A 142,784-nucleotide genomic window follows, 5' to 3' on the forward strand; every position below is an offset into this window, starting at 1 on the left:
GTATAAGATGGACACATATGTTCTATAACATGGAACGCATATCATATTTACTATGTTTATATAGAATATACAACATTCATATTTACATATATATTTCATATGCGGTTCTATTTTTCATATGATGGTGTGACATGGCGTAGGAAAATCGTTCCGGGAGGGCTCCTGCCTTTCCAGAAAAACAAGCAACGTCACTTCCATCGTATGAGAGTATTGGGGTACCATCTGTGACACCTTGTACCTTACCAACTGGGCACCTCTTGCCTTGCTGGAAAGTGAAGAAGCATCAGAAGAAACGGAAGCCGCGGATGGTGAAGAGGTAATGCTACATGTTACTCAGAAAAGTGGAGAAGCATCCGAAGAAAGGGAAGTCGTGGTTAGTAAATAGGTAATTCCATATATCTACATACGATACTAACATAGAATCGACATGGTAACTTATGCAGTATTAATAGACATAGATTTAACATGCAGGATAAAATATATACATGTTTTTCAAAAAAAAAAAGAACTGTAGAATGGACACATAGTTAAGATATAGAATGTGTATAATGAAACTTATACATGAATATATCATATGCGTTTCATTTTCTCCTTTCTGACTTATGCTTTCTTCAATGTGTTTGTGCCGTGAATGGTGATCAGGTGCCTGTACATGTAAACATACAATATTAACATAGAGTAGACCACCCTGATATGAAGTTTGAAATAGAATAGATTATTATATGGATAAATATTTACCATATAATAAATGTATAAGATGGACACATATGTTCTATAACATGGAACATATATCATATTTATTATATTTAAATAGAATATACAACATTCATTGTATCTTGTGTTTTTGTTGAGTTTTAAGACCTGTTTTTGCATAGTTTTGTTGCATAATCTTGTCATTCTAGGTTGTTTGGAGCATATGCATCTGGTGTGTTATCTCTCAGGTTCTTGGAGTAATCTCATAACATTTGGAGCATTTGGAACTGTTTTGGTGCAAAGAAGCAAAGAGGAGTGAAGTTGGAGAAGTGACAAGACCAGGAACCACACACGGCCTAGGCAATCGGTCAAACCATGGCCGATTGGCACACGCGGCCAACACACACGGCCAAACCCTGCCCGATGCCATTCCTCGACGTCAAGAACAGGAGCCACACACGACCAACACACGCGGCCAAACCTTGCCCGCGTGAAGCCATCGACCACCCTCAATCGGACCAAGGTTGGCCGCTTGAACCCACCTAGGCGACGAACAAGAGCAATCAGCGGCCACCACCATCGGACAAAGTGTGCCCGACTGTCCCAATCGGCCATCCACCATCGACCAGAAGCTGCCCGGTTGCCACCTAAGTCCACACTTGTTTTAGCCTTAATCCGGGTTTGACCCAGTTTGAACTGGGTTGACCCGGCTCCCTTTTATTTTCCTATAAATACATTAACCCTATAAATACATTAACCCTATTAAGGGGAGGAGGATCATTTATCTTATCTTTATCTTATCTTTTGTTTTAGCAGCTTTTTAGGGTTCTTAAACTTGTTTACTCTTGGTTTGTTGAAGGATTGAGTACTTCTAAGTTTTTAAGAGCTTTGCATTCCTAGCGTAGTGGTATTTAGACTTGTTTATAATGCATGCTTACCTTGTGATTGCCTTTGGAAATTGTTGATTATCACTTGATTAGCATAGGATCTTTATCATGGAAATGGATTGATTTGCATAAGTGTTCTTAGCCATAGGATTATTCTTGATTGTTTCTTAGACATCTAGGATTGGTTAGCTATCTCCCCAATCAATTACCTTGCCCAAGGTTCACTTGTTTAATCTTGATTAAAAGTCTGTTTCTAGTTGTGTCCTGTTTCTTTGTGTTTGCATTGTTTGAGTTTGTTTTGTTTCCTTTCTATAAACCAGTTTGTTAGTTAAGATTGTTACAATAAACCAATTCCTGTTTAAGTTTAGATTAAGCATCTTTGTGTCTTATTAGTGAGTTGATTAATGCAGATTGTGGATTGATAATTTAATTGAGGTAAAATTACTGCATCAATTTGGCGCCGTTGCTGGGGATCGAACCCGGGTCACCCGCGTGGCAGGCGGGAATACTTACCACTATACTTACCATTGATATCATGCATCAATTTGGCACCGTTGCCCGTTTGCATTCAATTTGACCATTAGGATTTCAACTTTTCTTGAGCCTATTCATTTACTTTACATTGTTACTTGCTTGGTTTTCTTTGGTGTTTTGAATTCTTTTTTTCAGGGTGTATGAACTTGAGAAGTCAAGGCCAAGCAGACTTGATTGAGCATGGTGACGACATCTACCATTTTGAGCGAGAGAATCGCCAGTTAGCCAAACAAGCTATGGAACACAACCCTCCTCCTCCTGCTGGTCATAATGGAAATGACCAGCCCAATGATGATAGAGCTCTACACCATGTACCAAGACAAGCCCCACTCATTGGAGCTTGTGATGCACCTAATGTCAATGGACACCGCACTAGTATTAGAGCTCCACCAGTTGAGAACAATCACTTTGAGATCAAAGCCAGTCTTATCAACATGGTTCAGGGATTAAAATTTCATGGTTTGGCAATGGAAGACCCACTTGATCACTTGGATCAATTTGATAGTTTTGTGGGACTGTTAAGATCAATGGTATCTCTGAAGATGCCTTCAAGCTACACCTCTTCCCATTCTCTCTTGGTGACAAGGCTCACATTAGGGAAAAGAATCTGCCTCACAACACCATTACCTCCTGGGATCAATGTAAGAAGACTTTCCTATCCAAATTCTTCTCTACTACAAGGACAGCAAGACTAAGGAATGAGATATCAAGCTTTGCTCAGAAGGGAAATGAGAGTTTTTGTGAAGCATGGGAAAGATTCAAGGGGTACATCTCTCAATGTCCACATCATGGTTTCTCCAAAGAGTCACAGTTGAGTACACTCTATAGAGGATTCTTGCCTAAGTATATAATGCTTCTTGATACAACAAGCAATGGAAACTTTTTGGGCCAAAATGCAGAACAAGGAATGTTGTTGGTTGAGAATCTTGCTCAAAGTGATGGGAACTATGGAGAGGATTATGATAGAAATCCAAGAGACTATACTGATATGAATGAGCAGCATCGCAAGGAGATTAAAGCTTTGAATGACAAGATGGATAAGATGATTATGGCAAATCAAAAGCCAGTTCACTTTGTCAATGAGTGTGAACTCTATAAAGGTTATCAAGAAGGTATGGAAGCTTGTGTTGAGAGAGAAGAAGAGGTCAATTATGTTGGTGGCCAGGGGTATAACAAGTTCAATCCTAATTACCACAACCACCCAAACCTCTCTTACCGCAGCACCAATGTGGAGAACCCACAAGATCAGACTTATCCACCACAAAGCTAAAAAGAAAGTGCTCTCAAGTTTCAAAGCTAATATGAGTAGAGTTGGAGCACCTTTGCCTTATGTGGATAGCTTGTCTCAAGTTCCTCTCCATATAGAGTTCATCAAAGCTATTCTAGCAAACAAAGAGAAGGTGGAAGAAAACATGGGAATCTTTGATTCACCAAGTGAACAACAACCTGGACCAAAATCACTTTCCAAGCTTGAAGATCCAGGCAGATTCACTATACCTTGTTCACTTGGTGCCTTACAACTTGATGATGCCTTATGTGATTCAGGAGCAAGTGTTAATGTGATGTCACTTGAGATGGTAAAGAGTCTTGGGATCAAAGACATGAAGCAACCCTCTTCTTCCATCATGTTTGGAGATGCTTCCTCCAAATCTCCACTTGGTTTGATTGAGAACTATCCACTCAAGGTTGGTGATTGCACAGTTCCAACAGACTTCATGGTAGTTGAGATGCAAGAAACCAACAAGCTCCCTCTCATACTAGGAACTCCCTTTCTCAACACTGTGGGGCCAAGCATTGATTTCCAAAACAAGAGAGTAACTCTTCTTCAAGTGAATCCCAACACATCCTATCCTATCAAACCTTCCTCTACAATGTTTTGTGCAAAAATCACTAGTGAAGAAGTGGCAACTAAGGAAGAGGATATAGACTTGAATGATCAACATGAAAAGCTCCAAGTTGCTAATGTGAGGATTAAACAGACTAAAAAGCTTGATGAGGACATTTTGGATGGTGAGTGTTTAGACTCTTTATTTGATGACCTCAAAGGAGAATCTAGAGAAGATGATTTGGGTCAAGAAAATAAAGTTGTTGACAAGAAGAAGAGGAAGAAGAAACAACCCCACCCTCCCACCATTGTTTCATCTCCTATGACTTTATGTTTGCATCCCTTGGGGCTTGTTGATGGAGCAATAGAGTACAAAGTGAGGCACAACAGTCCTTCTTCACCCTTTGCAAGTGTCAAAGCCAAGCTAGATCCCAAGTTCCCATATGACAAAGATGAGCTTCATGACCTTCTCTCAAGAGTCATCACTATCAACCTCCACTCTCTTTCCACCAATTCAACAGAATCTCAAGGGAGCACTAAAGCTCCTCCTCTCACTCCATTCCCCAAGGTTCACAACTAGGGCCAAGGTATGGTCCTAACTTTCCATTGTATATATCATTTGAGTTTTGTTTTCTTTATTTTTGTAAGTCTTTCTCTTGGATTTTTCTTACACCCAGACGGTGTAAATTAAGTTTGGGGGAGAGACTAGCCATCTAACATTGTGTTTTGTTTTGATTTTCAATTTGTGTGTTGCATTGTTAATAGCTATGTTTTTGAGAAAAATCAAAAAAAAATTTGAAAATTTTCAAAAACCAAAAACAAATGCATGTAATTTTGCATATTCATTATTGCCTTTAGGATTGAGTCTAGAAACATTTAGTATGCATTTGCATTTGGGATGATAATGAAGCTACCTTGTAAAAGTAGAGTCTTAGGATTGAACCCACATCCCTCATTTATAGTTCATTGGTGGTTGTTTAATCTTTGGGAAAAAAATGAAGATTCTAAGCTTAAGCATTGTGTCACTTGAAAGCACTTTCTTCTAGTGTAAAGCTTGCATGATCATTGCTGCATCTCTATATTATTTGGACTTTAATTTGATCTTTCAATTATCTTGCATATGGATTATGAATGCTAGCTCATGGTACTTTCATTTGGGTTAACTATCTCTATTGGCCACTATATTTTGTTTAACCCAATCTCTTGCCATACCTTTGAACCTCAACCTTTTCTTTCAACCCATGTGTTGATTTGTTGAGTGAGGCCTCTTTGTTGATAATGCTATAGGTTGTGAAATATTGAGAGTATTGAGAATGACAAAGAACTGGCTCTTGTTTTAGCTAGGTTTGGAATCTTTAGAACTAGCTAATAGGACTGGTTTTGAAAGAAATAGGTGGTTAGAATTTTGATTTGGGGTAAAGGGTTGGAAACAAGAGAGATTAAGGGGGGAGAAAAGAAAGAATTACTTGGTCAAAAGAAAAGAAAAGATTTATCTCTAAGGTTAAGTTTGGTTAAAAGCTCTAAGTCTCTTAAGAAGAAAAAGAGAAAGAAAAGTCTAGCTGATGTCTCCTAGAAAAGTTTCATAAAAAAAAAAAGGAGAATGCTAAAGCATAGTTTAATAAGAATGGGAGTTCATCAAAAGAAGTTTCAAAGAAGTTAAAAAGATAGGAGCTTATGTTGAAAGTGAAGCCTTAGAGATATTCAAAAGTTTAAGACCATAAGTAAAGAAGAGAAGGGGTTTAAGTTGAATCAAGTTGAGTTTATGGGTAAGAAAGAAAGAAAAGAAGGATGAGAGAAAGGGTAGAAATGCTTCTAGATTGGTAGAACATCAAGAGCTAAGCTTTGTATGCCCAAATTATTCTCAGTCTTAGATTGGTTTCATAACTGTCTAGCATTCCTCTTTGTTTGAGAGTAAACCACCCAAAAACACCATTGCCAACCACCTTTTTATAAAAACGCCTTTCCCTTAAACCAATTGAGCTTGATTTATTTTCCATTTGCAAGATCACACCAAACACTTTAATGAATGTGAAAGAGATGTTCAATAGGATTGCAAGTCTTTACCAATAGATAGAAGGTGAACAAGAGTGGTGCATTGTGATAAGCATAGGAAAAATATTTGTAAGGACTTTGATTGATCCTAGCACCATTGAATTACATTTAAGGACTGTGGTTTGAATCCTTTGTTGTTACTTTTTGGTTCTGAATCCCTTTTTCAAACCTCTCTCTCTCACTATTTGTTTGGTTCTTGCTTGAGGACTAGGAAGAGGTAAGTTTGGGGGAGTTGATATCTTGTGTTTTTGTTGAGTTTTAAGACCTGTTTTTGCATAGTTTTGTTGCATAATCTTGTCATTCTAGGTTGTTTTAGGAGCATATGCATCAGGTGTGTTATCTCTCAGGTTGTTGGAGTAATCTCATAACATTTGGAGCATTTGGACCTGTTTTGGTGCAAAGAAGCAAAGAGGAGTGAAGTTGAAGAAGTGACAAGACCAGGAACCACACGCGGCCTAGGCAATCGGTCAAACCATGGCCGATTGGCTCACGCGGCCAGCACACACGGCCAAACCCTAGCTGATACCACTCCTCGACGTCAAGAACAAGAGCCACACACGGCCAGCACATGCGGCCAAACCTTGCCCGCGTGAAGCCATCGGCCACCCTCAATCGGTCCAACCCTCAATCGGTCCAAGGCTGGCCGCTTGAACCCACCTAGGCGACGAACAGGAGCCATCAACGGCCACCACCATCGGCCAAAGTGTGCCCGGCTGTCCCAATCAGCCATCCACCATCAGCCAGAAGCTGCCCGGTTTCTGCCTAAGTCCACACTTGTTTTTGCCTCAATCCGGGTTTGACCCGGTTTGAACTGGGTTGACCCGGCTCCCTTTTATTTTCCTATAAATACATTAACCCTATAAATACATTAACCCTATTAAGGGGAGGAGGATCCTTTATCTTATCTTTTGTTTTAGCAGCTTTTTAGGGTTCTTAAACTTGTTTACTCTTGGTTTGTTGAAGGATTGAGTACTTCTAAGTTTTTAATAGCAATTTCTTCTTCAAATCTCTTAATCTACAATCTCTTATTATGATTTCACAAAGATCAAATTCCTTCCTTTGTGTGATCATGATGATGAGTGAGTAGATCCTTTAGAACTTTGGGCTTGGTAGATTAGGGAGATAGATGATTGATCTTTGATGTCTAGGGATTTATTTATGTGTTTCCTATCTTGTTTAGTGTTAATAATGCTAGATAGCCTTGATCAAGCTTGAATCTAGACATTAGGATTTCCATGCCCAGAAAGTGTTTGATGAAATTTCTGAACCAAACTATTCAAGAGATTTGCATACCTAGCCAATGGAAATTGGTGATTAGGGTGTTAAGTGGTATTTAAGACTTGTTTATAATGCATGCTTACCCTGTGATTGCCTTTGGAAATTGTTGATTATCACTTGATTAGCATAGGATCTTTTTCATGGAAATGGATTGATTTGCATAAGTGTTCTTAGCCATAGGATTGTCCTTGATTGTTGATTAGACATCTAGGATTGTTTAGCTATCTCCCAAGTCAATTACCTTGCCCAAGGTTCACTTGTTTAATCTTGATTTTAAGTCTGTTTCTAGTTGTGCCATGTTTCTTTGTGTTTGCATTGTTTGAGTTTGTTTTGTTTCCTTTCTTTAATCCAGTTTGTTAGTTAAGATTGTTACAATAAACCAATTCATGTTTAGGTTTAGATTAAGCATCTTTGTGTATTCTTAGTGAGTTGATTAATGCAGATTGTGGATTGATAATTTAATTGAGGTAAAAGTACTGCATCATTCATATATCTACATACAGTACTAACATAGAATCGACATGGTAACTTATGCAGTATTAATAGACATATGGGACCATGTAACACTGTAGGACAAGAAGAGAACAAGGACGAAGTAGATGAAACCAAGAAAAAGAGTGAGCACCGCAACAGGAAGAGGGAACATGACAAATATGCTTTTGTGGCAACATGTACAACCACTCTTAGTCTGACCTTCATTTTCATAACCTCTAGTCTGATTGAAGCTTTTGACAGATTGTTACACCTCTCTTGTAAACTTATGTTTGTATCATGATCATTTGGAGATGGTGAGTCCAAAGCCAACCAAAATAAAAAGGCGAAGGCCAGCTCTTCTGACCCACTAACAGTTTCTCCTCTAGATAAAAAAATATGTGTGACCATGGGTTGGTATTATATTAACCTTACCAAGAACGTTCGGTGGGAGTGGTAAGATAGTTGGCCCCAACCTTTCAAGCTTACGTGAAGACCTAGCTAAGAAAGGTTATAATCCTGATTCTGTCAAACCCGTTTGGAATTATAAAGGATTTACTGGTTATGCTTTGGCACACTTCAAAAAATGCGTGAAAGAATTCGAAGACCCCTGGAATTTTGAGGAGCATTATGAGAATGGTAATTGAAAAAAGTAGCTGATCAGAGTTTTTTAAGAATTAAAATTTGTTGGTTTGTTTTAACACTAAAGTTATCTTTCTTTCTTGAAAAGGTGTTATTTGGACTACTCATAAAATATTTGGATGGATTGCTACCGAAACTGATTGGAAAAAAACAAATGAGGTTTGGAACTCTCATCTTAGGGATGGGAAAAATTTGAGAAGTCCATCATATCTTGAACAAGGAAAGGCGATTTTAGATGCGTGCCTTTCTGAGTGCTTAGATCAGACGCTTGAGAAGATAGAAAAAGAAACTCAAGAGATCCAACAAAAAACAGATATGATTGAACGGGTTTGCAATAGGTTGAAATCTTTTAAACTGGAGTTATCCATGAGTTACAAAAATGGTAAAAGAAAGCTTTAATAAAACAGGATCTTCAATGTGCTCTTCCTGACATATCTATATATCTATATATATATATATATATATATATATATATAATTTGTGTTTGTTTTTGCATGTGTCTTCTTGATGAGAAGATTTTGAGCAGAAGTACACGTCCATGCAGAAGTTGTATGAAGATAGAGAGAAAGATCATGCAAATTATTCGTTAGAACTGGAGAAAAAGAGGACGAAGCTCGAGTAGCAAGCTATGAAACTCGCAGATAGGCACAAGGCAAGAAATCATTTAGTTTGACTGTATATTCATGAACATATCCATAATTAAAGCTTCCTTTGTTCAACTCTTTGAGTTTCTGAAAACATGACAACTTTTTCAGAAAGAAAAGGAGAATCTTTCTAAAAGGAATATGGAAATGTTAGTGATTCTAAATGAAAATCAAGATCTGGAGATGATGATGCAAAAAATGAAGGAGAGTGATGGAGATGAAGAGTTTCAGAAGATGATAGCCAAACATCAGAGAGAAAACAAGGGCAGAGAAACAGATCTATGAGATATAATGAACACTCTGGTGCAATAAGAATGTATGTCCAACGAGGAGTATCAAGACGCTCACCACGAGATGATTCAAGTACGAAGCTAAAACAATCTAAATATGTTTTTTCCAAGATCTTGTTCTTCGAGTTTAGGTAAATGAAAGGTATGTCCTTTTAAATTTATGTTATTGCTTTGATGGGCAGCTCTAGAATGAGAATATAGATTTGATAAGGAAAACTCTTGAGAATGTTGCAGTAAAGAGAATGGGGTCACTATGCCACAGGGCGATTGTCGCAGAAATGCAGAATCTTGGAAGTCCCGAAGAAAGAGTAGTGACGGAGGCTGTTAAGTTTTGTTCGGAGTTGGAACATGATATTATAGATGTGAACTGGAATCCATTCAAAGTCGATGACTCTGACGAAAATCCAAAGGTTTGGAGTTTCCTGTTATATAGTATCTCAAAAGATCGGATCTTTCCTGTTATATAGTATCTCAAGATTTCAAATGTGATATTGCAGATAGTGGTGGTTGAGACTAATAACAAAGTGCTTAGGCTCAAGAAGGACTGGGGTGAAGTATTATGCTGTGAAGTGTTAAGAGCGAAACAAGAGATACTAGACCACAATGTAAGTGATGGCTATATGATTCAGAACTTTTGGAACCATAAGGAAAACCGAGAAGCCACTATAGCGGAAGCAATAAAAGCCATGTTGAAGGCTTGGTTTTGGTCTAAGAACCCTTTAAACATTTCTTAGTCTATGTTTAAACGTATAATAAGAGGCATAATCAAAAGTAATGTGCATTCTAGTATCACCATAGTGTGTGTAATAAGCAGAATTACGAAAAATGAAAGAGTACGGAGTGGTTCGGTAAATGTCTCCAAAATAGGCATATACATATTGCTGATGAAAATTGTATCCAGACCGTCCAAGTACTTGGTAAGCTCCATGGCCATATTTCCATCCGTGTTGCCCTGTACCGACCGCACTTGTCAGCACACCTACCACCTCTTACGTTAGTCAGTTCCGACGCAATGTTGGTACTGATTCTTACATCACATCACAGTGTAACTCACAAGTTTGTATTCAAAGATCGAGAGTATGATGGACAACTACTCATCTACCTTCATTTACATGGTCTATGGAGGTTACTTCAACATATACAACAAATAAATACCATCACCTCGTAATTAATGTTGATCCAGTACTGGTACTCTCGACAGTCATTGGCCTCTTCGTCATCGCTATCATCATCGCTCAGTTCGATAAGATCTACTTGATTACATTAAGTTTGAGGTTCATCATCATGATCAATCACTAGAACACTTGGCTGATATTGTCAGTGACTTTGGTATTCATTTCTGTTGAAGAGCTGATCTTCAATAGAGAAAGGCAAAGAAGGCCAATGGGTCGAAAATACGGCCAGAATTTACAGTATTCCCAAAAGAACGAAAATGCATGTCCATGGTACTGAACACATTCAACCAATTGAGACTCCAAGTCACAGGTGAAGATATGCGGGTCCTTTCTGATGAAAACAGAGTTCGAGTTCTGATTCATGAACGCTAGCAATTGCGTTCCACATCGCCTTGAATCTTAGCTTATAACCCATTGAAGCATTACTTTCTCGAGCTTCCCAATCTCCATTACCGATTTATCACTCCATCCATATTGTAAAGACCATCAGCGGATTTGCCGAAAACTTGTTCATCATAATCAAATGTTTTCGGGAGTTTTATATGATTGATATGTTTCTATTCATCATATGTGTCATAGATAACCACTTGACCTGCTGTGGCAATCCAATATACCACGGAACCGATCACTCTTCCGGGAGTCCACGACATGAGCGATATTTCTTGGGGACAGGTCAGTTCCGCATAGCTCCACATACTAGTTTTCGAGGAATAAGTCTGGACTTTCACCTTTTTAGAGTTAAGTACGTAGGAATTACACTCTGAGGGAATCACCTTGTAGCTTAAACATTTATCCAGAGAATCTTTGGTCATCAAAGACATAACAAACTCACTGAAATGAGCTTGAGGACACGAAATCTCATCATGGTTCCTCGTATTTACATCCCATAAGTAGTAAGTTTTTGGATGACGACCACAGAGAAGCAAACCGTTTGATGAATCGATGTAGTAACCGAGCTTTTTCAGAACGCCAGAATATTCCATTTCGTTGCCTATGATACTCGTTGACAGTAAAGGCATACGAGGCTGTTGAGGTACATTGTGTTGCTGACGAAGAAACCAATGAGATGGAATCTTGGTTTCCATTTGGTTAGGTAAGTGTTGCGGAAGACAGGGTTGGAGACAATCTGAAGCCGTCTCTTTGATACAAGAATCACCTTGTAGATTGTTTCACGCGGTAACAGAAGAAGAATCTCAAACATTGCATCATCGCTGTTTAGAACCTTGTGAGCACTTAAATCAGAAATCATCTCCGAATTGTTTTTTGCCCTAATTGAAGAATACATTGCGAAACACACTGTGTTCGTCTATAAACAGAAAAGCCAAAACACAAATCAGAAACATCAAAGATCCTTAACATACAGAGGAATCTTAAAAAAAATTTCACGAAGCCTGGACAAATTAATCCCAAGAACTCAGTAAATCTAAAATTTCCAAAGCGAGTCTAACAATCGGCGCTAAATACAACAACATAATCTAAGGTTTGTAACAAGAAACATAGAATAAGTGATTGACTAAATAAAAAGTGTGATGAAAAAGTACCTTGATGGGCAGATTCAATGCTTTCAGTTTCGGGCGTTGTTCTGAAATGGATCATGTTCCAACCAACGATGCTGACGAGTGGTTCTAAATGTTACAGCCTTTGTTCTGAAACCGATTGATAATAGGTCGATTTTTTGTATAAATTTGGATAAAAACTGATACTCTTTGATGCCGACTGTTCTATCTCCTACGGTGAGAATCAATCAACATCAATTTCCTCCAAGATTAAAGTGGATAGCGAGTTTGAAATTTGATAATAGGTCGATTTTCTGTATAAATTTGGATCAAAGTCAACATTTGTTGACAACCTCTATCAAAAAGAGTAATTAACACTTTAATTTAGCAGCTTGCAAAAAAGTTTTTGAAGTCTGGTAGCTGATACATAAAGAAAGACCACAATTTCTGCCATCAGTGTTCGGATGGGGATAAGGGAAGGCTTATCTTTTGCAATGAATGTAAAAAGCCAATGTATTGTCAGCAATGTACGAGGAAATGGTAAGTTTCTGTCTAAACTTTAAAATGCATTTTGCTAAAATATGTTTTGGTTTCCAACTCGATTTGTTGTTTTTTTTGCAGGTATCAACATCTATTTTGTGAGAAGGGTGTTGTTGAAAAATGTCCTTATTGCCTCAAAATTTGTAACTGCGGGGAATGCTTGAAATTGAAGGGTTTAATTGAGGTAAATGAGATTATCGTTAGCATCCATTTCAATATTTTAATGGCAGAAGATTTTGTTTTTGAGAGAACCCCAAGACGTTTTTGTTTGTTTGTTAACATTATGTTTGTTTTTCTGTTTTAACTGGTATCAAAGACGAAACCGGATTCTTAAAGATGTCGAGTACCTGTTTGAATCGATGCATCCATTTCTTAATGAGATAATTGAAGCTCAGAAGCATGAAATTGAAGTCGAGGCAGAGATTCAAGGTATGAATTTTCCGCTACTAATTATTGGTTTATGTTCCTTCTGAGGGACCTCTGGTATTATATATATGACCCGATTCTATAGGAATGCAGTCTTTTGAAGTTAAGGCAACTCTGACAGAAGCCCCGTTAATAACCGCATGTTCTGGTAAGCAACTTATGTTATCTAATACAAAGTTAGGATCTTTCATTTCAGTTTAGTTGATATTACTGCAGATGATCTTGTCTTGCAGTGATCTCTGCCAAACTTCAATTTTTGACTTGCACCGATGCTGCTCCTTTAAGGATTACAAGAATGAACTTTGTTTAAACTACTGTCAAGAGATTCACAAAGTAAAGGAATATGTGCACGGTTCACATGCTTTAGAATCGAGCTCCACCTCTGTTCCTGAGGACAAAGATAATCCTAACCAATCTATTAAGTGGCACGCTGATCATAACGGAAGAATCTTTTTTGCATTTGGTTGTAGTGAATGTGTTATCATGGAGCTCACACGAATCTTACCGCTAACATTTATGTCAGACTTGAAACAGAAAGCAGATACTATCATGGCGTCATGCAAGAAAATTCCTAGATTGTTGAATTGTAGCTGTCCTGGTTTGGAAACTGATAAGAAGAGAAAAACAGCTTCGAGGAAAGAATCAAGTGACAACTACTTGTTGTCTCCTGAATCTTGTGATGTCTTAAAAGAACAATGGCTTCTCCATTTTCAAGAGCATTGGGCAAAAGGTGAACCAGTAATCGTTGGGAACACTCTCAAGAACATACCTGGTTTAAGCTGGGAGTTGGACGTTATGCTGCGAGCTATATGCGACTACATGAAATCATCAGAAGGAAGTTCTAATTGTTCGGAATACATTGTTCGGAATACATTGAAGCATATTCCTTCTTTGATGGTTACAAGAAAGGAAGAAGATATAAAATCTCATGGCCTAAGATGTTGAAGTTAAATGACTGGCCTCCTAATGATAGTTTTGAGAATGCTTTGCCTCGTCACTACACTGAGTTCATATCCGCATTACCTTTCCAAGAATATAGCAATCTTGTAACCGGAATTCTTAACATTGTAACAAAGCTTCCTGATAAACTTCTCAAACCAGATATGGGTCCCAAAAGTTACATTGCCTATGGGTTCCTAGATGAGTTTGGTAGAGGTGATTATGTGACTAAGCTGCATTTGGATATGGCAAACGCGGTTAATATACTGACATATATAGCTGAAGTAACTGTAAGTGAAAAAAGAAAAACCAAGCTTGAAATGCTGAAACGGAAATACAAGGAAGATGATGGTATTATTGGGTATCGTAGCCAAGAAGAGGAAGAAGAACCAAACGTGGAAAGCGAACAGAATCATCAAGAAATGGGAGGTGCTCTTTGGGACATATTTAGGAGTGAAGATGTTTCTAAGTTAGAACAGTATATTAAAAAGCCTTGCTGAGAATTTAGACATGCATTTGGTCAACCAGTTATGGAGGTAATTACTCACCTACTTGCAATAACCTTTTTTACTGAGATTTTACTTTCTTGGTACTGACATTTTATTCGATTTTCATTTTCAGGTTGACAACCCGATACATGACCAATCATTCTATTTAACTGTAGAGCTTAAAAAAAACTCAAGAATGAATTTGGTAAGTAATCTAACAACTATATGTTACTCTCTTTTCGACTTGATTGGGTTATATTAACGGATTTTATGTTGTCTGTTACAGGGATTGAGCCATGGACATTTGTGCAAAATCTAGGAGAAGCGGTGTTTATTCCTGCGGGTTGTTCTCATCAAGTTCGGAATCTAAAGGTAAAACTTTTGGGTTGGATATGTATAGGATTTGTCAATAGGGTCGGGTGACCTGACCTGAAATGCACAGCTCTAAGTAAAACTGAATAGTTTCTGATCTTCCACCTTTTACTATCATCATACCATTTGTTTTGTAGTGGAAACTCTAATCAAAAACTTTGTTTCTGTAGGAACAGTCGTGCACAAAAATTGCAGTTGACTTTGTGTCATTGGAGAACATACGTAAGTGTCTGTGTCTGACCAAAGAGTTTTGCCGACTTCCTATGGGCCACTCATCCAGAGTTGACAAAGTTGGGGTCAGTCTTTGTTGATTGAGACCATGTGCATTGTTGATTGATGCCGTGTGTAGGTTAGCCATACCAATGGCACATTGGTTCAACTAGAAGAACTAGTATAACTCGTAGAATATGTATTTTGATAGGTCATAGTTTCTCTCTTTTAAATGATCGAGCAAATTTTTGAGTTTATTTGACAGCGTAGATAATCATCTTCTTTATTGTTGCTCTTTACTTTATATATTCATTCACTTGCCTCACCATTTTAAACTTTTCATGGTAAAAGATAAAGAAGATGCTCGTGTATGCGCTTTCGGAAGTATTGAAAGAACTAGAAACAATACGAGGAGAGACTGTTACGGGAGAGTAGACACAAAAGTATATTTGTTACAGCCGCCAAAAAAAAGAAAATACGAGGAGAGACTGTTACAGGAGAGCAGATACAAAACTATATTTGTTACAGCCACCAAAAAAGAAGTGAGTTTCGTGTTTCATGTTTTATCCTTTTTGGTATAACTCATGATACACTTCCTTTTTGGCTGCATGTTTTCTTTGGGGCTAAGAGTTATGATTTATCATGTTATGATTTATCGTGTTTTGGTTTTTTCATGGCTAACAGATTGTTGACTAAAACAAATATGGAATTGGGATTTCCCTCGAGATTATACTCACTTGGTTGGGAGCCGGAGTGTGACAAAAGCCTCAACTACCTTAGCAAGATTGCATTTCTAGGAGATGTGAAAAAGGCTGTTGGAAAAGTAGTGTGGAACCGCATTTGTAATTCACCTTTGGGGGTAACTGCACGTTGTTCCAAATAAATTCAACTGGTCATCAAAGATTGTCAAAACGCTGCTTGTAAAGCAACTTGTCTGCAACAAAAAATACGAGATATGGTGCTTGTTCTGTAGTACACCAGCTCGGTTTTCCCTATTAGAGTTCGAAAACATAACACGACTAAACTGTGCACCTTTACCAGATAAAAATGATAAGGAAATAGATGTGGGGAAAGGTGTGCATGAAGACTTGTGTAAAAAGATGAGAGTCAGAGTACACGAGAACCCAAGTATGTTCGATCTGATGCAAAGGGCCGCGATCTCAAGACAAAACTACGTAAACGAGCTCTTATGGTATTCGATTTGCCCAAGTTTGAGGGTTATCCATGGGGGAGATTGGCTTTCAAGACTCTAATTAAATCAGTCAAGAAGGCAGATTTGGAGGGAGACTCAATCACAATACATGGCTTCCTACAAGTACTGCAAATATGGATGTACAATCTTTTCCATAATTTTGGACAATAGTTTGGTGATCCATCAGGTACCATAAGTCCTCCTCTTCTGAAGTTCAAGGGTAAAAAATGGTATTGGACAAGAAATGTCGATCAGATCTTAATTGATGATGAGGTCTATGGAGCGATAGTTATGTGTCGTGTTTGGGTTAATTCAATTTGTTTTTACCGTGAAACATGTTGATTTCACTTTTGTTTTCCTACATCTTTGTATGTAAACATTGAGAATGCTTTCATCAACAAATCAGAGCCACCTGTTTGGGATGATGATAGTGGGGATAAGAAGATTGACGCTCTTGTGCAAGCCATATGCAAAGAAGGAAGTTTGGGAGATGTTACTTGGGTGGACCAAGGCTTTAAAAGCGTTGATAAGGAAAATAATACAGATCCCAAACCTCCCAAAGATTCTGAAGAGAGAAACCATTGAGAGGAAAAGAGGAAGAAAAGGAGAAAAACTATGATTGAAGGGGAATGTCTTCAAAGTGTTTTGAGATGGAAGAAAAAGAGAAAAAAAAATTGACTGCAGACGAATGGTATCAAACTTTTTTTGAAAATATGGTTAGAAACTGTGTCGAATGTAAGTCAAAACAGTAGAGGAAAGGAACCAGTTCCCAAAGCCTCTCCACCACATCAAAGACCCATCTCAAACAACTGCAGCTTGCTTTTCTTCTCTTTTTATAATAACTTCAATGAAATAGGTTTTAGTGAACTGACTAAAGATCGATCATTTGGAATGTTATGATTTGTTACCTTGCAAACTTTTATCCAAATCATGCAAGAGTGAATACTTCTTCTGCAAAACATGGGCCAGCGACACAAGATCTGCAACAGAGAGAGATATCAAGAAAGAGTTGCTTCAATATTATTGCCTAATATCCACAAAAGAAGAGGAAACCATGACAGAGCAAAACCAAAGAATGAACATATAGGCATTACCTTTGTGTCTTCATTTTGCAGGAGCTGAACACTGTTCTTACCGACGTCAGTTTCATGCCTTACTTTGGCTACAATGTATAGTTATTTATTTCGTCTTGATTTCTATTTCATTCCGTACCAAAAAATATAAAAGAAACAGAAACAACAACACATGTTTTTGAAATCTTGTTTAATTACTCTCACGGAATATTTCAATGAGTTTGTTCCAGATTTTGATCCTCAAAGCGGAGGCTTCATCGGGGTTAAACCACTTCTCGTCAATCTGAAGGTGGAAGTATGTTAGCAACAAATAGTTTATAAGAGATAGGGAGGGAGGCGGGGGGGGGGGGGGGGGGGGTAGAAGTGAAACACACCGTTCCAAAACTGTTCAATTGCAGCCTCTGAGGAGCGTCCTCGATGAACTGTTTTATGAAGAAGAGCACAAACAGAACACAGTCGGAAGCATTCTCCTGTTGCGGAACCTGTTGAGAAGGTCAAATAAAAAGTTAAGATGAGTTCTACACTTTGTCTTTAAATACAATAATTTGCAACTTCGAAGTAAAAAATATTAACTTCCACTTCAGCTTCGTTGATCCAATTGGGGAGGTCTCTCCATATTTTTTTCTGAAATTGGTAAATCCTGTGAAAGAGTACTCATAAAGATCCATTCCTCTCTTAGAAAACTGCAACAATAAGTTGTAAACAATAGAATCTAATGAAGATGGTCTTACTTAAGTAATCATCATTAAAATCATTGGTCAGGTCTCACCTTTTGATATGATTGAAAATTAAAGTTGTTGGGTGAAGGATTAGTGAATCTAAGTGAAGTAAAGTCACTCTTGATTCGTCTTTCTTTTTTGGAATGCAAATTATTACTATGCTCCAGTGCCGACAGAAATATGCAAGAGAAAATACCATGAAACATTCTAAACAGTTGGCGCTGAGGATAACATTTCTCCATTAGAAAGAGATGCCATAACTCTGATCTAACATAGCATTTTTTTCCAGTCCCTGCTTTAAATGACTATAATTGTCTGTTCATGCCATACAATCCAATCAGTGGGATTCGATAGACAACAGTTAGGAAATTACCTACGCTTCATGTATTGGTATGAATATATATGATTTATGGAATAGATTTAAACCATTCCACCACCGCCTCAACTTCACCAAACCACTACCCTTATTACATTGAAAGGACAAGACGAAGAGACCGATTAATACATTAGTAGCCAAAAATAAGATATGTGAATCACATCCTTCATCTACTTTTGCACATGAAATATTTAAATTCAAACATCTACACAACAATGAAACTTAAACATCCTTCATCTAATATGTTTAAGTTTTTATTTAGACTCAATCTTTTATTTTATTTATAGAAAACAAACCTTCTTTGAAATAACTTTTACGAGCTTCGTGTAGAAAAATGTATTGAAGAAATGACAATTCAAAGCTATCTGATTTTCTGAAAACACATGGTGCTGCATGAACCTAGCCAAATAGCAAGGAAAATAATCACATAAAAGCCATAACACGAGAAAGATAATGTAAATATGTAGATCTATCACTCTAAACTCACCTGATGTAGAAATTCATAACTTCCGATGAGAGAAATTTTCTAGGTAGAAGGCATTTAAAATCTTCAAGAGACACTTGAACACAGTTTGGCCTATCCCTGACCACCAGGTGAAGTGAAAATAATAAACAGGTCATATATTATTGACAAAAAAAAAAAAAAAAAAAAAAAAAACAGGTCATATATCAGAGGATTGGAGTCAGTATACCTACACCAACTACATGATAACTCTTTTAGCAAATCACTTTTGGTAACCTGAAGATTTAACCAAGATTAAGTTATTTTTCCAGCAAAAATCGGTCACCTCGTTTTCCAGCTTGTCGGTGTTTGGAATGGAGTTTTTGCGCTTTTCCTCCACAGTCCCAGAGACTTTCCCAATCGACAAACTATTTACACGCTGGTAAGAATAAGAAAGAATTTCAGCAACTAGCCTCACCCTTTTAGGTAAGCAATAAGTCTTTTTTATACAGCTAAAAACAAACAACAGTTCAAACGTTACACGATGCAAAATATTCACGAAATTGGCCGAAGTGCTTATCAACAGTTCAATCCCATCTCTTGGTTACTGGCATGGAATCACAGATATTGCTGAGAAATAATTTCTTCAGATTTTTCCAACTCAATGCCTTTGAATCCTAACCACTCTGATTCAATTTGTAACCTCTGTTAACCAACATTAGATCAACTTATTGTCTAATTTGGATGATCTAATTTGTCTTTCGGAGGTAACATTTTCTTTGCTGGATTTCTGAGATTAATTATTATGCTTCTTATTTCTGCAGCTTAACAAAATTTACCTGAAAGTTGATCTAATTAGAGAATTTAGATGATGGTGATACTGAGAAACAGTAATAATTTTTTTTGCTTCTTCTTTTTTCCTTTTGTTGTTGTAGAATGGACCCAAATCTGGTATGTTTGTGCTAGGGAATTCATTCTATGGAATGCTTTGTCAATCCTGTGTATTGATTTCGGATTTACTTTTTCACTCTGTATGGCGTGATTATTTGCTAGTATATAGGGCTATTTATATGAGTGTGGTTATTTTTGTATGCTTGTTTTCAAATGTTGTCTTTTCTATATGTTGTTTATGAGTGTGGTTATTTTTGTATGCTTGTTTTCAAATGTTGTCTTTTCTATATGTTGTTTATGAGTGTGGTCTTTTTTCTATATGTTATTTATGAGTGTGGTCTTTTCTCTATATGCTGTTTCTTTCTTCTTAGTTTTAAAGTTAACTACAAGATGAATCTCCGGGCACCTCTTACCTCATATGTAACTGAAAGTTATCTATTTTATTTGCAGGATGGCTGAGTTTGAATAAGACGGATGTTTAAAAAAGGCATTGGAGTTAGACAACGACCAGAAGAAGCAACTGATAGAGTCCCAATTTAGTTACATAATGCAGATGGGGGAACACACGTTCTCACACATTCTCCGCCCAGTTTTTGCATTACTTGTTGACACTGCAGTTGAAGACAACCAGGAAATCTTAGTTGTGGCGAACCTTTGCTGGGAAGCCAATAAGATACGCCATTGAAGACTTTTCTCTAGTTACCAATTTGAACTGCAAACCACCAAGCAAGACCTTGGGTACCAGAAAACAGAAAGGGGAAATTTGGAAATCTTTGTTTGGAAAGTCGAAGAATGAACCGACACCATAAAATATTGTAGACATCCGAAACAACAAAGAATGCAAAACTCCTTTGGGACGATTTAGGCTAGCACTTTTACTAATCGTTGTAAGGATATTGTGTCCGACAAGTGGTTGTACTTTGATCAGACCTGAGGTAGTAGCGATGCTTGGTGATATTGAAGAGTTCCTGAACTACCCATGGGGGCGGGAATCATTCCTACTAACTCTTCAAAGTGTAACGGCAAATCATCCTTTCCACTACGATGCACAAAAATCATTTGTGGTGCAAGGGTTTGCTCAGGCCATGGTACTTGTAACCGTCTGCAGCCGTCATGCTATAATAGGTCCTCTTAATGTACTAGAAGGAGATATGGAAGAACACGAGGTAGCGGTAGAAGATATATTAAAGAGTGATCTGGCTAAGAGGTTGATCATCAATGTAAAATCTGCAAAGAATCTTGATAAGAGAGGACAAGTATCTTTTGTGTGTGTTATACTATATTTGTTGTACTGCAACTATGTTGCTTGATGTCTCTTACTAATATAATCTGTGTATGGACAGGCAACGGTGAAGGCGTTGTTAGTAAAACACCGATGGGAGGAGTCACTAAGGTTCAAGGAGAGTCCGGATCTTGCAGTTGATAATATGCTTGCTTTAATAGCAGAGGACTACCCGTTTGAACAGAACACATGGACTGGTGGGGTCACCGAAGATGAGGCTGTGTTACAGAACCCGAGGGATGTCGAGTCGTCAGAGCATGTTGACAGAGTTGATGAGACGATGATTAAAGAAAGAGCAGACGTTGCCAATGAACCTGGTAGGAAACAACGTAGAGCTAACAAGATAGTTGAACCGTTGGACATTCCAGTTCTTCTTCGTCAGATGGTCGACATATATGAGAAGAAGTCACTACCGATGTATGAAGAGTACATGAGGCGTTCAAAAGAACTTTTCGAGAAGCAAGTTGGAGAAATGAAGGGCGAGATAAGGTACATCACGGGCAAGATTACAGGATGTATAACGTAATTAGTGGATGGCCTTCAAATAGCGAAAGCAAAGCCGCGGATGGTGAAGAGGTCATGCTACATATTACTAAGAAAAGTGGAGAAGCATCCGAAGAAAGGGAAGCCACGGTTGGTAAAGAGGTAATTCCATATATCTACATATGATACTAACATAGAATCGACATGGTAACTTATGCAGTAATAATAGAAATAGATTTAACATACAGGATAAAATATGTACATTTTTTCATATAAAATAGAACTGTAGAATGGACACATAGTTAACATATAGAATCTTTATAATGGAACTTATACAAGAATATATCATATATGTTTCATTTTCTCCTTTCTGACTTATGCTTTCTTCAATGTGTCTGTGATTGCTGACAAGAAGGAGCAGGGAGCTGTGAATGATGATCAGGTGCCTGAACAGGGTAGACCACCCTGATATGAAGTTTGACATAGAATATAATATTACATGGACAAATATTAACCATATAATAAATTTATAAGATGGAGACATATGTTCATATAACATGGAACGTATATCATATTTACTATGTTTATATAGAATATAAAACATTCATATTTACATATATATTTCATATGCGGTTCTATGTTTTATATGATGGTGTGACACGGTGCAGGAAAATCGTTCTGGGATGACTCCTGCCTTTCCAGGAAAAGAAGCAACGTCACTTCCGTTGTATGAGAGTACTAGGGTACCATCTGTGACACCTTCTACCTTACCAACTGGGACACCTCCTGCCTTGCTGGAAAGTGAAGAAGCATGGGAAGAAACGGAAGTCGTGGATGGTGAAGAGGTAATGCTACATGTTACTTAGAAAAGTGGAGAAGCATCCGAAGAAAGGGAAGCCACGGTTGGTAAGGAGGTAATTCCATATATCTATATACGGTACTAACATAGAATCGACATGGTAACTTATGCAGTATTAATAGACATAGATTTAACATACAGGATAAAATATATACATGTTTTTTCATATAAAATAGAACTGTAGAATGGACACATAGTTGACATATAGAATATTTAGAATGGAACTTATACAGGAAATATCCTATGCGTTTCATTTTCTCCTTTCTGGCTTATGTTTTCTTCAATGTGTCTGTGATTGTTGACAAAAAGGAGCAGGGAGCCGTAAATGGTGATCAGGTCCCTGAACAGGTAAACATACAATATTAAGATAGAGTAGACCACCCTGATATGAAGTTTGACATAGAATAGATTATTATATGGACAAATATTTACCATATAATAAATGTATAAGATGGAAACATATGTTCATATAACACGGAACATATATCATATTTACTATGTTTATATAGAATATACAACATTTCTATTTACATATATATTTCATATGCGGTTCTATTTTTTATATGATGGTGTGACACGGTGCAGGAAAATCGTTCCGGGATGACTCCTGCCTTTCCAGGAAAAGAAGCAACGTCACTTCCGTTGTATGAGAGTACTAGGGTACCATTTGTGACACCTTCTACCTTACCAACTGGGACACCTCCTGCCTTGCTGGAAAGTGAAGAAGCATGGGAAGAAACGGAAGTCGTGGATGGTGAAGAGGTAATGCTACATGTTACTCAGAAAAGTGGAGAAGCATCCGAAGAAAGGGAAGCGGCGGTTGGTTAAGAGGTAATCCCATATATCTACATACGGTACTAACATAGAATCGACATGGTAACTTATGAAGTATTAGTAGACATATGGGACCATGTAACACTGTAGGACAAGAAGAGAGCAAGGACGAAGTAGATGAAACCAAGAAGAAGAGTGAGCACCGCGACAGGAAGAGGAAACATGACAAATATGCTTTTGTGGCAACATGTACAACCTCTCTTAGTTTGACCTTCATTTTCATCGCCTCTAGTCTAATTGAAGCTTTTGACAGATTGTTACACCTCTCTTGTAAACTTATGTTTGTATCATGATCATGTGTAGATGGTGAGTCCAAAGCAAACCAAAATAAAAAGGCGAGGGCCAACTCTTCTGACCCACTAACAGTTTCTCCTCCAGATAAAAAATATGTGTGGCCATGGGTTGGTATTATTTATAACTTACCAAGAACGTTTGATGGGAGTAGTAAGATAGTTGGCCCAAGCCTTTCAAGCTTACGTGAAGACCTCGCTAAGAAAGGTTATAATCCAGATTCTGTCAAACCCGTTAGGAATTATAAAGGATTTACTGGTTATGCTTTGGTACACTTCAAAAAATGCTTGAAGGGATTCGAAGACGCCTGAAATTTTGAGGAGCATTATGAGAATGGTAATTGAAAAAAGTAGCTGATATGAGTTTTTTAAGAATAAGTTTGTTGGTTTGTTTTAACACTGAAGTTATCTTTCTTTCTTGAAAAGGTGTTATTTGGACTACTCATAAAATATTTGGATGGATTGCTACCGAAACTCATTGGAAAAAAACAAATGAGGTTTGGAACTCTCATCCTAGGGATGAGCAAAATTTGAGAAGTCCATCAGATATTGAACAAAGAAAGGCGATTTTAGATGCGCGCCTTTCTGAGAGCCTAGATCAGACGCTTGAGAAGATAAATAAACAAACTCAAGAGATCCAACAAAAAAACAGATATGATTGATCGGGTTTGCAATAGGTTGAAATCTTTTAAACTTGAGTTATCCATGAGTTACAAAAATGGTAAAAGAAAGCTTTAATAAAATAGGATCTTCAATGTCTTCTTGCTGACATATCTATGTATATATACAATTTTTGTCTGTTTTTGCATGTGTCTTCTTGATGAGAAGATTGTGAGCAGAAGTACACGCCCATGCAGAAGTTGTATGAAGATAGAAAGCAAGATCATGCAAATTATTCGTTAGAACTGGAGAAAAAGAGGACGAAGCTCGAGGAGCAAGCTATGAAACTCGCAGATAGGCACAAGGCAAGAAATCATTTAGTTTGATTGTATATTCATGAACATATCCATAATTAAAGCTTCCTTTGTTCAACTCTTTGAATTTCTGAAAACACGACAACTTTTTCAGAAAGAAACGGAGAATCTTTCTAATAAGAATATGGAAATTTTAGTGATTCTAAATGAAAATCAAGATCTGGAGTTTGATTTGGAGATAATGATGCAAAAAATGAAGGAGAGTGATGGAGATGAAGAGTTTTAGAAGAGGATAGCCAAACTTCAGAGAGAAATCAAGGGCAGAGAAACGGATCTACGAGATATAATGAACGCTCTGGTGCAAAACAAAACGTATGGCCAACGAGGAGTATCAAGACGCTCACCACGAGATGATTCAGGTACGAATCTAAAACAATCTAAATCTGTTTTTTCCAAGATCTTGTTCTTCGAGTTTAGGTAAATGAAAGGTATGTCCTTCTAAACTTATGTTATTACTTTGATGGGCAGCTCTGGAATGAGAATATAGATTTGATAAGGAAAACTACTGAGAATGTTACAGTTAAGAGAATGGGGTCACTATGCCACAGGGCGATTGTCACAGAAATGCGGAATCGTGGAAGTCCTGAAGAAAGAGCAGAGACGGAAGCTGTTAAGTTTTGTTCGGAGTGGGAACAGGATATTATAGATGTGAACTGGCATCCATTCAAAGTCGATGACTCTGATGGAAATCCAAAGGTTTGGAGTTTCCTGCTATGTAGTATCTCAAAAGATGGGATCTTTCCTGTTATATAGTATCTCAAGATTTCAAATGTGATATTGCAGATAGTGGTGGTTGAGACTGATAATAAATTGCTTAGGCTCAAGAAGTATTATGCTGTGAAGTGTTAAGAGCGAAACAAGAGATACTGGACCACAATGCAAGTGGTGGCTATATGATTCAGAATTTCTGGAACCATAAGGAAAACCAAGAAGCCACTATAGCGGAAGCAATAAAATCCATGTTGAAGGCTTGGTTTTGGTCTAAGAACCCTTTAAACATTTCTTAGTCTATGTTTAAACGTATATAAGAGACGTAATCAAAATTAATGTGCATTCGAGTATCACCATATTGTGTGTAATAAACAGAATTACGAAAAATGAAAGAGCATGGAGTGGTTCGGTAAATGTATCCAAAATAGGCATATACATATTGCTGATGAATATCGTATCCAGACCATCCAAGTACTTGGTGAGCTCCATGGCCATGTTTCCCTCCTTGTTGCCCTGTACCGACCACACTTGTCATCACACCTACCACCTCTTACGTTAGTCAGTTCCGACGCAATGTTGGTATTGATTCTTACGTCACATTACAGCGTAACTCGCAAGTTTGTATTCAAAGATCGAGAGTATGATGGACAACTACTCATCTACCTTCATTTACATGGTCTGTGGAGGTTACTTCAACATATACAACAAATACCATCACCTCCTAGTTAATTTTGATCCAGAGCACATTAATAACAGAAATCAGAGTTCTAAGAAGATGAATAAAACATATTTTGATGTAGTGGGATAATATAAACGCTCAAAGTTCCCAACAAAACACAATCGAAAAAGAAATAAAAACAGGGAAAAACCTTGGCTATTATAGTGAATTTTTTTCTAACTTTTTTCCAAACTTAATTTCTTCATCATTGTTCCCAATGTACACAACACTTCTCCTACAAGTGCGAGGTCTCTTGTGGGATCAACTTCAAACCCTTTCCTCCTCCAGATCCGGTCCTTGGTTCATCATGGAATATTTCAATGACATGACATAATTAGTAGTGAAGAGAAAACTGGAGGCCCACCAAGTTCAGAAGGGTCATTTTCCGACTTGAGAACTTTCATCTTGTAAGTTGTACTATCTAAAACATAGTGGTAATTTCCTATCTTGGAGAGGAAAAAGACATACTCAGCTTCTCAGATGTAGACTAGGCAGAGCGATGGCAAACAGTGATTGGGTCATAGCGTATCCCTCAGATGGCGGTGAGTATCTCTGTTTTGAAGGTTTTGATCATTGTCCCCTAGTCACGTCCTTTGATCATGAAAAGAAAAAGCAGAAGAGTCTATTTAGATATACTGTAACAAGAGATTTAGAGACAATTCATAGATTAGTAAAATTGTGCTAGAGAACCTTTGGCAGCCGTGGATCACCGCCTACATTTATGCAGATTGGCTAACATCAACTGGAGCAAGAAGCAGCTTTTAAATAGCCAAAAAGAGATCCTCCATCTTAGAGAACAATTGAAAGGATCAAATGTGTGATGATTTTGCAAACCAAGCTTCCATTGACCTGTTAAATCAAAAACTCTTATCAGCATATAAACAAGAGGAGGAATTCTGTAAACAAAGCAGCAGGCAGCTTTGGCTGGCAATTGCAGATAAAAATACAGGATATTTTCACGCGGCAACAAAATGGAAAAGAGCAATAAACAATATTTCAGAGCTAGAATCTGCTACCGGATCTTGTGTTTATGAAGAACAAGAGATAGCAAAAAGTGATTTCAGAGTATAACCAAAAAAAATTTACCTCTCTGGAGGGTTAAAGGGAGACAGTGGGCACTATCTCCTTGTATTACAACAGAAATGAACACTCAACTCATTTATATGCCAACTCCTCTGGAAATTAAACAAGCATGTTTCTCTACTTGAAAAAAAAAAATGTTTCTCTATACATGCTGACAAGGCCCCGAGACCTGATGGCTTCTTAGCAACACTTGTTTCTTCTCGACAATAACACTGTATGTCCAGTAAAACCTACATAACTCTTGCATCGCAGCTCCGATTTGCTTGAACTCACCTCCGTTGGAAAGCTGACTGAATTGCCTATAACTTTCGTGAAAGCCTTCATCTGAGTCCGATTTCTGGGACACTTTTGCCTGGCTCTGCATCATCCTTTCTCTTCTTTTCATTTGAATGTGTGTCATCCTTCATCTTAACCTGGAATGGATCAAAACACACAAATACTAAATGCGAAAAGACTCACTTGGACACTAAATGCATTAAAACACAATGAAAATACCAATGAAACACAATATAATGGATCATAACAACCATGAAAATTAATCATCTAAATTCTCTAATTATATCAACTTTCAGGTAAATTTTGTTACGCTGCAGAAATAAGAAGCATGAAGAAAATGTTACCTCCGAAAGACAAGTCTGACCCTGGAATCTCTGCAATGAAGATTTAGTATTCAAACCGAAATCACCCAAAAACGAATAAAGTAGAAATAAACAAAATTGCAATTTGAGGAAGATGAAGTACATACCCAAGCACGGTCTTTGATTAGAAATCTCTGAAACCCCACTAATCTTCGCTGGAGCAGAAGCGAAGTCTTAATTTACAAGCCCAAGCTTGCGACTAAGGGATGTAAAAAGAGACCGATAGACAAATTGAGAAAAAGTGTGTTATTTTGGTCAGTACCCAAACGACGAAGCGACGAAGAATTACAATTTTGAGAAGATGAAGCGCCCAAGACGAAGAAGCTATTTTTCATCCCAAAAAGTAAATAAAAATTGTGTCGTTTTGAAAAATATCCTTTTCTTTTTTAGTTTTATTTTGAAAAGCACACTTTTTCATAGTTAGAGGAGTAAAGATATAAAAGATTGATTGATTTCTTATTTTGTCAATTGAGATTACATGTGTTTATAATAAACTTGGTAACAAAGCCAACTATTCTCTCTTTCCCTCATAGTTTGATGATTAGGATATTTCACGCATATTAAAACAATGATGTATATAATTAATTTATTATTTACTTTTTCCTTTATGATTTATCTCTTTTTATTTTTGGTCATCTCATAAACCCCATCATAGTTATCAAACATCGGCAAATCAAGATACTAATTACCTTGCAGTGTACTCAACTCTTGCTCAGCATGTTCATGTTCAGCCTGCAAACTTTTTAGGTGCCCATCTACTTCAAATCGGTATTCTTCGTATGTATTGATTTTTTCTTTTAAGCTCTGCAGGAAGAAAGGAATATTTTTCATGTGGTTGAGATAAACTAGGAATGCAAAAGCTAGATCATTCTAGATACTAAGGCATAAATGAAAGAGAGATATCAATATTTTCCCACTTAAATAGTGATGACCATACCTCCGCTTACTGTGCAATATCCATCAGGCCAGTTTGGCTACTGAGAGCTGAAGATGACCTGATGGCCAACACTCCAATCTGTGAACATGGAGTCAGCCCTGGATTTGTGATTGAAGGGACTCCTGATTCAGGTCGTGTACTCGTCCTTAGATAAGGTGTCGAATGCCCAATCTCTGAAGTAGATGTTACCTGAATCTGAAAATCAAATACCAGAAAATCAATATGGAAAAGCGATTTAACATAAACATGAACTAAAAATTCTACCCATATATAGTAGCATATTGAAATATAATCCTTGAAACGAACATTAAGTTTACACCAATTAATAGGAGGAGGAACCACACACTGTTCAACATCGCCCGCCGCAACCTCTCTCGTCTCCTCTAACCTCTTGTGCTCAGCCTTGAAGTCGACAAGTTGTTGACCCAAGATTTTATTTAGCTGGGAGAGTTGAGCGTCGATTAGTTTTACTTGATGCATGAGGGCGGTAGCCTCTTCCTTATTCTTCATATGATCATTCATTATATGAAGAATTGCTTTGAAGCAATCTGTTGTCTCCTCCTCAACCGCGACTCTCGTCTTAGTAAACTCGTGTTTGATGGCATCTAGTGCTTTGTCTTCCAACTCGAAATCTGAATTGCGTTTTGGACATTTACTAGAACTCTCTCCGGCCATGTTGATGGCCTTTATTGCTTCGTCTTCCCACTCTGACATGCGTTATGGACGTTTACTGGAACTCTCTCCGGCGATAGCTCGAGTATAAAAATAAAAACAACCGTAAAAAACTTTAGTAAAAACAATAAGCGAAGTAAAAAAATGGCATAAATTAAAGAGAGAAGCCGATTTGGTGATTGCCTACAAAACATGGAGAAAAGAGGTAGATCTTGAATATGTAGTAAGAATTGATGATATTCATTATAGATTGAGAGGAGATTTATAGGTGCAATGATTGAAGAATAAGATGAAGAGAAGCAAACGATACAATGAATTTAGAGAGAAAAAGAGACAGTTAAAAAATAAATGAGAGTAGTAATGTTAAAACGGGTAGCCCGGACCCGTTTAGAGTGAATGCTTATGAGATGGATACACATCCAACATATGAAAAAGGTGAATACACATAACACATCCAACAGATGAATGCACATACCAGCTCGAAGTTTAATCCTGATTACTCCCTGTGTATTGAGCATCTTTTTCATATTCTTCGTCTCCTATGTTACCTGATAAAACTGTGAATTAGCAAAACCTCTTGTCTTAATAAGTCTCAGATAAAGAAGTCACTAAATTAGATAAATAATTTTTACTTACCTTCATATTCAGCAGAACCTCTTAACCAATTACGAGTACAGACTAACAAAGTGCAGACATTATTACCATCTCCAAATCCATAACAAGCTTTGCATGTTGAATGATCTCGCTCCTGAATTCAAAATCAAACAAACCAAAACATTGTCTAGTGTCTTTGTTTTTTCTCTACAGTCTCATTCTTTGTTATCTCTCGTAACGAAGAGATCTTGAGGATGTACCTAGCTGTTTTAGTGAACGATCAAGGAATTATGATTATTAAGTAACCCCAACAAGCAGAAATTGTAAATTTTTCTGTTTCCTTTGTTACTCTTTTAAACCATCCATTTTCATCCTTTAAACCATCCGTTTCTTTTTCTTTAACACAACATAAACGTTGCCATATATACCGATTTTTCAAAAACCACTTTATTAGCCATTCAAGTTTTTCAACAAATAGATTTCCTAAAATCAAAATTTTATTTAGCTGGGAGAGTCGGGATCTCAAAAATCAAAAACTGAGAAGATGAATTGACAAATAACAAGCAAGTGATCAACTAATGAGGCTTTTAACTCATAAAGACGTCCTATATAAAGCTAAAAGATAAACTCACCTCTAACATAAACTATGCAGAGCATGAACTTCAATGAAATAGGTTTTAGTGAACTGACTAAAGATCGATCATTTGGAATGTTATGATTTGTTACCTTGCAAACTTTTATCCAAATCACGCAAGAGTGAATACTTCTTCTGCAAAACATGGGGCAGCGGCACAAGATCTGCAACAGAGAGAGATATCAAGAAAGAGTTGCTTCAATACTATTGCCTGATATCCACAAAAGAAGAGGAAACCATGACAGAGCAAAACCAAAGAATGAACATATAGGTATTACCTTTGTGTCTTCGTTTTGCAGGAGCTGAACACTGTTCTTAGAACATTAAGAGTGAGAGATCATGCCAATATGCACAAAGTGAATGACGTTGAGCTACAACATAATCAAACACTACTAGGATCCCAAAAAAAGCAGAGAAGCTTATGAAACAATAACAACAACACATTAATTAAATGGGACTAAACGGGCTGAATATTGTATAACTTACCCATTTAATTAAATGGGTTTCGAAACCCATACTAACATCACTAGATATGAGGTAGAAGGTTAGTGAGTAACACTGCAGATTCAATGGCAAAGGAAGAGGGCATCAAGACTATCTAATGTCTTGTATTCATGAAGTTAATATTGAAGATAAGAGAATTAATCAAGCTGCTAGAGTTCAGGATTATACAAGCAAGACTTCAAAAACTGTAGATCAGAATTATACAAGCAAGACTTCAGAAACTGTGCACCCGACTTCAGAAGGGCCAGATTTCAGAAACAGAGTGCCCAGTCCGTACGGTGAGACCAAGGAAAGAATCATACCTTTCATTGTTTCATGACACACTTGAGTCTCATGTTCTTGAACTCTCTACCCCTAAACTTGTTGTCTTTCTAGCATTTTCATAACCAATGTCATCACTATCTTCTATTGTACCTTCATATTAGCAAAACCTCTCAGCCAGTTGCAGATGAAAAACTTATTTTAATATCCGGGATCTCAAAAACAAAAAACTGAGAAGATGAATTAACAAATAACAAGCAAGTGAGCAACTAATCAGGCTTTTAACTCATACGTCCTATATAAAGCTAAAAAATAAACTCATCTCTAACATAAACTATGCAGAGCATGAACTTCAATGAAATAGGTTTTAGTGAACTGACTAAAACATCACTAGATATGAGGTAGAAGGTTAGTGAGTAACACTGTAGATTCAATACTCTCTCCTCTCATCCATACTTTGAGATTTGGAAGGTCAACAAAGTACTCATTATCACTCCATTTCTTGATATCGGTGAGTGAGAATGGTCCCTGTGTTTTCCCTTCAGGCAGTTCTGGATCACATAGCTTGCTCTGGATCATAATGCTGGTACTCTCGACAGTCATTCGCCTCTTTGTCATTGCTATCATCATCGCTCAATTGAAAAATATCAACTTGACTTAATGGAGTTTGAGATACATCATCGTGATCATCATCGCTCAGTTCGATAAGATCTACTTGATTACATTGAGTTTGAGGTTCATCATCGTGATCAATCACTGGAACCCGTGGCTGATATGGTGAGTGACTTTGGTATTCATTTCTGTTGAAGAGCTGATCTTCAATAGAGAAAGGCAAAGAAGGCCAAATGGGTCAAAAATACGGCCAGAGTTTACAATATTCCCAAACTAATGAAGATGCATGTCCATGGTACGGAACACATTCAACTAATTGAGACTCCAAGTCACAGGCGAAGATATGCGGGTCCTTTCTGATGTAAACAGAGTTCGAGTTATGATTCATGAACGCTAGCAGCTGCGTTTCTTTTGTCTTAGAAAATCTCTTAGATTCCACTAGGTTCATCTTACATCGCCTTGAATCTCAGCTTATATTGAAGAACCCATTGAAGCGTTACTTTATCGAGCTTCCAAATCTCCATTACCGCTTATCACTCCATCCATATTGTAAAGAACCATCATCAGATTCGCCGAAAACCTATTCATCGTAATCAAATGTTTTCGGAAGTTTTCTCTGATTGATATGTTTCTCTTCATTGTATGTGTCATAGATAGCCACTTGAACTGTTGTGGCAATCCAATATACCACGGAACCGATCACTCTTCCGGGAGTCCACGGCCTGAGCGATATTTCTTGGGGACAAGTCAGTTCCGCATAGCTCCACATACTAGTTTTCGAGGAATAAGTCAGAACTTTCACCTTTTTAGAGGCAAGTACGTAGGAATTCCACTCTGCGCGAATCACCTTGTAGCTTAAACCTTTATCAAGAGAATCTTCGGTCATCAAAGACATAACAAACTCACTGAAATGAGCTTGAGGACACGGAATCTCATCATGGTTCCTCGTATTTACATCCCATAAGTAGTAAGTTTTTGGATGACGACCACAGAGAAGCAAACCATTTGATGAATCGATGTAGTAACCACGCTTTTTCAGAACGCCGGAATATTCCATTTTGTTGCCTATGATGCTCGTTGACAGTAAAGGCATTGGCTGTTGAGGTACATTGTTTTACTGATGAAGAAACTAATGAGATGGAATCTTGGTTTCCAATAGGTTAGGTAAGTGTTGCGGAAGACATGGTTGGAGACAATCTGAAGCCATCTCTTTGATACAAGAATCACCTTGTAGATTGTTTCAGGCGGTAACAGAAGAAGAATCTCAAACATTGCATCATCGCTGTTTAGAACCTCGTGAGCACTTAAATCAGAAATCATCTCCGAATTTTTTTTAGCCCTAATTGAAGAATACATTGCGAAACACACTGTGTTCTTCGATTGTCTATAAACAGAAAAGCCAAAACACAAATCAGAAAAATCAAAAATCCTTAACAAACAGAGGAATCTCAAAATAAATTTCACAAAGTCCGGACAAATCAAGCCTAAGAACTCAGTAAATCTAAAATTTCCAAAGCGAGTCTAACAATCAGCGCTAAATACAACAACAAAATTTGAGGTTTGTAACAAGAAACATAGAATAAGTGACTGACTAAATAAAAAGTGTGTAGAAAAAGTACCTTCTATCAAAAAGAGTAATTAACACTTTAATTTAGCAGCTTGCAAAAAAGTATTTGAAGTGTGGTGGCTGAAACATGAAGAAAGACCACGATTTCTGCCATCAGTGTTCGGATGGGGATAATGGAAGGCTTATCATTTGCAATGAATGTAAAAAGCCAATGTATCGTCAGCAATGTACAAGGAAATGGTAAGTTTCTGTCTAAACTTTAAAATGCATTTTGCTAAAATACGTTTTGGTTTCCAACTCGATTTGTTGTTTTTTTTGCAGGTATCAACATCTATTTTGTGAGAAGGGTGTTGTTGAAAAATGTCCTTTTTGCCTCAAAATTTGTAACTGCGGGGAATGCTTGAAATTGAAGGGTTTAATTGAGGTAAATGAGATTATCGTTAGCATCCATTTCAATATTTTAATGGCAGATGATTTTGTTTTTGAGAGAACCCCAAGACGTTTTTTTTTGTTTGTTAAAATTATGTTTGTTTTTCTGTCTTAAAATGTATCAAAGAGGAAACCGGATTCTGAAAGATGCCATCATCTCGAGTACATGATTGCATCGATGCATCTGTTTCTTAATGAGATAATTGAAGCTCAGAAGCATGAGAATTAAGTCGAGGCAAAGATTCAAGGTATGAATTTTCCGCTACTAATTCTTGGTTTATGTTCCTTCTGAGGGACCTCTGCTATTATATATATGACCTGATTCTATAGGAATACAATCTTTTGAAGTTAAGGCAACTGTGACAGAAGCCCCCGTTAATCAACGCATGTTCTGGTAAGCAACTTATGTTATCTAATACAAAGTTAGGATCTTTCATTTCAGTTTACTTGATCTTACTGCAGATCATCTTGTCTTGCACTGATCTCTATCAAACTTCAATTTTTGACTTGCACCGATGCTGCTCTTTTAAAGATTACAAGTATGAACTTTGTTTACACTGCTGTCAAGAGATTCGCAAAGTAAAGGAATATGTGCATGGTTCACATGCTTCAGAATCGAGCTCCACCTCCGATCCTGAGGACAAAGATAATCCTAACCAATCTATTAAGTGGCGCGTATATCATAACGAAAGAATCTTTTTTGCATCTGGTTTTGGTGAATGTGTTATCATGGAGCACGAATCTTACCGCTGACATTTATGTCAGACTTGAAACAGAAAGCAGATACTATCATGGCGTCATACAAGAAAATTCCTAGATTGTTGAACTGTAGCTGTCCTGGTTTGGAAACTGATAAGAAGAGAAAAACAGCTTCGACGAAGGAATCAAGTGACAACTACTTGTTCTCTCCTAAATCTTGTGATGTCTTAAAAGAAGAAGGGCTTCTGCATTTTCAAGAGCATTGGGCAAAAGGTGAACCAGTAATCGTTAGGAACACTCTCAAGAACATACCTGGTTTAAGCTGGGAGTTAGACGTTATGCTGCGAGCTATATGCGACTACATGAAATCATCAAAAGAAAGTTCTAATTGTTCAGAATACATTGAAGCAGATTCCTTCTTTGATGGTTACAAGAAAGGAAGAAGATATAAAAGCTCATGGCCTAAGATGTTGAAGTTAAAAGACTGGCCTCCTAATGATAGTTTTGAAAATGCTTTGCCTCGTCACTACACTGAGTTCATATCCGTGTTACCTTTCCAAGAATATAGCAATCCAGTAACCGGAATTCTTAACATTGCAACAAAGCTTCCTGATAAATTTCTCAAACCAGATATGGGTCCCAAAAGTTACATTGCCTATGGGTTCCCAGATGAGCTTGGTAGAGGCGATTATGTGACTAAGCTGCATTTGGATATGACAGACGCGGTTAATATACTGACACATATAGCTGAAGTAACTGTAAGTGAAAAAAGAAAAACCAAGGTTGAAATGCTAAAATGGAAATACAAGGAAGATGATGGTATTATTGGGTATTGTAGCCAAGAAGAAGAAGAAGAACCAAACGTGGAAAGCGAACAAAATCATCAAGAAATGGGAGGTGCTCTTTGGGACATATTTAGGAGTGAAGATGTTTCTAAGTTAGAACAGTATATTAAAAAGCATTGCTGAGAATTTAGACATGCATTTGGTCAACCAGTTATGGAGATAATTACTCACCTACTAGCAACAACCTTTTTGACTGAGATTTTACTTTCTTGGTACTGACCAATCATTCTATTTAACAGTAGAGCATAAAAAAAACTCAAGAATGAATTTGGTAAGTACTCAAACAACTATATGTTACTCTCTTTTCGACTGGATTGGGTTATATTAACGGATTTTATTTTGTCTGTTATTATAGGGATTGAGCCATTGACATTTGTGAAAAATCTAGGAGAAGCGGTATTTATTCATGCGGGTTGTCCTCATCAAGTTCAGAATCTAAAGAAAAAACTTTCGGGTTGGATATGTATAGGATTTATCAATAGGGTTGGGTGACCTGACCTGAAATGCAGAGCTCTAAGTAAAACTGAATAGTTTCTGATCTTCCACCTTTTACTATCATCATACCATTTGTTTTGTAGAGGAAACTCTAATCAAAAACTCTGTTTCTGTATGAACAGTCATGCACAATAATTCCAGTTGACTTTGTGTCACCAGAGAACATCCGTAAGTGTCTGTGTCTGACCGAAGAGTTTCGCTGACTTCCCGTGGGCCACTCATCCAGAGTTGACAAAGTTGAGGTCAGCCTTTGTTGATGGATGTCGTGTGCATTGTTGATTGATGTCGTGTGTAGGTTAGCCATACCAATGGCACATTGGTTTAACTAGAAGAACTAGTATAACTCGTAGAAATATGTACTTTGATAGGTCATAGTTTCTCTCTTCTAAATGATCGAGCAAATTTTTGAGTTTGTTTGACTGCGTAGATAATCATCTTCTTTATTGTTGCTCTTTACTTTATATATTCATTCACTTGCCTCACCATTTTAGACTTTTCATGGTAAAAGATAAAGAAGATGCTCATCTACGCGCTTTCGGAAGTATTGTAAGAACTATAAACAATACGAGGAGAGCCTATTACGGGAGGGAGACACAAAAGTATATTTGTTAGAAGTGAGTTTGGTGTTTCATGTTTTTTCCTTTTTGGTATAACTCATGATACACTTCCTTTTTGGCTGCACGTTTTCTTTGTGGCTAAGAGTTATGATTTATCGTGTTTTGGTTTTTTCATGGCTAACAGATTGTTGACTAAAACAAATATGGAATTGGGATTTCCCTCGAGAATATACTCACTTGGTTGGGAGCCGGAGTGTGATAAAAGCCTCAACTACCATAGCAAGATTGCATTTCTAGAAGATGTGAAAAAGGCTGTTGGAAAAGTAGTGTGGAACCGAATTTGTAATTCACCTTTGGGGGTAATTGCACGGTTTGTTACAAATAAATTCTACTGGTCGTTGAAGATTGTCAAAACGCTTCTTGTAAAGCAATTTGTCTGCAACAAAAAATACGAGATATGGTTCTTGTTCGGTAGTACACCAGCTCGGTTTTCCCTATCAGAGTTTGAAAACATAACATGACTAAACTGTGCACCTTTACCAGATAAAAATGATAAGGAAATAGATGTGCGGAAAGGTGTGCATGAAGACTTGTTGAAAAAGATGAGAGTCAGAGTATACGAGAACCCAAGTACGTTCGATCTGGAAAAAGATGAGAGTCAGAGTATACGAGAACCCAAGTACGTTCGATCTGATGCAAGTGGTTAAGGATGTTGCAACTTGGTCAGATGACGACAAAACTCGCTATGCGTATTTGTCTATTTTAGCTGTTGTCATCAAGGGCCACGATCTCAAGACAAAACTACGTAAACGAGCTCTTATGGTATTCGATTTGCCCAAGTTTGAGGGTTATCCATGGGGGAGATTGGCTTTCAAGACTCTAATTAAATCAGTCAAGAAGGCAGATTTGGAGGGAGACTCAATCACAATACATGGCTTCCTACAAGTACTGCAAATATGGATGTACAATCTTTTCCCTGATTTCGGACAACAGTTTGGTGATCCATCAGGTACCATAAGTCCTCCTCTTCTGAAGTTCAAGGGTAAAAAATGGTATCGGACAAGAAATGTCGATCAGATCTTAATTGATGATGAGGTATATGGAGCGATACTTATGTATCGTGTTTGGGTTAATTCAATTTGTTTTTACCGTGAAAGATGTTGATTTCACTTTTGTTTTCCTACATCTTTGTATGTAAACATTGAGAATGCTTTCATCAATAAGTCATAGCCAACTGTTTGGGATGATGATAGTGGGGATAAGAAGATTGACGCTCTTGTGCAAGCCATATGCAAAGAAGGAGGTTTGGGAGATGTTACTTGGGTGGACCAAGGCTTTAAAAGCGTTGATAAAGAAAATAATACAGCTCCCAAACCTCCCGAAGATTCTGAAGAGAGAAACCATGGAGAAGAAAAGAGGAAGAAAAGGACAAAAACTATGACTGAAGGGGAATGGCTTCGAAGTGTTTTGAGAGGGAAGAAAAAGAGAAAAAAATGACTACAGACGAATGGTATCCAAATTTTTTTGAAAATGTGGTTAGAAACTGTGTTGAATGTAAGTCAAAAGCGTAGAGGAAAGGAACCAGTTCCCAAAGCCTCTCCACCACATCAAAGACCTATCTCAAACAACTGCTGCTTGCTTTTCTTCTCTTTCTTCAATGAAATAGGTTTTAGTGAACTGACAAAAGATCGATCATTTGGAATGTTATGATTTGTTACCTTGCAAACTTTTATCCAAATCACACAAGAGTGAATACTTCTTATGCAGAACATGGACCAGCGACACAAGATCTGCAACAGAGAGAGATATCAAGAAAGAGTTGCTTCAGTATTATTGCCTGATATCCACAAACGAAGAGGAAACCATGACAGAGCAAAACCAAAGAATGAACATATAGGCATTACCTTTGTGTCTTCGTTTTGTAGGAGCTGAAGACTGTTCTTACCGCCGTCAGTTTCATGCCTTACTTTGGCTACAATGTATAGTTATATATTTAGTCTTGATTTCTATTTCATTCTGTACCAAAAAAATATAAAAGAAACAGAAACAACAACACATCTTTTTGAAATCATGTTTGATTACTCTCACGGAATATTTCAATGAGTTTGTTCCTGATTTTTATCTTCAAAGCGGAGGCTTCAGCGGGGTTAAACCACTTCTCGTCAATCTGGAGGTGGAAGTATGTTAGCAACAAATAATTTATAAGAGAGAGGGAGGGGGCAGGGGGGAGGGGTTAGAAGCTAAACACACCAATCCAAAACCGTTCAATTGCAGCCTCTGAGGAGCGTCCTCGATGAACTGTTTTATGAAGAAGAGCACAAACAGACCACAGTCGGATGCATTCTCCTGTTGCAGAACCTGTTGAGAAGGTCAAATAAAAAGTTAAGATGAGTTCTACACTTTGTCTTTAAATACAATAATTTGCAACTTCGAACTAAAAGATATTAACTTCCACTTCAGCTTCGTTGATCCAATTGGGGAGGTCTCTCCATATTTTTTCTGAAATAGGTAAATCCGGTGAAAGAGTACTCATAAAGATTCATTCCTCTCTTAGAAAACTGCAACAATAAGTTGTAAACAATAGAATCTAATGAAGATGGTCTTACTTAAGTAGTCAGCATTAAAATCATTGGTCAGCCACCTTTTGATATGATTGAAAATTGAACTTGTTGGGTGAAGGCTTAGTGAATCTAAGTGAAGTAAAGTCACTCCTGATTCGTCTTTCTTCTCTGGAATGCAAATTATTACTATGCTCCAGTGCCGACTGAAATATGCAAGAGAAAATACCATGAAACATTCTAAACAGTTCGCGCTGAGGATAACATTTCTCCATTCAAAAGAGATGCCATAACTCTGATCTAACGTAGCATTTTTTGCAGTCCCTGCTTAAAATGACCATAATTGTCTGTTCATGCCATACAGATGCAATCAGTGGGATTCGATAGACAACAGTTAGGAAATTACTTACGCTTCATGTATTGGTATGAATATATATGATTTACAGAATAGATTTAAACCATTTCACCACCGCCTCAACTTCACAAAACCATTACCCTTATTACATTGAAAGGACAAGACGAAGAGACCAATTAATACATTAGTAGCCAAAAATAAGATATGTGAATCACATCTTTCATCTACTTTTGCACATGAAATATTTAAATTCAACCATCTACACAACAATGAAACTTAAACATCCTTCATCTAATATGTTTAAGTTTTTATTTAGACTCAATTTTTTATTTTATTTATAGAAACCAAACCTTCTTTGAAATAATTTTTACGAGCTTCGCGTAGAAAAATGTATTGAAGAAATGACAATTCAAAGCTATCCTATTTTCTGAAAACACATGGTGCTGCATGAACCTAGCCAAATAGCACGGAGAATAATCACATAAAAGCCATAAGACGAGAAAGATAATGTAAATACATAGATCTGTCACTCTAAACTCACCTGATGTAGAAATTCATAACTTCCGATGAGAGAAAATTTCCAGGTATAAGGCATTTAAAATCTTCAAGAGACACTTGAAGACATTCTGGGTTATCCCTGACCACCAGATGAAGTAAAACTAATAAACAGGTCATATATTATTGACAAAAAAAAACAGGTCATATATCAAAGTATTGGAGTCAGTAAAGCTACGCCAACTACATGATAACTCTTTTACCCACCTTGATGGGTAGCAAATCACTTTTGGTAACCTGAAGATTTAACCAAGATTAAGTTATTTTTCCAGCAAAAATCGGTCACTTAATGAATGTAAGCAGAAGCACTCCTCTTTTACCCTTCAGGTAGTTCAAATATTGTCTCAGCTGACTCTGACTCCTCAACCACCTCGTTTTCCAGCTTGTTGGTGTTTGGAATGGAGTTTTTGCGCTTTTCCTCCACAGCCCCAGAGACTTTCCCAATCGACAAACTATTTACACACTGGTAAGAATAAGAAAGAATTTCGGCAACTATCCTCACCTTTTTAGGTAAGCAATAAGTCTTTTTTATACAGCTGAAAACAAACAACAGTTCAAACGTTACACGATGCAAAATATTCACGAAATTAGCTGAAATGCTTATCAACAATTCAATCCCATCTTCTTGGTTACTGGCATGGAATCACAGATTTTGCTACGAAATAATTTCTTTAGCTTTTTCCAACTCAATGCCTTTGAATCCTAACCACTCTGATTCAATCTGTAACCATTGTTAACTAACTTCATGAATGAATCAAGATCGTCACTGTGTTCATCAACTAAGGCAGATAAATGAGCATCATATTCTACCGATGTGGGACTTATTCTAACACGGGACAGCAGAAACTGAATTAGCTGCCCGGAAAACCCCAATCCGTCTCTATTATGTGCACCACCATCTATCTGTAAAACTTGAGGATTGGGCCCAAGAAACTCATCATCTTATATTGTTATTCTATATGGTAACTATATATCCATATAATAATCTATTCTATGTCAAACTTCATATCATGGTGGTCTATTCTATGTTAATATTGTATGTGTATATATATGGCATTACCTGTTCAGGCACCTGATCACCATTCACGGCTTTGCTTTCGCTTTTAGAAGGACATCCACCAGTTATGTTATACAACCTATGCATGCTCCTAATCTCGTCCTTCAGGAATCGTACCTCGCCCATCATTTCTCCAAATTCCTTCTCGTAAGGTTCTTTCGAACAACTCAGGTACCCTTCACACATCATTACTGATTTCTGGTCATATACGGTGGCCATCTGACGAAGAAGAACTGAAATGTCCAACAGTTCAACTGTCTTGTTGGCCCTACGTCGTTTCCTTCCAGGTTCATTGGCATCTTCTGCTCTTTCTTTAATCATCGTCTCATCATCTCTATCAGCATGCTCTGACGACTCGGCATACCTCAGGTTCTGTAACACAGCCTCATCTTTGGTGACCCCACCAGTCCATGTGTTCAGTTCAAATGGGTAGTCCTCTGCTATTAAAGCAAGCATATTATCAACTGCAAGATCCAGACTCTCCTTGAACCTTAGTGACTCCTCTCATCAGTCTTTTACTAACAACGCCTTCACCGTTGCCTATCCATACACAGATTATATTAGTAAGAGACATCAAGCAACATAGTCGCAGTACAACAAATATAGAATAACACACACAAAAGATACTTGTCCTCTATTATCAAGATTCTTTGCAGATTTTACATTGATGATCAACCTCCTAGCCAGATCGTGTTCTTCCATATCTCCTTCTAGTACATTAAGAGGACCTATTATAGCATGACAGCTGCAGACAGTTACAAGTACCATGGCCTGAGCAAACCCTTGCACCACAACTGATTTTTGTGCATCGTAGTGGAAAGGATGATTTGCCGTTACACTTTGAACAGTTAGTAGGAATGATTCCCGCCCCCATGGGTAGTTCAAGAACTCTTCAATATCACCAAGCATCGCTACTACCTCAGGTCTGATCAAAGTACAACCACTTGTCGGACACAATATCCCTTCAACGATTAGTAAAAGCGCTAGCCTAAATCGTCCCAAAGGAGTTTTGCATTCTTTGTTGTTTAGGATGTCTACAATATTTTGCGGTGTTGGTTCAGTCTTCAACTTTCCAAACAAAGATTTCCAAATTTCCCCTTTCTCTTTTCTGGTACCCAAGGTCTTGCAGTTCAAACTAGTAACTAGAGAAAAGTCTTCAATGGCGTATCTTATTGGCTTCCGAGGAAAGGTCCACCACAACTCTGATTTCCTGGTTGTCTTCAACTGCAGTGTCAAAAGTAATGCAAAAACTGAGCGGAGAACGTGTGTTCCCTCATCTGCATTATGTAACTAAATTGGGACTCTACCAATTGCTTCTTCTGGTCGTTGTCCAACTCCAATGCCTTTTTTATAGTTTCTATCCAGTGGAGGTTGAGGTAGTTATTTACTCTCCTCTGCCCACATGGTTCACACCCAGTCTTAAACATCCGTCTTGGCAATTCAAACTCAGCCATCCTGCAAAAAAAATAGATAACTGTCAGTTACATATGAGGTAAGAGGTGCCCGGAGATTCATCTTGTAGTTAACTTTAAAACTAAGAAGAAAGAAACAGCATATAGAGAAAAGACCACACTCATACACAGCATATAGAAAAAAGATCAAACTCATAAACAACATATAGAGAAAAGACCACACTCATAAACAGCATATAGAAAAGACAACATTTGAAAACAAGCATACAGAAATGACCACGCTCATATAAATAGCCCTATATACTAGCAAAGAATCACGCCATACAGAGTGAAAAAGTAAATCTGAAATCAATACACAGTATTGACAAAGCATTCCATAGAATGAATTCCCTAGCACAAACATACCATATTTGGGTCCATTCTACAACAACAAAAGGAAAAAAAAAAGAAGAAAAAAAAAATTATATTACTGTTTCTCGTATCACCATCATGATGTGATCATGGATGGGGCTAAGGAGGATGAGCTTGTAGCTGAGTTTGAAGCTGAGGAACATGTAGCTGAGCTTGAACCTGAGGAGCTTGTAGCTGAGGAACCATTGTTTGTACCGGAAGGACCAATGACTAGAGCAAAAGCTAAGAAGCTAAAGGATGCACTAAATGGGCTTATTCAAGAGCTTATGGTCAAAGAGAGCATTGAAAAATCTATTGAGGATGATACCTATCAAGTCCATCCCACTTTGAACCTAATTCAAGTCCAAGAAAGCCCAAAATAATCACTTTATTTTGTGGTCAAAGAAGAGTGACGAAAATTGAGATACATGCACCTAGAGTCACTTTGGAGGAAGGGATACATGCACAAGAATTGGGTCTTCATTCAACCATCTATCTTAATTGTTTTTTTTAAGTTTTAAGACTAGTTAATACTTGGCTTTGTTACCAAGTTTTCTTATCCTATATAAACTCATGTAAGATCATTGAAATAACAATCCAACTTTTTATCAAAACCTTTTCTTTTTGAGAGTGATTCTCTTCTGTTCTTTGTGAACAAAACCGATTGCTTGGTGTGATTCCAACAATCAAAACCGACTACTTGGTGTGATTCCGATAGTCAAAACCCCGATCTCCTTGGTGCGAGGCTGAGAGATCCGATCTTTTTGGTGCGAGGCTGAAAGATCAAACCGGTATATCAAGAGTCTTTCCGCAACTCTTGTGCGACCATTCATTCCACCATCCTTATTCTTGAGGCTTCGTCGTCTTTAGAATCAAGGTGTTTCTATCAACCAACTCGAAGGTGCCGAATCCTTGGGAGGATCATATCAAGTGGTATCAGAGCACACCCTTGAGTTTGGTATTCTATCATTTTATCATCTTCTAACCGTTCATCTTCTTCCTATCATTTTCTATCTTTCAATCTTCTATCTATCATCTTTCTATCTTTCCATCTTCTTTATTTTCATCTTCTCATCTTTTCATCTTCTATTTCTATTTATTTTATTCTTAAAAAAAAAAGCAAAAAAAAAAAGCAAAAAGAAAAAAAAGAAAAAAACAAAACAAAAAAACAAAACAAAAAAAAAAGGAAAAAAAAAAAGAGAGAAAAAAAATTCTTTTCTATTCAAAAAAAACAAAAACAAAACAGTTCTGTTCTTTTCAAAAAAAAAAAAAAAAAAAAAATCTACTTCTATCAATCGGTTCTATTTTATCTTTTGGTATCTCGCTGAGTTTGATTCTGTTTCGACTGTTTTGGAAAAACATTGGGTTTGATTGGTTTCTGTTCTATTTGAACATTTGAGAGTCACTAGAACACACTTTGAGAGTTGAGAGTAAACACTGGTGAGTGAAACACTTGAGAGTAAACACTTGTGAGGATTTTGTTTTTGTGAGTTTGTTCATCTTGCAGGTTTCTTCAAATATGGCTGACGGAGAAAATAACAACCATGAAGTAGAACAACCCGGGAGACTTCAAAATATCCAGATGGAAGCATTGTTGGGAGAAATGCGGAGGATGATGAGGGTTGAGATGAATGCAGTCTATGAGAGGTTGGACGAAGTTCAAGCAGAAGCACAACAAAGGCAACCACAAAACTTGCCTAATCAACAGAGGAGAGTAGAGGAGGAGTTAAGAATGCCAAGAGATGTAGCAGCTGAAGATTACTACAGTCGTAGTGGAAACTCATCTCAAGGAGGCCGAAGGAGACCTAGACGTGTGCGAGAAGGCAGAGAAAGAAATGATGATAACATTGGAGGGCTGAAGTTTAAAATTCCACCATTTATTGGGAAAAATGATCCAGATGTCTACTTGGAGTGGGAGAAGAAGGTAGAACAAGTTTTCAATTTTCAACACTATTCTGAGATCAATAAGGTGCGAATGGCGGCTGTTGAGTTTAGTGAGTATGCGCTTAGCTGGTGGGATCAGTTGGTGACTTCACGAAGACGTAATGGCGAATATCCGATTGAGACTTGGGCTGTGATGAAGGCTATCATGAGGAGAAGGTTTGTTCCGGGCCATTACCACCGCGATCTGCATCAAAAGCTAAGGAGACTGACTCAGGGAAGTCGAAGTGTGGAGGATTACTATCAAGAGATGGAGATTCTTTTAATAAGAGCTGATCTGGTTGAGGACCGAGAAGCTACTATGGCTAGATTCATGAGTGGGTTGAACCAAGATGTCCAAGATAGGCTTGAGATGGAACATTACGTGGAGCTTGAAGAGATGTTACATAAAGCAATCTTGGTGGAAAAGCAACTCAAGAGAAGAAGTTCTACGCGGATAACTTATGGTGTTGGTTCATCTAACCCAAAAACAAGTTACCAGAAGGAAGAAAAGCCAGTTTGTATTCCAAAGGCTGAAGCGAAGCCAATTGTTGCCAATCAAGTTACCAAGGACAAAGCTGAGGCTACCAGAACCCGAGCTCGTGATGTGACGTGTTATAAGTGTCATGGCAGAGGACACTATGCGCATGAATGTTCCAACAGAAGAACCATGATTCTCTTGGAGAATGGAGAGTTTGAATCAGAAAATGAAGAGGTGGTTTCGGATTCACTTGAAGAACTTGAAGAAATTCCAGCAAAGGGTGAGATATTGGTGGCAAGGAGATCACTTAGTGTTCAAACTATGATTGTGGAACATGAGCAAAGGGAGAATCTATTTCATACAAGGTGCCATGTCCGAGATAAGGTATGTTGTCTCATAATTGATGGCGGGAGTTGTACTAATGTGGCGAGTGAAACAATGGTCAAGAAGCTTGGGCTAACTACGGAGAAACACCCGAAGCCATATAAGCTGCAATGGCTTAATGATGATGGTGAGATGAAGGTTAGTATCCAAGTAAAGGTTCCTATTGTCATTGGGAAATATGAGGATGAGGTTTTGTGCGATGTTCTACCTATGGAGGCAAGTCATATTCTTTTGGGAAGACCATGGCAATCTGACCGGAGAACAAGCCATGATGGTTTCACCAATCGTTATTCTTTTGAGTTCAAAGGCAAGAAGATCATTTTAGTTCCGTTGACACCTCATGAAGTTTATCAAGATCAGTTGATTCTCAAGCAGAGGAAAGAAACAAACACCATGAGCGACCCCACAAACACAATTCACCAAAAAGAGAGCGAGAGTTTGAGAAAAACCAAGTCAAAGGCCTGTGAGAGAAAACCTGTGAGGCATTCAAATTTCTTTGTGAGAAAAGGAGAGGTTAAGAGAGCTTTATTTTCAAAACAATCTTTGATCATGTTTGTTTTCAAAGAAACTCTCATGAATTTTTCTGACCTTGCACCGGTGTTACCGAGTGAGATAACCTTTCTTTTGCAGGATTTTGAGGACGTATTCCCGGAGGACAATCCGAAAGGTTTACCACCTACCCGTGGTATTGAACACCAAATAGACTTTGTTCCTGGTGCATCACTTCCAAACCGACCAGCTTATAGGACTAATCCTGTGGAGACATTGGAGTTGCAAAGACAAGATAATGAGCTCATGGAGAAGGGACATGTTAGAGAGAGCATGAGCCCGTGTGCAGTCCCATTCCTAATTGTGCCCAAAAAGGATGGAAGTTGGCGCATGTGTGTTGATTGTAGAGCTATCAACAACATCACGGTAAAGTATCCACATCCTATTTTTACTCAGCCTTTGCATGATATTTCTAAGGATTTTGTGCTTGGTTTGCCTAGAACTAGGACTGGTAAAGATTCAGTTTTTGTGGTTATTGAACGATTTTCAAAAATGGCGCATTTCATACCTTGTCACAAAACTGATAATGCTTTGAATGTTGTTGAGTTGTTCTTCAAGGAAATTGTTCGTTTGCATGGAGTGCCTAAGTCAATTGTTTTTGATAGGGATACAAAGTTTTTGAGTTACTTCTGGAAAACACTTTGGTCTAAACTAGGGACTAAGTTACTATTCTCCACTACTTGTCATCCACAAACTGATGGTCAAACTGAAGTAGTTAATAGAACTTTGTCTACTCTCTTGCGAGCTTTGATCAAAAAGAACATTAAAACTTGGGAAGAATGTTTACCACATGTTGAGTTTGCATACAATCAATCAGTTCATTCTTCAACTAAGTTTTCTCCATTCCAAATTGTTTATGGCTTTAATCCTTTATCTCCATTGGATCTAACCCCTCTACCTTTGAGTGAAAGAGCTAGCTTGGATGGGAAAAAGAAAGCTGACCTTGTCAAACAGATCCATGAGAAAGCTAGAATAAACATTGAGGAGAAGACAAAGCAGTATGCAAAACAAGCAAACAAAGGAAGGCGCAAGATGGTTTTCAAACCAGGAGACCAAGTGTGGGTTCACTTGAGAAAAGAACGGTTTCCAGCTGAAAGGAAGTCAAAACTGATGCCTAGAATCGATGGGCCCTTTGAGATCACAAGAAAGATTAATGACAATGCTTACCAACTTGATCTTCAAGGTAAGTACAATGTGAATTCAAGCTTTAATGTTTCTGATTTGGTTCTTTTTGTGGCAGATGATCCAGATTTGAGGTCAAATCCTTTTCAAGAGGAGGGGGATGATATGATCATGGATGGGGCTAAGGAGGATGAGCTTGTAGCTGAGTTTGAAGCTGAGGAACATGTAGCTGAGCTTGAACCTGAGGAGCTTGTAGCTGAGTAACCATTGTTTGTACCGGAAGGACCAATGACTAGAGCAAAAGCTAAGAAGCTAAAGGATGCACTAAATGGGCTTATTCAAGAGCTTATGGTCAAAGAGAGCATTGAAAAATCTATTGAGGATGATACCTATCAAGTCCATCCCACTTTGAACCTAATTCAAGTCCAAGAAAGCCCAAAATAATCACTTTATTTTGTGGTCAAAGAAGAGTGACGAAAATTGAGATACATGCACCTAGAGTCACTTTGGAGGAAAGGATACATGCACAAGAATTGGGTCTTCATTTAACCATCTATCTTAATTGTTTTTTTTAAGTTTTAAGACTAGTTAATACTTGGCTTTGTTACCAAGTTTTCTTATCCTATATAAACTCATGTAAGATCATTGAAATAACAATCCAACTTTTTATCAAAACCTTTTCTTTTTGAGAGTGATTCTCTTCTGTTCTTTGTGAACAAAATTGATTGCTTGGTGTGATTCCAACAATCAAAACCGACTACTTGGTGTGATTCCGATAGTCAAAACCCCGATCTCCTTGGTGCGAGGCTGAGAGATCCGATCTTTTTGGTGCGAGGCTGAGAGATCCGATCTTTTTGGTGCGAGGCTGAAAGATCAAACCGGTATATCAAGAGTCTTTCCGCAACTCTTGTGCGACCATTCATTCCACCATCCTTATTCTTGAGGCTTCGTCGTTTTTAGAATCAAGGTGTCTCTATCAACCAACTCGAAGATGCCAAATCCTTGGGAGGATCATATCACATCATCTAAATTCCCTTATTATATTAACTTTCAGGTAAATTTTGTTTAGCTGCAGAAATAAGAAGCATAATAATTAATCTCAGAAATCCAGCAAAAAAAAATGTTACCTCCGAAAGACAAGTCTGACCCTGGAATCTCTGCACCGCATTACAATTCTGAAGATTTAGTATTCAAACCGAAATCACCCAAAAACGAATAAAGTAGAAATAAACAAAATTGCAATTTGAGGAAGATGAAGTACATATCCAAGCACGGTCTTTGATTAGAAATCTCCAAAACCCCACTAATCTTCGCTGGAGCAGAAGCGAAGTCTTAATTTACAAGTCCAAACTTGCGACTAAGGGATGTAAAAAGAGACCGAGAGACAGATTGAGAAAAATTGTGTTATCTTGGTCAGTACCCAAACGACGAAGCGGCGAAGAATTACAATTTTGAGAAGATGAAGCGCCCAAGACGAAGAAGCTATTTTTCATCCCAAAAAGTAAATAAAAATTGTGTCATTTTGAAACATATCCTTTTTTTTTTAGTTTTATTTTGAAACTCTTCAGGGTCATAGTTCCAATTTATTATAGTTCATTGTTCATTATTGTATCAGAATGCATTCCAATTTATTTTACGGAAGTTTTTTTTTTTTGTTAAAAATTTATTTTACGGAAGTTAAGAGGAGAAGACTATTCTATATGCGTCAAGGGAGCAGTCCATTCCATAACGTCTACAGAAAAGTCTGATATCGTTTCATTTTTTTTGTTAGAAAGTTATTCTTGTAATTTACAATTTCTTAAATCATACTATTGAGAGTTGAAAAATAGCTGTTTTACTCTTAGTACTTTTCGGAGTATTAAAAAAATTACCTTTTATTTCCTCTGTAATAATAAAAAAAGGAAATAGTATTTTTTTTTTTACGAAATGAAATAAAAACCAAGACGACACAAATATTTACACATTCTAGCCAAAGTAATAAAAGCATGAAACTGAGGCCGGTTTCATCTTTTCACGTTAAAAGATGAAAAACCAGTGGGATATTTTATTTATTTACAACTTGTGTTCCCAAGGACCACCGTAGTGTGGTATAGAATGCTCCCACTTGACCCCTGTAGAATGGACTGCTCTTAACTTCCTTAAATAGAATTGACTGCTCTCTTGACTTCCGTAACATAGAATGAACTGCTCTCTCGACGCATATAGAATAGAATCGACAATTTCTTGACATCTTTAAGACTGTAAACGGATTATTATGAGTTATGAAAAGAATTAAACCGATTTCCTAAACTCATAATAATTGAATTTCCATAACAACGCAATCGTTGAGTAATTAATGTAAAATATTATTTGTCTTTAGAAACTCTAGGAAATTCAATTGTTATGAGTTTAGGAAATCGGTTTCCTGAGCAGAACCTTTTGGATTATTTAAAAACTAATTAGAGGATTAAATATCTAGATTTTTAGATCCGTTATTGTTGATTTATTTATGCATAATTACAAAAACGATATTTTCGATAATTGTTTAAGTTTATAATTATAAATGTGTAACACATTTTCGAAACTGGCTGTGGGATCAGCTGGTTAAGTCTTATGTTAGAATTGTTAGAGGTCATGGGTTCAAGTTACAAGTGTTGTATTTTCAACTTTTTTTGAACTAAAAAGAGCCAAAACGACGTTGTTTCATGAACACGGTGCCACGTATGGATTTCAAATTCGGCTCAATTTTAGAAATATAGGTATGAATTTTCAATTTTTTTATTGTACATATTTACATTGGCACTAGCAAATTATACAGGTAGAAATTCACACTTTTAAGAAGGTACAGGTATAAAATGGTCATTTTTCCCTCATTAGACTATATAGTTCTACATAAGTTTTAACCTACTTTTTTTTTTGTGTACCTAAAGGTCATAGTTAATAAAAGAAAGAGGCTTCCTCGCTATTCTATCGGTCATTTAAAAAACTATGAAAGTAAGATTAATAAGAAATTTTCATGACTGGTGATTGGTGATTTTGAATATAAGTAAAATATGAATTATGTTTTTTTTTCTTTTTTTTTTGATAAAAAAAGATAAATCTCTGGATCTATGGAAAAGTCCGAGACTAATTTTTGGGGAGAGGATATCCTACGGGTCTTTAAAATTTGCAAATGGGTGGTACGCAATAGGCTTATACCCATGTGGATATAGGGATAAAACTGAACAATGCACTCGAGTAAAATCGATTCATAGCCAAAACCAACAAAACGACTCTTCCACCAAGCTAGAACTATTAACCCACCACTTCGTGGTTAATATAAACTATATTACTCCCTAAATCGTAATCTTTTTCAATGACTGGTGATTTGTTTAATTGTTATTATAAGTTGCATACTAACAAACAGCATAATTTTTTTTTTCCAATAACAATGAAATCAAACTCGAAAAAATTATATTTGTTATAATTTTCATTAAATTTGTTTTATTATGACGCGGATCAAAATGGGCTGATGCGTCAAAACCAACAAAAGAGCCCGCTGCGGTTAGGGTTAAAATCGAAAACAGTGAGGGATAGATTTGTTGTATTTCTGGAAAAATAACTATAGTGGTATTTTTTTTTTTAAATGGCATAATCTAGTCTGATCTAAATATATACAAAGTATTTGATTGATGTTAATAAAAAAGATTATGTAATTGGTGTTTCCTCTCTAGGGCTCCGATAAAACTAGGGGTTTTGTTTTTTTGGTTGTTAGAGAAGAGGGCTTTTGTTGAAAATGCCTGCAGAGAATCCACCGCAAGTCCGCAACCCAAATCCAAAAGGCAAGAGGAGTCATCTTCGTCATCGCTTTGCTTGATCGATGATTTTGTCAAGAGATTACAACAATTGAACCTCGCGTACGATGCTGCGACTGCGAGGTTGACAGAACTCGCATCTCTCAACGACAACAAGAAGAAGAAGCTTCACCTAGTCCTTGACTTGGACCACACGCTTATCCACTCAACGCTTGTTTCAGACTTTTCTATAAAGGAGAAGTATCTTCTCGAAGAAGATGATTCAAGGCTTGATCTATGGAGATGCAACGAATATATGATAAAGCTACGACCTTTTGTTCATGAGTTTCTATTAGAAGCCAAGAAGCTTGATATAGCATTTGAGAGCTGCATCTTGCACGTGTGAAGAGGATAAGAACACTACAAGAAAACACGTATTTTGCGACTACACTATTAGTCGCCATGTAGTCGCAAAATAAAGAGTTACGACTAATTAGCGACTATTTCATACAGTCGTGAATCGAGAGTCGCTAATTGTTGTAGTCGTAAATTAGTCGCAATTATGCGACTAATTTACGACTATATACATGTTGTCACACAGTAGTCATCATTTAGTCGTAATTTATAGTGACTATTTTGCGACTACTGTACGACTATGTACATAGATTATAGTAGTCATCATGTAGTCGTTATTTATAGTGACTAGTTTGCGACTATTGTGTGATTAAGAAACCTGAACAAATGGGTTGCTTAATGTGGTCGGGAAATAGTCGTATAAGTTTTGGTGACGTTTTGGCGACTAATATATGTAGTAGTCACTATATAGTCACTTTAGTTTTTGGCTATATTGTTAAAATTTGATGACTATTTGGCGACTAATGTTTTATGAAATTGGATATAGAATATTGTAATTTCTCTTTTTTCTTTTTAATCCTGTAAACCAAACCAAAAAATGATTCTAAATTGGAAACCTAAAGCAACACATAATATTCATGCCAAAATACATTGTACTTAAAAGTTATTATAGTTTCCAAAACACAAAGTACAACACTTAGAGTCGCCATTGAGTTCATCAAAAAAGAGTTAATTAGTAGGTAACACATAGAGTAACCTATGGAGTTGAAGCTGGATCTTCTTGTTGAACAAGCTCTATGGTTGTCTCTTTAGCTGAATGGGTTGTCAAGAACTGCTTGAACCGTGGATCACATTCCCGCAGAAACTGCCCCACCAAGTCGAACTCGTCAATATTCTCCTTCTGCCTAGCAATAATTTCGGATTGTTGAGCAATTTCTGCAACATAACCTGAAGAAAGATTTCTATATATTTTTCTGTTGTGAGCTCCCGGGGCCGTGAATAACCATCTGAGACAGCATAAGGATCTTCCTCGAGCTGAGACAACCTCTCTTGCACATTCTTCTCATATGTTTATGCTATCTTCCCTGCCTTCCGATCAACATATGTCCCATCAGGCTTTGTATGTGCCTTGATGAAAACCTCACCAATACATACTTCTCTTCCCAATTCCTCTTACTGCAATGTTGAGAAACAGACAAGTAAATTTTTAATGTAACACCTAGGTCAAAAATAAAAGTGGCGAAGGTGTAACAACAGAATTGGCTCACCATTTCGCCTTGAATCTGTCGATACGACTTTGGCCCTGAGAGGTGGACATGAGGACCGAGGCCATTACGGTCAGACATACGGGCATCAGAATATGTTTTGCTCCTTTGTCGTTCTTCTTCAGTGTCCCAGTATTCTGTCATTGTTGTCCATATAGTATTTCCAATCCATTTAGGTTGGCGTCTAGTAGTTCTCACGGTGCTAACCATGTCTTTGAGCCAATTTTGACAGATGGTCTCGAAGTTAGCTTGAACAGTCCCAGTTATCAAAGGATCCCAAGTGTGGGTTTTCTACAAAAAAACAAAAAGAAAATAGCTAATGTGAGTGAAAAGAAGCACAAGTAAATAAAGCAATATATGAAGAGTAAAGCAGTATAGGAAGATTAAAGCTATATATGAAGGCTAGAGGACAGAACACTTAACCGCAAACTCAATGAAGTATCTTTCCTGTTTTTCCCGAGGCACACATGTCCAGCTGTAGTAAGGACCTTCGAATTTGTTTAAAAGAACTTTAGTAATCTTCCGAACAAGCTTAGATCCAGTGTCACGATCAAACCTCAATACACATGAAACAATAAAACCAAAGGCAACCATCAAAGACACTCAAAATAACAAAACCAAAGGCTAAAGAAAATCAATAATCAAACTTAATGCTGTCTATGATATCAACTAAACTAAGAAGAAGAAGGATGATCTCTTAAGAAACGATACACCATAGCTTCAAAATTGACCATCAAGAGTTGTGTGCACCATTATTCAAAGAGTTTGTAATCGCATCAGAGAGCAAACACTTTATAACCAAGACCAATGAGACCTAAACAAGACCTAAACAAAACCAAAACCAGTAAGACCTAAACAAGACCTAAACACTACTATGAAATGAGACGAGACCTAACCATACCATTCGGTCTTTGGTAGGGGAATGGGAGAGAGGACGGAGGTAAACTCATGTCTTTTTGGCACCACAAGCAGCGCATTTAGAGCATGCAATGTGTCCTCCTGGAGTTCCGGCAACACCAGAGGATAATCAGCTTGGAAATTGTTGCCTTGAGACGATGGATGCGAATGATGACTGCGAGTGGGAGAGACTTCAACTGGAGAAGGCGGAGGGTCAACCTGAAGAGTTGGAGGATGCGATGGATTGTAGTGGACTTCTTCAGAAGGAGTCGGGTGTACTTGAGGTTGTGGTGGGTGAGTGTAGGAGTTCTGAAAAAGCTGTTGAGGCGGAGGATAATTTCGGATCTGGGCCGCTGATGACTGTCGTTGTACTTCAGGCGTCTGCAGCGGAGGAGGAAATTGGACCGCCAGCTTGAAGTTATATTGACTGGGTAGAGTGCGCGGCCGTTGATTTGGTGTTGACACTCCGACTCTCTGAGAAAGGTTAGGAGCAATTTTCCTCTTTCTTCCTTGATTAGGCATCGTGTGAGAGATGATGTGAAGCATGCGAGATGAGAGATGAGAAGGATGCGAAGGATGCAAGATGAGAGATGATGCGAAGGATGCAAAGGATTAGGGTTAGGGTTACAGACAAGTCGGGGAATCGAGAGGAGGCGAAGGATGCGAGATGAGAGATGAGAGCTTTGATGGATTAGGGTTTAGGAATTTGGGGGAATCGAGAGGAAGAAAAGAGTTGAGAATGGATTTGGGTTTGGGTTTAGTTAGGATTAGTGTTGGGTTTAGGTAATTTTAAGCTGGGCCTGTAATCTAAGCCCAAATTTTAAAATTTAAATTACAAAGATTAATTAACCAAGGTTTATTTATAAAATACTGAATAATTTTTATAATATTACACAATACTATTGCACAGTAAAAAGAAAAAAAAATAAAATACAAATACATAGTAATTTTGCCAAATAATAATACATAATATATTAAATATACTACGCATATTGTTCTTCGTCTTCTTGTTCTTCATCATCAGAAGATGATAAATTACACTGCAATTCATCTTACGATCAAGGTTTATTGGATTAGTGTCTTCTACCAAACTATCGACTATGAGATCTTCAACTGTAGTCATCAATACAGCATCATCATTTTCTGTTTGCAACAAAGTCGGTTCATTGTTTTCATATTCTCCTGAAATGTTTTCCCTCGGATTTAGTTTCCGAACACTTAGCCACTCCCGCTTTGGTTTCTTTGTGTATGGATACGGAATATAGCAAACTTGATCTGCTTGAGATGCTGTTTGCAAAATCGAAATTTAGTATGGATAGTTACATTAAATAAACTTATATCTAAACTATATTGAGTCTTACGTACCTAAAATGAATGGCTCATATTTGTTGAATTTTCTCGAAGAGTTCACGTCAACAACGCCACTATTGCTCTTCCGAGTCCCTCTACCAATGACAAGATCATACCACTTACACTTAAAAAGTGTGATTTTCAAATTGGTCATCCCTTCGTGCTCAAGTTCTATGATATCAGTTAAGTTCCCATAGAAATCTGTACCATTAGATGCATCAGTGTAATTTTCACCTTTAACACATACACCATAGTTACATGTCTTTCGTCCAGCACCGTGATTCTGCGTATGAAACACATAGCCTCTTGTAAAGTATATTGGCCAAGTTTTGACCTTGTGTAAATGTCCATGCACTATCTCTTGAACCCAAGTAGAAAATGGATTTGTGGTGTTCCAGTATATAACCTGGATATATATATATATATAATAAGGTCAAACATTATTATATACATATAAATATTATCAATGATATAAATAAATGCACAAACAGAGTCGGTTACATGCGTTCGAGTATACTTACATAATCTTTCACCCACACATGATATTCTTCAGCTCTTTTCGTGGAAAGTTCTTTTTCGGTTAATTCAGGATATTTGGTAGAAAGAAAATCCTCGAACATACTTAGAAAATAAAATATATTTATTATATATGAGAAAAAATGGTGGAGTCTATATATTTGGGAGTCTATATTATATACCTCTTAATTGGTTGAAAATAGTCACAATTCCATAAAACATATGCATGTGCGTACTAATAGTCTCTCTCTGAAAGCCATACTTCATGCATTTCCCCACTTGGACGACCGACATGAGTAAATATATTAGGGACTCCAGGGACATGATGTATTGGGACTTCAACCTTCATAGAATCTTGTTAACCTGATCAAATAAGATAATTAAAAGTAATTCAAATTAAGTATAAATTATAATTTCATTTACCTATATATGCATTTAATTATACCTTGATTTTCTTTGTATATCATCGGCAAAGTAGTGCTCAGAGAAGTAAGCAATATCGTCATTGATATATGACTCAACGATTGATCCAGCCGCATATCTTTTGTTCTTCGCTTTTCCTTTCAACTTTTTGAAAAAAAATTCAAAAGGATACGTCCACCTATATTGGACAGGGCCTCCCAATTCTGCTTCATATGGGAAATGTATAGGCAGGTGCTCCATCACATCAAAAAATGATGGTGGAAATATCTTTTCTAAGTTGCATAAGATCAAAACAATGTTATGTTTAAGAATTTGAATGCGATTTTTTTGCAATGTTCTTGAGCATAAGTCCCTGAAAAATGCTCCAATCCCTGAAAATGTATTCAAATTGCATGTCTTAGGAAATTTTATTTAAAAATATATAGTACTTATTTAATTAAATAAGTAATCTGTAATACCTGATAATGCAAGGTGAACGTTTCGGTCTAGGAGTTTTGTGAAGATAAATAGAAGAAGTCGCTCCATAAAAACATGGCAATCATGACTCTTCATTCCTGAAAACTTGCCATTGATCAAATCAACACAACTAGCCAAGTCTGACGAATAACCATCTGGAAATTTCACCGCATGCTTGACACATTCCAATAAACTTGTTTTGGCTTCCTTTGTCAATGTATATGCTGGGAATGGAGCTTTACCCTTCCTATCAATATGTAAGTGTGGTCGAGAACAAAATTGTTCTATGTCCAATCTTGACATGATGTTGTCTTTAGATTTACCATGTACACTCATAAGAGTATACAAGATGTTGTCCACAAAATTCTTCTCGGTATGCATCACATCAATATTATGTCGGAGATTGGGTCTTTCCAATAAGGTAGCGACCATGATAAGCTTTCTTTGTGCCAATTATGTTCCTTTCCATAGCCTGGCATCTTCTTTTCATGACCGTTACCACCGACTTCCCTGGTTTTTTACACATTTCAAACGCTCGTAATAAGCTTGCTCACCAGTTAAAGACTGCGGTGGATAGTTGTTAGAACCGTCTCTTCCCTTCAGGAAATCTTTTTTGTTCTTCCTTAATTGATGACCATGAGGCAAGAATCTTCGGTGAAAATCAAACCAACATATCTTCCTTCCTTTGGGTAGATAAAACGACTTTGTACTTTCCATGAAAATTGGACAAGATAATTTACCGTCGGTGGTCCATCCCGATAATATGCTATACGCCGGAAAGTAGCTTATCGTCCACATCAGCACTGCTTTTAGATTAAAGTTTTGATTCAAAGACACATCGTATGCATCGACTCCAGTAGACCACAACTCTTTTAACTCCTCAATAAGAGGTTGTAGGAAGATATCGAGGCTAGCTCGCGGATGATTTGGCGCAGAATTCAGAATTGTAAGAAACAAGTACTCCATATTCATTCACATACCAGGGGGTAAATTATATAAGGTCAAGATCACAGGCCACAGCGAATGATTACGAGACATGCCAAATGGATTGAACCCATCGGTACATAATCTAAGGTAGACGTGATGGGGTTCTTCTGATAACCAAGGATTAAGCTCTTGGAAATATCTCCACTCCGCCGCATCAGAAGGATGATTCATTACACCCTCTTTTTATTGGTGTTCTGCATGCCATCTCATTGCCGCTGCAGTCTTTTGGCTCTGATACATTCTCTTCAACCTATCAGCAATAGGTAGATACCACATACGACTATATGATACTCTTGTTCTCCGTCGGTCCTCCTTAGGCTTCCATCTTGGTGAACCACCAAATAGACATGTCTCTTCCTTTTCGTCTTCTTTCCAGAAAATCATACAATTGTTAATACAAACATCAATTGTATAATATGGAAGGCCTAAATTACGCATCAATTTCTCTGTCTCGTAATTTGAACCGGTAGACTGGTTGCCTTCTGGTAAATAATCTGTCAAAATTCCGCAAACCGAATCTACTAACTTTTCACTCATATTATACTCCGCCTTATTTTGCATGACTCGAGCAGCTAATGACAATTGCAAGTGACCTTCACAACAACCATCATATAAAAGAGTTTTTGCACTATCTAACAAGTCGTAAAATTTATGTGAATGGTTTTGTACCGGTTCTTCCACATTCTCATAACTATCATTTTGATGATAATTATCATCTAAACCCACATTATAACGAAATGCATCATTCACCATATCCACATATGGATCTTCTACTACATTACCCATTTCTTCATGACTCCCATCATGCGTCCTATCAATGTAACTACTTCCTATATCCAAATTGATTTCTTCTCCGTGGTTATACCAAACATAATAATCTGGCATAAATCCATTACTAAACAGATGACTCATAACTCTTCTACCCGAGAGACATCTATTGTTCTTACAAACACTACATGGACAGAGAAACTTACCCCCATTATTCCGAACTGTATCTTGGCTACTTGCAAACGATAAGAATTGATCCACCCTCACTTCAAATTCAGATGAAAAAAATTTCGTCACTTCATCGAACCTCTTGTACATCTACTCCCGATAATTACCACCATTACCACCATAATTGTAATATCCCGCCATTATAAAAATATATATAATATATATATATATATATTTTTTTTTGGGAGAAAATATAAGATTATATAAAGCCAAACTTTTTTTTTTGATTTAGAATTTTTTTTTTAGGAAAGGAAAATGACTTGTCTTGGAATGAAGAGAACAAATGAGTGCAACTCGTTTTTATAGACTTTCCTAGGTGACTAATAGGCGACTACTTAATAAGAGTTGGTACACCAACCCCTACATGGAAAACATGTTTTTTTAACTGTATTTTGGGACTATTTGGCGACTACGAGATGACTATGAAATGACTCGCCGTATGAGTCGCCGTGCAGTCGCCAAATATACGACTACCTAATGTGGTCGGTACCGTAATCGTTAATTTAGCGACTATTTTACGACCACGATACGTCTATCTTATGACTCGTCGAATGAGTCGCAGCTTAGTCGCCAAAGTATACGACTATGTTCGTATTGTAGTCGTTAATTTAGCGACTAAGTTGCGACGACATAATTCCATCAACAAAATAGTCGCCTCGTAGTCGTTAAAATACGACCACCGTACCGACTGCATCAATTAGTCACTATAGAGTGATTCAGTAGCGACTAATTACCTGTAGTCACAAAATAGTTGCCAATTAGTCACTATGTAGTCGTTATTTTTGGCGATTTCATATGTAGTCGCTATTTGTAATCGCTAATCACCAATTTTCTTGTAGTGGAAGAATAGAGTCACGTGCCAATAATGGTAATGGTGAGTTGTACTGATGAGCTGTGGAGTTGAGAATATCGGTTGCAGATGTCAATGTCACGGCGGTTAATAAACGTTAACAGTGTTAACGAAATTAGTAGTATAAAGAGTAAGTGTTAGCTCTCCTTCTTATCTATGAATAATCTGGGTTTGTAAAACTTTTAAGAACTTGTTCCTCATCGTTTAGCCGGTTTCTCTCTTCGAGATTCTTGCTGGTGAGATGACGTTGTTGCGTTTTCTATGAACGTTGTATCGTTTATCGTTTCTATCTTTGGTTATCTTGTTGTGTTATTGATTATCGTTATCATTGGTATCAGAGCCAAGCGAGTCCTTGGAAACGATGGCGGTGGAAACGAGATCTCAGCTTACTCGAGCTGAAGAGGTGGTGGAAACGGGTGGATCGGTGGTTCCAGTGACGGAAACTACATTGGGTTCTCAGATCGCTCAGGTACTTGATCGAACTTCAGCTTTAGAAGTTGCGATTGCTGAACAAAATAAAAAAAATGATGCAAACATTGCCGATATGTTTGAAATGGTGAAGATGAGGCCTGGACAATAACCCTCATCCAGTGGAAAACAAATCTGTGATGGTGGAGCACCGGTAGTATCGGCAACACTGGAGCGCTTGGTGGAGAGTTATGATCATAGTAGAGGAGATGGATCGGGATATCAAAGCAGAGGTGATGGATCGGGTTACCAAAACAGAGGAGATGGTTCGTGTTATCAAAACAGAGGTGATGGATCAGGTTATCAGAATCATTACTCGGGGTTAACTCGGGTTGGGAAGGTCGATTTCCCCAGATTCAATGGAGAACGCATATCGGAGTGGTTTTTCAAGGTGGAGGACTTTTTCTCTCTTGATTTCACCACAGGAGATTTCAAGGTTAAGATGGCAGCGATGCATTTTGACGGTCTTGCGGCGGCTTGGCATTAGTCCTTGGTTAAGACGCCGTTGGGAAGCAATGTTTTGCGTGATTGGCCATCTTATAAACTGTTTTTGTAGGAGCGCTTTGAGGATGTGTTGGATGACCCTATTGCAGAGCTTAAACAGTTGCAAGAAACGAATGGTATTGTTGATTATCATCAACTTTTTGAGTTGATCAGGAACAGGGTGACGCTCTCGGAGGAGTACTTAATGAGAGCTTATCTAGCGGGACTCAGGTTGGACACACAAAGGCATATCCGCATGTTTCAACCCCAGTCAGTTCGTCAATGCTTAGTGTTGGGACGATTGTATGAGAAGGCTCACCCTCATCAGAAGGGAAGCTCAGGAGGGTGGTCGTCTTCGAAATCGAACACTGCCAGTTCAACGGTGAAGAATCATGGAGTAGCTAAACAAGTGAACATGCTACTGAAGGTGACACTGGTTATCAACCACCAAAGAACAGAAGATTCTTATCACAGGAGGAAATGAGTGAGCGACGTGCTAAGGGGCGATGTTACATTTGTGATGAGAAACACACCCCTGATCACTATCTGAAGCACAAAAAAACTCAGGTTTATATGATAGAGGTGGAGGAAGAACCTGGTGAGGGAGAACATTCAGAGTCTGATTACTACTAAGGATGATATAGACACGCCAAGAGTCTCAATCAGTGTTGTCTCAGGGATCACTGACTATCGTACTTTAAAGGTGAGGGGTACGCATGGGAAGAGGGTAATGTTCATCCTCTTGGATACTGGCTCAACACACAATTTTGTGGACCCTCGCGCGGCTAAAGCACTTGGAGTTACAGTTCAATCAGCAGGGTTTGCCAATGTGACGGTTGCAGATGGAAGTAAGCTTGGTGTACAGGGGAGGGTTTCGCATTTTGAGTGGTCGTTCCAAGGTAACCTTTTCAAGGACGATTTTATGGTAATTCCACTAGGAGGTTGTGATATGGTTCTTGGAGTTCAGTGGTTAGCACCATTAGGAGATATGACATGGAATCTGCAGAAGCTAGAAATGGGATTCTGGTGGAAAAAACAAAGAATTTTGCTTCATGGAATCAAACAAGGAGCTGTTAGAACAATGAAGGCTACCAAATTTAATAAAGCTCAAGATGAAGGAGCTCAGATGTCCATGATATGCGCTCAGGAAGTAGTGGAGCAAACTGATATGATGTTGTTTGCAATAGAGACAAGTCACAGCATAAACGCCACTAATGAAGCGATCTTGAAGTTGAAGCAGAACTACTCTGACATTTTTGAGGAACCAACAGCTCTTCCTCCTTTCAGAGCAAATCATAACCACAAGATTGTGTTGAAAGAAGGTTCTGACTATGTTAATCAGAGACCTTATCGTTATGCAGTCTATCAGAAGGACGAAATTGACAGGATTGTTCAGGATTTGTTGAAAGCTGGCACCATTCGTATCAGTTCAAGTCCTTTCTCCTCTCCGGTAGTATTGGTAAAGAAGAAGGATGGAACTTGGTGGTTGTGTGTGGACTAAAGGGGGTTAAACGGTTTGACAATCAAGAACAGATTCCCTATTCCCTTGATTGAGGATTTATTGGATGAATTGGGAGGTTCTGCAGTCTTTTCTAAAATTGATTTGCGAGCAGGCTATCATCAGGTTCGAATGGAACCTGAAGACATTCACAAGACGGCATTCAAAACGCACAGTGTACATTTCGAATATCTAGTGATTCCTTCGGCTTAACCAATGCCCCTGCAACATTTCAAGGGTTGATGAATTCAGTGTTCAAAGAGTTCCTGCGTAAGTTTGTCCTTGTCTTTTTTGATGACATTTTGGTCTATAGTTCGACTATGGAGGATCACATCACACACTTACAACAAGTTTTTCTTACTATGAGGTTGAACCAGTTGTATGCCAAGGAGAGTAAGTGCACTTTTGCAACAGCTAAAGTTGAGTATTTGGGGCATTTTATTGCTGCTGGTGGTGTGTCTACGGACCCTGCCAAGGTCAACGCTGTTGCAGAGTGGCCAGTACCAGTTAACTTGAAGCAGTTATGTGGGTTCTTGGGTTTAGCATGATATTATCGGCGTTTTGTCAAGAATTTTGGCACAATTGCTAGACCCTTGACTCTGCTGACAAAAAAAGATTCATTTGTGTGGACAGCTGATGCTACGGAGGCTTTTACAAGATTGAAAAAAGCGTTAAGCCAAGCTCCTGTCTTAGCCTTACCAGTATTTGATAAGCCTTTCTTGGTAGAAACTGATGCAAGTATGAGGGGAATTGGAGCAGTAATTATGCAAGAGGGACATCCTTTGGCTTTTATTAGCCTTCACTTGAAGGGGAAACAGTTGAATTTATCCATTTACGAGAAGGAGCTTTTAGATGTGGTGTTTGCTGTGCAGAAGTGGTGTCATTACCTACTTCCTAACCACTTTGTTATTAAAACGGATCAACGAACCCTCAAGTATCTTCTGGAGCAACGTTTGAACACACCAATTCAACAGCAATGGCTTCCCAAATTGCTGGAATTCGATTATGAGATACAATACAGGCAAGGAAAGGAAAATGTGGCTGCCGATGCGTTATCTCGAGTCGATGGAGCTGAGGTACTTCATATGGCTATGTCCGTGTTAGAATGTGACTTGCTGAAAGACATTCAAACTCACTATGAAACGGATACAGAGTTAAAGTAGCTCATTGTGGAGATCTCTTCAAATCCAAATGCGAGGAAGCATTACTCTTGGGTACAATCTGTTATGCAAAGGAAGAGTAAGATTGTAGTGCCTAATGATCCTCAATTACGCAACACCATTTTACAGTGGATGCAATGCTCTGGTACGGGAGGTCACTCTGGTCGTGATGCAACATATCAGAAAGTAAAAGGTTTGTTTTACTGGTGAGGCATGTCCGTGGATATTCAAACTTATATTCGCAGTTGCACTGTTTGCCAGCAATGCAAATATGATACTGCAGCTTATCCAGGTTTATTACAACCACTTGACATCCCTGAAGCAGTTTGGACTGATTTATCTATGGATTTCATCGATGGTCTCCCGGAATCTGCAAGAAAAGCAGTTATCTTTGTGGTTGTGGACAGACTCACGAAAGCGGCACATTTCATGGCATTGGTTCATCCATACACTGCAATGTTTGTTGCTCAAGCGTTTCTGGATACTGTCTACAGGCTCCATGGGTGCCCTCGTTCTATTGTAAGTGATCGCGACACAGTGTTTCTTAGCACATTTTGGCGTGAACTGTTTACCCTGCAAGGTGTTGATCTGCATTTTTCCAGTGCTTATCACCCTCAGAGTGATGGTCAGACCGAGGTAGTGAATAGGTGCTTGGAGACTTATATCCGCTGTATGTGCAGTGACCGTCCTCACATGTGGAGCCAATGGTTGTCGTTAGCTGAATTTTGGTATAATACCAGTTTTCATACTGCAACACAGATTAGTCCGTTTGAAGCTGTTTATAGACAAGCTCCTCCTCTACACCTTCCTTATTTACCTGGAGAATCTAAGGTGGCAGTGGTGGCACGAAGTTAGCAGGAAAGGGAACAAATGCTTTTGATTCTGAAGTTTCACCTCTTAAGAGCTCAGCATCGCATGAAGCAGTTCGCTGATTCTCATCGTACGGAGAGGGAGTTTGCATTGGGAGATGCGGTTTTTGTCAAATTGCAGCCTTATCGTCAGGGTTCTGTGGTAGTTCATTCCAATCAGAAGCTGTCTCCGACGTACTTTGGTCCCTATAAGGTAGTTGATCGCTGTGGTAAGGTCGCATACAAGCTATCGCTCCCGGAAGGATCACTTACACATCCGGTGTTCCATGTTTCCCAATTAAAAGCAGTAGTAGGTAATGTGCTCACTTCGACTCAGCTACCGTCTGTAGTTGTTGATGTTCTTCTCAAGGAACCTGTGGCTATCTTGGACCGGAAGATGGTCAAGAGGCAAGGACGAGCTGCAACAATGGTATTGGTACAGTGGACAAACGAGACTGAAGCTGAGGCAACGTGGGAGTATCATTTTGACTTGCAAAAGAAGTTTCCAGCTTTTGAACCTTTTGGTAGGGGAGCTTTGATATAGCATTTGGGAGCTGGCATCTGCCACGTGTGAAGAGGATAAGAAGAATAGAGTCACGTGCGAATAATGGTAATGGTGAGCTGTACTGATGAGCTGTGGAGTTGAGAATGTCGGTTGCAGATGTCAACGTCACGGCGGTTAATAAACGTTAACAGTGTTAACGATATTAGTAGTATAAAGAGCAAGTGTTAGCTCTCCTTCTTATCTACGAATAATCTGGGTTTGTAAAACTTTTAAGAACTTGTTCCTCATTGTTTAGCCGGTTTCTCTCTTCGAGATTCTTGCTGGTGAGATGACGTTGCTGCGTTTTATATGAACGTTGTATCGTTTATCGTTTCCATCTTTGGTTATCTTGTTGTGTTATTGCTTATCGTTATCAAAGCTTTTCACCATGCACGTTTACACAATGGGCAGTTCCAGTTACGTTAAGATGGTGTTGATGTGGATTGATCCGGATAAAGTATACTTTCGAAACCGAGTCATAACCAGAGAAGCAAGTCCTTACTATAAGACACTTCATCTTGTAAAGGCTGATAAGCGTAGAGTGGTGATTGTGGATGATACGATTGATGTTTGGCCTTATCACCAGAGAAACTTGTTGCAGATCACCAGATACAAATATTTCAGAGACGCTGGTACAATGTCGGAATCATACGCAGAAGCGAAGAAAGACGAGAGCCGACGCAAAGGATCATTGGCATATGTTTTGAAGTTCCTTAAACATGTTCACAAAAGATTCGAAGAGGAGTTAGATTGTAAAGATTTGAGGCCATTGATACCTGCTCCTTGCACACAATGCTGCTTCTGACTTCTGACTGAGAGCAAGTAAAAATATCTTACTCAAATCCATCACAATAATTTTATTATATCCAATTTTAAAGCAACTGTGCAAACAATATCTAATCATATTCCTGAGCATTGAATGAAATGAATTGAGTTGACTTGCATAGACAGGTTTTTTGAAAGATAAAACACACCTAAGGAAATTTGATATCACACGCCACCACATGGAAGGCAACACTTTTTGCCAATCTGAATAAAGAACCACTGTAACAGGTCTGGTTGATCATCTTCATCCTTTTTCTCAGATGAGGACTCGGCCAGTGGCAGCTTCGGTGGCAAATGCCTGTGGAATGCATCAACTGCTGCAGCTACACCATCCTCGTTCCCTAGTACTTTCGCTAGTTCCATCACTTGTGATTTCACCTGAAAGCACAAGATTGGTGTCCTATGATGCCTGCGCTTTTCTAGAAGACTTAGGAAATTATTTAGGATGAGACCCCACTTGTGAGACACATCAAAGCTAGAGATACTTTGGAGCTTTGTTTATCGGCACAAAGCTTTACGTCTTGGGTTTTGTATGGTTCTTTTGATTTTGTAATAAAGAGAGCGTTTGGGTTTTACTTCTATTGTGATTCATTACTCTTAACAAAAAGGGAAAGCAAGTTTTGTTTACCTCTGGTTGTAGCATGAACCTTATGGAATTACTGAGGTTCTCAACATTGAGCTGAGCTATCGGTATTGGCGCAGGCCCAAGTCCTTTCTCATAGATCCTGTCACCCCAGAAGAACTGATCCCCAAAGAATGGCACGATTGTTGTTGGACACTACAGACACAAATGTAATAATAAGTAATAAGGAACCATTAGGTTTTATGAGGTCAAAAAAACTGATAAAGATTCAACCACAGGACACGTTGATGATCATGCAAAGTCTGACAACCAGATTTTCAAAATTAAAATTCTTTACCCCTGCTTTTAGTCCAGTCGCTGTGGTTCCAGCACCACCATGATGAATCTTCATATCCATAACACGAGAAAGAGCCTCAATTAGAAAATAATATCATCGGTGACATAGATGAGTGGGAATCTAGGGAGGGCTTACCACAGCCGAACATTGAGGAAACAACCAGTCGTGAGGACAGTCCTCCAAAAGGAATACATTTTCAGGAACTTCAGTAGCAACTGCAAAATTTTAGTTGGTAAAAATGTATCCTGAATCCGTAAAAGCAAGAAGAAAACTAGTTCAGGCACAGAGAGCAAAGACAGAAGGCACAGAAGCTGCTTACGGTTTCCAAGGCCACCCCAACCTCGATCAACTATCCCTCTCTGTTCTGTATCTCTCAGTGTTTCCAGTATAATGTCCATTATTTTTTTTGGATCATCAAGAGGCTGGTTGTGTAAAGGAGAAGAAATAACAAAGCAACAATACTGTGAGCTAAAGCTAGTGCATTATCAGTTAAACAAACAAGACGGACAAGGACCACAATTTGGGGAGATAAATCTATCGATAAAAATACAGTAGAACTGGTATGATGCGCTTCAAGTTGATAAAGTTTAACATGCTGCAAATCAAAGATTTCAATGTGACGCCTAACCAATACTACCAAGATTGACTGTCAACACTATGTCCATCATTGAATATTACCAAAGAGAGGAACACATTATATGACCATTAGGGGTCTTCGGCTTACCATGCTTCCAAAACCAATATATATGGGCGGTGATCCTCTTTCTATCCAGTGGGTAAACTCGTCGCGAGGTTGGTACTTTGATCCAAGGTTCAGGAAACAATAGCCAACAACATCGACTAAAGGACCCCAGTCTGCACATTATTCGAACCAAAGAATAATCTTTCAGATATTTATCAAAGAAAGATAAAGAGCTGAGACTCAAAAGAATATTACGTATACAAAATTTGACAACGCATTATGGTCTTACCATAGCCAGAAGAAGAAATGAGATTTAAGATCAGAATAAAAGCATAAAGCAAAGTGGTAGCAAGGAAACAATGATAAACCTGAAGAGGAATAGATGTACTACTAGGGATGAAGCTGTGGCTCTTACCACTTGGTTTTGGCACAACATGGGGACTCCACATATAACCAGTAGGCAAGTGCGAAATTGAGCCATGGTATGTGCTGAAATATGCGATAGGTGCAAGGTTTAGCTTCCTCTTCCTAAAGTCATTTATATATGTCCTTATGCTCCACCATACCATCAGATCAACAACTATATATGATAGCTGAGAGAAGAAAATGTTGTGAAAGAATCAGCCTCAAAATGCTTTTAAACATTTTGAAAGGGTGGGGATATTCATAAGAAAGAACCAGTTAAGGCCGCACTATATAATAACATTACCCAATATGCAGCACTCTGAGGAACACGCGCCAAAGGGTGGGGGAATTCATGAGTTGGCCTGCCTACAGAAGAAGGATGTAAGAAAGCATGAAAACAAATAACACGTTTAGGCTGGTGTACAGACCCTGAGATTGAAACGCAAAAACGTCAACTCACGTCCACGGCATTGTGAAAAAAATGTGAATTGGTACTCCAAGAGCTTCGGCAACATGCACATGACCTGCGGTTAGAACCAAAAACATAGCATCAGCTTCTAGGAGGAATGAAAACAACCAAGTAAATATGCTATAGAAAAGTTTAGAAACAATGCGGTGCTGATGAGTAAACCATTGTGAAGTCGGTAAGGGACTTACCATATGCAGGAGGATTTGCAATTATAGCTTGAGCTCTGAAAGAGGTAGCAGTTTCCATATCAGGCTCTATACATGCCGGAAGAAGAGAGTCTATAATTGCCTTCAACTGTTTTCTCTGTTTTGATATTTCTGAAGGCCCAGAAGGAATAAGACCTTTATTTCTAGCCATATCTACATTCAAAACACTCATAAATGTCATTTTAATAATATTTCCAAATGAAAAAAATTTCTGACAGCTTATCTATGTTTCCATATTAGGCTTTCATCAGAAAAAAAAAAAAAAGACGAGAAACAAAAGGATAAATGAATCATTTACATGCAGCTAACTCTCGGGGATCACCACCCAAGGGATAGAACTCTACACCAGCAGACCGTACAAAAGAGCGGAAATTTGCATGAGTTGCCAACCTAACACGATGACCAAATTCCTGCAACGGTAAAAGAAATTTATATCTAACGTTATTTAACTACTCAATGTCAATGACGAATCTATTCAAAATGTCTGACTAAGAAACTTGGGTACCTATTCCCTAGCTCTAACGGAAATGAGTCAAACTAAATTAAAAGTGTAGGCACATGATCCTATTTAACGGCACAATGCTTCCCTTTATACATCTTAAGTTCAAGATATAATTCAAAGAATGAGAAAACAAATTTAAAACTACCTGGAGGCGCTTTGCCATAGCCAAAAAAGGCTGCACATCACCACGAGTTCCAACCACAAGTATAGCAATTTTTAACCTTGGAATGGATCTAAAGGACTCCGTTAAGGACATTTCATATCTGATTGTGGACTGCCCTTTCGTTGGCTCAAACTCCCATAACTCCGATACCGGAGTACCGTTATCTATAACTTCCACTCTCCCGTCATTTTGTATTCGGACTAGCTCAACAATGAGTTTTTGCTGGAGCCACAAGATATTAACAAAAAGGAATCATGAGAATATAATAATGATTTCAGTGTACTGCATCTGAGAAACATATCCTAGTGATTCTTACAGCACAAAAGTAGAATCTTCACTTGCTAATATCCAAGATTAGTACCATGACGAGGCAATTGGCAATAATAACCAATAACAAAATGTATTGTGGATAAAAATGTTATTCTTATGTTCATGCTACATAGCCATAGAAACAACTGGATACATGAGGGTTTAGTTTCCTACCTTTTCCCGCTCGGATAATCTATCCAATTTTAGATTATGACTTGCAGGAGACCCTTTCTCTGTCAAGGACCGAGAGTACTTAATCTCACTGTCATCGACTTGCATATCGCCATAAAGACCAACAGGTGCAGTTCCGCAGTGGTCTAGTCCTACAAGAAGATACAATCTTGATCAGTGGTTATACTCTAGTTTAGAATACTGGTAACATAATGGAGATCCAAATTCCTGGGAGAAATTATGCAGATATAATAACTTGTTCAGAAAATGAAATAAGACAAGGCTGAATAGATGAGAGAACTAACCCCTACGCCAATCAGAAGAACGACCAGAACCTTCAGGAGCAGTCTCTACAGAACTGGATGTTTCCAACAAACTCGTTTTCTCGCTATGTACACCATTATCTCCATCAGAATCATCCTTCCCAGACCTGTTCCCACCCTCTAATTCTTGAAGTGGATGATCAAATACATTACTCGCCATGACTTTTAAAAACTGAACTTAACTAAACAGCTCCCACTCAGCTGCAGCAACAAACTCAACAAAAGAACATCTATGCACAGAAACACTATCCTAATACGATCAAAGGCGCCTCGTAGATGCTAATTGTCTCTTCCTGGAAAACAAAAGCAAAAACAAAAGTTTGAAGCACCGACCAGTCAATCCTCAGGTACAGAAGAAAGTTAGCTGCACTTTATACACCAAAAAGGCAAATAAATATATTTTTAAAGAAATCGAGAAAAGAAAGGCTTATCTAATCTCAACCGTTTCATATAAAACGAGAAAACGCAAGAGAAGATCATGGAACAAAAAAGGTCGGTCTCACGTTTAGCGCGAGAATGAGATTTACCCACCAAGAAAGAGTCAAGCTTTACTTGTAGAACTCAAACTATAACACGATTTCAAAAAAAAAAAAAAAATAAGCAGAATTCAATCAAAAATAAAGTAAAATGCAAGAATTGAATCGAGGGTTCATCAACAACAACGGGACTTATAGAATGAAAAAGATTGTTCCTTTTTTTTACCTGAGTGAATAAGGAGAGAAATTGATTTTGTGGGCAATCTCTGTGGAAGAAAGATTCTTTCTGGGTGTGGATAATTCGAGGAGAAACGGAACGATGATGATGAATTGAGAACTGAGAAACTTGAAGGCTCCAAAAAGGCTTTGGAGACTTTTGAATCAACCAAATGTGGTGAGACCGCCGATGAGATATTTTATTAATAATTGCAGAAAATAATTACTCCATAAATATCCATCATTAAATGTGTATAGTAGCCAATGCCACCGAACCAGATGTTAATTGATGAGGGGAATTTGGAGTAATTCTAAGACCACCAAGTTAGTAAGATACTACGACTTTCCGTTGTCAGCATTTTCTTTCTCCTTAAGCCAAAGAAGCAAAAATATCAGGCGGTTTGAGGCAAAACTTAAACCACTTCTCTTTTCACTAAGATCCGGCTTACGAAATGATAAATGTGATTGTTGCAAATATGATTTATAGTTGATACAATCATATTGAGGCATTGAATGGTTGGTCAGTATGCTTCGGATCAGACTAAGGTCGAACCAGTCTGTTCTTTTTCTATCATTCACACAATTGTCCTATATACTTCATACCAATTCTGGATTAACTTCAAATCAACTTTAGACCAATAAAACATTTGTTAGTATGCTGAGAACAGTAACTCCGTACTGAAATATAACTATTCATTTGCACTTTTTTGGTCTACTTTATAAATATTCCTAGTATATGGAGTTTGACATACCAAAGTATTAATACGTATTGTCTAGTATGCAGTATGTGAAATTTGTGGCCCAATACAGAACAATTTTTTTTGTATGGGTTTTACAGATGAATTTTAAAACTAAGACCAAATCTTTAAATTTTAGAAAAATTGCTTATTTTTGCATAACAAAATTGATAAATTTTAAAATTGAGGTCAAATTTTAAATTTCATAAAATGGGACCTATTTTTTGCAATAACAAAGTAAATAAATTTATAAAGTGAGGCCAAATCTTAAAATTTCGTAAAAATGGGCCCTATTTTTGTAATAACAAAAAAAATTTAGGGCCTATTTTTGTTACTAAAACACTCAAAATTTTTGGAGGCCCAACACCAATATGTCTTGAGAATGTGTGAACCGCGAGACCTGTATGAAGTGTATATACTAACCATTCAAAGCCTAAGTCAAATGTCAAAACATATATGTACCTAATATATAATATAAAAGTTGGCTAATTCTCTTCCTCAGCATGCCACCTCAGCATTTTAGAGAGATCTAGAGCTGACACATAATTTAAAACACTAGCCAATCAAAATATAACAATTAATACATCTCATATTTTTGAACCAATATTAATTATTCTCGGTTCCACGTCACATTTTCTATATTCGTAAGTCTCTGGTAGACCGGATAAAAAAAACGTAAAAAGTCTCGCCCTTCTTCTTCTTCACACCATATGCTTTTCTTCCTCAACCTATATATAGAGAGAGTAGCCGCTGATGTGTTCGCGTTGTAACAGACACTCCGTGTATCACCACTGAAACGACCGACCCGTTTTCTTATAGCAATATAAATAAATACCTCATAATATTCATTTATAACACAAACTGTAAACCAATATAAACCAATCCTAGATAACCACCTAAACCAACAAATACCAAAACAACAACATGTACAACTGAAACATAAATCATAACTAACAACCTAACACATTCCTATCCAAGGTTCCAACATGAACAATATAACCAACAACACACAAACGAGACCCTAGATCATCCTCATCCTCATCGCCATGATTCCACGTCACAAACCTGCACATCTGGTTCGCGGATGTTACAACCACCAACATATATGTTATAATTGTCTCAAGATAGAGCGTAACTATAATGGATTTGCCACAATTTCACCCGAAGTAGAAATGCAATACATTTGGCGAGATAGGCTCTCTCTCATCTCTTATTTCTCTCTTCTTCGGATATCTCTCTTTGATTCTCCAATTTCAGTCAATTTGCTATCACAAAACCAAGGAAGAAGTTTTTGAGACGGTTGTAATTTAAGTAGAAGCAAAACCAAATATGTCTCTTTTTAAGTTAGTTTCCGCGACCAAAGATTTTCACCCAACTCACAAACTTGGTGAAGATGGATTTGGACCCGTCTTCAAGGTAACCTCAATTCTGACATGCCCAATCTTAAAGTTTCCTCTTTTAAGTGTATCTTTGACCATTCTGTTGTTTGTAAGTTCTTTTTGTGTGGTTTGTATTGTTTTGATTCATTCTCATTTCCTACATTCTTGTCTGATATTTTTATGTAGCAACTCTTAGTACAATAGCTTGATCCAGAGTATTGGATATGATGCGATTGGGTTGAACATTGCTATGGTATGTTACTGTTGAGGTTCTTTGAGGGTTTATGATTAAGGTGTATGCAGGTAGTCTCATCGCATATTAGAACCAACCTCACTTTCTCAATCTAAAGTCAAATTAATAATAAAACACAAAAATCTCACAAATCTTTTCAAAATCCTTTCGATGTTGGCCCGGCTCAAGGGGGTGATGGGAGGGGCAAATCGGTCCACTCCAAAATTCAGAAAAAATCTTTGAACAAAGGGGACCAAAAAAAAGAATTTACTATGAAAGAGATCTAAAAAATTTAGTTCAGCTAGGGTCTAAAAAATATTGAGACGGGATGTTGGTTATTTTCAAGTGGATATACTTCTTCAGATGATGTAATTTTGTATCTGGGTGTTTTTTGTTCTGTTTTTTATTTTTTGTAATTTCAGATAATTTGATGATGGTTGGACATTACTGGCTTTGGATTTCTAGGCTCCCACCCAATTCCACCTTGAAGACTTGATCAAAAATACACTTGATTCTATCTGGTACGACTTTAGTCACGAACCAAGCCGTAAGTGTTTATATTTAAACATACTAATTATAAGTCACAAAGAAAGTTATATTGTTTCATTAGTATGTTTAGAGTTTGATTATGACATAGTTTTGTTCTTTTGTTTAGTGGTCTTTTAGAGTCTTAGTTATATGTAACTTATTGATCCAACTATTTGATTAGTTTCTATCTCTAAATTTCAGTGTGTGAGCTTTATGTACTTGGAGAAATATATGAAAGAAAGACATACTCTTTTGAATTTTCGAGCGTTGAGATGCCATATAAGACATACAATGGTGTGAATGTGTGTCGGTATATCATATTTGTAGCAATATGATAGATATTATTCTTTAGCATTAGATTTGAAACAGTATTTAAGTTCCTCTTTTAATATAGTAGTACATTATGTTTGTGTCTGTTTTCTTCAGGAACATGTGGTTATGCTGGAAGCATCATGGAATATTAAGACAAGTGATACAACAGTACTTACGATAAACTTAGTCTTTTACTTTGTTTGAACACAGGTCAACCACACAATACATTAAAACCACACCCAACAAGCTAACCACAAAACCAAAGAAAACGACACAAGATTAACGAGACCAAAATGAGCAGCGAGATTCGTTCCATCAAAATGCAAAAAACAATTCAAAGCCCAGAAACGAAGAAAAATCAACTACAAAGGAGGCCCACAAACAAAAACATTAAAAACAAAAGACAAATACTAAACACGCAAGAATCCAAGAAATACAATCATATCAACGTCGATAATAAGGATAAAACGTCATAAAAACCATAAGGATTTATATTACAAAAAAACAAAAAATAGTATTTGTTTGTTAATTTTTTTGTTCAGTATTTAAAATTGTATAATAGTATTTCTATTGTTAATTATAAAATTTGGCCAATATCGCAGACACGATGGAATAATTATTTAGTATATTTATAATAGTATTACATTTTTACCGTATCAAATATCTTATGGTTATAAAAAGAATTTTTTTAGGGCTTTTTACAATTAACCCGTAAGAAAATTATACTTACATTATTATTTTAAAAAAAATTAAAGTGAGGTTAAATTTATCCCGTAAGTTAAGTAATTTTTAGATATAACACGTGAAATAATTATATCCTTAAAATTCATAAGATGGTATACCAAATTATAAATCTTTGGAAAAAACAAATAAGAAATGATGTTAGAAAATTAAAATACTATCTTTCTCAATTGTCTTATTAGTTTCTTCTAAAGATTTTCACAAATTATTATAAACCAAATTTGCAATACAATCAATTGATTTGACTAATTACTATTCCATAACTTATGTCTCATTTAGATCAAATTCAGTTGCTTTACAAGTTGTTGATTTAGGGTCTGAATGGTAACAACGTATTTGGTTATGCGGGTAAAACAGTTTTATTGTTCGGTACGGTTCAACTGTAGTTCGTGCAGGAGAAATATATTTGAAGAACAAGTGCGGTTTATAGAAAATAAGTGATATGAAGTAATGTTTGACTGGTGAAAAAACTACTAGAGATATTATTAATAAGAAAATCTTTTGGTTGTTAATAATAAAATTGTTAAACTTGTTGTTTTACTATTAAAACAATATATTTGGTTATATGCACACATATATATATATATATATATGTGTGTGTGTGTGTATAGTATTTAGGAAAAATGATAAAGATATGAAACAATAAAATTGTACAATTGGTGTATAATTCAATGAAGATGTATAATTTCAAAAATAAAGTAAATTGGATAAAACAATTTAAAAAAAATAATATATGGGGACCCCATGATTTATGATATACTTAACAGTTTATATTAATCTGTTTTTTTATTTATATAAATCTGTTTTTTATATTAAAACTGATTATTTTATAATTTGTGAAGAAATAAAGTCATATATTAATTAAATAAAATAAGTAAATAAATATTTTGCTTTACCTAGTGCGTTTTAAAACAATACGCTGTTTAATTGGTATTCATGGAAACAAAAGGCGGTCCATAGGTTAATTAACCTGTTTTGAAAAACGCACCTAACTTATAAATGTTTTTATCTAGCAATCAAATGTGCAAATGGTATGATATTTTACTTCCTAAAAAAATATGCTAATAGTGTTCGTCTACAAAAATCACTATACAATAAGATTTAGCTGTAAACAAAATTTAGTATTCTTTGCCTCCTCACAAAAAAAAAACTTTGTTTTGTTTGTTAATATATAATTTTATTCTTTCAAATGTGAAAATATAAGAAGCACAAAGAAAGTATTACAATAAATATATATATATATATATATATATAAACAAATCCGCACATAGTAGAAACTAGTTAATCATTGCGGCTTGGGGTAAATGTTTTCGAAATTTTTGGATAATATTTTAAGTTGATTGATTTTATTTTAGATATTTATCTTATTAGTATAATTAATATATGTGTTATGTATTTAATATGCTGATTTAATTTATTTTGGATAGATGTAAAGTTTAATATATAGATTTGTTAACTTATTAAATTTTAACTCGCGGTACACCGAAAAAATGGTATGTGATCATAATATATATGCAGATATATAATATAAAGTCGTTTGTGTTAAGAAATCATATCTAAAAATAAAGTGATAGAGAAGATGCACTGTAATAATGTATGAAATATGTTTTGTTTTTAAAGTTACTCATGATATCCAAATGTGTGTAAATATTAGCTGTTATTCAAAATAAAATAATAATTGACTATTCCAAATGTGTGTAAATATTAGCTGTTATTCAAAATTAAATAATAATTAACTATAATTTATATAGAAAACAATTTCACCAAATTTAATTACTATGTATCTTCATAAATAAAAATGATAACTTATGGTGTTTTCATTTACTCATTCATAGCCAGAATTTAACAAGTGAATACAACATTAGTGATGGTTAGTGATGATAATTAATCTTGTAGTCTGAGCAACAAATCTCACCAATAAATGTTTGTTACTCTATCCAACCAAGTGGAATACCTAAAGATTTTTTACTTAAAATATGTAATTAATAAATTTTATAAAATTAAATGTGATATCTTTTAATTAAATTTTGTCAGCTCATCATTTATTCTATATAAATGAACTTCTGATAAATCAACATACACCATACAAAATCACTAAAACATAATTCATATACACATTTTTTTCTTCAATTATGTTCAATATCATGACAAGAAAGAAGCTAAACCTATCTTACATTGAAAATGATTCAATGAGAAAAGCAACGTTCAATAAGAGAAAGAAAGGTTTCGTGAAAAAGATCCACGAGCTTTCCGTACTCTGCGGAATCGAAGCATGTGTTGTGATTTACAGTCCATCCAACTCAGTTCCGGAGGTCTGGCCATCGAACTTGGGAGTAAAGAACGTCGTGGAGAAGTTCGAGATGCTGACAGATATGGAGCAAGAGAAAAAAATGGTGAACCATGAAGGCTTTCTCAAACAAAACATATCAAAAGCTATGGGGAATAACAAGAGAAAGATGAAGGACAATGCGGAGAGGATGATGAAAGAGGCTATGTTCGAACTTCTTGGTGGGAAGGCAGATAGATTTAAGCTGACGCTGACTAACATACATCGTGAAGATTTGTGTAAGTACATTGATCAATATCTTAAAGAACTTTATCACCACAAAAACATAATCCTAAGGCAATCCCATGTTGAATATGATGAATCATCGGAAGCTGCTACAAATTTCATGGCACCAACATCTTCAGTTGAAGTGAATTCTCAATTCTTTCCAACTCTCAATGTTTCCAACTCTCCTCAAGTAACTAATGATTTATGGTCTTTGGGGCCTATAATCTCTTCAAACCATATACCAGATGAGGTTAATACTTTTCCCGGTAACAATCTTTCTACTGTTGTTGCCCAACAAGATTACTATCCAGTGATAAATCCAGTTGGTGTTTATGATCATAATGCAAATGTTAACCATCTTGGTCATAATCAATATCAGCAACAGGATGGATATCCAACGATTGTGCCTCAATATGGAATTGACAATCCGAGTCAAAATCAGGGTCAGCAAGAGGAATGGTTGGTCTCAGATGATGACCTATCCTGAACAAATGAGTTTTCCTTTGATGGGTTACATCAACTGTTATTACCGCTCGACAACCCTAGATTTTGCATTGTCTTCATATTTCATAAAACCAGAATTATTATGTTATTACATTCTTGGAGAATTTATAACTCCATTTGTTTTGTATTCAGTTATTACTCCCTTTGTTTCATGTTTTCTAGAATTTTAATTTTGTTTTCACAAAAAAAAATATATAAAAAAAATCCTATTGACCACCTCCACCTCCATCGCTATCACCACCTCCACGGTGGTCTCCACCTCTACCACCAGACCCACCAGCATCATCAAATGAACCTTGAGAACCGTTGGGATATACTCCCTCCGTTTCATAATATATGATGTTTAGAGAAGTATTTTTGTTTCATAGTATATGATATTTCCAACTTTCTATTCAACTTTTAAACTAATTTTATATTTTATATTATGCAGTCTTGTTTATGATTTGTTAAAAATTTTAAAATTAACTATTTCTTATATGCATGTTTTAACTCAAACATCATATATTTTGAAACGGAGAGAGTATTTTGCACGGGAAACCATCAAACAAAAAAAAGCATATTCATTCATATAGAAACCCTAAATAAAAACTATGAATATATTAGATAATTACATCACCAAGGTTAAATAAACATAGGTTTAACATTGCACCATTAATAAAAGTATTTGAAATAAATCAAAAGGTAAGACAGGACCCTAGATTTTGTTAAGGAACAATTAAAAATTTTCAAGATCCAAAAAAAAACTAAAAACCATAGAGAAAATCAGATCTATGAACTTCATATATGCTAAAACCTTAAAGATGTAAAAAAAAAACAAGGGAATGAAGGAAAATTGAGTTTCAAAACTCTACCTTGCCACTTAACTTGAAGAAAGAAGGAAGAGAAAAGTTCTGAGAAAGAAAGAGATGAAGAAGGAGAGAAATAGTTGAGAGTAAGATTAAAATAAAATATTATGTGGATGATAGTGAAAAATAAAACATTTACATCAATTTGTTTGTGTTTTCAAAAAATATGCGGGGAAGCAATCTCCATAATTACACTCATTAATTAAATTGTTATAAATTTACACGGTTTATTTGTGGGTAAGAAACATAATTATTAAACAATTGAAAACATCCTAATCCACTTGCAATACTCCACGGTTTTGTAATCCACGGTTTTTTTGTTTCGGTTTATTACCTAATCGAAATCTAGACGGTTTTAGACGGTTTAAACATTTATACTATAAACTAATATATATATATGATATTATATATATATATATATATAATTATACAAAATATGTATAAGAACAATAAAAATATTAAATTAAAAACAAAACAATAGATAAAAACATTATTTCAATTCATTTTAAATAACATATTAAACATTTATAATTGTGTTTATAGAAATAAACCTTATAAATATTAAATTTGTGCAATAAAATTTTTAAAAATACGCTAAAATAATGATACTACAATTTTAGGCAGTCAAAACGGTCGGCTAGGCGGTGCTATAGCGCCTAGCGCCTAAACGAGGCGGAGGCGGACGTCTAGAACGATTTTCCGAACACTATTGCTTAGTAAAATGTTTGATATATTAGTTATTTGTATACAATTAATACACATGTTTGCCTAAAATATCCATAAGAAAGGAAATCAATTATATTCAAGATTCAAGAACATTGATCGAGAGATCCATAACATAATATCCGTAAGAAGGCATATGAAGAAATTGAGAAAGCTAATGATTGTTTGGATTTGATACTCTAGTTTTTTCTCAATCTTTCTTTAAAGCATTGTAATCTTGTTTTGATCATGTTTTGTCAAGATTACTCTATAAGCCTGTTCTTTTTAATGTCGCTGGTGGATGTCTCTGACTCTGTGCAACAGATTTTAACGACGATGACAACATCAATCAACAAAGCAAAACGACAATGGTAAAAGCAACTACTCCCGGACACAATAATAAAAAATAAAAAAGATCTTAACACAATGTCCATAAATATAAAACGCTCGGATTTAATCATACCTTCATGTTCGACTGTTACGTATACGGTATATCTATGACTTCCATAATTATAAAACAAAAACTCCTTAAATGAAAACATATTTGAAAATGTGCTATTCTTGATTTTGAATCTTTCCAAGTGAATCAAGAGCCTCAGTGCGGCTACGAACAATCTGATGGAAGACATCTCTCACTTTCCTATCAAATGGATCCAAACCATCTTTCATGGCTTCACACACATGCATCAATTCTTGAACTCTCTCCTTCACCTCTAACCCTTCCTCATCAGTTAATGAGAAATTATCTGAATCAATTAATTCACTTAACATTCTTGAGCTCCTCTCGATTTGGTTAATCTCTTTAAGTAGTCCACAACCCTTCTTCTTTTTGTCTCTTTTCTTTGATTCATCCATGATATTATCATGAAGGGACATGACTGGTACTGCCCATTGGAAATGCCTTGGGAAATAGAAATGGACATGTAAACCACGGTCTTGGCAAGGTATGGCTGCGACAAGAACCCATGTTACAAACAATAATATTGATGTCATCGTATAGACCGTGAGGGCTAGGCCATTAGTGGCCATGACATCGCTGGCTCGAGGCGTTGCTAGGTTATGTCCAATGCCTTGTAGCTGCCTAGCAGCCGACCATGACCGGGAAACGCTCCAAGAAAGTGACCTAAAATAGCCAATGTGTTGATTATGGTCTTTGTTGCGTGCGAAAGAGCGATTACGGTGGGCCAAAGTGTTAGAAGAGTCTTTCTCGTCTAGCATTCCGATAGCTAAATCAATCAAAGCTTTCTTTGCACGGTGGATTCCTCCTTCGCCAAGTTGTTGTCTTTGGCTAGTGTCCAAAGCGGATATGACGATTTCAATCAGTTGCTTCCATTGTCGGATTTGCTCGATGCCATCACGGATGGCATTGCATACATCAAGAGCCTTGACACTCCTTTCGAAGTAGTCTTCTATCAATCGGTCCATTGGCTGTTTAAGGAGCTCAGACTTGTGGTTAAATATTATAACTCGGAAATCTTCTTGGCAACCAAGAAAAGAATCAAGAAGTTTCCCTATCCATTCAAGTGAGAGGATCTCATCATCAGCCGCAGAGGCATTAAGATCGATGAATTTTTCCGCTACTTGTCTTTGAAAAGAATCTAACTCGACCTCCATACTCATAGGCTCGGGGAAGGCTGTTGGATCCATTAGGTGCGCTTGGTCACGACGCAAACTAAGTAATGACCTTCCAAACGAATATTCTGTCTCTGGCATTTTTGGAAAATAGATGAAAACTTGGTTTCAAGAGATTAATCTACCTTAGGAAGAAAGTGGTGATGAGAATCAATTGGAGAAAGGGATTTGTAGCATGTTTAAATGTTCGTTAGTCTCTCTTCTTTTCTCCTATTTCTAGTAAATTCACTTTCACCTTTGTTTTTTAAACCACTTAATTTGCAGTTTATGGTTACAAATAAAAGAACCAAGTGTTCCTAAATTGAATGGAGGACAGGTAGCATATAGATTCTTCGACGTATGTTTTTGTCTTTTACAGAACTATTTTTATACAATAATTTCAATTTGTTAAAAAATTGTATGAAAGATATTTCTTTTTTTTTTGAGAATAAATTAGCATTGTTTTGCTATATTTTCTACTATCTTGTTATGAAAAGTTTTATTGTTACGCAATAACATTTCACGTTTAGGAACACTTAGTTCTTTGCCTCAACATGAACTTCTATTTCTGATAGAAGAAACAGACGTGCACGGTTCTTGTTTGTTGACACATGAGAACTGTTTTTAAAAGTTCATTAACTAATGGTGCTACTGCTCTGCATTGTCGCAAACTTCATTTTTAAAGATAACAATTAATAACAACCATAACGTTCAAATTCACTAGTACACCAGATCCGATAAAAAAACCAAACAAGCCTTGGCATAATCGATATAGTATAGATCCAAACGGTTCCTATATATATAAACTAACCCCATCTTATGTTGTGGACCATTGGTGTTTTTCTACTTATTTATTCACACGCCAATTTAGTGTCGAAGCTGCTCAAGCAAATAGCAAAGGCTTGAAAGGCAGAGAGAGGATAGCGATAGTCCATAGTGAACATGTCTTTACCCACTTTCCCAAACTGTAGTATGATCTTCTCATGGTCTGATGGCCCTGGCTGCTGTGCTGGTGGTGATGGCCTGGTGGTCAATGTTTTAGTAGCATCACTACCAGAACAGGGCTGAACCGCTGCAGCGGATACCAACTGGAAGTTCTTTACCGATGCAATTGTCACTCTCCCTCTGAAGTTAAGGCACCAGCATTGCAACTGTGGGTGCCACCTTGGCGGTTTGTTTCTCAGCAACAAAGGTCCGTCGTCCTTTTCTTCTTCCTCTTGCGGTCCAACAATGTCTGAGAACCGGGCGCTGCTGAAATCTCCTGAGTAGTCGAGTATCTTTGAGGAACCCATGCTGCGGAAAGATTCATCAAGGGAACGTTGCAGAATCTCAGGCTGGCCAGGGACAGTGCCGTCGGGTTCTAGAGCCAAAGAGGGGATAGAGTGCATAGTGCAATGCATCTTGCGAGGTCCACGGGCACCAAGAAGGTTCAGCTCATATGTAACCTGAGCGACGTTGTAATTTCCAGAGGGGACTTTGGGAGAGACTTTCTTGGAGTTGAACCTACGACTCCGGTTTGGTGGTGACAGTATTTGGCAACCGTTGTTCGCAGGCGCTGTGTCGTATATTATGAATTTTGTCCCAAGAAAGTTAGACCTGAAAATGAAGTAAAACAATGTTTGTAAAGAATTAATCAAGAACTCAATCATGTTTTGGAACGACTAAACTTTCTTTTTCATAAATGTTATTAATTTTCCTTACCTCAGTTTGCCAATGTAAGTGCTACTTGAGCTTGAAATGTTGTCAGCATCCATTGATATCACATACTCTGTGTATGTAGTTCTCCGTGTGCGCTTTGCCGAGAGAAGAAACTTTCCACTTTCAACAAGTAAGGCTGTACAAACATTAGTAAAATGAGCCACTAGTATATATATCAAGAGTCACAAAACTAATTAAGTAACATAGAAAATTTGAGTTTTCCGTTATGTTCAAGAACTTGATAAGTATAGAATTTAAACATAACTAAGACATGTCTTCTACTACATTTTGAGTCCAAATGACCAAACAGAGTTTACTGAAGAAGAGGTTTAGTCAACGAATGACTAACCAGGACTAAGGGAAAGGTAAAGATGGTAAGTCATATTAGACTTGTCCCGTTTGATAAAACATTGTATGGTTCCCTCCCTAGGCCCCGGCTGCACAAATAAAAAAATCCTCAAAATAACCGAGAATGACAATGTCGAGTGGAAGTAATGAATAGCAAAACCTCGAACCTGTTTCAACGAAACAGGAAACGTGAGTTTGCCGGAGAACTCAGACTTTTCACAATATCTTTGCACATTAATCTCCACATTTTGCAGACACCAGCACAAACAACAACTTGTTTACGAGCAGGCCACGTGCTCTCGCTTTCATCCAACTTTCTCATCACATCTCGTAGCAGCTCAGCTGGCAAATTAGCCCAACGAGTGTTCTTGATTACAACAAGATCTTCATTAAGTGTCTCAACTGATGCACCGTGAGATTTACTCTTCTCATGAATCCCATTAGACACTTTAGCCTCGAAACTACGTCTGGAAAAGCTCCCTATACTATCTCTAACATCACGAACAATGCTACGAAACGACATTTCTCAAATTTAGATCAGCGCTACGAAAACATGAAACAAACATGAGTAAGAATCTTAACATAAAGGTCTCAAATTTAACAAAGTTATAGTTTGTGATTATACCAAAGCGACCTAAACTAAAGAATTATGGAAATGTGAAGACGAAGAAACAATTAGAAACGTTAGGTGGAACTAATTAATTTATTTTATTTTTCCTTTATTTTAGTATTTTACACAAATTCTTGATATTCCCACAATTATTTTCAAGAAATCAAAGTCTTTAGATAACCATACTAACTTAAACTTGTGTACCTCACTGGATTCGAAAAGCTGAAGCTAACCTAAAATTTCAAGAACACACTAGACAAACAAAAAAATAAAAGCTTCCTTTCCAAATTCAAGAAAGCTTCACATAGCTTTTTAAGAATCTTAAGACACAAAGGTCAGATCTTTGGGTGTATGTATATATATATGTAGCAACGCGAAGAGATCAAAGCTAAACCTATAAAAGACAAGCTAAAAGTAAAAACATTCACTTGTAAGAAATTCAAAGAAGACAAACCTATGTTTTCTTGAGTTTAAAAGTATCTCTGTTTTTTTTTTTTTTTTGGGTTCTCGCTCTGATCTTCTCATGTTGTATCAGCTCTTACTTGTAAAGAGTCACGGATCTCAAGACTTTATCAAATACAGTATAACTTAATGAGCTTGTATATAAAAATAAGTGCTTTTATATTTGTAAAAGGTAACTAGTTTATTTAATTTTACGTCCAAAATGAGTAAAATTCATTTCACTATTTCGTATGATTCGATGAGCAAATGACACGAGTACATACACTATGGTGGATTTTACTGATGTGATGGATTCCCAAAACTTGTTTAATTGTAGGCTTGTAGCCAAGGTGTTGAAGATGAAGGGTCCCTATTACTTGTTTATGAATTTGTTAAAGCATGTAAAGACAAAGTCTTGTTACAATGGTATTTTTGACAAGTATGAAAACTAAGTTAAACCAGAAAAAAAAAAAAAAAAGTTAGAACTTAATCTAACTTTATATGAGAATCTAATGCAGAATTAATTAGAAAAAAATTGTAAGAAACTTTAAACGTGCTGAATATTATGTAAAATGCTATCACAAAGAGAGAAGATCATTTTTTTTTCCTTTCTAAATCGTTTGAATTGAATTATTAATATCTAAATTAAAAATTTCATACTTTTATTATTTGTAAGCAATTTTCTAAATATATCTTATTATATAAAGTTTAATGTCAAAATTATTTATTAACAAGATCGTGACACGTATCAATTTTATATGTAGGATTTTTACAAGTGTCCACTGCTAAACATGATATTGCAACATGTATCAAATCAACATCTTAGATTTTGACACATGTCTAATTTATCACTAGAAAAAAAGTTTTAAAAAGATATTTACCAAACAAAAAAAAACTAATCCAAAAGCAAAAAAGAAAAATTTACCTATCATCCTAAGGAAATTGAACATATGTCTTATTATATAAAGATGTATATTAAGTGGTATCCCATATCAAATCAAAATCTTAAGTAAGCTAGAAAATCATGAACACCAAAGAGACAATTCCAAACATGAGGTTGGAAAACCTTGCTAGTAAACAAAAAAAAAGGGGAGGGGGGTATCATGAGTGAATAACATAAGTTGAAAAGAATAATATAAGTTATTTAACATAATTTAAGTCGGAAATTGCATTTATCGTTGTAATATAAATTATCATTGTAAGTAAGTACACAAAACCTTGAAAGAATGATGAACTTAAAAAGAAAAAATTTCAATAAATGATGTTTATTAGTATAGTTTTACATGTTTTATTTTAAAGATTTTAATGCGTGTAGTAATATGAGAAACCTGAAAAAAAATATAGAACAAAAGAGTTTGTAGGAATGAATTTTTGATTAATTGATGAAAATTGACAAAAGTATTACTTATGAAATTATATATAGAAGAATAATATTTAGGATATTTTTGGATTTCCAAAAATTTTGTGGATGTTAACTGATTATTTTTATTGTTAAATTTAAAATACTAACCAATATACACATTATCTCATATGATGCTCATATTATTTTTGTTATTACAATTTTAACTCTAATCCATGAAGAAGTGAATTATGGTTTTACGATGAAATAGATAGTTAAATATGATTACTAAATTAAATATCTAACAATGAAATCTATCTTAGATTAAAAAAATTTCAAAAAAATATGTATCATTTTTAAAAACTTCATTTAAGAATGTTAGTAATTTTTTTTATGTTTGATTTTATAATTTTAACACATGTATTTTTGTAATGCATATGTTAAAACATAAGATAATTCGAAATAAATTATAATTTATAGGAATGAATCTTCAGTTATTTGATGAGAATGTCTCTATATCTTTATATATGTTTTTATTTTATAAATTTCACTCATTTAAAATTGATTATGGCATGAGGTAAAATTAGTACTGATGAGATAACAACATAACAAATATATCTTAAATAATATTGATTCAGTTTTTTGTGAATTATATTTTGTTAATTTTTATTTGTAGTTTCAATTCTTACTAAGAGATAGATTTGATATGATGTATTAATTGTGTTTGATATAAAATATTTAGTTCTATGCATTAAGATGAAATGTGTAATTAAACTTAAAATATGGTTTATTAGGATGATAGAGATATTTAAATTGTACTCCCTTTACTATAAGAGGTTTTGGGTAAAAGCACAAAAATTAATAAACAATAAATATTATGTCATTTATAAAACTTCAACCAATAGGAAAATACACTGCATAGTTCACATAGTCATAAAACTCTTATATAATGGAACTAAAAGAGTATTAAAATGAAATATGAGAAGTTCATATTTAATACTAAAATGTTACAAGATAAAAACTAAAAACATATATTACTACTTAATTATTCAATAATTCTTTTAATTTTTACCCGCGTAATAATGTGGGCCTTATCTAGTACATATATATATAACATCACATTCCTTTTTTTTTTTACAACAACAACTAGACTGACTCAATCAAGTCAATACAAAAGAAAATTATTTACATAGGTAATCAAATGCGGTTTGGACCAAACTCGTTGGACCAGTTTGTCCACAACACCATTCTAAGTAAGTGAAATTAACACCAAAGCAAAAAAAAACTCTTCATTGTCAAGTTGAATCGCATCCAAATAAGGCTTGAAAACTGGTCACTCAGAGGGCGAAAACACCATCTTCACCAAATCGGAGCAGTCGGTAAGGAAAATGACATCCTAATTATCCGCTCCAATCATACACCTCATCGCCCAAACTAGTGCTTTAACCTCGGCATGTAGAGGAGAAAGGCTACGTCTAAGATTGGCATCCCCCATTGTTGGATATTCTTCGCTGGTGGCGAGCAATACCAACCTCTACCTCCAAATGGATCAGTCGCTTTCCAAGAACCATCCACATAACACAAATATCTGGTATTATGTTGGCTGGATATCCTGTCACCCCCTCGTCCCTGGAAACTCTCATGAACACCCTGCACACTTTCAGCAATATCCTCTGTTTGTGGTAAAATCCAAGCATTAGATTCATCTTCCGCCAACCGTAGAATCGCAAGGGGATTGGAATCTAAGTTACTAAAAACTTTATCATTCTGGGCCGTCCAAAGGAGCCACAAAATCTAAGAATAAATATCCGAGTTAGGGACTTGCTGGAATCTCCAAAATAAAAAATACATATTTGTGTAGACAGGACCAGAGGGAAAGACCCTAGGTGCCATCAGGAACTGGGAGAGGGTCCAAATTTCCCTTGTCAGCGAACATTCGAAAAGGATGTGATTAATCGTCTCGTCCAAACATCCACACAGCGCGCACACTGCATCACATCCAACCCTTCTCTTCCTAAGATTGGCAGTCACCACGACACAACCAACAATTACCTACCATATAAAATGTCTTATTTTTGGAGGACACCATATCTTCTAGACAAAAGACTGTAAAAACTTAAGATTTGGGCCACACACTTAGGAGACAGAACATGTCGTCATATCTTGTTGTAACATGAAATATTATTTTATTATCTATCAAAAATTTTAATTTACGCTGCCATCTATTTAAAATATCTTTTTTTATTACTCTCCAGATAATTAAAGCATGTGAAATCTTGAATATCTAATTTAACGATAAAAATTTTAAATATCATTATTCCTAGTTAAAATGTTGGGAGAATTTGGACCAAGACTGTCGAACGAGACAAATTGCCATATATATGTGTTAGATTAGGGTATGTTATGAGCTTCAAACTCAAAACCAATTGACTATGAGTAAATTGGTCCTAACCTTTTTATATATTACTTAAGTCTCGTCACATCTTTGAACGTGGGATCTTTCTCCACATTATATGACTCAAGCTCAACACAACACATTACCATAAGAGTGTATCATTTTCCCACATATTATTCGATTTTCAACTTCTGTGTTAATTTCTGAATGATTACAAGGCTCTAGTGAGCTCATAAACCCAAATGGTAACAATACATTTTTAGTTAAAACATTACATTTGAGTAAAAAAGGAAAAAGAAAAAACTCCACATCTATATACATGCATGCGGACATTATTAATGTGATAAGGCCTAAGAGGAACAACGATAACTTCCAAAGTGAACATGTATCCAAAGTCCAAAATTGAAGTGTTGTAACTAGACGATGGTCACTTCTTCTTTAATCTCTATTTGGCTTTGCTTTTCACTATATATTTGTATTTCCTCTTCTTTAGTTTTACCCCACAGACCAAGGTATAGTCCACACACCAACAACACTCCCCCACCCACACTGCATCATTTATATAAACAAAAAACATTCTTAATTAACATCAGATTCTAATCACATATACATATATGTAGAATATAGTATGAAAATATTTATGATGTATAATATACATATAAACAACAAACCTTCCAAGGTATAATGTTTCCTTGAAAAGGAAAGATGAGACGATGCAGGTAATGATGAGAGCTAAAGGAGTGTAGAGTGCAGTGAATACTGGCCCTTTCTTTTCTATTGCCCATACTTGTAACCAGTATGTGAGCCCAGTCACCATAATTCCCTATTTAATTTTGTTTTATCATTCTTTCAATAATCAGAAAGAGATATTTCATATATTTAAAATAAAATTTAGCGATTTAAGATGCGATTAGGTTAACGTACACAATAAGCCATTGAGAGAAGAGGTAATCCGAATTCGATCTTCCAAACTGATGGATCTCTGTTCACCGCGACTGCCCAAACTGCGGTTTGTATGCAACTGAAAAAGCATTGAAGTGCTACCAGCCGTAACTTTGCTGGGTATTCCTTCATAACCTTGCTCTAACAACACAATCAATCAAAGTTGTTAAAGAGATGTACGTATTATATGTGAAATATACAATGTTATATCATATAAAAAAATACATATTTCATTGTAATGATGGTAGACTAAATCAAATTTCACATAAACATATGAGTAGTAGTCTCAATGGACATATACTTGATGTCATACCTATCTCACGTCTAAAAATAGTGGTGTACTTGTTTTTAGTGCTTCAGTACAATGAACATAAGTTGTTAATATTTTAGCAGCTTATTATGATAAGTAATTTGTGTTTTGACTCGAATTTCTTTTATCCAATATAGACGTAGACTGGTTCCAAATAATTTCCAAACCGAACAAGACAATATTATAGTCAGGGCCGTGCCTATGGGTAAGAAAAAAGGCATTTGCCTCATGCCCCAAAATATATAGTTTTTGTATGTATTTTTGGAATCTCAATTCTGGAAAATATGATGTATCATTATGGTTTGAAGAGTCTTTTTATTTCCTAAATGTATGACTCATTTAAATATATTTATTTATAAAAATATACAAAAAGGAAAACAAAACCTTAAATTGTGAAAGACCGAGTAAGGTCGTGAAACAGAAGGAAAAAAGAATAAGAGAAATTGGTAAAATAGTTTATTGAGAAAGAAGAACGATTATGTTTAAGGTTTTTTTAGATATATTTTTTTTTTCAAAAATTTATATTTTTGAATTTTTGATATTTATTTTATTATACTTTTGAATTTTAATATTTATTTATTTTTTCATAAAATATATTAAAAGAACTTCTAATATTAAGTTCGCCTTAAGTCCGGAGAGACCTGGACACGGCAGTGATTATAGTCCATTACTGCATTACCAACGATTATGAATGAGTAGAAACGACTAGTCCTTTTCAGATCATCATGGTGAAGGTCCAATTACGTAACATCGGATTGTTTAAGTGAAATATTTCAAAGTATGATATCTCACAAAATTTTGTTTTAAATAAATCTAATCTAAATTTATGTGTCCGTTCAAAAACAGCTTAAAATTTGGATATATTCTTAACACAAAGTATCTCACAGTATATAACAAAGAAAAAAGAAGGTGAGCTTATAGAAAATATGTATTTTTCCTAATACCCAATATATATATATATATATTCTCATATATATTCCATATATATATATATATTCTCATATATATATACATTAAAAATAATTAAAAATTTTGCGTGATAACACACACACAAAAAACAAAAAAAAACAAAAAACAAAAAAAAACAGGATTTCTAGGGGTTTGGTAGCAAAATCATTTAGGGTTTTGGCATGGAATTTCCTTAGTTAACGACAAAAACACTCACACACAGACAATAAATGTTGCTATTCAATGTGTATTTGTGTAATACATATCATAATAGTGTTTTCTAAGGGAAACAGTAATGAGATAAACAAATTAATAAATAGACGAAACAAAAGAGCAATGATTAAAAAATTAGGATGGGCAACTAGTGAATGTGATGAAAGTGATTGAGTGATGAGTGAGTGGCATACCTGCATGATAATCCACAAACACCAGCAAGTATTGGCAGCGAGCATTGTCATTGATCCTTTTATAGAATTTTTGGTTGATGTAACAGTGCCGTTTGGTATGGTGTTGCTATTATAGTGGTTGATCAAACTTGGCCCTTTCACAAAAGCGAACACTAATGCGCCCAGCATTCCAACTATCGAACCAATGACTTTGGCCACTCCATGTGACTTCTTAAACGTCACCGTCTCTAATCTTTTCATATGAATTATATATATAAATTCAGGTTAGATCATCAGTGCCCACAAAGTCAACTTTAGATAGTTCAGATACTTTAGCAAATTATCGTCTGAATTCTAATTATAATTTCAGATAAATATATTGATTCTATATAGTTTCCTTGACCTGCATGGTTTGTTCCACACTTACACTATATTAAAAAATGTAGATGATTCAAAACTAGTAAAGATATAATTAGCTTTCTCTACCCGCGCGTTGCTAAATTATATATTTTTAATCCTCTTTCTTTCTCTTTTGAGTCAAAACTCAACTCATAATAGTGTATTTGTGGTTTTCTCCTGCTTACTTTTTTGTTATTGTCATACAGAATTTACTTTTACACAAAGCAAAATAACAACTTGGTTATTTTATACTTGCATAAAATAAACCATCTTTTAACATAACCAGTTATATTATATTCTTGTTCACATTTGTAATAATTGCCATATGTTAAATGAAATTAAATAATATGGGTTATGATATATGCTTTACGAATATAAAAAGAAACAATATAAATAGATTAAAGTGATTTTATTTGAGTTGATTTTTTTAACCGATTCTTTAGCTTTTCATCAGATATTATATTAAAATTTTAAAAAAGTAATATGCCCTCTGACCCCCATTAAAAATAAAATAAAATAAAAAGAATACAATCTTTCGAGCAACTCGGGGCTTACATGAATTAAAGAAAGACGATTATCGTAATAATAGTACCTGAACAGGAGAGCCAAGACGAAAGTGATCGAGGGGATCGCGTTGGTGGTGGCTGCCGCGAAAGTGGCGGTGGTGTTGTCAATGGCCACATAGTAGAGGTTAAGACTCGACGTAAGTCTAGTGTTTTACAACAATATAGATCAATTTTGTTAGACATTTAGTTAATAACTTGAGTCCATGGTAATAAAAATTTCCAATTTATAGAAATAGACACTAGTAATATATACCCGCATAAGGAGATAAAGAATATTTTGAGCAACAAGGCGAACGATAGAGGGGAGGACTTCGAGCTGCGAAACAACATACATAATATGAGAATATAAGATGTAGCTTAATGGTTTTCATACTTATGTTATCGTTGTGTCATCATGCGGATTCAAACTAGCATAATATGTGAATATAGAGAGAGTGATAAAAGAGAAGAACCTTTCAAGGAAGAATGCGAAAGGGGACAAGGTAATAGCTGCGAAGGCTTGTCTATAGAAAACGAAGACAAAAGGGTTGGTTCCTTGAGAGATGGCCACTTTTGAGAGCAATGGCATTCCTGCGTAGATGATCTGTACGAACACCATTGCCATGTTGGCTTTGTGCTTCATCATCATCGTGGAGTATAGTAATAGTGATATATGTTTTTGTTTTTTGTTCTTTTATGTGATGAAGCTCACGTTTGCTTCTCTCCCGCTATTTATGCATTTGTGTTGGTGGCCACTTTAAAGAGTTTCTCATCTTTTTGTTAGGTCACTATAGCAATACAGCTAATATGGACACGTGTACTTCCATTGAAAACATTACACAATCAAACAGCTTTCCACATATACGTTTTTGTTTGCTCCTCGAGATTTAGTGATTTGATCATCTCCTCATAAAATAGCACAAATTACTCTTTGTATCGGCGCATACATGACACAATATGTGATTTATCTATATATAGAGAAACATAAGTACTTTGCAACTTACTAGTGGTTTCATTTAATTCGACGTTGATATGATTGAGTTTTTAATCCACGTAATAACATCCCCAAGAACACGGTTAATTGTTAGTATAGTCTTATCAGGATCGAATTCACAAGATTTTGGTATTGGATTCTCCTGGTAAACAATTTTTCTATATTAAATTTTCAATAAACAAATTGCGGCTAATATATAAAAATTAGTTGGTTAACACTCTACGTAGCTCTTAACTTTTCTCATCCCTGCCATTTTTGCAATCTGTTCTTTTGTTTTTCTTCACATGTATATATCCCTACTCCTCTCCTTCTCCTCCTTCTTCACATCTATATATCCCTACTCCTCTCCCTCTAACCAAATGAGCTTCAAGATCAGACTATCTACTCTATAATTATAGCTAAAAGGAAAAGTTATTTACAGACTAAATTAGTACGGAATAACAAAATTAATAGTTTCTTCAAAAAAAAATTTAGTAATGTGAAGCAAGAAATTAATTAGAATTGTTAATAAAAACTCCTTCCTCTTTAATTAGCCATTAGCCAATGATTTTTTATTACTCAAATTAGTAATGTGAAGCAAGAAATTAATTAGACTTGTTAATAAAAACTCCTTCCTCTTATAAGTATGTAAATCGTTTTGATTCTGTTCTCGCCAACGCTGTCGTGTATTAATTATTTGGAAATATATATACTATAATAAAAAGTGAAAACTATTATACTTTCTTTCTAAAACTATTAGAATAAACCTGACCTTGCCATGAACATGAATGGATAGTTTATTATTAATACTTTAAAGAGAAGATAAAGCCGAAGATTCAGAGTGGCGAAACAGTGTAATGTCGCGACAAAAGAGAAAGCAAGAGCACGCAACTTCGCGTTGATAATTTACAATATGCATTTCTGCTGTTCAACTTTTTTTTTTCCCTGCTTACTAACTTTTAAAAAATTATTCATTTATTTATTTATTATACACTGTACAATTAGTTCGCATTTGCCTGAAAAAATATCGTAAACTTGATCATACTATTAAAAATATTGTACACATTTATAATTTATTTGTTGTTTGCCGAAATAAGTAGGGATAATTTATATAAAAAAATATAAAGTAACGGTGTGAATATATATATATATATATATATGTATGCTATTGAAAAATTTTCCGTCAAACAAAAATATAAAATAACAGTGTGAATATATATATATATTTTGGCAAGAAAATATGTTAAAATCCTAAAGTAAGAGGGGGGTTTTGCACCTAACATTTTAAAGGATTTGATAAAATTTTAATATTTTCGAATTTTGAAAGATTTTAAAGATTTTTAGGAGATTTGATTGTGTTTTATTTTTTTTTTACTTTTATTTTTAGAAAATGAAATGTGATTCTATGAGATTTTATTAGTAAACTTTGTGTGATTTAAAATATTTTACAACACAAAAGAAAGAAAGAAAATCTGTCTTTTATTTTGTGAAGTTGTAAAAGAAGACATAAATTTGTCCGAGATACCATCACACCACCACAGAGCCTAAACCATGCAAGAAAGAAAAATAAGCTTTAAGTGAAGAAGATGAGCAAAAGGAAGAAGAAGAAGGTGAAGGACACATGAGGAGAAGAAGGAACAAGTCAACAAGGAAGTTGGCTTAGTAGTTTTGTGTGTGTTGTAAGAAAAAATCAACGTGATCCTATATTTTAATAGTTCTTTATAGAAAATAACCAAAACAGAGTAAAGAGAAAGAGAAACAAACTTGAATGTGAGAAAAAAATAGAAACAAAGAGTTGATCTGCGGAGATTAGATTTGCCAGAGTTGCAGGAGTTGATCTACAGAGAAAGCTTACCGAAGAGATGGTGGTGGTTTTATGAATGTTTTTTTTCTGTTTTGTTTTTTAATGAAATCTTTTAAAATTCTACCTCAAATGGTATGATTTTGAGAGGAGTATTTTTTAACTAAAAACCAAAAAAAAAGTTTCTTAGAATCATTCAAAGTAGCATTTTAAAAGAAAGTTGTGATATTTTAAATAACAAGAGATTTAAAGTTGATTTTATAAACTATTGATTCAATAACAAGAGATTCTGAATTATTTTAAAGGATTTTATATAAATCTTAGTTGAATAACATAGGATTTAATAAGATTTTTTAAAATTCTTAATACTTTAAAATCTTTTAAAATGTTAGGTTCAATACCCCCTCTAAATATTAAATCATACCTCCTAAAACTATACCCTAAATATAAAATAGAGAACCCAAATTTAAAAAAAAAATTAAAAAAAAATTAATATATTGTAATTGTGTAAAAGAGGGTAAAATGAAAATGTTAAAAAAGGTTATTTTTAAAAGGAGTATCTCAAATAGAGTATTTTAACAAATTCTTTTCAAACTTGAAACAACTCGGCCCGTTTTTTTTATATATCCTAATATCTAGTGATCACATATTCACTGGCAACCTACCCCCAATCAACAACAACAACGGATAACAAATAATTCAACTCCAATAATCAATAACAATTAAAAACATAACAAAATATCAATTCCAACAACAATCCAGAACATAACCAATCATAAAAACAGCAACCCTAGCATCTGTTCTAGACCACTAAGTTCCACTCTAGCAACCTAAAAAAGACACAGAGCAAACAACCGAACCTCTAGAACATCCTCCTCTTCATAGCCTTGATCCCACGATCACACTTTGCCTTTACCTGCACCAAAACACAAAAGATAGGCGTAAGTATTACCGGAAATACTTAATGAGACAATCTTTCCATATATTGGGCTATACATACAAGCAATAAGATCTCTCATGCTACAATCAACAAACAATAAAACAAACTAGGCAATGCACAAAGCAACATGACGTACCGGTTGCTGCAGAAGGGTGTCGACCGACACTGGTCATCAGGTGTCGACTGGTGTCGACCGACACCATGCTCGACATTCCCCAAATCCCTAACAGTGTTGACCGACACTCATCAAATCCTCAAGTCGTCCTCACGTTGGTGTCGACCGACACTGATGTTGAGCATCGATTTTCTTCGAACAGAACCTTCGAATCTCACCTCCAAGCTTCTCTTTTTCATCCCACACGATCCCAAGAACGAATCCAAGGCTCAGGAGCCACGAAAAACTCACAAACAACCAAAAGAAACAACCACACAACACACGTCACGGAAACATAGATCTTACCTTAGATAAGCCATGGTCATGTAATCATTTTAGCCAAACAACGAGATCTATGCCCCAACGACGAAGCTTGCACCACAACAACCTTTCCACCCCGTCCTTAGCCTTGAAATCCACAATCTCCAGGAAGAAAACTCACCCACAAGACAAAGGATCTCCCAAAAACCTCAAGAACAGTCTCTGGAAACTCTCTCTTTTTTTTCTCTTTCTAAAAGTGTGAAAACGGCTAAAATGACGAATGAAGTCGAATTCTTCCTTTTAAACTCGAGTTTAGGACTTACCCTAAATCAACCACGCGAACCAGATAATTAAAATCGAACCGACTATCCCATTCGCAATTGGTGTCGATCGACACCAACACTAGTGTCGATCGACACCCTCACCAAATTTCTAAAAATTTCGATCACGGGTATTACAAAACTTTGCCTCAATAAAGAAAAAAAAATCATCATCTAATTCTCAAAAAGTAAAGAAAAAAAGATAACCAAATAGATGAAAATATTACCTAAAAATACCAAACATTAATTGCAATTATACTTAGAAACCCCAATGAACTTTTGTCCCTATTCTTACTAAAAGAAAGAACAAAATAAAATATTAACATGCGACTAGAAATTTAGGATTTCTTCAAAAATAGGAACAATTTTTTTTGAATTTAGCAATAGGGTTTGCTTTGGTCTATATAAAGAATTTTTTTTGAATTTTGAAGTTTACATGAGTTACGATCTAATTCTTTGTACTACATTATAGTTTTGTTTATGATGAGGTTTGAATATACCAAATACCAAAGGTTTCAAGTGATATTTACTAAATGAGATGATGCTAGAGATTAAATCATTAATGTTATGATTGCAACAGTCATGGCTACAACACCGTTTTACATGTTCAGTCTTGTACATATGTACACATTGGGTACAATGACAGCTTAATGAACTTGGTTTTTTAAAATAATTGATTGAAAAGTATAATTCAAATAATATATAATTAATAATAGAAGAGTTGAATAACTAAACAACTCATTGTTTGAGTTTCAAATTCAAATAAACTAACTAAACTATAAACGATTTACATGCAAATCAAAATAAATAAATAAAAAAACTATTGATACAAATTTTATATCTATCATTTTTATTTTATCCGTTTACATCGGACCACAATTTTGCATTTTATAAGTTTTGAACTGATTCAATAAGTGTTATATATATATATATATATATATATCTTATTATATAAAGTTTGGTTTTCAAATTTAGTCATTAATGGTATCATGATATTTGTAAATCTATCGATAAGATTTTTGACACTTGTCAGAATAATAAAAGCTAATATTTTTGTATGAAAAACTTGGAAATTAATTATTAAAAATACTAATTTACATGTGTATATTTTATTTTATTTTAGCTTTTATTTGTCTTTAGAAAAGGAAAACGAAGAAATATAAATAATTTGTGAAACTTCTATTTTTAAATAATTTGTGATTTTATTGATATGTTATTTTTGATAGAAAAATTTAGCTATAATCAATTAAGAGAAATTGCATTAAATTAAAACTCAAATTGTTATAATGGAATAAATAGTTAAAATGTATTGAAAAGTACAAGAAGTGAGTTTCGAAACTGGTTTTTCTAATAGTTACCAAATATAAATTATGAATAATGCAAGTTACCATGATTCAAATATAATAGTAAATTTTAATATTGGTCAATAAGATTTTATTATTTGTTTTAAGATTAGGATAAATTATTTAATTTTTACTCTTCACCCTTTCATCGAAATTGTAATAATTTTCTGTATTTGCCTAAACAATTGTTTTGAGATGCTTATGTATTATGTAAATATTTTTTTATATCGATATATTTGATTTGCCGAAAAAAATTATTCAATTGTTAAAATAAAAATAACTAAAACAAATATTTTTTTAAAAAAACATGGGTTATTATTTACTATTTGAATAATATTATTAGTAAAAATATACATTTATTTCAAAATCTGGGTAGTTACATGGACCTGTTAACTAGTATATATATAAAAGATATGCCAACTAAAATATCCGATAAAGTGTTATATACTTTACCTCTAAACTTTGTTTTGATTCGTTTTTCTTTTGTAAAAAAATTAATAAATCATCAAATCATCTATATAATTAAAAAATATAGGCTATCCCGCATAATTGGAATTTTTTAAATGATTATTGATTGTTTAATATATGAAAAAAAAAATATCATGCTAGAATTTTCACATCGAATATGAAATAAGTTCTAGTATAAAAATATATGGAGATTTTCAAAAATATTCCTTTTCCTATGTCACTTCTTAAAATACATTTTTCATGTTGCCCATTTTTAAAAATACCCCTTTTCTATGTATAAAACAAATAAATTCTAAACCCTAAACTTCAAATACTAAAACTCTAATCCCTCAAAACTATATCTTAAATGTAAAATAGAAAACCAAACCTAAAAGAAAAATTCTAAAAATTAATTTAACATATTTTAATTGTGTAAAAGAGGGTAAAAATGAAAATGTTCAAAAAAAAGAGTATTTTTGAAAAAGAGAATTCCTAACAAATTCTCAAAAATATATGATTCACAAAAAAATTAGAAGACAAATGAAAAAAAATTAAAGATATGAAAATTTAGTTAATATGCATCACAAGTACTTATATTCAGCTTTATGTATTCCTTTAATTAAAATACCAAACTATATAGAATAAAATAAATCTTTAAAATATTTTAATTTGATTTTTAAAGAATATAATAAATTTGAATTAATTTATAATATATATATATATATATATATATATATCTAAATACTCTAATTTGATTTTTTTAAATACATGTAAAATATTTTACTTGATTAAAAATTATAACTTTGGTAATATTTTAATTTCATTAAAGAATAAAATAAAATTTAAGAGTGCGCAAGTCTTATAATAAAATGAACTATGATAGGCCGTTCGGTTATAAGATACGATATTTTTTTTTTTTTTTTTTTGTACATATCATCCATTATGTGACATTTCTCAAAATACTGATTATGGAAGTCCATAAACCATCGGGTGAAAGGTTTAATGTTTGTTTAGATATTATTCTTGTTCGTCAGTTATCTAGAGCTCTATCAAGCCATCTAAGAAGAACACTTCTCTGATTTAATAGTAATGTACTCGTGGCGCGTCAGCATATTTTTCCATCAATTAATGATAAATTCTGTTCCACTGTTATATTGGTTAGTTATACCATTTTCGTTGTAATCGATCACAAAAACAAAATCAAAAGTGATACAAAAAAAAAATCGAGTTTTTGTACCGCGCAATTTACCCGTTAGTTAATACCGTTTTGCTTTTAACTAATGTACGTATTGTTAACTACTTTTTGTACCCACTAAAAAGCTTATACCTCTTTATATCACCACTCGGATCAATATCTTTCGACACATGTTATACTATTTACGCTTTTCAACATGTAAAAGACACATGTGACAGAAAGAATGTAATGGTTCTAATGCAACGGTCGTTTCATCTTCAAGTAGGTGCCTAATCGATGGGAGACAAAACAATCAAGCACTGTTTTATAAATCTGTTGCGACAAATCAGAGCTTCAACACATCGTGTTGATATCAAATGAAGCAACGACAGTGGGAACTATTGATAATGCGTAATGTCGTTGCTACCAAGTATGTTGACCCTTCATGATTCTACTAATTCCAACACGTGTTGTATAAGTTTTTCAAAAAATTTATCGTTGTTTACAAAATGCAAAAGAGATATTTTATAGAATTCTTCGACTGTATGATATTTTGTAAATGAATAGCCATGATATATCTAAACGATTGGTGTGAGTGGGAATTAGATATAGTTTAATAGTTGGTTGGTTTAAAGTTTATACATTTGTCATAATTTAAAGATTTTCTACAACATATATGATGATGGATATAAGTTGCAAGATATAAGTTGCAATAATCTTCAAATTACCAATATCACCATTTCTAGGCTTAAGGTTACACCTTCTCAAATAACGTCTGTGTGTATTCGTAGCGTTTTTTGTGTGGACTATATGCAAAATCCGATTTACAATGTTTGCACAATGCTCTTTCTTCACTTTTTACACTTGCCATCTTTCTTAATAATAACTATAAAATCTGCCCACACATCTGAATATTGCATTCTCTTTTATCTTTGGTGATAACTGTCCTTTGTCACCATAATCATCAACATCATCGATCTCAATGGATCACTTTTTACGGAGCTTATATGCTTCAGTTCCATCAGACTACCTTCTCTTCCTCTGTGGTGTTGACTCCTCTTTGCCATCATCATCGTCAATCACAATGGATGACCTTTTATGAGGCTTAGATGCCTCAACTCCATTAGAGCTGCCTTCTCTTCCTTTGTGGTGGTGACTTTTCTTTGTTAACATCATCAGCGTCGTCAATTTCAATGAATATATAGCCTTTTACGACGTTTAGATGCGTTAGTTCCATTAAACGTTCTTTGCTTGTTTTCATTATTTGCATAATTAACGATTCTCTGAGATTAAAATCTATTGATCTAAGATCTCTAAAAATCATGTGTCTCCTAAAACGAAACACAAACTATTATTTTTTAAGTAACATGACTAAACATTAAATCATGTAGACACTAACTTAGTAACTTACCATTACAAATTTCTGGTTTTGGTTGAATGCCATGTTGGATTCCTACTTTTAACCTCTCTTAGGTTAGATCTCTCTTCTCGATATCTTATACTAGAATTTTGTGTCTCCTAGTAGGTCTCAATTAACCTTATGCGTTGTAATACTTAAGGTGTCAATCCAGTTAGGAAAGTTTACTATCACTCAAGATGCAATCAAGAAGTCACAAGTTAAGCCAATTCAAAGAGTGTTTTTATGTAATAATCCTAGAATGATCAAAATGCAAAACGGAAATGAGTCACAGAACTAGAAACGAGAATGCATGACAAGAAGCGAAAATGAATAAAAACATAAATGAGTCTAAGCATGAACTAAAAAGCAGGAAACGAAACAATTCCAGGAATGTAATAAAAATCAGAAAGAAAGAAGTCCTAAGGATGGGAGTAATTGACGTCGGTGGAGTATCCTAGTCTACAGAGTGTTTAACATGCCACAAGCAATCTATCCCTAGACAATGAACATCACTTCTTAGCTAATCCAATCTCTTGACAAAAGCTACTCAAACTCAACCACTTCCAAACCTAGCTCTCGCTAGAGAAACATGATCAAGCATGGCATGAAAAACAAGTTCATTCACATCAACAAACATCCTAGACAACTAATCTCTTAGGCTAGGAACGTAAGTCTCTGGCACTAGTTGGTCAGACATTTCATCAAACACCTTTTGGGTGTGGAAATGTCTCAAACCTAGTCCCAATTGATCAGAAAAAAACTAGTATTTCTTACTCTAGTCCAGAAGGGAATCATACAATCAACGCTTAAACACTCTACATCCTAAGATCCTCCACCTAATCTATCCCATCCTCAAGAACTAACGCACTACTCAGATCCAAAAATCATCATCAACAATACAAACTCAGAAAACATTGAAACAAGCATTCTTAGATAAGTAAAATGTGAAGAACAACTTTGTAGAAGGAATCAAATCAAAATACTGAATAAGTTCAAAGATCTCAGGATACAAAATCAGAGTACGTTTTTGGTGGCTAGGGAAACCTTACAAAAGAAAACGAGATAAAAACTAAGATGATGTCGCCAAGACTTAACAAAACGTATTTATAGTAAAGACATAAAATCCCTAAAACTTAAAACGACAAGATGAGGAGTCGGTTTGGGAATCTCCTGAAGCGTGTAAGATGGAACGTCTTCTTGACATGTGCGAATGAGTAATGGCTCGAGTGACTGATGGCGTTGGCTCGAGTGGAGTGATGGCGTTGGCTCGAGTGGAGTGACGTCGACTCGAACGGTAGTCGACTCGAACGGCACGACTGCGCGACTCGATCGGCACGACTGCGCGACTCGATCGGCACGACTGCACGACTCGATCGGCACGACTGCGCGACTCGATCGGCACGACTCCGAAGTCTCCTAAATCCTAAAATACTCCGAAGTCACGATGTATGCGAAGATAATGCAAGAACTACCTAAATATGCAAAGTGTACAAAAGAGACTAGAAATTTATGCAAAACAATTAGTTATCCTTACTAAATGCATGACAAAAACATGTTTAGCAGAGACAAAATATAGACATATCAACTCCCCCAAACTTATTCTCTGCTTTCCCTCAAGCAAACGATCAAGAACAAAGTATGGAGAAGAGGTGTGAAGATGGGGGTCTCAGAACCTAAACCATGCTGAATAGAGTAGTTAGAATCAAGGTCCTTGTTTTTAGTTCTATGATGCATGGTGAAGGAACTCTATTTAAAAACTTTAGACAAGCTCATCTCAACCTGAAACTATTCCGAACCTTAGTCTACACATGCCATCATTTCTATCATTCCCTTTAACATTCATTAACAAAGAACCATGAATCAAGCTATGCAATGTCATCGAACTCATTTGGCTGGGATGAAGCGGTAAAGACAAAAATTGGTCTTCTTTACAAGTGGTGTTAACAATATAGAACAGGGATCTCTCGCGAAAATGAGTTGAGATTAAGAGAAGGCTAAAGGTTGAAATCAACTGATACATACAAGAGCAGTGCCCCGTCTACCCAAAGGTCCCAAGAAAACTTAGCTCTAACTTTCTAACCCAGAAGTTGGTCCTATCTCTACCCCTCGTCGATATCTCTTCTAAAACCCATGCTCTCATTCTTTTAACTTAGCCTTAGGAGGAGTTTACTTCATTTCAATCTAGCGGATGGGAAACTTTTTTATCACTATGGTTCTCTTTCTTTTCTTCTTAGAATTTCAGACTTCTTAAGTGTTTTGCTTTCTCTTCCTTGTCTAAACTTTTCTTTCTATGCCCAGAACCAATAATTCTTTTACATTGCACAACCAACATCCTTTACTAGACTTGTAAACCTTGAAAACACATTCCCCCTCCTAAAGACTCTTTACCCATTATTTTTTCATTCTCTTTTCAGAACAAATCCAATCCCAAAACCCAAAATCGAGTTCTCACCTAGTCCTACTAGTCCGGATAGCGCGAACTAGAACTACACAGGATCCTACTCTTGTCGGCTAGAACCTAACACTTTCTAACAAGCTCAACTCGGAAAAGACCTCACACTCAAGAATACAATTGGCTTGAAAGAACAGTTGGTTAAGGGTGCGGGAAACTGTTCCAAACATGGGAATCAGCTATTTGGATTATTAAGGGTGGTAAAACGGAGAAAGAAAATTCAAGTATGTATGTGGTATCCATGAGTTCAACTTCAATGCATAACATGATAGTTGCAAGTCAGGATTAGGTTCAGGTAGATAGGGAATGATGTCAATTCAAAACAGGCTTCAATCAAGACTAGAATGCAAGTTCAGTCTTACATTTCAAGTTTAATCAACATGTATCAAAGAACTAATAACAAGGGCCTTGATCCTATCCTATTGAATTCAGCATGTTAACAAGGTTACAATCATCATCAACCCTTATGCTAAATGCAACATTCCTAAATGAACAACACTAGACTCAATCCTAATATGCAAATGCAAACTACATGAACACTCTGTTTTTGTGGAAATTTTTGAAATTTTTCAAATTTTTATGGCTTTTCTATGCAAATAGATGAATGCAGACTCAAACATGATATGATGCAAAAATTTGAAATAAGAATCACAGAAAACATCATCAGATACATCATCTCAAACCCTCCCCCAACTTAAATTACACAGTCTCCTGTGTAAAAAGAATTTGCAGGAGAATTTAAGAATCACAGCAGAAACAATGCACAAATGAAATGGTATATACAAGGGAAGGTCGGAGTACCTCAATAGTAGAAGAAGGAGTCGGAGCTCGCCCAAGGAGTTGGTGTGTGATACTGGCTCTGTCCTTCACGGTGTTCAGGATCCGCGGGAGTGGTCTCAGCTGGTTGGTCGACTTGTTGCTCAACCGCTTGCGTGTTCTGATAAGTGTTCGGCTGCTCGTCGCACTGCATGTCATCAACTCTAGATTCGCCATAGTCCGAGACTAACATTACCACTTCCGTAAGCTGGTAATCGCTTTGCTGCTCAACTTGTTGCTCAACCTCTTGCTCAGCTTGAGCTGCAGAACGACGCGCTGATCGACGACTTGAGGAGGCTCTTGAACCACGCGAACCGTGTCCCCTTCTCTCCCTAGATTCATGTGACGAGTGGCGTGAAGGGGCGGGAGTAGGCTGCCGCTGCCGTGACACATATGAAGATTGACGTGCTGGAGAGGGAATCGGAGAAGGTGTTCGCTCTAGGTTCTCGGAAGGGCGTGCTGACATTGGTCTGTTATCCTCGGGTATAGACCTAGGGACGGCGGTTGTGGAAGTCGAGCAGCTAAACATACGCACGAGTTTCTTGACAGTCTTGGAAAGGCTGGTGAGCGCCTTGTCTCTAGCTTTCCCCCATTGTTGAAGCTTGTTGAGGCGGTCATGAGCTGCTCTGACCCCTCTGGCCATTCTTGGTTCTGAGTACTCATCAAAGTGGAATTGCTCAGGGCGGTACTCAACTGCGTCGTCTTCCATCGGATCATCTCCTGCTTCCGCTACGTTGACGTGGTGCTCCTCAACATCAGAATTGTATAATGTCTCTGCAGGGGGAATGAACTCGATATGCTCACCGTTCAAGATCGTAGTCAAGTCGACGCAAGGGAGGAGTAGTCTCGAGGGACCGACCGCAGGATGCACAAACTTGTATAGCAATCATCCATTCCTCAAACCCCAGTCCAAAGTGCGTAGCTGCCGCAAGTTGTTTATGTCTATCCAGCGTGGTAGGTACGGCTCGGATTGTAGAGAAATTCCTGCAGCCTTAAGAAACCAAGTCACTATACCTCCCATGCACATTATTCCTGGAGTGTGGTTGTTGTTGAGTCTCGAGACCCAAGTCTTGTATGACATGATGTAGTTGAGAAGGTAGAGCGAGACGGAGGTGTTGGACATGTCGCCTTGCAGTGCGGTACAATCCATGGAAGTGAACGAGAGTCCCTTAAGTGCCAGATCGATCATCTCAAGCTCGCCATAAGTAATATATCCCTTAATCTCCTTGGAATAGAAGGCATTTGCGACGGCTTTCTGGAAGTAACGCAGCACCGGGCTTCTCAGGTTCGTCGCCTTTGTTTTTGATGTAGTAAATACTGGCGTGCTACCGATCGTTGCCCAGAGAGCAGTTATCTCATTCCTGTCAAACTGCGGCGTGGTTCCTGTTCCGCTGGGAAAACCGAATATCTCTTCGATGGCTCGAAATGTAAGATTGCAGAACTGGCCATGAACGCGGAAGGTAATATAGCCCAATCCTCCATCAGACATCATGCCTGGCTCATCCGCGTACCAGTGCATCTCCAAGGTGGAAAAGAACTGAATTGTCTCCTCTCTGTATCCATTCTTGGGGGTGTTCATAACTCGCTCCAGATGACATCGCCGAAACAAGTACTGAACATCCTCCCCAATCCCTAGCAGCTCCATCGTCTCAGGATGTGGATATCTGGTTCCACTGAACTCGCAATGTTGGAACAGCTCTTAGTACTCTTTGGGAGTCAGCTTCGTCTCATATTGTCGCCGTCGTACAGATTTCCTTGGCTCTTGTGCTGGATGCAACGCAGGTTCTTCCTGTTCCAAAACAAGTACTGAACATCCTCCCCAATCCCTAGCAGCTCCATCGTCTCAGGATGTGGATATCTGGTTCCACTGAACTCGCAATGTTGGAACAGCTCGTAGTACTCTTTGGGAGTCAGCTTCGTCTCATATTGTCGCCGTCGTACAGATTTCCTTGGCTCTTGTGCTGGACGCAACGCAGGTTCTTCCTGTTCGTAATCACTGCCTTGGTCTCCCGAGAGGGAAGCTCGTGCCGGTCTCTTCCCGCGACTCTTGCTCTTGGAGAGCGGTTTGTCTGGTCTGCTCGAACCCGCTGGTTGTTCTGAACCCCCAACAACCTCGTCAACCATGTTCTTCATTTTCATGAAACGCTTCGCCATGGATTCGGGGGATGAACGTTCTTCGACGACACAACCATATGCCTTTCGCATCTCGTGTATAAACTCAGTACTTTTTCTGTTTCGCTGAAATATGTAAACTCAAAGCTAACCGTTAATACGTTAGTGAGCGAATAATAAGAGCAATTAACAAACTTGATTGTTAGAATGCTAAGACAGGAGTGTATCAAACGGCAACGACAAGTATGGTTCACGTCGGTGAATCAAACGAGCTGGATCGAGTGGACGGTGCTTCGATGGCGTGACTCGAGCGAGGTGAGTCAGGCGATGGCATGACTCGATCGGATGTGGGTGAAGCTGGTTCGAGTCGACGTGGGTCTTGGATCGAGTCGACGGGGGTCTTGGATCGAGTCGACGGTGGTGACTTCAGTGTATCAAGTGGAATGAGCGGTGACGACGGAGCGAGAAAAACCGATCGAGTGAAGTAGTGATGGCGCGACTCGAGGGAGGATTTGACGGCGACTCGAGCGGATGTGGGTCAAGCCGTGATGGCGCGACTCGATCGAGATTTTTTTTACGGTGAGGGTCGAGTGGAGAGCGTGGGTCGACTCGAGCGACACGGTTCGGTGACTCGAGCGAGGGAGATTCCGGGATTCGAAGCTTCGACGGTGACTCGAGTGGTTGGCGTGAAGACGTGTGAATAACAACAGCGGTAGATCGAGTCAAGCAGTACGAGAGACGTTCGTCGCTGTCGATCGAGTCAAAACGCGTAGGGGGCGGATCGGGTGGTGATAACGGCAAGCAGTACCGTTGGTCGAGTTGATGGTCAGCGGTTCGAGCGGCAGAGCGGGGTGGAAGGCAATCTCGTCGTCGATGTTGGTGGAGGGAACGGCGGATCCGGTTGCTTCGATCGTTGGTTAAGTTGAGAAGCAAGGTGATAATTACCTTCGTCGATGTCAAGCAAGAGAGAAAAGAGAGAGTGAGTGAGTGAATAATTGAGTAGGGTTTGATGGTTGTTTGTTGTGGTTGGTGGGTTGAGAGTAAACGGGAGAAGGGTTAATTAGATGGGTGAGAAAGATGAATTATGGTGACGTGATGGAGTTGATATGTCGTGCAAGTGGAGAGAAAAAGAGAGTGATGGTGGAGTGATGTGAGGTGGTGAGACATAAAGATGATATGTCTGGTGGGGGGAAACAAGGGGTGAGGTAAATTGAAGTGATGGGCACGTGGGATAGAGGGGAAGGGTGACAAAACCAATAATTAAGATTCCCTCCTTATATTGCCTTCTGTTTCCATCTGTAGATTTCCCTCTTTTTGTTGATTTCGCTTCTGTAGCACTATCATACTCGGTTTGACCCCTGATCTCACTAGTTTGATTGCCCCTTTTTTTATATATGTTGCTTAAACTCCCTTCTGTAGATTCCTGAACACAAGAAAATCAAAAACAAAAATTAAAAACACAAGGATCCTAAAAAAAAAAATATTTACAGTGATACCTTTGGGACTTCCTCCCAAGTGAGCTTGTTTAAAGTCCCTAGCTTGACTTTTCAGCGTTTTAGGCTTTTGGAGGTTCATAAAGGAGCACAGAAGACCCCTCTGGACGGACTTGATCAGCTAAATATTTTTTTACTCTTTGGCCGTTTACAGAGAATTCGCTGCCAACCTTGTTCAGAAGAGTGATAGCTCCAAATGGCAGAACGTCTTTGACTGTAAAAGGTCCAGACCACCTAGACTTAAGCTTTCCAGGAAATAACTTAAGTCTGGAATTGAACAGAAAAACCTGATCTCCAGCTTTGAGCTCCTTGACAATAATCTTCTTGTCAAGAAAGTTCTTTGTCCTTTCCTTGTAAATCTTGGAACTCTCATAAGCATCAAGTCTTATTTCTTCCAACTCATGGATGTCAAGAGTTCTCTTAGCCTGAGCTGTGTCAATATCCAAGTTCAGCAGCTTGATTGCCCAAAGTGTCTTGTACTCAACCTCCACAGGGAGATGACATGCGTTACCATATACCAACTGAAACGGTGTTCTGCCTATTGGCGTCTTGAACGCTCTTCTGTACGCCCAGAGAGTCTCGTCCAGCTTGACAGACCAATCTTTTTTCGAAACCCCGACAATCCTTGACAAAATACCTTTGATCTGCTTATTTGAGACTTCAACTTGTCCGCTGGGCTGAGGGTGATACGCAGTAGATACCTTGTGCTTGACCCCATACTTTCTCAGCATACTCTCAAACACTTTGTTGATGAAATGAGTTCCGCCATCGCTGATCACTGCTCTAGGTATCCCATACCTTGGAAAAATTATACTTTTGAACAACTTCAGAACAACCTTGTGATCATTGGTAGGACTGGCTATGGCTTCGACCCACTTAGAAACATAATCAACTGCCACCAGAATATAGACATTGCCATTTGATGGCGGGTTGAAAGGTCTCATGAAGTCTATCCCCCAAACGTCAAATATCTCTACTTCCAGGATCGGGTTCTGGGGCATCTCGTTCCTCTTTGTGATGTTGCCCATTCTTTGACAAGCATCACACCTGGTGATGAAACTGTGAGCGTCTTTGAACAAGGTTGGCCACCAGAGACCTGCTTGAAGAACCTTCTGAGCTGTCTTGAACGTGGCGAAGTGACCTCCATAGGTGGAGCCGTGACAGTGCTCAAGCACTCCCTGCACTTCCCCTTCTTCTATGCACCTCCTGAATAGACCGTCAGAACCTCTCTTGTACATATAGGGTTCATCCCAGAAGTAGTGGTTTACTTCTCTGAAAAACTTCTTCTTCCTGTAAGGATCCATGTCATCAGGAACTTCTCCACAGACTTTTTAATTCACGAAGTCATCATACCATGGCGCAGTATCCGAAGTGATCGCCATACAGTTGATTTTTAGGTTCTCAACCCCGGTGTCATGCATCTGCTCACAAACCTGGGCGACCAGAAGTTGTTCCTCAGGCATTGAGTCATCTATTGGAACAGCATCTTCTATCCTCATTCTTGACAAATGGTCTGCAACTCCATTTTCTATTCCTTTCTTGTCAACTATCTCCATGTCAAACTCTTGGAGAAGCAGGATCCATCTCAACAGTCTCGGTTTGGTATCCTTCTTCGAGTAGATGTGTCTCAGAGTGGCATGATCGGTATACACAATGACCTTCGAACCCACAAGATAACTCCTGAATTTCTCGAATGCAAACACAACTGCTAGGAGTTCCTTCTCTGTGGTGGCATACCTTCCTTGAGTCTCGTCCAAGGTGCGACTGGCGTAGTAGATGACATGAAACTTCTTGTCAATTCACTGTCCCAAAACTGCTCCAACTGCAAAGTCTGAAGCATCACACATGATCTCAAAAAGATGATCCCAATTCGGAGCTTGCACTATGGGTGCTGAAACCAAGGCTTCCTTGATCTTGTTGAAGGCTTCCAAACATGCTGCATCAAATTCGAACTCAACCTCCTTGCACAGCAACCTTGTCAAAGGTCTTGCAATTTTTGAGAAGTCCTTGATGAATCTCCTGTAAAACCCAGCATGTCCTTGAAAACTCCTGATGTCCTTCACTGTCTTAGGCGGTTGAAGCTGAACCATGACCTCAATCTTTGCCTTGTCAACCTCAATTCCTCTTTCAGAAATCTTGTGTCCCAGAACGATCCCTTCTTCAACCATGAAATGACACTTCTCCCAGTTCAGCACCAGGTTCGTCTCCTCACATCGCGTCAATACCCTGCACAGATTCAACAAACAGGAGGAGAAAGTGGAACCGTATACAGAGAAGTTGTCCATAAACACTTCCACTGACTCCTCAATTAAATCCGAGAAAATTGAAGTCATACACCTCTGAAAGGTGGCAGGAGCATTGCACAAGCCAAATGGCATGCGTCTGTAGGCAAAAGTGCCATAGGGACAAGTAAAGGTTGTCTTTTCCTGATCATTTGGGTGGATAGGGATTTGGAAGAATCCACTATACCCATCAAGGAAACAATAATAGGGATGACTAGCTAGTCTTTCCAACATTTCATCAATGAAAGGCAAAGGAAAATGATCTTTCCTAGATACAACATTCAACTTCCTATAATCTATACACATCCTATGTCCTGTGATGGTTCTAGTTGGGATTAACTCAATTTTGTCGTTTTTGATCACAGTGCACTGGAGATACCCAAGTACTATCAGAGATAGGATAGATAACTCCAGCATCAAGTAGTTTCAGAATTTCTTTCTTAACTACCTCTTTCAGATTAGGATTCAATCTTCTTTGGGGTTCAATACTAGCATATGATTCATTTTCAAGATTGATCCTATGGGTGCAAAGACTAGGTGAAATTCCCTTGATGTCATCTAAAGAATAACCAATAGCCTTTCTATACTTTTTTAGCTCAGTTACTAGCATCCCCAATTCATCATCACTCAACCTAGCATTCACTATAACAGGATAAGTAGAATTGGTTCCCAGGAAGACGTACCTGAGCCCGGAAGGGAGAGTTTTAAGTTCTACCTTTGGAGCTTTCAGTTCCGACCAGTCGTCAGCATGGGAGTCTGGAATGGTCGCGGTCGAGTGAGAGATATCACGTTCTGAACTCTCTGTCTCAACTGCACGTACGTCCTCTGCATCAGATAGCTGCTCGAATTCCTCTGATCCATCCGTTTCTCTGTGGGAATCTAGCAGATTCTTGTAGCAAATGGTCTCCTCATGAAGGAACCCTTCTTCTCCATCCTTGGTTAGAGCAGTTTTGAGATGATCTTCTTCAGCTAGTTCCTCCAACAACTCATCAGCCAATTTATCCATCTCTTCAATGTATAAGACTTGTCCTCCTATCGTTGGCTTCTTCAAGGTATCCTTGATGTCAAACTTCATAGTGAAGTCGTCGCCCAGATTGAGGTCAATCTTGCCATTTCTGACATCAATGATGGCTCCAGCAGTCTCTAGGAACGGTCTTCCTAGAATCAGAGGGTCTTTCGGTTCTTCATCCATCTCCAGAACCACGAAATCGGTTGGCACTTCCACGTCTCTGATCCTGACAGGTAAGTCCTCCAAAATACCATGTGGAAGTCTCACTGATCTATCTGCGAGGATGAGTGAGATGTCGCAACCTTTAAACCTTGTGAAACCCAACCTCTTAGCCACAGAGAATGGCATCAGATTCACTGAAGCGCCAAGATCACATAAGCACCTCTCAAAAGACATAGGTCCAATGGAGCAGGGTAGAGTGAATGATCCAAGATCTTTGAGCTTCTGGGGTACAACCTTCTTCTGGATGATTGCACTGCACTCAAGACTTAGTACAACCATGCCTTGAACTTTTTTTGATCTCTCCATCACTAAGTCCTTGAGGAATTTCTGGTAATGAGAAACAAGTGCGAATGCATCCAGCAATGGCATCCTCAACTCAATCTCCTTGACTTGTTTTTCGAACAAGACCTTGTATTTCTCAGTAAGCTGCTTCTTGAACCTCACTGGAAATAGTAGAGGAGGCTTGTACGGTGGAGGGATGAACCTCGCAGGTCTGTCTTCAGAAACAACAGGCTCCTTAACCGCTTCATGTTCGGACTGCATCACTGGTTCAACCGGGTCTTTGACTGCTTCGTCTGGGCTCTCCATCTGAGCGTCATCCTGATCAAAATCCTCCCCAGATAATTCCGCACTGTCCTCAGTGACGTCTGGAGCTCCTTGCCTGGGAGGCAATGTTTTCCCACTTCTCAGTGTAATGGCATTGGCGAACTCCTTGGGGTTCTGAACAGCTTTACCTGGGAATTGGCCGGGCTTTGGTGCAGAAGTAGAAGCGGATTGGCCTTCCATGTACCTTATATTCGAATTCAGAGCTTCGAATTTGACGTTTAGATCGTTGTATGAACATTTCATCCTCTGACTAAGGTCAGCAAACTTCTTAGCAGTATCCATAGAACCGTTAGCTTGGCCCTGAAGAAGTTGTTGCATCATCTGTTTCATTTCTTGATCTGGGGCTGGACTGGTTGAGGGCAGAATCCTGGCAGTGGTCCTGAGGGAGCTTGGTAACCCTGCTGGAACTGTTGTTTTGGAGCGAATCCCGGATTGTAAGGCACAAAAGGTTTTTGTTGACCTTGCTGTTGTTGTTGAGGCGGGTACACCTGATCTTGTGGATTAGCAACATTGTTACTTCGGTAAGACAAATTGGGGTTCGTCTTGTAGGGGTTGTAACCTTTGTTGTATCCACCCTGATTCTGGACATAGATGATCTCTTCACTCTGCTCACCCTCCCCATCAAGAACTTGGAAAGGGTCATCCTCAGATACGAAGTGGACGCTCCTCTGCTGGCTCAGCAAGATACGGTCAAGCTTCTCATTTACATTCTTGAGGTCCTTCTTATACTTCTCCTCAGACCCAACATCGCCGCGAACTGTGCGCTCATAATCCTCATTGTAGTTGCCGTCAGACTGAGCGAGATTCTCCACCAGTTGCCAACCTTCATCTATGTCCTTGTTCAGGAAGTTACCGTTAGAGGCAGTGTCAAGCAGCATGCGTATTTTGGGAAGGACACCACGGTAGAGAGTACTCAGTAATGACTTGTTGCTGAAACCATGGTGAGGACACTGGCTGTGGTAACCCTTGAAACGCTCCCAGGCTTCACAGAATGATTCTGAGCTCTTCTGAGTAAAGCTGGAAATCTCATTCCTCAGACGTGCTGTTCTGGAATTGGAGAAAAACTTGGCCAAGAAGGCTTTTTTGCAGGCGTCCCAAGTGGTGATTGATCCCTTGGGAAGGTTTTTCTCCCATTGATGAGCTTTGTCTCCCAGGGAGAATGGGAAGAGGCGCAACTTGTAACCATCCTCACTCATGCCGTTGATCTTGGTGAGACTGCATAGACGGTCAAACTCGTCCAAATGGTCTAGCGGATCCTCCATAGGTAGCCCATGAAACTTGTTTCCCTGGATCATGGAGATCATACTGCCCTTGATTTCAAAGTTGTTGTTCTGCACGGCGGGAGGGACGATTCCAGCACGCTGAGTATGAGTATTCGGTGCATCCCCAGCACCAATGTTTCGCGGTCCCAGAGGTGGTCCATTCGGTTGTTCCATAGTGACGGGTGCGGGATGATCAGTGAGTTGATGAGCTTGTCGTGGTCGTTGCAACCGATTGATTTCGTCGATAACAGCAAGGAGATTCTGATGCCCTCTGGATCTGGTGTGCATGCAAGGTTGCGATCAACAGGTACCTGAGATGCAAAACAAACAAGCAGACAACCAAAACAAATCAGTACTCAGAACGATATGTGTAATAGAACTTAATCTTGCAAAACTTGAAATCTTAAATGTAGCAAAACGAATCCCAAATGGCAACGGCGCCAAATTGATACTAGAATTTTGTGTCTCCTAGTAGGTCTCAATTAACCTTATGCGTTGTAATACTTAATGTGTCAATCCAGTTGGGAAAATTTACTATCACTCAAGATGCAATCAAGAAGTCACAAGTTAAGCCAATTCAAAGAGTGTTTTTATGTAACAATCCTAGAATGATCAAAATGCAAAACAGAAATGAGTCACAGAACTAGAAACGAGAATGCATGACAAGAAGCGAAAATGAATAAAAACATAAATGAGTCTAAGCATGAACTAAAAAGCAGGAAACGAAACAATTCCAGGAATGTAATAAAAATCAGAAAGAAAGAAGTCCTAAGGATGGGAGTAATTGACGTCGGTGGAGTATCCTAGTCTACAGAGTGTTTAACATGCCACAAGCAATCTATCCCTAGACAATGAACATCACTTCTTAGCTAATCAATCTCTTGACAAAAGCTACTCAAACTCAACCACTTCCAAACCTAGCTCTCGCTAGAGAAACATGATCAAGCATGGCATGAAAAACAAGTTCATTCACATCAACAAACATCCTTGACAACTAATCTCTTAGGCTAGGAACGTAAGTCTCTGGCACTAGTTGGTCAGACATTTCATCAAACACCTTTTGGGTGTGGAAATGTCTCAAACCTAGTCCCAATTGATCAGAGAAAACCTAGTTTTTCTTACTCTAGTCCAGAAGGGAATCATACAATCAATGCTTAAACACTCTACATCCTAAGATTCTCCACCTAATCTATCCCATCCTCAAGAACTAACGCACTACTCAGATACGAAAATCATCATCAACAATACAAACTCAGAAAACATTGAAACAAGCATTCTTAGATAAGTAAAAATGTGAAGAACAACTTTGTAGAAGGAATCAAATCAAAATACTGAATAAGTTCAAAGATCTCAGGATACAAAATCAGAGTACGTTTTTGGTGGCTAGGGAAACCTTACAAAAGAAAACGAGATAAAAACTAAGATGATGTCGCCAAGACTTAACAAAACGTATTTATAGTAAAGACATAAAATCCCTAAAACTTAAAACGACAAGATGAGGAGTCGGTTTGGGAATCTCCTGAAGCGTGTAAGATGGAACGTCTTCTTGACATGTGCGAATGAGTAATGGCTCGAGTGACTGATGGCGTTGGCTCGAGTGGAGTGATGGCGTTGGCTCGAGTGGAGTGACGTCGACTCGAACGGTAGTCGACTCGAACGGCACGACTGCGCGACTCGATCGGCACGACTGCGCGACTCGATCGGCACGACTGCACGACTCGATCGGCACGACTGCGCGACTCGATCGGCACGATTCCGAAGTCTCCTAAATACCTGAAATACTCCAAAATGCACGATGTATGCGAAGATAATGCAAGAACTACCTAAATATGCAAAGTGTACAAAAGAGACTAGAAATTTATGCAAAACAATTAGTTATCCTTACTAAATGCATGACAAAAACATGTTTAGCAGAGACAAAATATAGACATATCAATATCTCACTAGATTTGGTTTGTTTAGTCTAGAGACAAGAGAACCTTTTTCTTTAGCTTCTACATTGTTAATCTTAGATAATTTTATCTTACAACATGACAACACCTTTATACTTAGGTTTCATTCTTAACCTAATTACTATAACTAACCAACCAAACCCACTAACATTTGTAGGCCTAATACACTTACAGCCCAATAGCCTTATTACACAACACAAGCTCAACTTCTCTCTTGTTGACTTGATTCTTTTCTCTTTGTGTCGTTGACTCTTCTTACTCATTTGGTCACACGACAACTTCTTCTTGTTCTTAGCTTTCTTCGCTTTACTCTGTTCTTCTTTTTCTCCTCACTTGAAGCTTTCTTTGTTGCAGGATTTAATCAGAAGATTCAATCTCCAACATGTGGCTCTCTAACTGGTGAAGATGTGATGGATAATGAATTAGAGTTAATTTGTGAAACAAGCAATACTGGGAGTCTCTGATCTTCTAAAGTGTTTGAGTCGCGTGTCTCTTCGTTTTCCCTATAACACAATAAAAAGGTCAATGATGTCTAGGATTTTTTAGCTTTTAGGTTATATTTTACTTATATAAAAGATTAGAAAACCTCTATATCAGATAGACGAAAACCTCTAAAAGAAGCAACATGTAAAAATGTTTGATAATAAACCTTTTAGCATTGAAATCATACCAACTTCAAAAAACAAAGCTTTTCACGTCTGTTTATTCAGTGCTTAACGTCGGTATAAAACTGAAGCTAATATAATACTCCCTCCGTTTCAAAATATAGGTTGTTTTAACTAAAACACGCAGATTAAGAAGTCTTTACTTTTAATAAGTTCAACCAATCAGAAACGATACTGCATGATATAAAATACTAAACTAATCTAAAAGTTGCATAGAAACTTGAAAACATCTTATATTATGAAACAAAAAACTTCTCTAAAATATCTTATATTTTGAAACGGAGGGAGTATATAAGATTAGTTTTAAAAGCGAGGTAATAATATCCGATGCTAAAATATCTTGCTTCACTTAGTGACTTAGATAACTGGAATAACGCATTTTTCTTAAATTTATTGTCGGTTTCAATCGACGTCAAAACCCTCACTTTGACTCATACAACCCAGGTTAAAATATACAAATCCATAATTATTTTATTAAATTTTTTTTTTTTTTTTTGTGCTCAACATCAACTTTTCATTAACCAAAATAATACAACCAAATCAAAGGCACATTACATTCACCTCTATAGACTTGGACCAAATGCAATGGTTGATCAAGTACAACCCTGGAACACTAGCCGGATCCAACGCTACCTAATCGAAAACCATTGCATTTTTTAACCACAATGAGATATATAACACACCACGACTCGGAGTGAAATCATCTCTTAAACCACCTAAATTGACCCAATGACACGACAACAAATACTAACACAGAGAAGGCCAAAAACCGATACTGAAAAAAGATCAAATCCCAGCTATGAGAACCTCATGATCGACGTGTAGAGCTTGTCCCAATAGCTTCAACACCCAAAGGCGCATTATCAGAAGAGCTTGGTCTCTCCGGCTTTCACTGTTCCGGTCCTAAACCTAAAATGGACAATACATCCGATTGACCCGACCAAGAGTCGTGAAGCAAAACCGGCGAAATAAATGCTTCTCTGAACTAGCGATATAATAACCAGAATGCTAATCATCTAAAGATTAGAAATTGGAGCACATATTAGCATATCATCACCTCATAGTGCAGGTTCAAAGTGGCTACATCACTTCCGTCAAGTTACGAGGCACACACACACCTTGGTCGGACTGAAACCAAACGACACCGCCCCTTGCTGCAAGACACCGCCGTGGCTGAAATGAGGGGTAAGATCTGAAGAAGAACCCAAACCCGACCACTGAAGCTCTTCAAAGAGAAGCTTCAGCCCTCACTGCTCACTAAAGCCACCAAACTCCCGGAGACAAAACGACAACCGAAGTCGCCAACCCAGATCCACCAGATATGGCCATAGATTTGACGCTGTCCTCCAACGTCTGCACCAGAACCTTCACCAGCAACCACCACCCGACGGATCTTCGCTTCACACGCTGAGATATCACCGGAACCACCACCATTGAAAGGCACCCAACCGACAGCGAAAGGATAACAAAGAGCGGGAAAAACTACAACGAGGAAAAGCTAAAAGGACGGAGCCCTCTCCGGCGCCGGAAAAGCAACTGGAGAGGTGGAGTGAACGAAACCGGCGACGACTCTCTCTCTCAAACTTTTCTTTTTTTGTATGGATTTTTTTTTTAAGTTGTTTTTGTTTGTGAGGTTCTTCTAAGATAAAAAAAAAAGCATCTTGAAGATATTATTAGTATTTTTATTGAATTTATTTAAAGTTACAATTTACTAAAATTAGAAAAACTATAATCCAATTTTTTTTTCTAATTTGAATATATAGTTTTACATAAACCATACTCTATCCTATAATATAATTTTGTAAAAGAAGTGTATCTCTACGTCTTCCCAGTTATTTGCAGAACGTCTTTGTAAGTTTGCTGGTATAAAATTCCAAACTTCTCTGAAAGAAATAGAGAAACAAAAATACTTTAATAAAGACATTATATCTACCATGAAAGAGTTCTATTTTCAAGTGAAAGCACAGCTACTGCCTACTGATGAGTATAAAAGAGAGCGAAAGAACAGAGGATGATGATAAGCCCCATCGGGTCTATGTGAGGAAGAAGCAAAGGGAGGTTGGAGCACGTGTGGAAGAAGAGTAGAGCACGTGAGTGATAAACAAATGTATATAAGCCTGCAAATAATAAAGAGTCGGGTATGTCGTAAGAGTGGTGTGAGAAGAGAGTCATATGTGACCTCTGAGGAGTGAGAGTATGGCTTAGCTGCGTCTAAGGCTCTTACGGTTACAGTTCCGATAACATTGTATCTACATTCATAAATACAAAATAGAGTTTCTATTCTATCAATTGGTGCGCTTGTGATCTGCGATCGAATCGAACGCAAGAGAAAATTAGATTTTCACACAAATTGGGGATTTTCTTAAATCGGAGAAATTAGAAGATCAAGATGGTGATGGAGCAAGTTTTGACACCGGTGAAGGAGTTTTCGATATCGGAGCAAGCATCTGTAGAGATCTTCGATCAGTTAGCTGCTTTGGGAACCAAGATTCCCGAATCTGAGAATCGCACAAGTGAGAAATTCGCGGAGCGTGATTACGAGATGAAAGAGATTCTTCGCAAGCTTGATTTCTTGATCGGTTCTGGTCCTGCGACGGAGACGGTTCGTGAAGTGGGTGGTTCGAGTCAATCCAGAGCCGCAAGACCTCAAGATCGCCGCAACCCTATCCTCCGGAACCTTGCCTTAGTCAAATTAGGCCTGGGCTTAGGGAGAATTTATTCCGCAATGTGGAAATGGCTATATTCGAAGGAGTTGGAATATATGGTTGGATTGCTCGAGTTGAAAGATTTTTCAGAATGGGAGGTTATAACGAAGCGGAGAAGCTGGCTTTAGTGTCAGTAAGCTTACAAGGAGAAGCTCTGAGCTGGTTTAATTGGGAGGCTAACAGAAGACAATTCGAGAATTGGGAACAGTTTAAAGCTGCTCTGATGTTACGGTTTGGCAATCTGAAGATTCGAGGACCGAGTCAAAGCTTGTTTTGTATCAAACAAACAGGTTCGATTTCAGATTATGTGCAGAGGTTTGAAGATTTATCCTCACAAGTAACAGGATTAGATGATCAGAAATTAGAGGGTATCTTTCTGAATGGGTTGACGAGGGAAATGCAAGAATTGGTTCATATGCAGAAGCCTCGAGATCTTCCTGAAATGATAACGGAAGCAAGAGCTATGGAAGATAGTTTAATGCGCAGGGTGGTTCAACGAGAGTTACAAATAGTTGATAAGGAGCTTAAAGAGTCAAATGCTTCTGATTACAAGAGTAACTACAGCCACTTCAATAATACTTGGAAGTCGAAAATGATAACTACCGACGTAACACAAGGTCATGACAGACAAGTAAACAGAAATGAGCAGAGACCAAGGAGACACAATACTGGTGCAGAGTTAGATGAGAAGAGAAGGAAGGGTATCTGTTTTAAGTGTGATGGACCTTACTCTAAAGATCACAAATGTCCGAATAAGGAGCTTAGGGTTCTCACAATATTAAATGGTTTTGAAGTAGAGGTATTGGAGGATAACGAGGTGGATACGGGGAATATGTGCATCTCAGAGCCAGTTGGAGAATGCATGGCCTTATCATTCACCTCGTACAGAGGAATATCATCTCCTTCAACAACTAAAACAAGAGGTACGGTGGGTACATCGGATGTGATCATCATGTTGGATAGTGGTGCCACTCACAACTATATCTCACCTGCGGCAGTCCAGAAGCTCAAACTGAAGTGTAGAGAAGACCCCAATTTGACAGTTAAGCTGGGAACAAGCATATTGGTTCAAGGATTAGGAGTTTGTGAGAAGGTTTGTTTTTCAATTCAGAACTTAGAGTTCACTATGGAGTTTGTTGTACTGGAGCTTGGACAAGTTGACATTATTTTGGGAGTGTATTGGCTACGTACACTGGGAGATTGCCAAGTCAACTGGGAGAAGAATGAGTTGTCATTCTTATATGAAAACAAGATAGTTACGATCAGAGGAGAGTCAGAGTTGGAAATCTCTAAGATGTCTCTGAAATCTCTATCTAGTGGTTATACAGTGAACACGAAAGGAGTGCAAGTTGCTCTGTATAATCAACAAGTTTTTCAGGTAACACAACCTGTGGAGGGCGCTATTCAGGAGGTATTAGCTAGGTTCGATATGGTGTTTGCTATTCCAACAGATTTGCCCCCGATTAGAGGCAGAGAACATGCGATCAATCTTCTGCCTGGGAATAACGCAATCAGTGTCAGACCATACCGATATCCTCATGCGCAGAAAGAGATAATGGAGAAAATGGTGAAAGAGATGCTAGATTCTGGAATTATACGACCAAGTCAAAGCCCTTTTTCAAGCCATGTTCTGTTAGTAAAGAAAAAGGATGGCAGTTGGCGATTTTGTATTGACTACAGAGCGTTAAACCGAGTCACTGTGCCTGATAAATTCCCTATTCCCATGATTGATCAGCTATTGGATGAGTTAAATGGTGCAGTAATATTTTCCAAATTAGACCTTCGCGCTGGTTATCACCAAATCAGGATGAAAGAAGAAGATGTAGCAAAGACAGCATTCAGGACTCATGACGGGCATTATGAATTTCGAGTCATGCCTTTTGGCTTAACAAACGCACCAGCCACTTTTCAGGCTTTAATGAATGAGTTGTTTCGACCTTACCTCAGGAAGTTCATATTGGTATTTTTCGATGATATCCTGATATACAGCTCGTCCTTGGCAAAGCATATCGAGCATTTGGAGGTAGTAATGCGAATATTGGAAGAGAACCAGTTATTTGCCAATAAGAAGAAGTGTCTGTTTGGCCAACAACAAGTTGACTATCTAGGCCATATTATTTCAAATGAAGGGGTATCAACTGATCCAGAGAAGACAAAGGCAATGACTCAGTGGGTTACGCCTAAATCAGTGAAAGAGTTAAGAGGTTTTCTAGGGCTCACTGGATATTATCGAAGATTTATTAAAAGGTATGGTGTCCTTGCGAGACCTTTAACAGACTTACTAAGAAAGGATAGCTTTGAGTGGAGTAGTGAGGCACAAATGGCTTTTGACAAGTTGAAGAGTGCAATGTCATCAGCTCCGGTACTAGCTTTACCAAATTTCGAAGAAGTTTTTACAGTAGAAGCAGATGCATCGGGCTATGGTCTGGGAGCAGTTCTTATGCAGAATAAAAGACCAATTGCATACTTTAGCCATGGCTTGTCAGCTAAAGAACAACTTAAGCCGGTGTATGAGAGGGAATTGATGGCCATCGTTTTGTCCATTCAAAAGTGGAAGCACTATTTGTTTGGTCGACATTTTGTGGTGCATACAGATCAGAAAAGTCTGAAATTCTTATTGGAGCAGAGAGAAGTAACCATGGACTATCAAAAATGGTTGGTCAAACTTCTGAACTATGATTTTGACCTACTATATAAACCAGGAGTGGAGAATACAGCTGCAGATGGGTTGTCTAGAATGATTCAACCCCAGAGAACATTGTCATCGATGCTACTATTGGCTCTGACAGTACCTATTGCGTTACAACTCCAAGAGATTTACGAGGAGATCGAGAGAGATGCACAGATACAAGCAGAGATAAAAGCTTGTGTGGCTAACCCTTCACGTTATACGAAATACGCTGTCAGGAATGACAAGCTATGGGTGAAACATAGGCTGGTGATTCCTCGAACGTCTTCATCGATAAAGCTGATATTGGAGGAATGTCATTTTGGGCTTTTTGGAGGACATTCTGGTGTTCTTAAAACACTGAAGAGAGTTCAACAATCCTTCCACTGGGATGGTCTGTTGAAAGATGTACAACAGTTTGTTGCTGAATGTGAAGTATGCCAGAGACATAAATATTCAACACTTTCTCCTGTAGGTCTAATGCAACCCTTACCGATACCACAACATGTTTGGGAGGATATATCAATGGATTTTGTTGAGGGTTTGCCAACTTCCCAAGGAAAGAATGTCATTTTGGTGGTAGTGGACAGACTAAGCAAGTATGGTCACTTCTTGAGCTTGAAACATCCGTTTAATGCTTCGGACGTGGCTAGTTTGTTCACACGCGAGATAATCAAATTACATGGCTATCCAGCATCTATTGTTTCGGACAGAGGAAGTACATTGTTGAGTGCGTTCTGGAAGGATTGCTTCAAGCTAGCTGGAACTAAACTGAAGTATAGTACTGCATTCCATCCGCAAACTGACGGACAAACGGAGGTTTTAAACAGGTGCCTAGAGACTTATCTTCGATGTTTTGCCTCAACTCATCCTCGAACGTGGCATCAGTATTTGTCGTGGGCTGAGCTTTGGTATAATTCATCATATCACACGGCTTTGAAGACAACTCCGTTTAGGGTGCTGTATGGACGAGACCCTCCTGCTATAGTCCGTTTTGAAGAACATTCTACTAAGGTGTTAGAGTTGGAGCGTGTGTTGAAATAAAGAGACTCGATGCTAATCCAGATTAAGAACCATTTGCTTCACGCACAACAGCTAATGAAAAACAATGCCGATAAGCATAGACGTGATGTGGAATATGAAGTGGGAACGTGGGTATTTTTGAAGTTGAGACCATATCGTCAACAGTCTGTCTCCAAACGAGCCTGCCAGAAGTTAGCAGCCAAGTATTTCGGTCCATATGAAATCATGGAGAGGATTGGGAAGGCCTCATACAGACTGAAACTACCGGATGGTTCCAAAATACATCTTGTTTTTCATGTGTCTCAGATTAAGAAGGTGTTGGGAGTTCATCATCAGGTCATTCCCTTGCCTGACATGTTTAACGACACAGAAGAGTTGATCATTGAACCAGAAGAAGTGTTGGAGACTCGTTATAATGATACCGGAGTATTGGAGGCTTTAGTACGTTGGAAAGGCTTGCCAGAGTACGAGAACACTTGGGAAGTGGTTAAGGAGCTACAGAAGCAATACCCGACACTAGCGCTTGAGGACAAGCTGCGTTTCGAAGGGGGGGTATTGATAAGCCCCATCGGGTCTATGTGAGGAAGAAGCAAAGGGAGGTTGGAGCACGTGTGGAAGAAGAGTAGAGCAAGTGAGTGATAAACAAATGTATATAAGCCTGTAAATAAGAAAGAGTCGGGTATGTCGTAAGAGTGGTGTGAGAAGAGAGTCATATGTGACCTCTGAGGAGTGAGAATATGGCTTAGCTGCGTCTAAGGCTCTTACGGTTACAGTTCCGATAACATTGTATGTTCATTCATAAATACAAAAGAGAGTTTCTATTCTATCAGATGACTATAGATTTACAGTGATTTTCTTGTTGCATTTTTTTTTTAAATTCCAATTCAATTCACAGTCTTGTTTCATTCTTGTTCAGTTGACTTTTCATATAGTTAAAACACTACAACAATATTGACTTTTAATAGCGATAGCTTTTTAGGTAGTTATGCTATAATTGATTTACCTCTAATTTTTACATAGCGTTTAAAATTTACAAACGCTATAAAACCTTTCAGTATATATGTTTTGACTTTTTTTATTTTGTAAAAATGGTTTGTAATAGTATATACCATATAGAAACGCTATTAATATGGTTAGCGGGAATTTTTTTTCCTATCTACCGCTTAAGTAAAAATCTTGGCTCCAACAACCAAAAAATAAAGAAGATTTATGGGCTCCGATTAAAAATAATTCAACCTAATTTCTTCCCCTTTTGCTCTCCTTCTCTCTTCTTTCACGGTATCTTAGTATCTTACTGTCCTTGCTCCTAATCTCAGCATCGAATCACAAAAACCAGCAAATGCCTAGCCATCGTCATCGTTTAACTGTTAGGGATTTAGGTCTTTGATTGGTCTAAAGCTGTTGATTTTGGGTTTCCGTTAGTTGTTTCTCTTAGTTTAATCGATTTTAGTTTCAATTCATTTGTAGCTAGAATTCATTAAAGGATCTCGTATTCATCGTCACTCTCATATCCGGTTCCAACAGGTAAATTCGATTATGTGATGTATTTTCCTAACAGGTTACGAGATTCGATTCTCTATTGTTGTAATTTGTTTGTATTGATTTTGATGTCTTTTGCGATAAAGATTGCTTGCTGTTTGAGCGCATGATTACTGGGCGCTGTGATGGCTTCGTAGGCTTTAACACTCCCAATTGTTTTTTTTTTTTTTTCTCTCATTTTTGGCTTGAATAACGAATTTGGAGTTTGATTTTATTTGTTGCTCAGACTCATATTCATGAAAGGTTGAGGTTCAGTAGCTATGGGTTCATAATTTCTAATTTTGCTTTACCTCTCCTTAGTGATGTGATAAAGACTTTAGTGGAAAAGCATTTGGAGCTTTGAATGTGTGCTCTAAGAGACTAAGATTCATAGTTCGTTCTTATTGGTGTAAGAACTCAATCTCTTCTGCTGATTAGTTGAGTGTTTTGATGATAGTTTCTTCAATTCTGATTTGCTTAGAAGGGAAGCTCACTGGTTATCATCTAGATCGTGGTTTCAGGTCAGGTGCTAGTTGGCTTATCCAGCTTGAAGTATGTGCATTTACAGATTATGTCATCTTATATCACCCAAGCGATCAACAATTGCTTGAATCATGTGTGGGATGAGGAACTGAGCTTGAAGCGACTACTCAGTTCTCGTTTTCTCTTCTGAACTCGTCGATGGCGGCTTCCGTTCTTCTCAATCATGTGTGGCAAAGTAGTAGCTCAATCTCTCTAATCAGTCGGGTTGCAGACTTGCAGGGTTTCAGATCCAATTTTGTTTTGAGTTTTGGACTTCATTATTGTTTATCCCTTCTTGTAAGAACTTTTGATGATTAGAAGTGATGACAAGCCTTTTAGATTCTCCATGAAGTTGTAAGATGAGAAATTTCATGAGTACATAAAAACTTCTGTCAGAAAACGAGTTTATGCTTCGTTAATTTTTTTTTTTTTATGGTTTTCATTTAATATAGTATTTTCGCTTTTAAGAACACGGAACTAAAACTCAAATATATGACGTGAAAACCTTATATAGATTTTATAAATTAAAAATAATCAATGCATAATTTTTATTACAAATAAAACTTTATTTTGTTCATAATTATTCTCATACATTCATTTGTTAATTATATAATACATAAATCAATAATTTTCTCAAACATTCATTTGTTAATCATACATAATCAAATATGATAAAGTTTCTTATATTTTTTTTGTATTTATCTTGTTAATTTATAAATAGCAATAACTATGTTATAAAATTGAATTCTATACCCTAAATCATATACCCTAAACCTCATACCCTAAACCCTTTAGGGTTCAATCTTGAAACATATTTTATTATTTATCATTAACAAAATAAAATAAAATAAAAATATATTCTGTAATACTAAGTACATAAAATAGCTAAATTGAAAACACATTACAATTATACAAATTAAAAAATAAAAATAAAAATCTATATGTTCTAAGTATTTGAAGCTTTCATCAATATATATTTATTATACTACTATTTGTGTTTAATGGTTGTATTTTTTAATCTTTTTTTTAACTCTAACAAAATTTTAAATCTTAGTTAAAAATGTATTCTCATTACCATAAAATATTTTTCATTTAATAATATTATTATTTTTGTTTATAATCTTTCTAAAATGGTATAATAAAAAAAAAAAAAAAAGAGCAAAACCAATAAGAAGATATCACCGGGGTGGCATATTCTCACGCCGTACGATTAGAGTAATCCAAGGGATACGATTATAACCTCTCTTTATTATTTCATTGGCTAAGCCATTAAAGTGAGGATCACAATATTTCTAATATGAACCGTTGATTAAAATGAATCTAACGAACACAAATTTAAACCTTTTTTTTTAATCTTTTCCTTTCACTTCTTCCCCTCATTCTCCTTCATCTTCTTCCTCTGCAATCGATTATCCAATTCAAACTACCCTGCAATTGAAGCAATTATCAAAATAGTTTTCGAGTTGGGGATCACGGCTTCCATCCACGAGAGCTTTGTTTCGAGTAAGCAATTCTTCCTGCCTGAGCTTGAATTTTTCTGATATCCTTTTGGATTCATTGATTGTTTCTACTGGATTTGGTGGAAATTTGCCTCGATCTATGTTCTCTTTCGTTTATTAGTTTGGAGCTATTTAAAATTTGTATTCATCTGTTGAATTTGATACTATAATCTGTTTCCTTTTGTTTTCATCAATCTAATGCTTTCTTTTGCTGAATTTCTCTATTGCAGAGCTGATCGAATTGGAGGAGAGATGGCTGGGAAAATCTTCTATTCAACAAGAGATAAAGATGGACCTGTAACCTTACAGATTGGTGAAGGGGAAGAAGAATGATTTTTCAGCTTTGTGATGGGGAGAAGACGATACGACACCACCTTTTGATTTTGGGAATGTATTTTTATTTTGTAATATATATTTTTTTGTATCATTTTTTCATATAGATAAATAATAAAATATGATATATTTATTTTCATTATATCAATTTACCTAAAATATCGATAACAATTTATCCCAAATAAATAAATAAATTTAATATAATTGAATAATTAATGAAAATGCAAAATATTATAGAAACTATAAATTACTAACATAAAATTACATAATTATTACATTATATCATATAATATATTATAATTATACTTTATAAATAAAACAATTTATAACAAAATACAATTGCTATTATAAAATATATGCAATTGTGTTTTGGAATGGTAGGATTGGTCAGACTGTTATATTAGGAATAAGTTAAAGCATGTGTTTGGCGGGAAAAGAATGCTAGACGACATGGTGAAGCTCCAACTCCACCCTCCAGTCTCCTCTGTTTCATTGACAAGAATGTTCGTAATCGGCTGCTCACCTTGTTTACTGTTCGTCGCTATGAGAATAGTCTCCAGTTCTGGTTTCAAACCCACCCCATCTAATCTGTTTCTAATACTTTTTGCTTTACCTCTGTTTCTATCTTCAGCTAAAATGTTACATTAAGTTGTACAACAGTTTTTTTAGTGAATATAATTTAACATTCATACACAAAAAAAAAAATCTATAGTCATCCTCAGTTCTTTTTGCATCTTCTAGACATGGTCAATTTATTGTCATGCTCTGTTCTTGTTGTGATGTCATTTGAAACTAAATGTTAAAATCTTTGTTCTATAATATGTGTTTGTAAATCTATAATCACTGTGAAACTCTTAAGCTCAGCAAGAAGAAAAATTGCTAAACAAGAATTAAACATAACAAAGGCTATGATAACTTACACAAATTATAGATAGGTGAGGTTTCTGGTTGTACGAGACAATGTGTGAGACAAACATTGGCTAGGAAGTCCCTTTTTTGATTAAGAAAACAAGGCAGTCTCATAACTCACAGACATAGGCATCACTGCGAGTGATGACCATTCTCCAACTATGTACAAGGATCAACTGAAATAAAATCTCTCAATATCATATTTTACCTATCATCCAATTCATTTTCTACAGTTGTCACTGCTCATTTCAAATAAACAAAATGAAGAAAATTCATATTGGAAGACCAACTCTAGCCTCAAATTCATATGAATTCTCTTGTTACCAATTCACCATAGATTTCAATAGAGATGGGAACACTTGCTAAACTTCGTTTACTAACTATATCAAATAACCTTTTTTTTTTTTATTCTTTTTTTTGAACAAACTATATCAAATAACCAAAATTATTATTCCATATAGAAATCCAAAACAAAAGAAAGAATTTTTTATTTTTATTTTTTGGCAAATAAACAAAAGAAAGAATATGAATGAGAATAAACTCAATCGATGAAGCGTTCATGAACGTGATTACTCTAATACCATATCAGGATTAAATCAGTCAAGGAAGAAGACGAAGATGAGCTAGAGCAAGAGATAGAGAGCAGTGCTAAAGAGGTAAGAGTGATGAAAAGTTTGTTATCCTCATTAATTATTCAGTGTGTACAAAGTTTGTTCATATACAATTATATATTCTAATCTAATAACAAAGTGTACATGTATGTAGTATGAGAATAGAATACTCTAATAATTAACATGATGAATAGCACGATGATAACCATGATGCCAAATGGTGAGACATACCGCCAACTCAATAATATTAAGATAAATTATGAAAGATTGAACATGTTTTCAATTTTAAAACTTTAGCTATCGAAATGTGTTTTGTTCATCTATCTAATAAAATCGGTTTAACGGTTTAAACATATTTTTACGAGGACGAGGTTTTTGTTAACATTATCCCGAAATAAAAATGACGGCCCAAACCTGTCACAGCCACGTGTCATCCCGATCCCTTCTTTGGCTTCGTTTGAGAAAAAACGTTCGATGCAAACCGGTCGCGTCTTTATCCTCAATCTCATCATCATCCTCGAAACTTGCAACACACAAAATCCAAGTATAAAGGTTGCAACTTTCAATCTCTCTTCTCTCTCTCTAAAATATCTGATTCAAAACACGCATTTGGTGGGCTGAGAAAGGATCAAAAAGATGGATCACGCAGCAGATGCTCACCGTACGGATTTGATGACCATTACGAGATTCGTGTTGAATGAACAATCAAAGTATCCTGAATCTCGTGGGGATTTCACTATTTTGCTTAGTCACATCGTCTTGGGATGCAAATTCGTCTGCAGTGCTGTTAATAAGGTATAAAGTTTCGGTTTTTGGAAATTTTGGGTCAGGGCTAATAAATAAATGTCGCTTTCGATTTGTGTAAAGGTTCAGTTTTTATGGTTGTTGATGATGATGATCTGGAACCCTCTTTAGATGTGGACTTTGTCTCAATCGTCTTTAGTGTTTTTGAGGATGGCCCATTGAGAGTTAAAGTTCTAATTTTTATGGTTGTGCTTGTGCAGGCTGGTTTGGCTAAGCTTATTGGACTTGCAGGGGAAACTAACATTCAGGTAAGTTTTTTGTTTTTGTTCAAATGATAAGAATGATTGGTTTTGGTTCTTTTATTGTTTCTGAGATTTTACCATTTTCTGTGTAATTAGGGTGAAGAGCAAAAGAAACTTGATGTGCTCTCCAATGATGTCTTTGTCAACGCTTTGGTCAGCAGTGGCAGAACTGTAAGTAAAATTGGTATTTTTATCAACTTTAGAAAGACTCCGATATGTTTTCATTTGTCTCTTACAATGACTGTTGGCAATTGAAACTTTGTGTCAGTCTGTTCTTGTCTCGGAAGAAGATGAGGAAGCTACGTTTGTGGAACCATCCCACCGTGGAAAGTATGTTTAGAATTGATCTTTTGTTGGTTCACCTTATGGAAATGTTATTGTTTGTATTGGTAACTGTCATTGGCATAATTGAGTTTTTTTTCGTTATCAACAGGTACTGTGTTGTTTTTGATCCGCTTGATGGATCCTCAAACATTGACTGTGGTGTTTCCATTGGAACAGTATGTTACTTTCTCTCACCCAAGTTTTCTATTTTACATTGTTAGAGGGCTCGGACAGTGAATCATGTGAAGAAGTTTGTCTTTTTGTGTTTGGTTTCATCGTGTGTAGATTTTTGGAATTTACACGTTGGACCACACTGATGAGCCAACCACTGAAGATGTTCTGAAACCTGGGAATGAAATGGTGGCAGCTGGTTATTGTATGTACGGAAGCTCCTGCATGGTACTGAAAATGAAATTTACAATGGCAACATTAGTATCATTCAGTCTGATTAGTTATTTCTAGAATTTTTTTAATTGAATGTGATTGGATCTCTCTCTCTCTCTCAGCTTGTGTTGAGCACTGGAACGGGTGTCCACGGATTTACCCTGGACCCATCTCTCGGAGAGTTCATACTAACTCACCCTGACATTAAGGTAACCGTAATAAATAATGGTTGTCCTCTTTTTTATAAGTTCTCAAAGATTCATTAGTTTTTCTTGTCCTCAGATTCCAAAGAAGGGGAACATTTATTCAGTGAATGAAGGCAATGCGCAGAACTGGGATGGTCCAACTACAAAGTATGTATCGAAATAACTTAAAATCTTATTCAAATCATCAGCTGCATTCATATATTCATGGTTTTTGGCTGTTGGTCTAGGTATGTAGAGAAATGCAAGTTTCCTAAAGATGGTTCACCGGCGAAGTCTTTGAGATATGTCGGAAGGTAACTGGGAAACAACCTCCTCTGTTTTGAGTTTTAAAGCTCAGTCATAGAAACTAGCCTAGGCTTTTGTCTCTGTTTTGTTAATATCATTGTCTTAACAGTATGGTAGCCGATGTTCATCGCACGCTACTTTATGGAGGAATCTTCTTGTACCCGGCTGACAAGAAAAGCCCCAATGGGAAATTGCGGTAAGCTTAGGATTAAACTGACAGTTCAAATATAACCGGTGAAAGTCTTTCTGGTTTTGAGTTTGATAACATCTCCATAAACCATTATAAAGCCGCTATAACGAAGCTATTTTTGGCCTACATATGTGAACAGTGTCTTGTATGAAGTCTTCCCGATGTCGTTTTTGATGGAGCAAGCCGGAGGTCAGGCCTTTACGGGCCAGAAAAGGGTATAATCTGTCCTCTTTACCTGTTAAATGCAATCTTAAATCTGATTTTCTTCTAATATGGCACTTGACAGAAGTGTAAAGATTTTGTTGGTTATACTTATATGGTATATGGATCAAGTAGTTTTACATTTTAATGTCCCGATGCAGGCTCTAGACCTTGTCCCAGAGAAGATCCATGAGCGTTCTCCGATATTTCTTGGTAGCTACGACGATGTTGAGGAGATTAAGGCTCTGTATGCTGAGGATGAAAAGAACTAAGCTTCCCGTTCTTCTTTTATTCTCTCACTGTCTCTGTCTCTGTCTCTCTTCTTTCTATAAAATCTTCTTCTGATGAGACAAACTCATTTACAAAAGGAAGACCTTTCTCTGCCTTAGTGCACATAATAGTTCTCTTTTTCTTTTCAATCTTTAATTTATCTTCAGCTCGCAACATCCATTGTTTGATCATTCCAAGCTTGTCTTTATAACCTTATTTCATGTCTGGAGAAGCAGCCTACACTAAAAGTAAAGTTTCATCTTTGATCCATTTTGATTTGCGTTATCTGATCCACAAGTTTTCAAATACGATGGATATATCTTGGATTCTAACCGAATTTTTAATTTTTTATAAAGTCAATTCACAAAACCTTTAAACTACAAATAACAAATTTATCAGTTTTAAAATCATCAACCAACTACAGTATATCTAATTTCCACTCACACCAATCGTTAGTGTTATTTACATTTCATTGCTGTTCATCTACAAAATATCATACAGTCAAGAGATTTTTACCAAATATATCTTTTGCATTTACTTGTTTCGAAGTCCAACAGGAACGGCCAAATATGTAAACAATGATTACGTTTTTGAAAAATTTATAAAACACGTGTTGGAATGAGTAGAATCATGAAGGGTCAACATACTTGGTAGCAACGACATTTATGCATTACTAATAGTTCCCACTGTCGTTGCTTCGTTACTTATCAAGACAACGTGTAGAAGTTTTGATTTGTCGCAACAGTCTTATAAAACAGCGCTTTGATTGATATATTGTTTTGTTTTCATTTAAATAGGCACCTGCTTAAGGATAAAACGACTGTTGCATTAGAACCATTACATTCTTTATGTCACATGTCTCTCTTTTAAAGGTTGAAAAAGAGTAAATACTAAATAGATAACATGTGCCTAAAGATATTAGATCTCATTGGTGGTAATGTACAATACTTTTAGCGGGTAGAAGCGGTTAACTGTTCGTTAATATTTAAAAGCAATTAAGGGCCTGACTGGTTCAAACGCTGCGGTTGCGGTTGCGATTGCGGGAGATTGCGGAGGCGAGTGATTGCGGTTTCAAGTGTTATTAAGCGTGTTGAACGACTGGTTTAGCGGTTTAAAATTGATACGTTTGCGGGAGGTTTACGACTGGTTGACCAGCGGGTGCAATAGCGGTTGGAATATAATAAATGTGATATCTAATATATAAATGTTTAAAAACACCAAATTTTTTTTAAAACTTGATTTATAATTAAAATTTATTAAAATAACAATTATTCAAAAAAAAATTCATATTGAAATACTTATTCCTTTATGCATTTGGCTTTTCACCAAAAATTTAATCAAGTAATTTGATAAATGACAAAACATATGCTTAGATTGTAGATCTTTTCTCTTTTCTCTTAGATCGTGGGTCAATATTTGCATCGGTAGGAATGGTCAAGTGATAGTTGAGAAGAGTCACTGGTGATTTGTTTTAATATTTTTCACAAATAATCTTATTTTCTTAAATTTCTGATGAAATATTATATTTATTTAGATTATTTTGAACTTATGTGCGATGTGCCATTAAATTTACATCAAGTTTTCCGGGTTATTGTTAATTGGAATATTATTTTTTTCTAATTGTTTATTTTATAATCTCTACAATCGTGTCCGTACTTCATTTTCTCTCATCATTAATGAGTAAAATGGTTAGATAGAAAATATAACAAAAAAAAAATCATTATCATGATTTCTTTTAAGTTTTTTTACAAAAAAAAAAAAAAAAATCCAACCGCAATCGCCCGTAACCGCAAACGCTTGCGGGAAGCAACTTTTGGAATTCAGTGGTTTGGAGCGGTTGGGAGCGATTAGGAGCGGTTTGTGTGATTGGTTCCAATCGCTAGCAACCGCTACCACCTGCAAACGCAGCGTTTGCGGGAGGTAGCGAGAGAACCAGTCAACACCTAAATAATACATAAAATAGTTAAAAGCTAGTACAAAATAGTGAGTATAAAAGAACGGTACAAAAAAACTGAAATTATATTTTTGTACACTTTTAATATATTTTTTGTTATTTATCACGATAAGAACGATATGATCAAAACTATATTATTAAAATAAATTTACTTGATTTAAAATATAATATATTATTTTAAATCTAGTAACAACTAAAGTCTAAACTCATACCTAAATAGGGCGCATCTCCGCCATCCTTGTTGGTTTGGCCACCTTGGGGATGAGACAGATATGCGTTCGATTTAACTCTTATCAAAAACACCCTCGACCAGAAATCGATTAACCATGGAAACAAGATCCGCTTTAACTATCGTCCATGCCTTCTGGAAAAACAAAGCAGTCAGCCTATCGGGGTCAGGAGTTTTATCCGGGTGCATCATAAATAAAACCCGCTTAACCTCTGTCTCTGTGGTCGGGGCTGTTAACCTATCATTATCCGCTTCTGTGATAACCGTGTTGACCTCCCGTAAAGCTTCATCAAAATTAGCAGGATTAATTGTAGTGAACAAATCCTCAAAATACGACACAGCCGTATCACAAATATCCGCCTCCTCCGAAGACCAAACATCATGCCTGTTATAAAGCCCCACAATCCGATTACGAGCTCGTCGCTGCTTAGTTTGTGCCTGAAAATACTTTGTATTCTTATCCCCACTCGCATCCAACGATTTCTACTCTTTTGATACCAATGTATCTGCTCATCCCGGTAGGCCTCGCGCAACCGGGCATGTAAATCTGAGATTAAACCCGGAGATGACGCATCATCCGCCTGGGCCTCCTCTAATTTCCGTTTAAGGTCCTCAATCAAAACCCGACCATAAGGGGCCTGCGTTTTGAGCCAACGAGAAATCGCCCGTCGACAATTCACAATTTTGTTCACCAAATTCGGTGATCCCTGGTCCCGGTCCCTCAGCCAACCAGACGAGATCACCTTCATTAAACCCGCCTTTCCAATCCAACGACGATTGAACATAAAGCTCCACCATCCCCGCGGCCGCTTCGCACCAACACTAGCTACAACAGGCATATGATCAGACGCAATCATCGGCAGATATTCCGTAACCGTGTCCGGAAATAAATCATGCCAATCCTCATTACCTAAGGCCCTATCCAGTCTACATCGTATAGGATTTTTGTCTCACCAACCCCTCCAGGACAGACACTCCCCTAAGTATGGAAACTCCAAAAAACCACAATCTCTTATCATCCCATTAAAAGCAAGAAAAGAAGAAGCATGACGCAACCTCCTTCCACGTTTTTCATGATTGTGAGTTAATTCATTAAAATCTCCTATCTATGAACCAAGGGGTAGACCGAGTAGTACTTATCTGTACCAACCTTTCCCAAACCAAATCACGGTTTTTCTGAACATGATCACCATAGACAAAAGTTAAATGCATAACCCGGTCCTTAAAACATGCTTCAACATCAATCAATCTATTGGATTCCATTAAAATTGAAACATTAAAAGCATCTTTATTATATAATTAAGCCAACCCACCACTACAACCAACATGTTCCACTGTTTTTAAATTATTATACCCAAAATGGCCTACAAATTTTTCCAAAAAAAAAAGAAAATGACTGTTTTGTTTCCATGAGAAATAAAATGTCTGGCCTATGTTTATTCCAGAGATCCCTAAGATTTCCTATAGTGGCCTTATTACCAAGCCCTTGACAATTCCAACTTAAAATATTCATTTAACAACTTTTGGTTTTTGTGGTTTGGCCCCACCCAACCCACCCTTTACCCCCTCCTGGGCCTTTGGAACAGGTCCACCTTCGCCGTAACCCGGCCCAGGTGGAGGTCGCCGTCTTGGAGAGAGGAGCAGCTGAGCATTACGCTTTTTTGCACTGATTCCTCGGAGGACCGGACCTCTCCCCTTCCTTACTCGTGCCTCATTAACCTGCTTGTTAGATCTTGCCAATAGAACCTCACTTGTATCACCCTCCTCACCACCTAGATCCTCCTCCAAATCATCAAAAGCTTCATGATCCTCCTCCATCACCCCACCGTCCACGTCCATACTACCTTCCTCACAAACCGCCTCATCAAGGCCCCCTGGAGCCATTGCAGACCCATCAACACCACCTGGAGGTATCACATCTGCCATCGAAACCGCTGACCCCAACTCCTAGTCTGAAACCAAACCGCCACCTACAACATCGGACCCCCTAGCTGCTAAAGGATCCACAGGTTGATTCGCAGGAATGGCCGGCTGGTTTGCCTCTTGCAGCTTTGGCGAACCCTCAACAGTTCCCGCAACCTGCACCCGTGTACCCCTAGGATGATCACCACTAGTTACCTCAGAAGCTTGAACCGCAACGCTTGAACCTGACAACAAGGGTTCTCCTCCACTAGACCCATCCGAAACATCCAGGAGTTGACCCTCTTCAGCGACCTCAACCCCAGACACAAAAGAAGCCAAAGGAACCTCTACATCTCTCCCCTCCTGAAACAAAGCCTTTTTGACAACCTTTTGCAACACAGAATGCGTCCCATGTGACCGCACCTCCTCCCGCACCTGAGCCCTGACCATATCTGTACTATGACGTGGTTGACCTCTAGACACACGTTGTCTCCCACGTGAATCCTGTGACATCCCCAAAGAGGAATTCCCCTTAGCCCGAGAGGAGGGACCAGGCATTTGATTTGTGTTGGGCTTAGTCCCTCCCAAATTTGAAGCCTTAGACCTAATGTTCTTATATTTTCTTTAAAAGAATTGGTTAGATCTATTGTAAGGGTTTGTTAGAAATAGTTTGGTAAATGATTATAGAATGCATAGACGACAAATGTTAAAATATTTATTTTTATTATTTTGTGATATAATGTACCAACGTGACGATGACTCAAAAATGGTATCATTCTTTTATGGATCAATTTTTGTGAAGAATATGTTTCCGTTCAATTTTTACTTCGTTGGAGAAAGAAAACAAATGATTGGATGTAAGAAGAAAAATTGAATGTTTAACCAACTGATACTTTGTTTTGGATCTTTTCTTTGAGTTTTCTTTTCCTTTTATAATCAACGATATTTAACAAAAATATGTCTATCCGATTGGATGTTCTTATCAAGACCAAGTTTATAAAAGTAACTTTAGAAAGAGAGTCAGATATCTCTATGAACATTAAAATAGCAAAGAAAATTCAGAATTACACAATGATTCTGGTAATTGTGTGTTGTATTAATGTTATCCCAATAAACGGCTACACATACATATATATTGGGTACATTAACCCTAATTTTTTTTGTTTTTTTTGAACAAACAAGAACTTTTCATTCATACTTAAGCCTTAAAAGAGGTAGATTCATAAAAACAAAGCTAGCATAAAGCAAAGGAAATATGGATAAGGGTTACATTAATCTTTTGAAGAGATGCTCAACTTTGATAAGTTTGCATTGTTTGAGAAATCTATTGGGACCATAGTGGATTCGACTTTAAAGACGGGCTTCGCGAAATCCTCGACCAACGGATGGTCATACACGGCTTGCGCAAGTAACATATAAGAGCTTTTAAAAGAGTGCTCCATGGAAGAAGCAACGATTGGGTTTCTCGCCAACATGAGGAGGATCAAGAGCATTGGAACAAATTTGTTCAAGCTTTTAGGGACATACCTCATGACACTAGTTGAAGCTACAACCGGGAAACGTAGGTGATGAGTGCTATAACAAAGTAGGTGGATCCTCCCTCACATGAAGATCTCGGTCATGGAGGTCAAAGAATTCCACACAAAACTTGTAGCCGATTTGACACTGAAATAACAGATCAGACCCAAACTTCAAAACTTTAGGCAAAAGGTGATACAGGAGGACAGTGGTTGCACGATCCGTAGCCAAGAGACAAAACGAATGCCAAGCTAAGAAGTGAAGGACAATCAAACACTTAGGAGCAAAGGAAGTCACCATTGAAACTAGCATCATGATTCGCAACAGATAGGTGTATAGCCTTAACATATTAGGTAGATCCTCTCTCACATAAAAGCCCCGACCATGGAGATTAAGAATTCCTCATAAAATTTGTATTCGACTTGACACGGAAAGGGAATGAGCATACCTGAGTTTCAGAATTAAAGGCGATTGATAAAAACTTTTCAACTGCCCATGACAATGGTTTCTCTCAACTATCCTAAAGCAACCAAAACTCTGCTACCAAGGATTTCTCGACTAGCCCAAGCAGAGGTAACATGTACTAAAGGAATTGAGCTTAATAGGAAACTATCATGACCAGACCTAGCAACTCAACTGCTGGGCAAGGGATGTTGTTGGTGCGGCAGCGACACAACGATGAGCAGAAGATCAGCGTTGACACACTCGATGCCAGTGGGGAAAGGGGCGACAAAGACCTGCAACACAGTGTCTTCGAGGCGGATCTAAGGACTTGGTGTTGATCTAGGTTTGAAAGATTTGCCATAGGCTTTGAAAGGAGGGCATGAACCAAGATGAGGATTTTCGGATAACTATCCGCCTTCTATCTCCATCAGAGAATCGTTCATTGAAACTAGCCAAGAGGAGGGAAAAGGTTTGAGCATGATGATGAAGGTGACAGAAAGAGTGAAACCCAAACCGAAATAGATATGATTGAGATACTAACCAGAAAAAGCTTGAAACAGAAGAAAGGATGTGAGCGGAGCCTAGGGAGAAAACGAGATCCCGATGGTGGTGAGTCGTGGCTTCACTGGCGTCAAAGAGCATGGTTGGATGGAGTTCTTCGATACTCGTGTTTGAGACCTTTTTAGTAATTAATTTAAATTTTTAATTATTATTTTCGGTGTACCCTACTAAATCTAATTAAACCCATAGTAAAACCTCTATAAATTAATACTCTATAAATTAATAAACATTATAAATTAATAAATTTTGCTAGTCCCAAGTCGGTATAGTATAAAAAATAATAAATTTTGATAAGATAATAAGATAATAATTTTTTGAAATCTCTATGTAAAATATGGTCCCAATAATATCATAAATTAATAATTATGTAAATTTACGTGTATATATATGCTGATATAGTAAAATATATTTCATTTAAACCTCATATCTATAAAACAATTGTTATGTTGTATCTTCAAACTATAATGATATAAAATATTCTATCATTTCATAAAACAACTAAAACTTTTTAAAGTTTTCAATTTCAAAATATGCATCATTTACATTTTGATAATTTGATAGACTATTTAAATACGATAATTGATATTCTTATTCATAAATTTGAATATTTATGTCATGTGTATAAGTGAATTTGTCTATAATATTTCTAATTCATTGTCAATAATATTCTTTAATTATTTCAAATTCAATTCCAATACCATAAAATTTACAACATCCAAAATTCTAATCTTATTTTGCAAAAATTGTCTCAATTCATAATTTTTTAAAAATTAAACAATTAATAATATACCTATAAATTAATAATTATTAATTTATACTATAAAATAATAATTATTAATTTACACTATAAAATAATAATTAATATCTATTAATATCACTATAAATTAATAAAATGTCTTGGTCCCAACATTATCAATTTATAGAGGTTTTACTGTACAATAGTCATTGCCCATAATCCATATTATTCATATTATCTCAATGGCTTGTGGCTCATATTTCCTATTATCATCTCTCCTCTCCCCTCTCCCCTTTCTCCCCCCTCTTCAAGTTGGAGTGTGTATATCAAAAACACCCTAACTTAAAGAGTAAAACAAAAAAAAAATCCTTGAAAATAATCAATATGATTTGTTTTATTTATTTGAAGCGTCTTATGCTGCTTTGATATCAAGTTGGAGTGTGTATACAATAAAGAGCACCTAACTTGGCAGGTAAAAACCTCACCAACCAATCAAACCAGACTCATGTTAATATCAACTAACTATTTTCAACATCAGCTTGTTGTTTCAGAGTCGAAACTTTGTATAACCAAATAAATGGACATCACAAACTCACAACAAGTTGAGGAAACACCAAAAACATATTCCTCATCAGTACTATTGAACGAACAAAAAAAGCAACAATCTATTATGAAGCCCCAACCATTTTCAATCACGAACATGGACATATATGTAAGCCCGACAACTAGTTGTGCTAGACAACGAGTTGATTAGGAGAACAAGATGGTGAAACACACAATCACAGCTCAGCAATAGAATCATCAATCTGAGTGGCAGTATAAGATATCTAGAAAGAACGAAATGCATTGTAGTGGCTACCGGCTATAACTTGACCTCTCAATTTGGTCTCTTAAGTTCTCTTAAGTGAGTCGACGACCCTTCTCTTTTCAATTTAAGTTTTTTAATGTTCATATTTTTTGACATTGTACATAACTTTTTGGGAAATTATGAAACAGACTGTAACATCCGTGAACCAAATAGTGGAATTTGGGGATGGGTGTCGATCGACACCAGGGATGTGTCGATCGACAACAGCTTTTCTGGTTCGACCAGATTGTTTTAATTCGCGATTTTTTGGGTTGGTTTGGTTTAATTGGGTTATCTAAACCAAATATATAAGTGGGAAAGCGACGAATTGAGGGTTTAGGGTGTGTTTTGTCGTCGTTTGTAGAAGAAAAGAGAGAAAAGGGAGAGTTTGAGAGTTGAGAGGTTTTTGGGATTGTTCTTGGTGTTTTTGTTGAAAGTTGTGGCTGAGGAAGGGAGTATTGTTGCTGAAACGAAGGAGAAGCTTCTTGAGGTGTTGTTCCATCGTTTCTCAATCAAATCTTCCTGCAAAAGAGGTGAGTGCTTGACCATGACTGATCTAAGCCTGAGATCTCTTTTGTTATGGCTGTTCTTTGTTGTTTGTGGTGTTTTGCTTGCGTGGTTTGGTTGGTTTCATGTTTCCTTAGGTTCCCGAAGCATTTGGGAGAGTTTGGGATGGATTGGAGGCGATTTGGAATGGAGGTTCGACGTCCGGTTTCGTGCAGATCGTGTCTGCGAAGGCGGTGTTGATCGACACCATGGTTGCGTCAGTGTCGGTCGACACCGACCTAGCGTCGGTCGACACCGGACTTAACCGAGACTTGTTTGTCCTGGTTTGATGTGGTGTTTGTGTTCTGTTTGTTTGTCTTAACGATAGAATCTCAGTTGCTTGTGTGTATAGCCCAGTAGATGGGAGGATGGCCTCACTGAGTGTTTATGACAATACTCATGCATCTCAATTTGTGTTTTTGGTGAAGGTAAAAGCAAAGTGTTATCGTGGAATCAAGGCGATGAGGAGGAGAATGATCTAGGGTCTCGGTTATGTATTGTTGGTCTTGGTGATGTTTATTAATGTTGGAACCCGGTTTAGTAGCATGCTAGGTTGTTGGTTAATATGGTTAGGAATGTTCTTGTTATTGGTATGTTTCCGCTGTGCATAATGATTGTTGTTGGTTAATGTTGGTTTGTGGTTTGATTTTTAATTGAGTATTATGGGATGCTTAATTATGAAAAAAAAAACGGGAAGGGTTGTTTCACATACCGTTAAAATAAGTTTTTATTCCAAAAATACCACTACTTGTTTTTTGTTTCTAAAAACACCACAAATATTATTTTCCCCCTAAATACCATTAAACTAAAACTAATCTTCAAACTTTCAAAACTAAATCTTAATCCTCATAATTAAACCCTAAACCCAAAATACTTTACAAAAATCCAAACTTTCAAATTATAAACTCTCAAATTTTATTTTTGAAGTTTATGATATTTTTAGACTTAAAAGTTTGTAGTGATATTTTTTAGGAAAAGAAAATATAATAGTATTTTGGGGATAAAATTTTAATTTAGTGATATTTTAGGATATTTTCTAATTTTTTTTGTACACCTCACTAAAAGAAAAAGAAAAAAAGGAAAACAAATAAGAGAAATTTGAACGTATAACCAAAAAAAATCTTTAATTCATTTGATAACTATTCTAACTATGAAACTATTATACACTCTATATTTTCTATATTAATCACTAAATTACCCTCACCACCACCACCACTTATCACCATCATCTCCTACCACTACAGGAAAACATGGAATTGTCGACTGCAAGTTGCGACTTAAAACACAGTCGCTAAATTTAGCTACAGAATTGCGATTGTTTTGCTACTGAATGACTACTAAAATAAAACAGTCGCCTAATAGACGCTAATTCGAGACTGATGCATAATGTCGCAGTGTAGTTACCAATTTGCGACTAATTTGGAGACCATTTTGACAGTTGTTAAAAATTGCGACTAAAGAGCTACTATTTAGCGACTAATTTATTAAATTTGGGTCTTAACAAAATTTGGGCCGTAACAAAACGGCCAAAGCCCAATTCTTATTCGTTTTCTTCCCCGAACAAACCCTAATCCCTCATTTATTTTCTCAATTGTTTCTTCTTCTTCGAGACGATCAGCAAATTGTTTTAGACGAAACCTCAAAACCCTAGATCTAAATTCCTCTCAATCGAGAAACCGTAAACCCCTCAAATTGAACCTTTGGAATCTCACAAACGGCGAATCGAAGACCCGCTAATCTTCCCAGCCAGTATGCCTTCACGCCGGCGAACCAGCGAGACCCATACACTGATTCTCAGGGAATTCCTGTCACAATCCTTCAGCCTCCAGCGAGACCTACACCTACTTACAGAGACTATCCACCTCCAAAAAATCTGTTCCAGAACTCGAGAAGCTTTCCTGGAGCATCCCTGCCAGCGAAGCTCCAATCATGCATCCTTTTCCTCAACCTCTCGCCTCTACGACGAATCCACCAGAATTCTTGAGTCAACTTCGAGAGTCTCCTGACCTTTCAGTCACGTATCATCCTCGACAGTCTCCTCAAGTCTCGAATCTACCTTGACAGTCTCCTCTACCTCGACAGTTTCCTCACGTCTCAAATCATCGTCCACCCTCTTCTCAACCTCGAGCAGCCTTGAATGTCTGACCGTAATGGTCTTGGCCCTCACAAGCATGTATTAGGGCTGAGGTCTTACTTACAAATCGAACAAGAGATAGTGAGTTAACTTTTTCATAGTTTAATAAGTTACATCAGATGGTTCCTAACCTTTTCATTGTTTAATAAGTTACATCAGATGGTTCCTAACCTTTTTATTGTCTAACATTTCAGGAAGTGGAATTGGGAAGACCGCCAACTATTCCTGAAGTTTTCTTCAGGACTCCTACCAAAAAAGATGGTACCTTTGTGGATAAGAAAGCGTAAGCAGTTCATGAGAAATATAATAAAAAAAAGGGAAGCTAAGTTGGCTGCTCTAGATAATGACGAGTCTTCTGATGGTACTTCACGTCGATCAGAGCTATCTCACGAGGAGGATGATGAGCTCTTTCTTCAGGTAATTATGCTTCTTTCTAATAAGCCATTAAGTTTTTCATTGTTAAGTAATTATGTTAACTTTTTCTCTCTGTTTTGCTATGCAGTCTACTTTCATAAGCGATAGAGGAACATAATTTGGAGTTGGAAGCCTAGGGATTTACATCAACGGGAAGCGGAAGTTTCCTGGAAGCTCTTCTTCTTTCACAAACCTGCAACAACAGCTTGAAGAAGCTAACCGCAAAATAGAGCAACAAGCAGCTCTACAAGCAGAGCGTGAAGCTGAGGCTTCACGGGTTGCAGCTGAGGTTTTACGGGTTACATCTGAGCAACAAGCAGAGATCAAACGCTTGGTGAGCTTCCTCAAGACTAACCCAAACTATGTCGCCTTCCTCGAGTCTCAAACTAATGACCCCGACCCTGCTGATGTTCAAAGTTAGGTTCCTTCACTATCCCTCCTTCCCTCATGACCTTAAAAACTTTTGTAATGGTTGTACTTATATATGCTAAAACTGCGTGTAGAACTTATGAATGGTTGTTTGGATGTTTTCTAGAACTTATGTATGTTGAAACTTATGTCTTTGTTTAATTTCATGTTTGTTATGTTTTAGTTATAGTTTTCATAATCAGTTTGGGTATTACAAAATCAAATAATTTAATTTTACCGGATTTTTAAAAAGAAACCTGATAAATCGTTAATTAAACAGTCGTAAAACAGTCACCAAAACGTATACAAATCATTAACCAAAACAGTCGCAAATGAGTAACCAAATCAGTCGCTAAAGCGTTGCAATTTTGTCACCACTTTTAGCGACAATTTGGCGAGGGAACAAGGACCAAAACTATCAGTCGCCAAATAGTAGCTCTGTGCCGACTCTTTAGCGACTGATTATTTTAGCGACGCTCTGTTTAGTGACTACGGACGTCAGTCGCCAATCAGTCGTTACTAGGTAGTTTGCGACTGTATTGTGACTGTTTTTGTAGTCGGTAATTACATGTTTTCTTGTAGTATACCACCACCAACCACTAGACACCATCTACCACCACCTCCGACCACTGTACACTACCAACTCCGACAACCTTCCACCAACTCCGGCCACCGTGCACCATCTCTAGCCACCGCACACCACCACATTTGGCCACCGCGCACCACCTCCAGCCACCTCCGGCCCCCTCCATCCACCGGCTAGCCACCGTCAACCACCTCTGTCCACTACTTCTGACCACCATCCTCCACCACCTCCGGCCACTTTCCTCCACCACCTCTTGCCACCTCCGGCCACCTTCCTCCATCATCACAACCCCTTTGGTAATTTTTTCTACCCCTTGTATTATTTACTTAATTTTTTGAATTATTAAACTATATTTTTAATTATATACTAGAATTTGGCTAATTTGGCAAATTTGCCCAACAAAAAAACTATGCATAATTAACCTAAAAAACATAAAAAGCAACTAAACCAAAGCAGTACTCATTAAAATAAACCACTCAATTGAATAAATAAACTCTTCTATTTGTGAGAGACGGATCCAAAAGATGATAATAATAAGGGAGAGTTACTCTAATATTACATAAAAGGTTCCTTATTACAAAAGTAGCACACAATTTTTGGTAATTACTAGACTAAATTTTGTACCCTTAGTACCCTTGAAACTAGTATTGGGAAAAACGTAATTACGGCTAATGCCATTAGTGAAAAAAAAAAATCATTGGGAAATGGGAGAAAGTCTACCGATTCTTTGATGGTACATTTATCTAGTACATCAAGTCGGTAGTTATAGTTTGTATAGTAAGGTGACTGATTGAAGGTGTACGTCAGATTTTATTGGTATACTTAGTTGTAGTGTTGGTACACTTTAGCTCATTCAACTTGCATCATAGTACTAGTAACTTGGACATTGATTCTAGATAGCCTATTTGCAAGCTTTAGGAGCTGAGATCCCACTTTCAAACCTCACCTACCTTCTTTTGGCTTGATTATTTGCTTGAGGGCAAGCAAAGACTAAGTTTGGGGGTGTTGATGTTCATATATTTTACCTTGTTTCCCCTTAGTTTATTCACAACTTTTGCATCTTTTGCTATCCATTTAGGCCATTATTGTGTAGCTTTAGGACTAATCATGCATTAGAGTATAGTTGCATTGTATTTGCATCTTTTCATGCATAAACAGGTGATTTCGGAGCTTAAGGAGCATGGAAGCAATGCTGAGGAGAAGTAAAGCTATCCTGAGGAGAAAACAAGAGAGTTAAGGCTGTAGAATCAAGGTCCGGAGTCCAACTCGACCGCACACTCGACCACCACTCGACCGCACACTCGACCACCACTCGACCGTGTGCTGAGAAGGACTCGACCGAGTGGAGAATGCACGAGAGAAGCCAGCTCGACCAGCCACTCGACCGAGCACTGGTCGAGTTGACCGAGCCGTTGACTGCTTTGACTTTTTGTATTTTTAGGGCTTCCACCTCACCTCCTATATAAGGCCCTTGTACCTGCAGCCACCAAAGAGTCCAGCTTTTTAGAGAGTCTAAAACCTAGTTTTTACCTTTTTTAGATTTATTCCTTTTGCACTTTCTTTTAGTTTAGATTTTGTACTTGTTTAAGAAAGAAAGACTAGATTCTTGTATTTTGTTTGTTTCATAACTTTCAAAATATTAAGATTTCGAGTTTTATTCCTTCATCAATATTGTAGATCTCTATTTCATCTTTCTAATGATGTAAGTTTCAATATTTTCTGGGTTTTTGACATATTTCACCATGTGTTCTTGTGAGTAGTTTGCTTAGGACCTTGAGGATGGGTTAGGCTGGGTTGATCTTGTGGTTTGTTTGATTTGGTCAAGCTTGATTGTTGTAGATCTCTTCTAGGCTAGATGTTCTTAATGCTGATCCTATATCTGAGAAGGTAGGGTTTGATTTCAAGCATCTTAGCATCACACCAATGTCTAAGGAGCATAGATAAGGCTAGATCTAGAGCTTACCATTAGGCTTGCTAAGAGATTAGAAGTCT

General features: G+C 37.0%; 11 protein-coding genes, 3 long non-coding RNA genes, 2 other non-coding genes and 7 pseudogenes across 32 annotated transcripts; 11 read left to right on the top strand and 12 right to left on the bottom strand.

The window, feature by feature from the left end:
• Positions 1-2,802: 2,802 nt before the first annotated feature.
• LOC147928575 (small nucleolar RNA R71) lies at positions 2,803-2,909 on the bottom strand. Its single transcript, XR_015581247.1, has one exon. It is a non-coding gene; the product is annotated as a small nucleolar RNA R71 (small nucleolar RNA).
• Positions 2,910-10,795: 7,886 nt separating this feature from the next.
• Positions 10,796-11,740, bottom strand: LOC104743847 (F-box protein At5g03970 pseudogene; annotated as a pseudogene).
• A 1,146-nt stretch (positions 11,741-12,886) lies between these two features.
• On the top strand, positions 12,887-16,739 carry LOC104743848 (lysine-specific demethylase JMJ26-like; annotated as a pseudogene).
• Positions 16,740-17,082: 343 nt separating this feature from the next.
• LOC147928576 (ubiquitin-like-specific protease 1C) lies at positions 17,083-20,337 on the bottom strand (annotated as a pseudogene).
• A 5,527-nt stretch (positions 20,338-25,864) lies between these two features.
• Positions 25,865-27,935, bottom strand: LOC104742128 (uncharacterized). Its single transcript, XR_015579287.1, has 6 exons — positions 27,635-27,935; positions 27,510-27,539; positions 26,893-27,302; positions 26,497-26,655; positions 26,275-26,397; positions 25,865-26,102 (listed from the first exon to the last, which is right to left on the bottom strand). It is a non-coding gene; the product is annotated as an uncharacterized LOC104742128 (long non-coding RNA).
• A 4,044-nt stretch (positions 27,936-31,979) lies between these two features.
• On the bottom strand, positions 31,980-33,061 carry LOC104742129 (F-box protein At5g03970 pseudogene; annotated as a pseudogene).
• Positions 33,062-33,435: 374 nt separating this feature from the next.
• LOC104743849 (lysine-specific demethylase JMJ29-like) lies at positions 33,436-36,033 on the top strand (annotated as a pseudogene).
• A 2,270-nt stretch (positions 36,034-38,303) lies between these two features.
• On the bottom strand, positions 38,304-40,434 carry LOC104743850 (ubiquitin-like-specific protease 1C). The gene is made up of 7 exons (XM_087484433.1): positions 40,122-40,434; positions 40,009-40,038; positions 39,788-39,883; positions 38,940-39,097; positions 38,783-38,832; positions 38,584-38,691; positions 38,304-38,500 (listed from the first exon to the last, which is right to left on the bottom strand). Exons 3-7 carry the CDS (start codon positions 39,802-39,804, stop codon positions 38,402-38,404), a joined length of 432 nt encoding a protein of 143 aa, XP_087340559.1. The 5' UTR covers positions 39,805-39,883; positions 40,009-40,038; positions 40,122-40,434; the 3' UTR covers positions 38,304-38,401.
• Positions 40,435-41,327: 893 nt separating this feature from the next.
• LOC147928577 (uncharacterized) lies at positions 41,328-48,696 on the bottom strand. 2 transcript variants are annotated; one of them, XM_087484430.1, is made up of 5 exons: positions 48,378-48,696; positions 48,244-48,273; positions 47,793-48,163; positions 42,166-42,313; positions 41,328-42,082 (listed from the first exon to the last, which is right to left on the bottom strand). In XM_087484430.1, exons 4-5 carry the CDS (start codon positions 42,310-42,312, stop codon positions 41,432-41,434), a joined length of 798 nt encoding a protein of 265 aa, XP_087340556.1. In that variant the 5' UTR covers position 42,313; positions 47,793-48,163; positions 48,244-48,273; positions 48,378-48,696; the 3' UTR covers positions 41,328-41,431. The 2 variants fall into 2 exon arrangements, with proteins under 2 accessions (XP_087340556.1, XP_087340555.1); XM_087484429.1 differs by having other exon boundaries at positions 47,793-48,273.
• On the top strand, positions 44,046-47,807 carry LOC147928578 (uncharacterized). Its single transcript, XM_087484424.1, has one exon. It carries the CDS (start codon positions 44,180-44,182, stop codon positions 47,378-47,380), a length of 3,201 nt encoding a protein of 1,066 aa, XP_087340550.1. The 5' UTR covers positions 44,046-44,179; the 3' UTR covers positions 47,381-47,807.
• Positions 48,697-50,450: 1,754 nt separating the features above from the next.
• LOC104743852 (RNA polymerase II C-terminal domain phosphatase-like 5 pseudogene) lies at positions 50,451-64,794 on the top strand (annotated as a pseudogene).
• On the bottom strand, positions 53,379-54,000 carry LOC147928579 (uncharacterized). The gene has a single exon (XM_087484495.1). The coding sequence runs from the start codon at positions 53,928-53,930 to the stop codon at positions 53,379-53,381; it is 552 nt and encodes a 183-aa protein (XP_087340621.1). The 5' UTR covers positions 53,931-54,000.
• Positions 59,080-64,298, top strand: LOC147928580 (uncharacterized). Of its 2 annotated transcripts, XM_087484432.1 has the most exons (3): positions 59,084-59,198; positions 59,301-59,431; positions 59,525-64,298. In XM_087484432.1, the coding sequence occupies exon 3, from the start codon at positions 60,644-60,646 to the stop codon at positions 61,412-61,414; it is 771 nt and encodes a 256-aa protein (XP_087340558.1). In that variant the 5' UTR covers positions 59,084-59,198; positions 59,301-59,431; positions 59,525-60,643; the 3' UTR covers positions 61,415-64,298. The 2 variants fall into 2 exon arrangements, with proteins under 2 accessions (XP_087340557.1, XP_087340558.1); XM_087484431.1 differs by having other exon boundaries at positions 59,080-59,198; positions 59,301-64,298.
• Positions 63,544-70,189, bottom strand: LOC104742131 (sterol 3-beta-glucosyltransferase UGT80B1). Of its 8 annotated transcripts, XM_087484426.1 has the most exons (17): positions 69,641-70,084; positions 69,381-69,504; positions 68,921-69,231; positions 68,619-68,767; positions 68,118-68,357; positions 67,769-67,880; positions 67,453-67,623; positions 67,256-67,319; positions 67,100-67,157; positions 66,806-66,983; positions 66,433-66,563; positions 66,028-66,130; positions 65,844-65,923; positions 65,709-65,756; positions 65,417-65,566; positions 64,938-65,166; positions 63,544-64,775 (listed from the first exon to the last, which is right to left on the bottom strand). In XM_087484426.1, exons 3-16 carry the CDS (start codon positions 69,096-69,098, stop codon positions 64,954-64,956), a joined length of 1,875 nt encoding a protein of 624 aa, XP_087340552.1. In that variant the 5' UTR covers positions 69,099-69,231; positions 69,381-69,504; positions 69,641-70,084; the 3' UTR covers positions 63,544-64,775; positions 64,938-64,953. The 8 variants fall into 8 exon arrangements, with proteins under 8 accessions (XP_087340552.1, XP_010461402.2, XP_087340554.1 ...); XM_010463100.3 differs by lacking the exon at positions 69,381-69,504 and having other exon boundaries at positions 69,641-70,189; XM_010463101.3 differs by lacking the exon at positions 69,381-69,504 and having other exon boundaries at positions 64,267-64,675; positions 69,641-70,189.
• A 5,448-nt stretch (positions 70,190-75,637) lies between these two features.
• Positions 75,638-76,833, top strand: LOC104742135 (agamous-like MADS-box protein AGL80). Of its 3 annotated transcripts, XM_087483452.1 has the most exons (3): positions 75,640-76,124; positions 76,218-76,363; positions 76,493-76,833. In XM_087483452.1, the coding sequence occupies exons 1-3, from the start codon at positions 75,692-75,694 to the stop codon at positions 76,598-76,600; spliced, it is 687 nt and encodes a 228-aa protein (XP_087339578.1). In that variant the 5' UTR covers positions 75,640-75,691; the 3' UTR covers positions 76,601-76,833. The 3 variants fall into 3 exon arrangements, with proteins under 3 accessions (XP_087339576.1, XP_087339578.1, XP_087339577.1); XM_087483450.1 differs by having other exon boundaries at positions 75,638-76,363; XM_087483451.1 differs by having other exon boundaries at positions 75,645-76,379; positions 76,493-76,708.
• A 1,716-nt stretch (positions 76,834-78,549) lies between these two features.
• Positions 78,550-79,946, bottom strand: LOC104742136 (protein BYPASS1-LIKE pseudogene; annotated as a pseudogene). The gene has a single exon (XR_015580699.1). The product of XR_015580699.1 is annotated as a protein BYPASS1-LIKE pseudogene (transcript).
• A 490-nt stretch (positions 79,947-80,436) lies between these two features.
• On the bottom strand, positions 80,437-83,030 carry LOC104742137 (tubby-like F-box protein 5). Of its 2 annotated transcripts, none has more exons than XM_087485802.1 (5): positions 82,886-83,030; positions 81,989-82,364; positions 81,823-81,910; positions 81,477-81,609; positions 80,437-81,371 (listed from the first exon to the last, which is right to left on the bottom strand). In XM_087485802.1, exons 3-5 carry the CDS (start codon positions 81,854-81,856, stop codon positions 80,627-80,629), a joined length of 912 nt encoding a protein of 303 aa, XP_087341928.1. In that variant the 5' UTR covers positions 81,857-81,910; positions 81,989-82,364; positions 82,886-83,030; the 3' UTR covers positions 80,437-80,626. The 2 variants fall into 2 exon arrangements, with proteins under 2 accessions (XP_087341928.1, XP_087341929.1); XM_087485803.1 differs by lacking the exon at positions 82,886-83,030 and adding an exon at positions 82,636-82,801.
• A 3,718-nt stretch (positions 83,031-86,748) lies between these two features.
• LOC104742138 (WAT1-related protein At1g43650-like) lies at positions 86,749-90,886 on the bottom strand. Its single transcript, XM_010463108.3, has 7 exons — positions 90,610-90,886; positions 90,411-90,473; positions 90,184-90,300; positions 89,214-89,445; positions 87,531-87,689; positions 87,278-87,429; positions 86,749-87,155 (listed from the first exon to the last, which is right to left on the bottom strand). The coding sequence occupies exons 1-7, from the start codon at positions 90,783-90,785 to the stop codon at positions 87,023-87,025; spliced, it is 1,032 nt and encodes a 343-aa protein (XP_010461410.1). The 5' UTR covers positions 90,786-90,886; the 3' UTR covers positions 86,749-87,022.
• A 19,987-nt stretch (positions 90,887-110,873) lies between these two features.
• Positions 110,874-110,980, top strand: LOC147928581 (small nucleolar RNA R71). The gene has a single exon (XR_015581071.1). It is a non-coding gene; the product is annotated as a small nucleolar RNA R71 (small nucleolar RNA).
• A 9,265-nt stretch (positions 110,981-120,245) lies between these two features.
• LOC147928582 (uncharacterized) lies at positions 120,246-120,797 on the top strand. Its single transcript, XM_087486201.1, has one exon. The coding sequence runs from the start codon at positions 120,246-120,248 to the stop codon at positions 120,795-120,797; it is 552 nt and encodes a 183-aa protein (XP_087342327.1).
• A 616-nt stretch (positions 120,798-121,413) lies between these two features.
• On the top strand, positions 121,414-122,655 carry LOC104742139 (uncharacterized). 4 transcript variants are annotated; one of them, XR_015579225.1, is made up of 4 exons: positions 121,414-121,594; positions 121,683-121,739; positions 122,055-122,142; positions 122,242-122,655. It is a non-coding gene; the product is annotated as an uncharacterized LOC104742139 (long non-coding RNA). The 4 variants fall into 4 exon arrangements; XR_015579224.1 differs by having other exon boundaries at positions 122,255-122,655; XR_760456.3 differs by lacking the exon at positions 121,414-121,594 and having other exon boundaries at positions 121,600-121,739.
• A 799-nt stretch (positions 122,656-123,454) lies between these two features.
• Positions 123,455-124,229, top strand: LOC147928583 (uncharacterized). Its single transcript, XR_015579308.1, has 2 exons — positions 123,455-123,758; positions 123,985-124,229. It is a non-coding gene; the product is annotated as an uncharacterized LOC147928583 (long non-coding RNA).
• A 1,256-nt stretch (positions 124,230-125,485) lies between these two features.
• Positions 125,486-128,783, top strand: LOC104742140 (fructose-1,6-bisphosphatase, cytosolic). The gene is made up of 12 exons (XM_010463110.3): positions 125,486-126,402; positions 126,612-126,659; positions 126,750-126,824; positions 126,922-126,983; positions 127,087-127,153; positions 127,263-127,376; positions 127,484-127,570; positions 127,644-127,714; positions 127,795-127,860; positions 127,962-128,048; positions 128,182-128,257; positions 128,405-128,783. Exons 1-12 carry the CDS (start codon positions 126,244-126,246, stop codon positions 128,513-128,515), a joined length of 1,023 nt encoding a protein of 340 aa, XP_010461412.1. The 5' UTR covers positions 125,486-126,243; the 3' UTR covers positions 128,516-128,783.
• The last annotated feature ends 14,001 nt before the right edge of the window (positions 128,784-142,784 follow it).

This window comes from Camelina sativa, chromosome 14 (genome assembly GCF_030686135.1).
Source record: "Camelina sativa cultivar CO46 ecotype springtype chromosome 14, ASM3068613v1".
Classification (NCBI taxonomy): Eukaryota; Viridiplantae; Streptophyta; class Magnoliopsida; order Brassicales; family Brassicaceae; genus Camelina; species Camelina sativa.

Coding starts and splice junctions, on each gene's coding strand:
- LOC104743850 (XM_087484433.1), bottom strand. Junction 38,833..38,939: donor TTTTAATGCTGACTACTTAA/GTAAGACCATCT, acceptor TACCTATTTCAG/AAAAAATATGGAGAGACCTC. Junction 38,692..38,782: donor TCAACGAAGCTGAAGTGGAA/GTTAATATCTTT, acceptor CCTTCTCAACAG/GTTCTGCAACAGGAGAATGC.
- LOC147928577 (XM_087484430.1), bottom strand. CDS start 42,312: ATGGCTGAGTTTGAATTGCCAAGACGGATGTTTAAGACTGGGTGTGAA. Junction 42,083..42,165: donor ACGACCAGAAGAAGCAATTG/GTAGAGTCCCAA, acceptor TTGACACTGCAG/TTGAAGACAACCAGGAAATC.
- LOC147928578 (XM_087484424.1), top strand. CDS start 44,180: ATGGCTGACGGAGAAAATAACAACCATGAAGTAGAACAACCCGGGAGA.
- LOC147928579 (XM_087484495.1), bottom strand. CDS start 53,930: ATGCTTCACATCATCTCTCACACGATGCCTAATCAAGGAAGAAAGAGG.
- LOC147928580 (XM_087484431.1), top strand. CDS start 60,644: ATGTTCATCCTCTTGGATACTGGCTCAACACACAATTTTGTGGACCCT.
- LOC104742131 (XM_010463100.3), bottom strand. CDS start 69,098: ATGGCGAGTAATGTATTTGATCATCCACTTCAAGAATTAGAGGGTGGG. Junction 68,768..68,920: donor TTCTTCTGATTGGCGTAGGG/GTTAGTTCTCTC, acceptor ATCTTCTTGTAG/GACTAGACCACTGCGGAACT. Junction 66,131..66,432: donor ATATTGGTTTTGGAAGCATG/GTAAGCCGAAGA, acceptor TTACACAACCAG/CCTCTTGATGATCCAAAAAA.
- LOC104742135 (XM_087483450.1), top strand. CDS start 75,692: ATGTTCAATATCATGACAAGAAAGAAGCTAAACCTATCTTACATTGAA. Junction 76,364..76,492: donor CAAACCATATACCAGATGAG/GTTAATACTTTT, acceptor AATCAATATCAG/CAACAGGATGGATATCCAAC.
- LOC104742137 (XM_087485802.1), bottom strand. CDS start 81,856: ATGACTTACCATCTTTACCTTTCCCTTAGTCCTG. Junction 81,610..81,822: donor TTACCTTTCCCTTAGTCCTG/GTTAGTCATTCG, acceptor ATGTTTGTACAG/CCTTACTTGTTGAAAGTGGA. Junction 81,372..81,476: donor ACTTACATTGGCAAACTGAG/GTAAGGAAAATT, acceptor CTTCATTTTCAG/GTCTAACTTTCTTGGGACAA.
- LOC104742138 (XM_010463108.3), bottom strand. CDS start 90,785: ATGATGATGAAGCACAAAGCCAACATGGCAATGGTGTTCGTACAGATC. Junction 90,301..90,410: donor TTCTTTATCTCCTTATGCGG/GTATATATTACT, acceptor GTAAAACACTAG/ACTTACGTCGAGTCTTAACC. Junction 89,446..90,183: donor GTCTTGGCTCTCCTGTTCAG/GTACTATTATTA, acceptor TCATATGAAAAG/ATTAGAGACGGTGACGTTTA.
- LOC147928582 (XM_087486201.1), top strand. CDS start 120,246: ATGCTAATCCAGATTAAGAACCATTTGCTTCACGCACAACAGCTAATG.
- LOC104742140 (XM_010463110.3), top strand. CDS start 126,244: ATGGATCACGCAGCAGATGCTCACCGTACGGATTTGATGACCATTACG. Junction 127,861..127,961: donor TCTTTGAGATATGTCGGAAG/GTAACTGGGAAA, acceptor TTGTCTTAACAG/TATGGTAGCCGATGTTCATC. Junction 128,258..128,404: donor CCTTTACGGGCCAGAAAAGG/GTATAATCTGTC, acceptor GTCCCGATGCAG/GCTCTAGACCTTGTCCCAGA.